At 37.3% G+C, this 144,179-nt stretch overlaps 1 protein-coding gene across 2 annotated transcripts; it reads right to left on the bottom strand.

Moving 5' to 3' along the window:
- Window positions 1–27,993: 27,993 nt before the first annotated feature.
- LOC132101654 (NT-3 growth factor receptor-like) lies at window positions 27,994–135,028 on the bottom strand. 2 transcript variants are annotated; one of them, XM_059506762.1, is made up of 16 exons: window positions 134,481–135,028; window positions 121,610–121,684; window positions 118,544–118,615; window positions 95,634–95,702; window positions 89,515–89,669; window positions 88,371–88,513; window positions 88,142–88,283; window positions 83,306–83,626; window positions 79,516–79,565; window positions 79,315–79,417; window positions 56,769–56,957; window positions 49,231–49,361; window positions 47,537–47,709; window positions 41,715–41,958; window positions 31,743–31,901; window positions 27,994–30,484 (listed from the first exon to the last, which is right to left on the bottom strand). In XM_059506762.1, exons 1-16 carry the CDS (start codon window positions 134,726–134,728, stop codon window positions 30,299–30,301), a joined length of 2,460 nt encoding a protein of 819 aa, XP_059362745.1. In that variant the 5' UTR covers window positions 134,729–135,028; the 3' UTR covers window positions 27,994–30,298. The 2 variants fall into 2 exon arrangements, with proteins under 2 accessions (XP_059362745.1, XP_059362752.1); XM_059506769.1 differs by having other exon boundaries at window positions 83,321–83,626.
- Between the last annotated feature and the right edge of the window lie 9,151 nt (window positions 135,029–144,179).

Raw genomic sequence — 144,179 nt, 5'->3', positions numbered from 1 at the left:
GGTGCAGGTGGCCGAAGCAGACCGGGAGAAGACTGCCTTTACAACCCCGTTTGGACTATTTGAATGGGACCGGATGCCTTTCGGGCTCTGTAACGCTCCGGCCACCTTCCAGCGGCTGATGCAGCGGTGCTTGGGAGGTCAGTTAATGGAGTCAGTATTAGTTTACCTGGATGATGTGATTGTCTACTCCCCAGATTTTGATTCACACCTGAGGCACCTCGAGGAAGTCTTTCGGGCCATGGAGAAGTACGGATTGAAACTACAGCCCAATAAGTGTCACTTACTACGGAGAGAAGTTAACTTTCTGGGCCACGTGGTCAGTGCGGCTGGAGTGTCCGTAGATCCTGGAAAGGTATCGGCCGTGAAGGACTGGAAGGCCCCGAGGACAGTGAGGCAAGTGCGATCCTTTTTAGGATTTGTGGGATACTATAGGCGTTTCATAAAGGACTTTTCAAAAATTGCTAAACCCCTTAATCAGTTGCTGGTTGGCACAGGTCGTAACCGGGGCCGGGGGTCGCCCAACGTAGACTGGGATGCAAATTGTGAGTCGGCGTTCCAGACATTGAAGCAGGAGCTGCTACAGGCCCCTATCTTGGCATACGCAGATTTCACAAAACCATTCCTTTTGTATACAGATGCCAGCAATCTCGGGCTGGGAGCGGTGTTGGCTCAACGGCAGGACGGAGTTGAGAGGGTCATCGCGTACGCCAGCCGGAGCCTCCACCCAGCCGAGAGGAACGATGCGAACTATAGTTCTTTCAAATTGGAGCTGCTGGCGTTGAAGTGGGCCCTAAGTGAGAAATTTAAAGACTACCTCTGGGGTGCCAAGGTGACGATCATTACAGACAATAACCCATTAGTACACTTACAGACGGCGAAGCTGGGAGCCGTGGAGCAGCGGTGGGTGGCCCAACTGGCCAACTTTGACTATCAACTACAGTACCGACCAGGGCGTGAACACATGAACGCGGACGTCCTCTCAAGGCTGCCCGAAGCGGAAAGCCCCGGAGGGGCCAGCCCGGAGGAGGGCTATATGGTAGGAGCAGTAGAGGCACCAGGCAGCAGACAAGAGGCCGTGCCTGAGAATTGGGGATGGGATCCCCGTCGGTGGAGGGAGAGACAGGCCAGGGATCAAGATGTGCGGCTGGTAAGAGAATGGCTGGAACAGGGCCGACGGCTGACGCCAGCGGAGAGGTTAGCCCAGACGGATACTGGGAGGAGGCTGCTGGGGCAATGGGACAGGCTGGAGCTGAGAGATGGCGTTTTGTGCAGAAGGGTCAGTGACCCGAAGTTGGGCGAAGAAGTACGCCAGATCGTGGTACCCGCAGATGAGGTAACGGCTTTAGTTTCGGCGTACCACAACCAGTTGGGGCATCAGGGACAGGAGAGGACCGTGTCCCTGCTTAGGAGATTCTTCTTTTGGCCCGGGCTAGAGGCATCGGTGCACGCCCTAATTCAAGCTTGCCCGAGATGCATATTGTTTAAGTCCAGACGGGAGGTCCGAGCGCCAATGGTACCCATCCATGCGAAGGCCCCCCTTCATATCATGGCTATGGACTTCTTGACACTGGGCCGACCACGAGATCGCTACCAGAACATCTTGGTAATAACGGATTTGTTCACAAAGTACGCTTGGGCTATCCCCACCCTCGACCAGACTGCAACCACCACCGCTACCGTTTTATGGCGGGCCGTCTTCCAGACGTTCGGATGCCCGGAGTTTCTGCACTCCGATCAAGGAGCCAACTTTGAGTCCAGGGTAATTAGAGAACTATGCCAGTTGTACGGTTGCACGAAAACTCACACCACTTCGTATCATCCTCAGGGGAACGGCGGCTGTGAGAGATTCAATCAGACCCTATTGGGGCTGCTGGGGACCTTGGACCAACAACGGCAGGACGATTGGGTGAGTGCCTTGCCAAACCTCCTACAGGCCTATAACAACAGTATACATAGTACTACGGGTTACGCTCCCACTTACCTGATGTTTGGCAGACACATACGAATGCCTACTGACCTGGTCCTAGGAGTGATAGCCGACCAAGAGGAAGCAAGTGTAACGGAGTGGGTGGGGCGCCATCACCAGCGCTTGCATTTCGCCTACGAGCAGGTGTCGAAAAGGATACAGACGGCAGGAGAGAAAAGTAAGCGGTTGTATGATCGGACTGCTAGAGAAGCCCCTCTACTGCCAGGAGAGAGGGTGTTGGTGAGAGATAATCGGCGGCAGGGGAAGGGGAAACTGAGTGACCGTTGGGAGGCCACCCCTTATGTAGTCTGCCGGCAGCAGAGGCCGGGGCAGCCGGTCTATACCATCCGGCCAGAAGGGAAGTCAGGCCCCGACCGTGTGGTGCACCGGAACATGATTCGCCCATGCCCTAACTACCCTGAAGCCGTGGAAGAAGTCCCCACGGAACCTGTACCAGCGGCCCCCTGGATTGAAGGTTGGGCTGTGGTACCAGGGAGACCCGTGGTGGCACCACCCCCGATCGCCCCGAGAGAACCAGAAGCAGCCCCTGAACAAGCTGAGCCCGATTCACCAGTGAGACGATCCCAGCGAGAGAACCGAGGCCGACCCCCTGCCCGCTATGGGGAGTGGACAGCCCGAGGACGTTCTAGGGACTAGAACGGATTGGCGGGGGAGGATGTCACAAGGTGACGATCTTTAGGGGCGGAACCAAAATTCGGGAAGTTTGGTTCCGCCCGGAAGTGTTTCCGCCCGGACCGGAAAAACAGAACACCGGAACTTCCGGTAGCGCCGTAAGAAGGAAAATCAGGGAATTCGATGCACCTGTGCCTAGTTAGGGACAGCGGTAGGTGATTGGAGGATACGCTGGACAAGGCAGTACTTAAGGCCAAGTTATTTTACAGTCTAAAAGCTCTCTTTGGTGTGTGTGAAGCACTGGGTTGTGCCCGTCTTGGTACGCTGCTGGTAGCTGTCTAACTCTCTCTCTCCCTCAGGCTGGAATTGTATGATTGTGAAGACATCGCGAACCTTAAAGGTTGAGAAGTGAACAGATTATACGGCGAACTGAGACGACGTGAAAAAGGGGATTGGAAGTGGCATTGATGTGAGTACTAAGAGCCAGTCGAAAGTGCCCTGTATATTGACCTGGCGTTGTGTAGATCTCTCCAGGAGGAGGAGGGTGGCCCTACCCCTAATATAGTGTGGTGGGAGAGCCGAAGGAATACTTATTGAAGTAGTCGCAACGACGACATCACTAGCTAGGCCGCATATTCCATCGCCAGATCCGAACCAAGCGAAGTGAAGGAAGACGGGTGTCCTTTCTGTACACTGAGTGTGGTGGGTGAGTCTTCGTGCTGTGAAAACCTATAATTTTGACGTGGTGTTGTATATTGCTGTGGGTTGCTGTGTATTGCCGTGTGTCCTGTCAGATAAACCCCCGCCTTCACGCACTTCGGCGTGGGAGGACAAGGAGATTGCTGGTCCTGGCCTAGTTCAGTACAGTATATGTTGTGAGCGTGCTTCAGATCTCCGGAGATAGCACGGTACGCTGTGTCCAGCCCAGAGGTGAAAGCCATCCAAAGCAGAGTAACTGTGTTTTGTGTCTAAGTTGATACCTGTGGAGAGGAAAGGAAAGAGAGTGAGTAACACAAGGAGAAACAGAGGAAACCTGTACTTACAGTGCGCTGTGTTCAGCCCAGAGGTGAGAGCCATTCAAAGCAAACTAACGGTGCTATTGTGCCCAAGTTGATATCTGTGGAGAGAAAAGGAGAGAGAGGGAATAACACGAGGAGGAATAGAGCGAACCCTGTACTTACAGTACGCTGTGTCCAGCCCAGAGGTGAGAGCCATTCAAAGCAAACTAACTGTGCTATTGTGCCCAAGTTGATACCTGTGGAGAGAAAAGGAGAGAGAGTGGGTAACACGAGGAGAGACTGAGGGAACCTGTACTTACGCCGCTGCCTGTGGAGAAAGAGAAAGCGACCGCTGCCTGTGGAGAAAGAGAAAGCGAGTGAGCACCCAAGGAACGAACTGTGTGAACCAGTACTTACTGTGAGCTGTAATCAGCGAAGAGGTGAGAGCAAAACCAAGCTGAACTAACTGTGCCTGTGTGTCCCAGCCGTTGCCTGTGGAGAAAGAGAAAGAGCGTGAGCACCCAAGGAACGAACTGGGTGAATCAGTACTTACTGTGAGCTGTAATCAGCGAAGAGCTGTTGCCTGTGGAGGAAGAGAAAGAGAGTGGGCACCTCGAGAACGAACTGAGTGAACCAGTACTTACCGTGAGCTGTATTCAGCGAAGAGGAGGAAGAAGGAGGGCGCTACGGATACCTAAGACTCAGGCCGGGGCCTGAGCCCCACGCCCCGGATCCCCGTGGCCCCCTTGCTCCCTGACCTCTTCCCGGCCATAGCCCATCTGGAGGGCCGAGTCAGAGTTTAGTTTTAATTGCCCTTTCCCTATTCCCTAAGCTATTTTTAAATATTTAAATAAAGATTGTTTTATCACTTACTTGTTCTCGTGTTGCTTGGCCATTGGGTCGGGTTTGGGGACCTCCTCGAGGTGGAAGTTGAGAAGGGGTGTGGCTTAGTTAAAGCATAGCCAGCCCCTGGGTGTGACAATTACATACCATTAAATTCCACAGAACTAATTCACGATTTTGAATGAAAAGGCAGCAAAGCAGCATACACCGATGTTGTGCATTTTAAGCAGCTGATGGGAATAATATTCTTAAAATGCATTCCAAATTCTGAATAATTTGTAATGTATATTTATTCACGGTATTTAGAAGTGCCCATGATAACAATATCGTGCATATTAATCACCTCAATATATCGCAAGTCTAGTCATTATGGCCTATGGCCTTTAGAAAAATGTTTATTTGAGGAGGTGGGGCAGTGCACAATAGGCCCCTGTAGCGTAGCCTAAGCTTTTGTTCTTAATGGCATTTTTTTTCCTTACATTACTTTTACTTTTATACTTTAAGTAGTTTTTTAAACCAGTACTTTTACACTTTTACTTGAGTAAAAAGCTTGAGTTGATACTTCAACTTCTACAAAAGTCTTTTTAAACCCTAGTATCTACCGATATGCTTCTACTTGAGTAATGAATGCCAATACTTTTGACACCACTGCCTCCTGGGGAGGCTGAACCCATTTGTTTCACATTCAATGTCAAGGCAAAAATGTAGCGCTGTAATATGAAGAAAGGAGCTTCACTTTATTCAGTAGGATTTTATGCATTTTTATTCTTTTAGCTTTGAAATGTTAACAGCAACAATATGAGATGTTAAATGTTGTCACAGTTTAAAACACAGTATTTGTCAATATATTAGCAATATGATTAAAAGTAATTGGGCCTGACAATTTTGTTTATGACAATCACATTTAGCAGATGCAGAAAGAGGAAAATGGGTTCATGCAGTCTGGAGGCGGTTACATGAGCTCATCTCATCACAGATTCATTTTAATGACTTACTGTACCAAAATCTGTGATCACGTGACACATTCTGTGAGAGGTTGTGATGGTTCGTCTGATCTTACCCACTTCTGTTTCCCCGTCATCCGCCTGCACTCCAGCGCTTAACACAAGCACTACTTGAATCAGTTTGGTTTGAGTGCCGTCGTAAACCACCATCAGAAACCAGGCGAGATTTCAGCAACAATACAATCCTAATCATGCGTTAACATTGAAAACTCAATACATCAACTCAATACTGCAGAAAATACATAAATATTTCACTCTTAACAGTCACATTGTTTAATTATTTAGTGTGATGCACGCAGTACTCCTGAAGAACCAAGAGATGTTTTAGGCATTCCTTGTCTGAATATGAGACATGTTATCTATTGAAATGAAAACAACACTTATGCTGATATGCATGCACATCTAATGCTGACATTTTCACTGGAATATCTACGGCTGATTGCTCAATTGCAACATTTTCATTTACATTCTTTCATTTGTAGACACTTGCACAAGCAACAAATAAAGATTATATAATGAAATCAATAATAATTCTGTAAGTGAATAGAATAAAATAGAAGAGAACAAAAAATAAATATATATGGTGCAATTTCTGCATCAATAAATGGAAGAAAAATTTGTTCACAAAAAAAAAAAAGAAGAACATTTTGGTTGTTGTCAAATCAAAATTGTGGACATTTATTGTGATTTTAGTGTTAAAATGCTCTATGTATGCAAATGTTTTTGTTTGTTTATATATTTAGTTATTTTAGTATTTTTAAATATCAACCCTGCCTGGGACTACAGATGAAAATTAGCTCCCCTGGCTAAATGTGATACAGTATGTGTTACATACATTTTTCTGAATTATTAATGTGTTCTGTCAATTATTAAATCAATAAATAAAATAACTACAAAAGTACTAATAAACAGCCAATATACTAGTAATATGAATGCTGATAAGCAACTATTGTGAATAGTGTTCCCTAAAGTGTTACCACAATATCATATTATTCGCATGTTCTTACAAGTGATAAAAGATAATCATCACAATATGCTATCAGGCTAACAGAATGCCAAGCTGAGCAGTTAAGGGGAGAGAATTGTACAAATTGTACAAATCCTTGTCATTTCAAATACTTAATTTAACCATTATAAGTACCATAAATTTAAAAGGCAATTATAGTTTGATAAGATAAAAAATATCATAATTAAAGTGTAAGTTTTCAAACCAGGTGCTGAATAGAGCAATCAGTAAAAGTTCCAAGTAAACAGAAAATACTCATTTTATATGTTTACTTCCCTTCACTAATATACCTCTATCAAATATCACAGCTCAGCATGCAGGTTTTAATCAAAAATCTTTGCAGGATGAGAGATATAAGGCTAGAAAATAAAAATCAGGGAAGATTGTGATGTATTTAACATCCACCTTTAAAAAAAAAAAAAAAGATTTCCAGCCATAAATGCAACAGCTCCCTCTTTGCTTAGACACAGCTAACACTGATCATTTATGTCAGATTTAAGGACAACATGACATCTAAATCAGTCCTATTTACTGTCTCTGCTCCCTGAATCATCAGTTCACTTCATTTCATAGAAAAACGTTCGTCTTGACAATCAATCATCCAAATAAAGTACAGTAATAACTTGCTCTTCCTCTGAAAAAGGTTTTCCATTTCGTCTGACAGTTCAGCTGGTGAAAATGAAAGCTATTTAGGCATTACTTCATGCTATTGTGGTGGGTGACACAACCTTTGAAATGCCAGTTAGTACAGTAATTCAATTAAGGTTAAGTATTATCATTAGGATATGATGAGCTACTTTCAAGGGTGAACCTGAGAGGTAGAGGCTAAGATAAACATGAACTGATTCCTTTTTCATCCAAGACAACTGCAATCTCTTATTCAGATATGAAACAGCCCATTTTTGCAATATAATCAATTCCCAGTGGAATGGTCCTTGCATTTTTTTCTCATTTTGTTTCATTCACGAGTACGTCACATTATGCGGCAGTTTCATGGCGTCTGATTACAACAACAGCGAATCTGTGTGTGAATGTGTGGTGATGCATTATTATAGTCATTTCTTCTGAAAATGTCCCAGAAATATGCAGGCAGAGTCCAGTGATGTTTACACAACAAATATGAAACGTCAAAGTAGATCACATTGCCATGAGGAGATCTGTATTTCATAAATAAGACAGAAAAAAATTTAAGGAATTAGGGCACTGTTTGTAAAGATTTTCTTTTTTGCCCAACACAAAGGTAAATCTGACTTATGCACAACCTAAGAAATAAACATTTTTTTCCCAAGTCAGATACTTTCCTGTTGTATTCTTTATGGTCTCTGTGTTTTCAAATCTATTCACGGCATTATGATTTCTCTGTGTTTTGAAAAGCTGTGATATGTCATTGTGTAAATCAGAGAGAGAATTTGAGGCTTTGCTAATAAGACATCAAAGGTCAGCGAGGGATCTAAAATTCTGCCTTGAAAGAGGTCACGAAATGTATTCTGCTCCTCGTGCAGTTCAACACAATGAAATACGAATCTAATTTACATTTCATTAAACTGCTTTGCAGCTTAGTGTGTTTTAGCCTCTCATGGTTTTAAACTGTATTCAATGTGCATTTTGCCAAAATAGAATAGATTACCATATTAAAATATTAAGATTGACAGTGATTGGTTGGCAGTGAATGGTTATATTGTTCTTATTATTTAGCACTGAGGTTTTTTTCATTTGTATATTTTCTTTAATGGCAAAACTGTCCAAATGGCTCAGTTGCATCACGCATCATTTTAAACTCTGTAAACCAGAAGTGAACACTTCATAACTGAAAGCACTGGGGCTTTGGGTCAAAGTTTCGGTCAATAATTCTGAATCCTCGTTAAGCAAAAAGGCTCAGAATAATTAAATAATTAGCTTATGTCAAAAAAAAAAGGCCTTCACTAAGATTTCAAATTAATAGTGACACTCAATTTGAATAAATATTATAACATGCGTGAGGGATTTAAAAACGCACAGTGATGTTTTCTGGTTTCACCTCCGGACACAAAGTTTACATCCAACATCAGAAACAATGCTTGAATTTGTTATTGCAGAGAATTAAAAAAAAATATTGGAAATCAAGCTACAAATTATAAGTTAAAGTTCTCCCAAATATGCCAGCCAAGATGTAGATGTGTTTGTTTTACATCAGAGTATTTTGGGAGAAATCTTAGCATTGCATCCCAATGGATCCTCTGCAGTGAATGGGTGCCATCAGAATGAGAGTCCAAACAGCTGATAATAAACATCACAATAATCCACACCACTCCAGTCCATTAGTTAATAATCAAACAAATAATAAGCAAACAAATAACAAATTATCAAAAAGCTGTGTTTAAAAAACAAATCCATCATTAAGATGTTTTAAAAACCAACAGAGAGTCCTCTCTTACAGAAACACAGCTTTTCACTTTACAAGATGCTAATCAATGGACTGGAGTGGTGTGGATTAGGTTATTGTGATGTTTTTATCAGCTGTTTGGACTCATCATTCTGACGGCACCCATTCACTGCAGAGGTTCCACTGGTGAGCAATTGAAGAAATTATACATTTCTTGAAGAAACAAACTCATCTACATTGGCCCGAGGGTGAGTAAATTTACAGCAAATTTTCATTTTTGGGTGAACTATTGCTTGAATATTATTTTGACCTGATAGACTAAACAACATGAAAAATTACTAACATGTTTGGTTTCTAATTGTCAATATGTTTCACCATTTGAAACTTTTCTCTGACCTTGTTAATTAATGAGTTAAGAATCACCAGAAAGATTCTTAACTTGTTAAGACAGAGACCACAGAAGCATAAAGGATCAATCCACCACTGACACATTCCCATCACTCTTGGCACCATTTCTGGGGCCACTGCATTGAGAGAATTTCCTCAAACAGGGCTTGAAATGCTTTGGCACAGTACAAGAGACGAAGAACAAGTTGAGCGTTGCTGCACTGCCTGGAGTGTGTCAAAGAACACAGTGCTATGGGTCCACTGAGTGCTGCATAAAACACCTGCCAACAATGACAAATCGCCCATAATACCATGCCATGCGTTTCCAAGGGAGGCACAGACAGAACATTACCTTCATTTCTAGATGTTATTTTGATGGATCTTGCCAAAGAGGTGGCAGACTGTGTAGCATGAAGTCATACAGATGAGTAGCTGACAACGCAACCATGCACACTCAATATATTTATTATTGCATGTTTCATGCTTTTCTTGTCTCCAAAACATGCAAAAGTATGTGATAGTTGGCAGAGCCTGAGTGTTGCACATATTCATCTCTAATGTACCATCATATTTCTAAAGAAATCTCATTGTCTTGTTGGTGCTTTTATTAAGTTGCAAGACTTAATAAAATGCATGCTACATAACCAAAAAAAGTGACAGTTTATCATAGCATACAACATAACAATAACACTGTGAATAATAATAAAAAATGTTTATCCTCAGCATTTTTGTATATGCTTTCATGGAGTAGAAGCATAGAAATCTCAACTGCCTTAACTGGCACTTTTTATTTAATTGCAAAATAGTAGTAGAAACTATTTAATCACACAGCTCTTAATATAAAAGTAAATACTTAAGTATGTCCAAATTTGTCCGCATACATACATTATACTTTTATATGATAATATATGCTATATATAGCAAATCTCAACTGCTTATTTGCTTGTAAACTATTTTATTGCTCAGCCCTACTCTGCTACATGCAAATATATATGAAGATATTTAGTTATTATTAACATCAACATCATTATTTTCTGTAAAGCTGCTTTGAAACCATGTATATTGTGAAAAGTGCTATACAAATGAAATTGACTTGACACACTTTGGTACTGTCTGACAACAGTCTGAACCAGCATGCTGTCAGATAATATTTGAGTAAACAAGTCATCGAATGTAATTTCCTCTCTTTCATGTTATGCCAGTTTTCTTAGCCAATCATTTTCAAGTTGACTCGACCTTTGCAACCCATTCAGTTTCCATGATGTGACATGTTTCCAAGTGAAATAGGAGAATCAGTGAGAAATGAATTACTTTTTATCCACCAGGAGCTGATTAGAAAACAACTGGACCTGAATGTGAGTTTGCAGTGGATTGTGAAGGAACACCCATCACGAAAAACCACTGCCACTATGTTCATGCTTCTTTCTCATATCTATTACTAGATTTGAATTACTATAGCGGTAGTTAACCACTTTTAAATTACTGTGTTAACAATTATTAATAACTGGAATAGAAAGGTTAAAATACAGTAAGAGGTAAAAACAGTAGCCTAAAATGTTCACATAGCAATTAATCTATTGGTTAATAATATCCAGTCTTTGTGGCAGTCAAGTTACATTTATTTAAATAGCATTTTATATAACAAAGACTGTTTTGAAGCAGCTTCACAGTAATAAACAAGACAATAAGAGTTTGTTCAATTATGAAACAAATACAATTTCAGCTGTAAAGCAGCTCTAGAAAGACAATAATTCAGTTCAGTGTTGATTCAATTCAGTTTCAATAAAACACTATGAAACTTCAGTCATTAGTCTTTAGTTATTTACAACATATATTAGATTTTTTTTATTTAATATTTTTTATTTGTATAGGGACAGATACAATAAACATAGATGAAACTGAAATACAGTCATCCCATGCATGTATCATAGTAACACACTTTGCAATACATTGCATGATATCTTGATTAATTCTGCAATGATTACTGTATCCTGGGTTGAAACACAAAATATGTAATGGTGGCTAAATGGTCAATATTATATTGTTTTGTGTCATTTTTTAATATATATATATATATTTTTTTTTTTTTTACATTATTTATAAAAAATAATTGGTTATACTGACATCCATAATGCTGATGAAGACAAATATTTATTTATGCACTAAATGGTTAACAATTACTGTATCTTCCAGGATTAAAAGAAAATTATTCAATGGTGGTTATATTGAACGCCAAGGAGTACTGCACAAAAATGGATATTGTGGTTATCCGGTGATGTGTTTGCACTGCAAGGACTTCTAGTCTAAGTGCAGACTTCAGCAATGAAGTTTTCAGCACTCTCTGGCTGCATGCCTGACCCCCGTGAGACAGTGGGTGGCACACATTATGGATTACACACCTTCTGATTGTGACTCGAATCACTTTACACCCGATAGTGGAATAGTATGATTTATCACACCATATCAAACAATATCAGCTCAGAAAGGGACAGAGAGAAGGAGAAATGGAGCAAGAGACAAAGAGTAAGCGACAATAAGGCCTTATGGCTGCTTAAGAGAGATAGATGGTAGCCTGATCACCCTGATTGAAGTAGGTGTGTGTGTGTGTGTGTGTGTGTGTGTGTGTGTGTGTGTGTGTGTGTGTGTGTGTGTGTGTGTGTGTGTGTGTGTGTGTGTGTGTGTGTGTGTGAGTGTGAGTGTGAGTGATTTCAAGAGCTTTTGGATAGGATCATTTGGAAATGATCTTCAGACAGACAGATGGAATTCATTTTTCAAACGGTGTTCAAGTTGCAATTATTAACAGAGGATGCCTGTTCAGTGAAATAAATAAGACTTACATATATTATATATTTATGTCCTTATGTGAATATTGAAGGAAAGGTAGAAGTCATAGCCAACACTGATAGGGTGCATATTATATTATATTTTTCCTTTAGATGGGATGCCAGTACTTGGACCACCAACTGTTCTTTTTTACACAGAAAGTTGGAATAAAGGTCAAAATCCACAATGACGGTTCACCAGACAATGAAACGTATTGTAGGTTTAGTTGCGGTATTCAACAAAGGTCAAAATAAATTATGAGATGCATTATGAAAGAATAATATACTGCAATCACAGATATTCCTATGTGGGCAGGATTAGATTATCACTGAACCCTTAAGAGGAGCAAAAATAGGTAATTTGCTTGTGAATTTTTTAATGAGGTTTTGTTTTTGATTTCAAAATGGGAGTAAAATCACAAAGTAAGTCTGTGAAGGATAAATTTACCTGACCTCAGGAAAAACTGTTCTTGTCTGAATAGAGATAAGTATAACGCTGTAAAAATAAATGCGTAAAACATCGCTTAGGCAATTTGGTCTTGGAAAAAAACTGGTGAGGAATGTTTGAGTTCGTATTGATTTCATTGTGAAATTGCTTTTTTTATATATTTACTAAAACTTTAGATGAGTCTATATGTATGATTCTTTAGGAAGTATGACTCATTTTAGTGAATTGGTTCATTTAGATGGTTCAGTTCATGTAAATAAAGCCGTTAAAACAGTTGACTTTTGAGTCCCTGCAATGTTTTTTTTAATTATTATTATTAGTTGTATTCAGAGTAAATGTATTAACTTTCTTATTTTGAAGTTTGATGCTATTACTGTAATTAAGAGCCTCATTACTTTTGTGTCATACTGCTTTGATTGCAGGAATAATGTCATATGTAAAAATTCAAATAATATATATATATATATATATATCAACCAACTTGTATTCTGTATATATTAATATGTAATTGGTTAATTTTTATCATAGCTTAGAGTAACTTGAGTTGTTTGAATGTAGTCTGTCTTCCTTCCTTCCTTCCTTCCTTTAAATGGAGACATTAGCTCAACTAATGCCATGAGTCTGAGGCGAAAGTATTTTTTTGGATATATAATGGCAAACTAGTGTTTGGGGAATCTATTTGAAATTATCTAAATTAAGAGATAAAAAAAGAGCGAGAAGACAAAAGTAAGCATGGGTTGAATGAAGAAGCTTAAGGATTGCTTGTGTGGTAGATATTGTGGTAGAGTTACATAAACAGGTGTCTAACCCTGTGGCATTGCTTTATTGATCAGAATGGCAGCTGAGTCAGAGCTGAGGATTCTGCCGCAACTACATGTACCACACAAGACCTCATGGTCTGCCACAGAGAGTCATTTATTCTAGCACTGCCTACGGCCATTTGCAGGTCGTGTCATCTCCAGGGCCTGAGGGGGAAAAGTATTGCAAAAAACTGCCTCGTCAAAAGGACAGATATATATACAGTATATAATAAAAATGTTGCTCCAGTCAGAAGGGTGATTCTGCCAAAGGGTTGACTTCAAAATGCATACCGCATTGTTGAACTAAACTGACAACACCTCATTAAGCATTTATCATTTACATTTAGACGATAGCACTCCAAACTCGCTTTTCACACTTTTTGGAATTTTCGGAACAGTCATGACCTTATGCCACATAGTTTTTGTTTCTTTTCTGAGTAGAAAGCACCTTTAAAGTACGCACTTTTAAAAAGGTGGTTTTCTACAAATACTGATACAGCAGAAGTTCTGAACTAAAAGACTAGGCACCCTTTTTAGCAAGTAAAATACAGCTCACATTTTCACAATGCATAACAAAAGTGTCATCAGAAGGGTGAGTATTAAAATTGTAATATTGACAGCTCGTGTTTGAAATGGGTACAGCATTCCAAAATTCAGAGTCATCTCCTCAGAATCAACGTTCACTCGGGTTGCCAGATTGTGCATGTGCAAGATAAACGAGCACAAATGACAGTAGAAGTCGACGAGCCTTACACTGTAGGCAGATAAGTTGATTTATCCGCATCTTAATATTCCCCTGCTCATAAAGCTTTTTAGATAAATGCAAAGTTTTTTTAGGTCAGGTAGAATTTGTCATCTCTGAACCAGTCCGTTTGCTGGTTTCCATGGCTGCAATACACCAACTGGCAACCCGGGGTGGCGGAATACTATTGGGTAAGTTGTAAGTGGATGGAATCATATGGACCAAAACAAAAACAGACATTCCATCATGGAACGCACATGTCAAAGTAGAATAATTGACTTTAGCATTGTTTTTTGGAGAAACAAGTAGGCTATGTGAAATCAACATGTTTCCTACATCTGCAAATATTCTGGTATTTTTATGATTTACTTCAATAAAAAAAATTACATATAGCATCTTTAAAATAATGACGACAAACTTTGACAAAGTGAGAGCATGCATATATACACCTAAAATACTAAGATATAAAATACTGTATATAATTAATTAATAATCATATTACTAAAAAATCATTCAGCAGACGCTTTTATCCAAAGCGCCATAAATAAGGACAATGGAAGCAATCAAAATCAACAAAAGATGATATCATGAAAATCCAAAAGATGAAAATCAACAATAATATGCAATTGCTAAGTCCCAGTTAGCATAATGCAGTATGTTATTGATGAAATCCTTAAATCTACTTGGGAAAATACTGCATTCAGTTAATGACAAAAGTGGAGGTTAAGTATTGCAACTTTGCCAGGTCACATACTGTACTATAAGCGGTTGCATAAAATGTGTTGTTTTGTTATAATTGTTTGCAATGAGTTCACCGCATTGTGGAGCTCTGCAGTGCTCTGCAAACCCCTCATCACTGTGGTAATGTCTCCAGGTGTGCTGCACAGCTAACAAGACACAATGGGACTTACTGTATTTAGCAGATGTTTGAGGGTATGGAGTACTGTCTTTAACGAACGACTGGAATGCAGAACTTAAAAGGATAGTTTTGCTAAAAAAAAAGAAGAAGATTATTTAGTCTCACTTATGTAAGTATGACTTAACTTCTTCTTAACTTCTGTTCTTAAGAAAACATTGAAGAACAAATGGTTTGACATCAGCGACGTTAAAGGGATAGTTCACCCAAAAATGAAAATTACCTAATGATTAACTCAGCTTCAAGCTAGGATTATACTGTATGACTTTCTTCTCTCAGACGAATGCAGTAGGAGTTATATTAAAAAAAATGTCCTGGTTCTTCACAGCTTTATAATGGCAGTGAATGGGGGTCAAGATTTTGAAGCCCTAAAAAGTGTGTCCATCCATCAGTGCTCCACGTGGCTCCAGAGAGTTAATGAAGGCCTTCTAAAGTAAAGCGATGTGTTTGTGTAAGAAAAATATCCATATAGCTAGCTTCCGCTTAGTGTCGTACGCACATACACAAGACAGTGGCATTCCAGCGGATGACATAGTAGGACATAAGCATGGCATAAGCAAAGCCAAGGCAAGCCTGCAATCTTTAGCCAAAAAAGTGTGATGGCTAATGCTAACGCTTCAAATTTGCCAGTACGTGGGAAAGGAGACCAGATGCATTTTTATTTTTATGGATGTCAAATGAGGAGAGTTTTTTTTAGAGGAAACATGTTATCATTTAATGAATCGACAGCCTAACAGCTAATCTCCAACAGGTTTTACACTAAGCGATACTTTTGGATGTAACAATTTTTGGAGTTTATACAGAGAAAAAAACAAAAAATTTAAAGAGAAGTCACTGACTTTTTGTGACAGGTGGTACAGCTTAAGGCACTTCTCATTCATTCCTATGGTATCTGTAAATGGCAATTGATTGTCGGACAACTCTGATGGAAATTCAGTGATGTCAAGGCTGTAATGTGATTGGTTATTAAGGCACACATTATCCAAGTTGACCGTTACGCTTTCTCTAATAGGAAATAATACAGACCCTCTCATCTCCCTATAGTAAGACAATCTCTGGCATAAGCTCCGGTGAGAATATGCTAGTCTCGTGAGACATTTTGTTTACATCAAAGGAAAACCAGTATTCTCTTGGCCTATATCAAAATCTTCTGACAATTTATTATTATTATTATTATTATTAAATTTATTATTTTTTTTTTTTTTACAAATCCTCATTTTGTACTTCTAATGCGTGACTGGTGAGTCTATTTTATCCCAACAAAATTCATGTGAACCCACATTATGTTATAATTTTGACTTTAAAACTTGTTTGAATTTTGAAGGAAGGCAAAATTAGTTCTGAGAAGTTTTATGTACTATATATAAAATATAATTAAGTTGTAATACTTTTTATCTGGATGCAGGCAGGACAAAGGTCAAATTTTGTTAGATTTTGTGTTGTTGTTATTTTTGTAGCTTTAGCCCCATTTTGCTGTGCATGACGCCTAAAATCATAGGTTAATAATAGTCAAGGATCTGGGATTCATTATTTAGTGCAGGTTAAGGTTAAAGAGTATGAAATGAGATCATATTTACACTGTATGCCCTTCAGCCAGTCACTTAACCCCATGACAGTGTACCTGCAATTAATGCAGTGTAAATTGATTTAAATTTACATTAATTTGTCAGCGTGATTACGCAGTTATTAATTAGGGATGTGCTGTAACAATTAGAATGTTGAAAGACTTTCTCTTCAGTCTCTTTAGATCTTCAGTCTGACCTTGTATTGAGCCACTGTCAGTGTATCTAATTTCTGGCATATACTGCTAACTCCCTTAAGACACATTATCATAATAATTGGTTAACTAAGTTCTTGGACTTCTTTTGCACAATGCACTTAACCCCAGGGTTTATCGTTGTTCTAAACCCTGCTTTTAACCCTCGATAAAGGAAGTTCTAATTTTAAAAGCAATTTAGAAGATATTCACATGTTTTGGACAGAAACATCACGCTTTGTAAAAACAGTCATTTTTGCTTTTCAGAGATACTGAGAGGTTCTTAACTTTGTAGTCCACCAAAAAATCCATTCAGGATGTGCAATGCTACAGCCGTTATGTAAACAGGTTGCATGCTTCCTTGGTCTAATCAACAGCATATAAGAACGTTAACTCCTGGTTTAGGAAAGTACAGTGTGTGTGTTTTTTACATTTTCTCTTTAAGATGTGCGTTTTATCATGTGCATGTCCATAAGTTAAAGAAGCTGACATTTTCATCAGGTGGAATTTATTTTTGTTTCTGCAAAATTACATATTGCTTAAAGATCAGAGTTGGAATTGCGATCACTTAAACTTCACCATGCTGATTGAGAATTAAATTAAAAGAACCAAGAGAAAGATTTTCTTAAAAGCACAAATGGTTAAAACATATTTTGATAAATATGTTTAATCTTGAAATACTCCAGGATTGGATGAGAACGTTTTGAACTGAAGGACTTTACAACAGTAAAAAGTAAATGATGATCTTTTGGAGAAATTCGTCATCCAACCAATCAATCAATCAACCAGTCTGTCTATCAATGACAATAAAATTGAAGGGAAAAATACAAATGATTATACATGTTGGTTCAGTTCAGTCAGAGATGGTCCAAGTGACAATACATACAGGCACCCAAAGAGCACCGGTAACCATTAATGCTTCTTCAGCCTGTATGTCTTCAATAAGTTATACTAAAGTGGTTGTGTAGCTCAGAATACATGGGCATTTCTCTCATCTGGGTGAAATATATAATTTAAAGCAGACGCACCACAGAGTACATAGTGGGGAAAAAAGTTTTGCGAACTTCATTTCTGTTTTTCAAAAATGCTGTTTTCTTAATAAACTGGGGCAAATCCTGTGGTGTGGTTGTGTAACGCCATGATGTTAGAAGCAAATATCTTTCATCAAAAGCTGGGTGGGTGTTTCTGCATGCTCTCAAACTGTACAATTTGATGAATAAGAAAATAATTGCCAGTGGGTGATGTTATGGTCAAAGGTGCATTTCCCGAAAGCAACTATGGTCGCAAGTTCTGCCTTTAATAGAGTTCAATGGAACTTATCTCCATAGTTAGTTAACAATGTTTTTGGGAAACGCACCCCAGTACAAAAGTGATATCAGTGCAATCAATACAATCAAATACTTGAAAGAGGATGATATATTTTGAAGTTTTACATATTTTTAACTTTGCAAAATGTGAATGTGACAAGAATTATGGCAGTCATCAGAATGGATTTAAGCTCAATTTATCTTTTACTGATCCTCTCTTTCATAGAGACTTTGCATTTTTTGACCAAAATATCATATGTAAGAATCTTTAAAAAATATATCTCCCATCTAAATGGTCTTTATTAATGCATTCCTTTTTCTTGTTGCACATAAATATTTTACTCTCTAGCCACTTTGACACAGGAACATGACATGACCAATCCGCAAATTGCATTAAGCCAAAAAATACACTTCATTAATCTTCTGCTCATCATGGTGTGAAATTAGTGGGAAAAATGTAATCACTGATGAATCCACCACAGGTCAATTAGTTGGAAACCTGTTTGACATAAAGACATTTAGTCGATTAGTTACAGTGTAAGGTGGCTGGGGTGACCGATTGGGTGGTAACTGATGACTGATATTGACTGTGCAAAGGAAGCACTAGGATTCAGGCACAGGTCTAATTAAGAGAGTCAGTCAGGTGTGCTCTTTTGAATACTGATGGGCAACACACCACAATAAGGCATTAATGTCATGCATAATGCAGTGTGTCTGAGGTGTTATGTCATCACTTAAACGAGTTTGCAATAAAAGAAGTGCTTTAGCATAAGAAAGTTCAGCTTCTGAAACACTGAACTGGTTGTAGTAAGAGATTAAGTATGTTTTGTTTCAAGCTTTTAACATGTTAACTGACAGAAGCAGTAGGGAGTGGCACATTTTAGGAAGAGAGTAAGCACAATATTGCTTTAAGAAAAAAATCCAAAGTTAACATTACATAATTACAATTAAGACACAATATTGAAAGTTACTCGTTACTAAGTTAATATTTTTGTTTTGTCAATATGAAAATATCTCCAAACAAGGCCACAGGAACCGTTGCGCTTCTACGAGAGTAGTGGTTCATTTCGTGAAAAAAAAAAGTTTTTTTTAGCAAATCTTTTTAGTGAGTCATTAATGACTCATTCGGATCATACTTCTTTTGAATAAGTACTTAAGTGACCATTAAAATGTATTATGAATGTCATCTAGGCATACTACATTCGTCCTGTTATAATTTTAATGCTTTCTTTTCATTTGTGCTTTCTTTGTTACACTTATTTTGATGTATTGCCTTTTAATCATACGTTATGTGTGGCCCTTTAAACACAAAACATAAAAATTGTTCTCTAAATGACTAATCTGCTGTTTAAATCTACTCATATGTGTGTCTGCATGTATAATGCTGCCAACAACAGCACAGCGGTGTTTTGAACGAATCGATTCAGTGAATGATAAATCCTTGCCTCTCAGTGGAGATTAGTGTATACTAACCTGAAAATCATTATTCTTGACAGTATTTCAGGGAACACGTTGTGTTCACTAGCGATTCGCGAATGTCTTTTTTTTATCTAATAGAATCAAATGGATTGGGGAAAAGGTCTGGATTTTTCACAGTTCTGTTTGATTTATTGAGACAGTTCAGTTACGTGCTGAATCATTTGCAGCGATTTCTTACAAAACAGTAACAGGATACTTTGGCTATCAGACAGCTCTTTTTGCATGCACCGTTATTTATAAATCAATCAAATTAAAACACCTTATTTTATTTTATTTTTTTCCACTAAGCTTTTGGCTAAAAGTAAAGGAAGGTTATTAAAGGATTAGTTCACTTACAGAATTAACATTTTCTGATAATTCACCCTCATGTTATCCAAGAGGTTCATGTCTTACTGTCTTCAGTTGCAAAGAAATTTAGGTTTTTAAGGAAAACATTCCAGAATTTTTCTCCATATAATTGACTTGCAATGGTGGCCAATGGGTTTAATGTCCAAATTGTTTCAATGCAGCTTCAAATGGCTCTACATTAGTCCAGCCGAGGAATAAGGGTCTATCTAGTATATACTTTTTAACCACAAATGCACACCTTGCACTAGTTCGACTTTAAGAAACAGCATTGCATTTGAAAAAAGCTTAGGCTACTGTAGGTAAATGAATAGGTAAACAAAAAGGTAAAGAGACTCAATGAGTAAGAAAGATAAGATCGTAGTCCTTAAATAATTTTTTATTTTATTTTATGAGTTTAAGATATTTTACAGGATGAGAAATGTCAGCATGAAAACATCTGAAAATTTGGACACACTTTATTTTAAGGACTAATTCTCACTATTAACTAGTTGCTTATTAGCATGCATATTTCTAGCACATTGGGTGTTTACTAGTACTCATAAAGCACGTATTAATGCCTTATTCTGCATGGCCATATTTTAGATCCCTTAATAAATGTAATGCTACCCCATACCTAAACTTTACAACTACCTTATTAAATATTAATAAGCAGCAATTTCGGAGTTTGTTCAGGGAAAATGCTTTGTTATTAGTGAATATGTGTTCTTAAGTGTTACTAAAGTTTGTTCTTATGAATAAAAATTTGCAATGCAAAACAAAGAAATTGAACAGTAAGATCAACAGCGTGGTTACTGTCAGAAAAATAAAGAAATGTATCTCTTGGAGAACAGTTTAAATCACATTTCATAAAAGGAGATAGATTACTTGAAATTCTCCCGAAGGGAATGTACAGTATTTGATTGCAATGATGAAATAAATGAAGCAAAGTCTATTCCTCAATTCTAAGTATAAATTGGAAACATCACCAAGGCATACATAATTATGCCATAAAAAAATGAAACTAGTGACATCATGACAAAGATTGGCAGATGGATCTAGCAACTACAGTGAGCCAAAGACAGCAGACAGGGAGAATATTTCACTGTTTAGAGACCTCTAAACAATTGGGCCCTATCAAAACATTTACTATGATATAATGAAATACTTATCATTTATACAGTATGCTGTATATGCATCTTCCAGCAGGACCATTGTACTGTAATCAGCCAAACTCTTATCCTTTGAGATTGTGATAATTTTGATGGTAACATCATATGAAAGTCTGGGAAATGTTTTTGTAAGAATGTAAGAAAACCTTGCTTGTGTGACAATAAATTTATTTTAGATATTTTATTTTTCATTCAAGTCTCCAGCATGAGAACATACTCTAACTGCTAGGTCATGGCATCGAAAGGATATGTGACTGTTTGATATCAACATGATCAAAATTACGCAATGCATGAACAATGCATTATCAAGGTAAGGCAATGCACGATGAAGGCGCAATCAAAGTCTTTAAGTTTCTAGAGTTTTTGTCTTCTCTAGATTGCAGTTATCTTTAGTCACCCCACACCTCTGTACTAAAAGGCCAAGTTAGCTCACCTCTACTGGCAACATGCATTTGCAGCTCCCCACATTACTATTCATGCTCAGATGAAAGTAGAAAAGAGGCATTTTTATTAGCAGAATGTCTTCATGCTGGTATCATTTATTCAGGTTTCTCTTGGAGAAAGAACATGAAAAAGTGCTTTAGCTCCAAGTCCTTATTTTAACCCCATCATCTTTCCACAGTAGCTACATTGAAAGTGACTTACGAGAGGTAACCAAATGTGTATGTAACCAAGTGCATCTAATGGTTGCCTAATGAGAGCGCTACACATTTACCCTTCAAGTTTCAAGGTGAGAGGCCTCTGCTAGCTGAATCATCCCATTCGCTCAACTCACCGCCTCTGACAGCTCAAAGAGTGAGCAACAGAGAAGATCTACGGGAATCAGATGTTGCTCTCTTATCCAAACAACCTTTGAGGCATGCCGTTCCTCTGCTTTGTTTGTCAAAGACATAATGTTTTGACAGAAATCCAAGGGAATGCTTAAAAGGACTTTGGTGCATTGAAAGACAATGTTGTTATTCTCACAAGTGTAGAAGTGAGTGTGCAGGAGACGGCTGATTTTGTACAACATTCTTATTCATTTGAGCATCCGGAATATAAGACACTTCAAGTGGGCACAGAGTTATTTGCTGTATTTTTTGTATCACATTTGATAGATACACCATTATGATGTTAAATGGAATAATGCAATGAACTACCAATTGATCGGGGATGCAAAGAGTAATGAGGGGGAATGAATGCTTAAGTGGGAATTTCTTGTGAAAGAATAAACTTCAAGTACAAGTTTCAGTCCATTTGTACGATTTAAAGGTGCACTCTGTAACACATTAGACACATGAAAACAAATTACATATCTCTGATTAGAGAACTATTAATTACAAGTAGAACAGTTATATACAAATTTGTTTTGGGGTGCTTTCGTAGTAAATCATAACATTATTTACAACTTTCAAAAAAAAAAAAAAAAAAAAAAAATATATATATATATATATATATATATATAAACTTTACTATTAACAGCTAATAGCTATTAACACTCACAAGAATGTAAAAATATGAAAAATAATTTCACTGGCTATTGAAACACTCATATCGTAAACTATTGTAGTTAACATCCAGCTTAATATTGCTACATTTATATTATTGTGTATGTAAGTAATAATAATAATAAAAAAAATATATATTGTAGGTATATTTAAAGAGTAGTAGAGGTTCTTCACATCGGCTAAATTCGGATAGCAAAATATTTTTTCCTATTTCTGCAACACAAAGAAATGACAGACATAGTATGATTAGTGGGTCTTGTGCTATTTTGAATTCAGCCCTTGTTTTCATAAATGCATCATCACCGGTTAATAATGCTATACAGTTTATGAAGGAAACACAAGATGTGTTTACGAGTTCAAAGCATGCCGTCAATGTTAGTTTGTTTCTGAGTGGTTGTCAGGGTGAAGCTATGTTGTTGCTATGGTGTTCTGAGTCTTTGCTAGTTGGGTAGTCTCTAGGTATTGCGCTTAAGTTCTTCTTTCAATACATAGCAAAAATTATTATTTTTATTTTTTAAGTTGTAAATGTAGCGTGATTGGATATATTGGTACATTTTACAGGAAAATACTATTTCTGTCTTTCTACTTGTTTAACTTGTTACTTTCCATTTCTTTGTAATTGTGAAATTTTCGAGCAATTTCTGAAATGTTGTGGTTCATTTGTGAAAATATGCTGGGTACATTAGACTTATGCACTGATTTTATCATTTTAAATGTAAAAAAAAAACAAGACCATTTGAAAACAAGAAATTAAGTCTGCTAAGGAAGAAGGCAAGATCCAACTTATCCTACATAAGAACGTTAACACATGCATATTAAATGTGAAAAATGTTTCAGAGGCAAATACCGCAGTTGCTTACATGCTTGTCTGTCTGCTGAAGGAGAACTTGACCTACACACGTTGTCCTGCGATTGACAGACAACATAAAGTCAAGCCCAGCTAATTAGATTAAGAAACATAGATCCATGCAGGCAGTGGATGTGACACGCACATTGATCAATCTGCTCTTCATGCCTGTGAGATTGTCTGCATTCAGGGATTCTATAAACTAAAACACAGAATTGGCTGCTCGAAGGGCTTGGAGTTGGATGCAATTAGTCAGGTTTGAATGTGTACAGATAAAAATAGCATGTAAATGATTCACTTAACTGAGTGTAAATAACTAAATGTTACAGTATTGAGGTTGCACAGCAAGCTGAACAGGTTTCTGATATAAGACAGATGTGTATTAGAATACGCTGGGGACGTGAGCTCTCTTTCACATTAAATATAAAGTACTTTATGTAAGCTGATCTGAATAAGAGCATCAGCTAAATGTTTTAAATATAAATGTAAATACATTCAGATAAGTATATGCAAATTTAAAGAGTGCAGCGGTTGCTGTAAGGATGTATACCATTTGTGATACATATTTCTTTTTATCTTTAAATTACAGTTTAAAGACAGCAAAGATTATGTTGTGTTTCAAGATATGGCTCAGTTTTTTAATTCAAGGCTTGAGCTATTAGAACATGATGTGAGAAGGAGCAAATACAGCTGAGGATATTTCAAATGCTCAGGAGACACCTTATAATAATCCTACTTAATATCATTAACAAATGTTATTAGTTATGCTTGCTTAAGCACCACTGTTATTGCTCATAACTGATATTAAACAACATTCAAATTGTTAGAAATGTCATCAACCTTTGATTCATTCATTGAATCAAATGAACTATGGATGTACATTTTGTTATAATGTATTTCATGTTTGCATGGTGTTCAGCCTTTTGAAATTTGACCAAATAGTGCTGCACGTGGTTTTGCAGATTTGGAAATTACCCGAAATCTGTCAATTCCATAGGTTTCAGCATAATATATTATCAACTCAAAAAGCAAAAGCAAACATAAAATCATTATAAAAAAGAGAGTGAGAAAAAAACTAAGTGCAGCTTTTAAGCACGTAAATCAGCCCTGGTGCGTAATTGATGGAAAGTAGTCAGTGATAGCCATGAAGGACTTTTACATGAAATGACTGGAATGTTTGCTTTCCGCTCTGATCAAAAGGCCAATTAAGCGATCCACAGTCTGTATAAATTGTTTGTGGAGTTTAGATGTAAAGGGCACCCTGCATCTGCCTGACAACTAATTATTATATTTCCAATCTGAATGAAGCTCTGCTACACCGTTGTCCAGGGCTAGGATGAAACAAAACTGTTTCCTAATTTGTCTGACTAAATTCTGTGAACAAATTTTTTTAATCACATTTCATTTATTCTTTATTTACTTAGAAGACATGGTTAATATCTATCTATCTATCTATCTATCTATCTATCTATCTATCTATCTATCTATCTATCTATCTATCTATCTATCCATCCATCCATCCATCCATCCATCCATCCATCCATCCATCCATCCATCCATCCATCCATCCATATATATATATATATATATATATATATATATATATATATATATATATATAGTACATTTTACAGAAAAATTAAATGTATTACTTTGAAATTTCATATTAATGCAATGTGTTGCTTGCCGATTCCGAGAATACTAAATACTAACAATTATTTTCTATATTTATAATTTTCAGTGTAATAAAAAATCTACCAGCAGGGGCCAGTGGGATAAACTAACTAGGAAAAAAACTTGACCCCTTCTGGTCACTGGTTATCAATTGCAAATAGCATTTCACAGTTCACGGCTGTGTCATGCAAAATGGTGCTAAATACACTAAAATAGTATTTAAATTAAGTCCTTGTCATTCTTTTCTGCACAAACACAGATCTTATGTAAATTAGGCTCATTATCGTGTCTCATTCACAGAACTCTGTGCTATTTGTCTGGCGTAATTAGCATCATTTTGCTGCCCACAGAAAGCAGGCGGTAAATGAAATGTAATGTTTGTGTTTTCTATTGTTCATACGCAGCAGTAATTCATCAAAAGATCAAATGATGGCGAAGAGCATGATATCCGAGCATATATCCACACTTTCACCATTTTAAAGAGCCGAGTGACGCAGAACCGACAGGCAACATCAGGAACTTTGTTGTGCAAATTGCATTCAGCATTTAATTGTGTGCGAAAACAGTGTGTGAAAACTCAAAAGGCTATTGGTGACAATCCATTGTCATTATTAGTCACTAATAACAGTATAAAGCATCCTTTGGTCTGATGAAATAATAATAATGATACATTTGAACATTGAATATTAATTGCATTCACTATTTTCAACTGATTTGAAAATATATGATAAACGTATTCTTAGCTTATAACTCTCGCAAATGTAATTTAACTCTTTATAAGCCAATGGTTGACAGATATATATAGTTAGCTTCATGTTTTTGCATAAGTGAGTGATTCACTTGTAGATTTAGCTCAATCAAATTTAAGTTTGATCGAATGCGTGCACATGAAAAGAGTTCCTCCTGCAGGAGAAACCGGGTTGAAAGATGATCAAGCACGGTTGTGTGTGCAGTAATGCAGTGTTGCCGCAGTCCACACGTTCTCTTTTTAGATGGTACACACTCACACAGCAGACAGGTAGTCGAGCTGTCAGACACACACAGCAGACAAAGCCCCTGAGGGTTGCAGCCCTGGAGTGGAGCTCTCATCCCCAGTGCATTCTAATAAGCTCTCGGCAGCCTGGCTCTCTGCAAACCAAGGTTAATCTAGGTGTCAACACCTGTCACCGGAATTGGATAATGCTCCGGGGTGACATGAGAGAGCACCACAAGTATGTACAGCTCTTCGACATGACTCTCCCTTTGTTTCATGTTTTCCATATTTGGATCAGTCACTGGATTCGCTTAGTTTGATTCGAAGAAAATTCCTAGATTCACCGCCCCCCCCTTTTTTACTTACTAATCTCTAAATAACTTTAACACTTGATTATGGTGCAACTGTGTGCAATAATTCACAATATCCTGTCATCACTAATCTAGATATAATGTTTCTAAATAGGGTCGCTCTCGGGAGCAATTTTCACCTGCCAAACTAAGCATTTAATGTGACCATAATGTGCCAACATTGTGCTTTAAAACTTTTTGAACACTTGTGGCTATGCAGTGGTGTAATGATTGTGGGGTTGAAGTGTAGATTATACGGTTTCATTACCTTTGATGTTTCAGCCATTTTTTTTTTTGGCAAACTGTTTAGAAAACATTTGCTGAAAATGTACTTCCCTTCAGGCCATCCGCGATGTAGGTTTTGGACTTTGTTTCTTAATCAAAACAGATTTAGCGAAATTTATTCATTTCATCACTTGCTCACCAATGGATCCTCTGCAGTGATGGGTGCCGTCAGAATGAGAGTCCAAACGGCTGATTAAAACATCACAATAATCCACAAGTAATCCACACCACTTCAGTCCATCATTTAACATATTGTGAAGTGAAAAGCTGTGTCTTTGTAAGAAACAAATCCATCATTAAGATGTTTTAAACTTCAAATCAAAGCGTCCAGTTAAAATATCTTCTCCCATAATAGTCTTATATCCCCAATATTTAGCTTTCTTCAGTGAAAAAGATTGGTCTTCTGAATCGGGAGAGAAATATACACAGATTAAGCACTGGTTACCAGTGAAAACTGCTCTAAATAAATAAATTGGTGGATTTTGGTGTGAGAGGACAACAGGATATGGACTTTTTGGTTGGTTGAAGCATTAGTATGGATTATAGACTCCTGCTTTAGCCAGAAATTGTGGTTTGAAGTTAAAAAACCTTAATGACAAATTTGTTTCAAACATGCAGCGTTTTGCTTCACAAGACATTAATTGATGGACTGCATGTGGATTATTGTGATGTTTGCATCATGAGGAACGTATGTTATGTATGAAGTCTCAGATGAGTTTTAAATCAGTTAGATTTTTGTACTTTTTTTTCTTTGGTCTAGAAAAGCTCTTCAACTCTCTCAAGGATTATGTGATTTTAATCACATTATAGTAATATTTTAGCTAAAGAGGACAATCAGTCGTAATGGAGAATGAGAGCAGGCTTTCAAAAGTGGTTAAATAGCTTTAAAGGCAATTGTCTTGGTAATTTAACAGTGGTGTCATTTTTTATTTATTTTTTTAAAGTTCATTTCAGTTTAATCATAATATATCGTATGCCTCTATACTATAATACTGTCTTTGTACCTGTCGTGATTCCATGAATAATAATGTAGAGTGTTCTAATAAGGCAGAATAATAACTCAGATGTATTGCAGTGCACATTTGTGTTTCGTTTATGAAGGCAATGGGGAATGTAGGTTTAGTGGTCAGTCTGTGCACCCTTAAGGGATTTAATATTGATACTGAAACAGCTGGGTTTCACAGCGTTCCATGAAAGTCCCCCTTCATTATGATAACGCCATTGACAGGGAACATCTTCATCTGCCTAAAGCAGTCACATCTAGCTAGACTTGAGTGGCTCATATACACAGAGTTCCAGTTGGGGGTATAGAGTTTCAAATGTTATCACTTTAAAAGCAATACAGTAGTCATCATGTGTGATGGAGAAATTATACAATGAACAGAGTAATCTCTCTAGTTGAATTTGTGAAATTGTGATGATCAGATTTAATTAGCACTTTGTCATGCTCCTTCTGTATATTGTCAATGTCCATGCATGAAATGTCATGGTCAGATATTTAACCCCTTGACAGACAGATATTGCATAACAAAATAACCCTTAAGATGATGAAAATAAACCTTTATTACCACTTCAGGTAATAATATTCACCTTTAAGTTACTAACATGTACAATATAGGGCTAAATTATGTACAAATATGTATATTTTAGCTTTGGTACCTTTGGGGACCACCCCAGTGACAGCTTAGTACCTTCTTTTCTGAAAGTGTACAGTTTGCATCACGAAATTTTCATGACAAGCAAAACATCACATTTTCCAAAAGGCAAATTCTCATTACGTCTCATTCTCAGTGATTTATTTATTTTCTAAAGCATAATATAATTTACTATTTCTATCATGTGTTTTTTTAAGTAAAATATGACCCGGACATGTTTTGTAGATGTACATTTTAAATTGCCTGGATTGCTAAAAGGTATCAAATGTGTTGACACCAAATGTATAATGAAATATTGTAATTGCATAAACATTACATTTACAGTATACAATTTTTTCCATCACAGGCGTATGAGTATATTTTACATTTAATGGTTTAATGATATGATTATGGTTACTCGTTAAGCCTGACAACCATTGCATACATATGGCCTCAGTTTCCACATGAATAAACTAAAAGCACTGCTCAATACATATGATTTGCACATTCTACATATCTTAAAAATACTATTTTATTACAAGGAATTATATTACTAAATATCTTTCAAAGAAATTGCCACATTAAAATATGTTAGAACCCAAAGGCTTTTTCCTCAGCTGATTGCTAGCCAGCAAGGCACTATTGTGGATAGGGCTGATATTCAAATGCTATTAGAATAAACTCTATTAGAATTCAATGTACTTTGCCTCAAAAGCAAAAGACAGGACATATCCAGCCGTCACAAAGAGTCAAAACTAGGTTATGCTACAAATCTCTGAAGTGCCGTTATCAACAATGGATGGCCTAAACACAATGAACCGAAAAGACTTGATTTGAAAGGTTCTTATATTTATTTTATACTTAATCTAAACATCCATTTTAATATGTCGTTTGCAAATATCTGTGGTACTGCAAAGAGGCAAGAGAATCCGCTGACATCGAAATCCTGACGTCAAAAAGATTTGGTGTCGCATCAACAAACATCTCAGAGAAACAGCCCCTGGAATAACATAGAACTGTTTAGCTACAGACAACAACATGAAATTGTTAACTTCAGATGCAATGGCATTGATATTTATCGAAACGTTAATTCAAACAGGTGTCATTTTAGGATCTCGGAGACAAAGAACCTGCAGTTTAGTTCTAGTTTTACCACATTCAGTTTTGGGAGCACGGTTACAGACTGGACTCGGGCCGGGATATTAGAGACACCCTGTATTAATAATGAGCCGCCAAGTGCTCATTTTAAGATACTGTGTGATATTTATGTTCTCTCCTGGCTGACCCTTTTCTAAAGAGTACATCACAAAAGAACTATTGTGTGTCGAAAAAGAAATCAAAACACATAAAAAGGAAAATAAGTTAACAGGTTGACAAGAATAGAAATTTACAGTATATACAATCAGGTACGATGAAAATATATCAACGTTTTAGTATTCGAAAGGTTCCAAGTTGCCTGCTCAAGAGCTATAGACCATCAAATCAAAGTTGCAGGAACAAAAAAATAAATAAAATAAAAATAACAGAAAAAGATGCATCGGCAAAATAATCGAAACCTAATAAGGCTTTCCTCATAAAATCCCAGCTGTTAAAGCAGAGCAGAACCGAAGAGCAGCTGTCTCGAAAAGATAATATATCAACAGCACTAAACATGACAGGCACCCATACTTCACCTTCAAAATGAAACAAAATAAATAAAAATATATTCATATATGTGTGTTTATATGCTTATAAAATGAAACACTGAAAATCATAATTTCTCAAAATTAGTGCCGCCACACCGAAGGCAACATTCTGCTTTCGCCATCATTTTATAGGAATCTTTTTTTTTTTGTCTTTGTAGAATAATTCTGTACACTATATACTGTACCAGTAAACAAAATGTAAAAGTTTGTTTTTAAATATTTTTTACTTTTTTTTTTTTTAAATGTATACTCAGTGTATCGAAAAAAAGTGTTGCAGGCACTTAAAGTCCATCTCCGACGTGTTGGTGTTTTTACAGTGGAGCGCCGACGTGGGGAAAAGGGCTTGTTTGGTTATTCCTGGATTGTGTTGGATTCTGCTGAAAGCCGTCGCACCTGTCTCAGCCGAGGATGTCCAAGTAGACAGGCGTGGCTTTTCCCAGAGCATAAAGAACTTTCTGAATGTCTTTGATGTTCAGTCGTTGTTGTGGCTCTCTTTGCCAGCAGCCTAACATCAGGTCGTACACTTCCTTAGGACACAGGCGAGGCCTGTCTAGAACCCGACCTTGAGTAATGCATTCAATGACCTGAAAAAAAAGAGCAAATGTATGAAATTGATTTAGAGGTAGTGTGTTTACTTTTTAATGCTATTTCAGTCAAATATAAATAAAGTTGCACTTTGTGACTCTGTTTGTTTGAGCTTCCTGACCAATCTGATACAGGAACGTTGTTTGAAATAACGGTGAGATTTTGACTCTGTTTGTCCCGTTCCCATAATTCACTCATAACAAACTCCCATTTGATTAGCGTAAGCATTCTAATCTAAAATATTACACATCGAAAATAAACAGCATACAGTTATTCTGTTATAGTTATTTCTAATCTTTTATTATTTCTAATAAAACTTTCTAATGGTGGTGTATTTGTTAAAATTATTTTTAATTGGACTGAACTAAAAATTTAATTAAAATATAACATTTTAAAATAAGAGGTATACAAATGGTTAAGATGTAATTACTTTATATTGAAATATATTTAAAACTAATTCATTAAAAACAATTGTCACCACACACATATGTAGAGAGACTTATGTGTAAATTTGATCGAAATTGAGATTTATGCATCATCTGAAAGCTGAATAAATATGCCTTCCATTAATGTATGGTTTATTAGGGTCGAACAATATTTGGCTGAGATACAACTATTTGAAAATCTGGAATCTGAGGGTGTAAAAAAAAAAAAAAAAAAAAAGGCTGAGAATTTGTCCAAATGGATTCTTAGCAATGCATATTACTAACCAAAAACTAAATTTTGATATATCTACGGTAGGAAATTTACAAAATATGTTCATGGAACATGATCTTTACTTAATATCCTAATGATTATTTGTCATAAAAGAAAAATTTATAATTTTGACCCATACATTTTTTTTTTTATTATAAATTTTTTTTTGGGGGGGGGCTATTGCTAAAAATATACCCCAGCGACTTAAGACTGGATTTTAGGTCCTGGGTCACATATGAGCTTGTCATAATGCAAAATGGATCTGACAGATCCACAAAAAAGGAATATACAGCTCCCTTTGCACTTATTTTTAAATATACAATTCAATCTTTGGACCTTTTCTTCATTTTATTTAATGCTCATGTCAGTGCACATATGATGCCTTAAAATACAGTCCAGTAAGTTTTTCCAACCGAACTTTGTGTGTAGCGAGATGTGAGCTGCTAACCTGATCTCTGACAGCATTACACCCCGCCTGTAGAGATCACACTCACTTTCTAAAAATGTCATATTCACACTGACGTTCTAACAATGGCTCCATCTCTTTTTGCGGACATTTACCTCATTATTAGATAACTGATACCATGGCTGTTTCCCATAGGTGAAGATCTCCCACATAATGACTCCGAAGCTCCATACATCGCTCTCTGTGGAGAACTTCCTGTACATGATGCTCTCCGGAGGCATCCAGCGTATGGGCAGCATGGTGTAACCTCCCACCTAGAAGACAGATTACACATCAGGCATTGCTCACAAACATCTTACGCGGTATGGATGACATTTCCCTTTCTTTGTAAACAAGCAAACAGCTTAGTCTACTGATTTGAATTGAAAATATGCATACAATGCAACAGTTCTTACATGACACCAGCACAGAGGATGTCACAGTTTACTTTTTTTCTGTTCTTTTTTAATGCAGCACTTCATTTTAATTCAAGAAATACTGTATATAATACTGAAATATAAATTTTATATTTTAAGGTTCACATCCATGTATTAAGTTCGGTTTTTGCAGGCCATGATAAACTGATACACTTTCTGCAGACATTGTGAATTGCGTTATCAATGTGCTCTGGGAGATCATGTGCTTAACTGTTTTTAGAGGCTGACTTTAAAGAAAAAACAGCATTGCAAAACATTTTCTATCAAAAAAAAAAAAGTTTTTGAAGCTGACATTCATTACAAAAATGTAACTATAATGAAAGTGTTGTTTGTTGTCTGTGTGTGTGGCAATTCAGTGAACTCTGCTGCCACTGCGTATGATACACAGACCCTAATGAGGGTATGAAAGAGCATGTACACCAGCAAGAATGAATATTGTAAATATAAACTACTGTTCAAAAGAAAGAATTTAATACTTCTATTCAAAGATGCAATGATGCATTCTTAATTCATGGATGCATTAAACTGATAAAAAATGACAGTAATGACTTTTAAATGGTTAGAGATCAAATGTATTTTAAATAAATGTTCTTAAACTTTCTATTCATCAAGTATCTTGGAAAAAATGTATCAATGTTACCACAAAAATATTAAGTAGCAGCTATTTTTAACATTGAAATATTTATTTTAGCACCTAATCAGTGTATTAGAATGATTTCTAAAGGATCATGTGACACGGAAGTCTGGAATAATGATGATAATTTAACATTTAATTTAATATTTAAATATTAATATAGAAAACAGTTATTTAAAGTTGTAATAATGCTGTATTTCACAATATTACAGTTTTTACTGTATTTTTGATCAAACCAATGCAGCCTTCATGAACATAGGAGACTTTTTTTTCTTCAAAACTATATAAAAAATGTACCAACCCCAAACTTTTGAACGGATGAGTATTTACACTAGAGCTGTCAATCGATTAAAAATAATAATAATAATTAAAAAATTAGTGGCACATTTTTCTCTAATTAATCAAGATTGATTACATACAATATATTCATATTTTCATAATTTTACATTGAATCGCCAAATTAATGCAGAAATAACATGAAGATTTTGTATTTTAAATAAGTTTGATGGCATCTTTTAACTAAGTTGCATATTATTCATGAAGACCATTATCACTGATACCAGTATTGCCATTGATGTGTGTACTAAGTGCATTTCCCCTCACTTTAAGCCATTAATTATAACCATTCAACATTTATCTTGCCAAAGAATGCCAGGTAATTTAATTTTACCTTTTGGCATTTAATTTTACCTATTGTACCAAATGGCACTTTGAGAGAAGAAACAGTGCTTCAAACCATAAAAATATAACCAGTGAGTATTAATTACTCAAAGTGTTTAAAACCCAAATATATATATATATATATATATGTATATATAGTTGTATATTTAGAGCTTTTCAACTGCTGGGGAGAAATTCTTTTAACCTTAACATTTACTTCAGCCATAGTTGACAGATCATCTGAGAGGTCCTTAATGACAGCTGCCAATAGAAAGTTGTTCTTCATAGCACATGTGGTTCTCGTAATGGGATTCTTCTATAATATAATTTATAAAAAACAGAATTCTTATAAGAACAGTACATAACACATTGATGCTGACCCACTCAGTAAAATGCTTTGAGTGTAAGAATTGACTAAACAATAATTCGTTAATTGTGCATGCACTCAGTTTCGATTAAAATGGCTTATTCTCAAATCTATTTCTTATTCACATCCATTCCACTTCATTCATCATGCTGTGCCAGCATGAAATGTTCAAGAGACTACTGGGTATTGCTGGAGCCCTTCCAGCTCGGCGTGGAATTGTCTTTGTAATTACTATTCCTTCTGTTGTGTGCCTTTACATTGATCCTACTTCCGGCTGGGAGAGAGCAGACTAATGAAAGTCTACCTCCACGTAAGAAATTAGCCAATTTCCTGTGACTACTGTCTGCTGCATATAGTCAATATCTTTTCGAAACCTTTTCAGGCTGTGTTCTTTAAATGAGTTTGTGTTTATTGGTATTTTAGCTGCTCCTATTGCAAGTGATAGTTGGGAGAAGATGTGAAATGAACGGGAAAAAAGAGGTTCCAAACATGGAAACATCTCAACCTGTCAACTCAATAGGGTGATTAACCCCTTGGCATCCTCTGCAGCGAGACATGATAGCATCACATTATGAATTGTGTGCTGACAATGACACATGACATCACACTTGTGTACTGTATCTATAGGTGGCTGTGTCCATGAACATTCGTAGTGCACACTGTACCCATTCTGACACAACACTGACATGTCTGTGACATATTTATAACATTTACTATATACTGTTTGAAAGATTCGATTAGATTACGATTATCACTTTCAGTATCTGAGAGTGCTTTAAGTATCCGAAAGACTACAGACAGTCATAGTTATGGTTTTTCTTTTTTCCTCAGCATTATTTCTATTTGATTATTACTGATGACAACATAGACAGTGGCGGGTTTAATAGGCTGCATTCACGCTAATGCACAAGTCTATTTCGACATACTGTATCAGCTGTTTTGTCCTGTTCTATCAATTTCATGTCATAAAAGTATTTGGAGATTCAAGTGCTTCAGGACAAAGAAACACAAAGTGCACGTGAAAGTCTGTCAGTATGTGAGTTTCGTGCATCTAATACTTACTGCATTCCAAACGGCATCAATGAAAGCACATCTAAAGTATAAAACGTACTCGGTTACTAAACGTAACCTCGGTTCTCTCTAGAAGAGCGAACGAGTACTGCGTCTTAGCTAAGACGCTACGGGAAAAGTCTCTTTTCACGAAATACTGAAGCAAAAAATTATCCTTAATTTTGTATTTTTGTAAAGCGCATTTGCAGCAGTACACAGCCATAGGCGAGACGGCTCGTTCGCTCATTGGCTTGTTCTGCGGCAACTGCACAGCCTATCGAGCGCAGGCTGATGCAACATCAGACGCCACTTCTTGCCACTTCCCGCCGAAACGGGTGTGGCTCAACCTATAAAAGGAGCTCGAAAAGGCTGACTCACCTGATTTATTTCATCGCCGAAGCGAACCAGAGTGAATCGTACGCACGGCAGAGAACGCAGTACTCGTTCGCTCTTCTAGAGAAAACCGAGGTTACGTTTAGTAACCGAGTACGTTCTCTTACGAGAGCTCTCTCGTACTGCGTCTTAGCTAAGACGCTACGGGAACCCGATGTAAAACGCCGTGCGCGCAGGGATCACACACCAATAAACCTGAAGCAACGCCCAGGATTTACAGTGCACAGTCACCTGAGGGACTCACAGAGAGTCAGGGACAGAAAAGGGGGAAAGCCCTCCATACCATATCTAGCAGCATCCGTAGATGTGGCAATATGACATCACACAGCCGAGGCAAGGCCTGACCAATGTGGCAATGCGGGTCTTACGCAATACTGCCCATATAACAGTCGGCAGCGCATAGCACTCATGAACTCAGAATTCCCCTCAGGGCCCTGATTCGTCTATACCGACAGCAGCCTTGCTTGCAAGGCGGGAACCTCCAGGTTATAGAACCTGATAAATGTAGACGGCGAGGCCCAACCCGCCGCCATACATATATCCTGCAAGGAGATCCCAGTAGACCACGCCCACGACGAGGCGACGCCTCTTGTGGAGTGTGCTCTGACGCCCAACGGGCACTGAAGGCCCCTGGAAGCGTAAGCTAACGCTATGGCGTCAACTATCCATCTGGATAGAGTCTGTCTCGAAACAGCCATTCCCTTGGAACGTCCACCGAACGAGACAAATAGCTGCTACGTCTGCCGAAAGGCAGCAGAACGAGACACATAAGCTCTTAAAACCCTGACAGGGCAAAGAAGACTCAAGTCTCCATCCTCCCCTGACACCGGTAGGGCAGACAGGGCAATAACCTGAGCCCGAAACGGTGTGTTAAGGGACTTCGGCACATAACCGTGCCTAGGTTTGAGTATGACTCTTGAGTCATTGGGCCCAAACTCCAAGCACGACTGGCTCACCGAGAGCGCGTGCAAATCACCCACACGCTTCACAGAAGCGAGAGCCAACAAGAATACTGTCTTGAACGACAGATGCTGAAGGCTAATCGAATGGATAGGCTCGAAAGGGGGACCCTTCAAGGCCTCCAAAACCGCCGCGAGGTCCCGTTCCGGTGCTTAACCGACTGGAGGGAGGCTGAGCGGGTCCCGTGGGACTCGATATATCTGCGAGTAACCGTGGGCTGCATGTGTGCACTTTTACCACTGTCAACTCGCCGTCTGCCTGTGCAGAATGTACGTGCAGGGGCCTCGTTTTTACAGAAGCCCCGCGCCGTATGTGACATAGTGTATGTGGGCACTGGGAAGTGGGCACGTTTACTATGCGGCGCGCTCGACCGATCTGTGTCGATCTTATGTGCGCTAGCCCTGTGTGCAGGGCTGTGCTTACATGTGGGAATGGGCACTGGGTAGTGGGCATCGTCACTGCATTTAAAGCACCATCGGCCGTGGCCGGACGAACGTGCACAGGTTTCGTTTTTACAGAAACCACGTGACGCTTGTGACATAGTGATTGTGGGCACTGAGGGGTGGGCACGTTTACTATGTAGTGTGCGCGACCGACTTGAGTCGACATTATGGGCGCAGGCCCTGTGTGCAGGGCTGTGCTTACATGTGGAGATGGGCACTGAGGAGTGGGCATCGTCACAACATTTATAGCACCATCGGCCGTGGCCGGAACACCAGAAAAAACACTCTTTTTGTGAAACATCTGGGTAGCCGTGATAACGGCTTTTGTGTGCAGGCAAGCGGGCACTCGTGCAGGCTTGCGCATTGCAGAAGACACTGAGGCAGTCACAACTCTTGGAACTGCAACAGCAGCGCGCTTGGGTGAGAGCTCGGCCGCAGCGGAACTCGAACACCGGCACTTTCCCAGCAGTGCTAGGATGCTTTCGGGGCTTCTGGCTTCACCGCAATCCTCTGCCGCGGCTTCCGCGGCGCGGGGCGACGGCTCGAAGAGCGAGGACGGGGTCCCGAGCTGCGTTGCTGACGCTGTCGCGATGACGCAGCAGGAGGCGGTGGGCGTGACTGAGAGCTCTGTGGGGCCGGTCTAGAGCGGCTAGCTGCAGAACTGGAGCGCTTCGGCAAGAAGTGCTTGAACGCCTGTGAAGCTTTCTGGTCCTCGGCGAATCTCTCCACAAACTCGTTGACTGAAGATCCAAAGAGGCCGGCAGGAGTTAGCGGAGCGTCAAGGAACGCAGCGCGCTCAGACTCCTTGATGTCAGAAAGCGTCAGCCACAAATGCCTCTCAGCCACCGTAGCGGAAGCCATAACCCGTCCCATGGCCTGTGCAGCGGACTTTGTAGCGCGGAGGGAGAGATCCGAAGCACTCCTCAGATCCGCGAGACAGATCGCTTCAGGTCCCATCTCATCCAGCTTGCGGAGAAGATCGCCCTGGAAAATCTGTAGCGTCGCCATGGTGTGCAACGCAGACACAGCCTGCCCAGCAGCAGAGAATATCCGTGCGAGCAGCGATGACGTCATGCGGCAGGCTTTGGATGGCAACGCCACCTTAGTCCGCCATCCAGCAGAGGGCGGGCAAAGGTGCGCTGCTATAGCCTGTTCCACCGGCGGAAGTGACAGGTAGCCTCTGTTCTTAGCACCGTCCAGTGTGGAGAATGCTGGCGAAACAGATGAGCGGATTCTCGCCGAGAATGGAGCGTCCCAAGCCTTCGCCACTTCTTCGTGAAGCTCAGGAAGAAAAGGGGCGTGCTTTGAGCTTGAGGAAGAGCGCTCATCCGGAAGATAGCTACCATCCAGCCGGGAACGTGAAGGGGGCGCTGGTGCAGACCACTCGAGGCCGAGGCTCGCCGCGGCCAACGAGAGTACACGCATCTGCTCCTTATCGATATCCCCCCGTCTGCTGGGCCTCTGAGCAGCGGGCGCGAGATCCACGGAGCTCGCCCAACCCTCACTGCCCGAAGCAAGCAGAGAGCACGTGTCTTCTTCCTCCGACGCGGGCCTGATATCCACTTCCTCAGATGACGCGTCGGCAAGCAGCGGACGCTGAGCATTCGGAAGCGATGCAGGGGAGACCGGCGAAGCGGAGGGAACCGGCGAGCTCGGCCGAGCTGGAGGCGGTTCTGGTAGGCGCTGCGAGCGGCGCTTCTTACGGCGCTGCGGCGCAGCGGATGATGCAGGCTTCGAGAAGGATGCCAGGCGAGTCCTCAGAGTCACCATAGGCATCAACTCGCAATTAGGGCATCCGCCATAAGCGAGCGCGAGCGCTGCATGGTCCTCACCCAGACAGGAGACGCAGATGACGTGACGATCTCCTTCGCTGAGCGGGGTTCTGCACGAGCCGCACGAAGGCATCTTTAAAAAGACGCAGCTCTTTTGTGAATGTGCGTCGCAGGGCGAACACACACACAGGATATTACAGAACAAGGATTGTAAAGGATATGGGCGCCGGATAGCGCAGCAGGAACAGCAGTGGAAGGCGGCAGTGCCAGCGGCCTTCCACTGGCACCGCATCAGCCTGCGCATCAGCCTGATGCAGAATGTTGCATCAGCCTGCGCTCGATAGGCTGTGCAGTTGCCGCAGAACAAGCCAATGAGCGAACGAGTCGTCTCGCCTATGGCTGTGTACTGCTGCAAATGCGCTTTACAAAAATACAAAATTAAGGATAATTTTTTGCTTCAGTATTTCGTGAAAAGAGACTTTTCCCGTATCGTCTTAGCTAAGACGCAGTACGAGAGAGCTCTCGTAAGAGAACTGAAATAATGGCGGGTGGAAGCACACATTGTCAAGCAATGCACACATATCTCAGATCCTGTGCAATGAAGCCCACCACGATTGTCTCTAGCGCATATGCGCCACATGCAGGAAAAAAACAAGCTCAGAATAGATTCTGAAATATTTAGAATTGTTTCAGAACTGCTGAAGAGAAGATTGCGATGCATCAGAGAATCAATTTTTTTCTCCTGCCCTAGTAACTACACAGTTATTACACAGTAATCATTGCCCTGCTTCTCATATAAGCTCTAATATGTTCTCTTTTAAATATAGAAGGCTGCAAACTCTTTAATTCAGTATCCTAGGGAAAGATGTAGTGAAATAAAAAGCTGTATTTTACATTGCAGATGCTTCTCATATCTGCAGTACCCCTGCTGTGAAACCATCTCATTTGTGAACAAAAGCAAACAAGATGCCAAATAAGAAGAATTAAAATGCATCGAATTGTAAGGAATTCATATAACTCTATTAATATAAAACAATGTGAATTCTGTTTGAGCAGTGACCTACAGCTTCAAATGGTATTAGAGTTACTGGATACTGTATATTCAAGTGAACTGCTAATTTAAATGAGTTGAGTAACAGTAGTCTTAATAATGGACTTCCACAAGAGAGACACACACACATCCTGGCCCTTAAATAATGTAAATTACTTTCAAATCCCTGATTAAGACGAGCAACTAAAATTGGTTAAACAGTCATTCAAACCACTATCCACTGTATCACCTTGGGCTTTGTCGTTGAGACTGGAGCAATTAGCTTGACGGTTTGAAAATGGATAAGGCCATTATGCAATAAAAGATTGAAAGTAGAATTTGATGAATCTTTCATGCTGATTGACTATTTCCGTTCTGTCAGTGTGGTGTGGGTTTTAGGAAGAAGGCAACATGTTTTGTTTTTTTTCTTTTCTTTATTTTGATAGTTTGTAAACTGGATTACGGGTGAGTCTGTGGCTCAGTGGTAGAGGGCTAGATTGGATTATGGGTATGAAGAGCAAAGCAGCATGGTGGAGAATGGATTACAGCCCCACTAGAGCTACTCTCTGGGCATTTACACTTTTTCAACAGGGGAAGCAGATTTTATGCATCCATGACCGATAACAGATTTCACCAACCTTTTACAACACTTGGCTGAATCTCAAGTAAAAACGGACCTTTTGAGAGCTCAGAAAGCAAACCTTGCCAATGTGATGACATTTCATGTTTATTTACAGGGTGTTAAAAACCAAAATGACAGGGTGACATGTACATTTCACTTGTTTATAGCGTGTAATCGGCTATCTGTGGTGAAGAAAACCCAAGACGACATCTAAGACAATCCGCAGCGTGTTTGCAGGATCTAGCCTGTGTTGTGACTTTCCCCTGAATCTGTTTTCTGTACAACCATCACTGCCTCTAAACAGAGTTATCAAAGACATCTCATGCAAAAAGCTACTCGGCGGGCCATTGGGTGACAGGATGTCGATGTGCCACTTATAACATCTTGACGAAGGCGGTTGAATTGGTCACTGATGAAAGTACCTCAATCTCTCTTCCAGTCATGCTCCATTCCTGTGGCCAGACGCTCGAGCCCCAGAGGACAACAAACGTCAATATGACTCGGCATGTGTGGATTACGTGCTTGTCAGGATCCGCTATTTATAATCACTTGACACAGTGAACGTGTCCAATGCGGTAATAATTTCGTAATCTCTCTGCTTTGTCAATATTGCAGACTGTGCGTAAGTGTGTGTATGTGCGGCTGCTAAAGATGTTTCTGGCCTTTAACTTATGACTGGCTTGAATACAAAAACCCTCCACAATCCAGTTTCTCAGTGGAATATTTTGAGGTCCTTGGCATTTAACTCGATCTAATATGTTACTATTTTTAGCACAAATAAAGGAAAATATTTTTATATATATTTATTGATTGGGAATGTAAATGTAAATAACCACAGATTTAATGATGCGTTTTGGACATTTTGACCAAGAGAGGACTTTTCATTTTCAAAAATGTTGATAATTTTTGTACTTTTCCCCATCATGATACACTTGTGGTGTTCTTGTTAAAAAATGACTGGCCTACAAAAAAAAAAAAAACCTTTAATCAGTTCTTTTTGGAATGGAGTGATCATAGGCCTCATTGATCTGGGCTTATACAGTTTTAAGTCTGTGTTGCCAAAGTTATATATAAATAATTATTTTTTTCACCCAACAACTGGGGTGCATAAGCCTATGAGGCAATGAGGCTACGATCAATCAATTCCAAAAAGAAATGCATATCTGGGGCAATTGAAAGTAATCAAGTTGACAAAAAGATTAAATCCAATGTCATAATGTTGGCTACCACAGAAAATTATTGAATCTAATCCATTAACTGAAAGAAAGTAAATATTATGGTAGTAGTGTGGCACTTACTATGCAAGTAAACAGGGTTATGCAATAAATATTAAAATATATATCAAAAATAAACATCCCGTTAACATCAGACTGGTGTGATAAAATCACTTGCAATCCTTGCCTTTGCAAAGTTATACTACAGTACAATACATCTATTTGTGCCAGAATTTTTCCACCAGTTTTATCCACACAGTGAAAGTCAATAGGTTCCTTAATAAAATTGGACCCCAGTGACTTTCACTGTATGTATAAAAATACTTTCAAATATCATTAGGGTGAATAAATAATGTATGTATTTTCTTTAACTTCAGTTGAAAGTGCCTTACATGATTGTAATTTTTCTTGAACTTAAAACCTGAAAGTTGAAAATAAAATATATATATTTTTTAATAATTGACTTTTTTTTTTTACCACAAAAAAATGTAGTTAATTAAACTTACTCTGTAGTAATCTGAGCTGTAGATGTCTCTGGACATCCCGAAGTCTCCGATTTTCACGAGCAGGCCGTTACCAACGAGGCAGTTGCGGGTGGCCAGGTCACGGTGCACGAAGTGCTGGGAGGACAGGTAGACCATGCCTGCCGCTATCTGTGTAGCAATATGAAACATCTGCGAGAGACCAAGTTCCCCATTAGGCTGCATCGGTTGGCCGTCAACAAGGATCATGGCGTCTGGACCATGGGCTCTGAAACGTGGGGAGAAAGGTGCATTGGTTACACTTGTTAGTCTTGGCAGTAATTGTCCTTAACTGCTAAGCTTTGTCCAGGTTTGCAATTACTTGCGTTTAGGATCTGAGCAGGGAAAATTGATTATGGATCAATGTGAAAGGGCACAGGGTCGAAGTGGTCAAACGCACTGCCTTATTGCCCCATAAAATAATTCCCCCTCTAATCCTTTAATCCTGTAAAGCTGTCTAATTTGAAGTGAGTAAGTCAAGGCAAAGAAAAATGTGCTTTAACTGCTTGGTGAAATAAAATCACCTATTCAGTTAACTTTTTTCGATTATCTCTTCACTCTGGGAAAATGATTTTTGTCCGATAAGGTGGGTATTCAATAGGGCTCGACTGTAATGTGTGCATCTCTTCTGGTCAGTGCCTTTTCAGCAGCGTGCTCTTCAACTGTATGTTGAAGAGCTAAAAATCAGAGAGCTAACAATCCCAGCGGCAGTGCTGCTTTAGATTGCAACAGACTGGATCCGGAAAAACTAACTAAAACAAAACAACAACAACAACAACAACAAAAAAACATTCATTTTCTTTAATCTGAACAGAGATCAGTTACCATAGAAATGGGAATCCCACCAAATATGCACAGCAGTCTCCCTACATTCCAAGAAAAACTTGTGTTGTATTTTAACAGTGTGCACTGTGCAGTAAACTTGAAATATATTACAGTTTATATGTACACCACCATTGTTTAGGGTCTGTAAGATAGAAAAAAAAAAGAAAAAAAAGAGAAAAATTTATGGTCATGAAGGCTGCTTTTCTTTAATCAAAAATACAGTAAAAACAGCAATATTGTGAAATGTTATTATAATTCATAATAACTGTTTTTGGTTTAAATATATTTTAAAATGTAATTTATTCCTGTGATGGCAAAGCTGAATTTTCAACATCATTACTCCAGTCTTCAGTGTCACATGATCTTTCAGAAATCAGTCTAATATGCTGATTTGCTGCTCAAGAAACATTTCTTATTATTACCAATGTTGTAAACAGTTGTGCTGCTTAATATTATTGTGGAAACCGTGACTTATTTTTAGGATTTATTTTAAATATATTTTTTGTCTTTACTGTCACTTTTGATTAATGCTTGCTTGTTGAAAAAGTATTATAATATAAACAAAAATCTTACTTAATAAAAATTATACTGACCCCAAACTTTTGAACTAGTGTATAATGAACAACTTGCTTTGCTTTTATAATGTATCAATTTATGATCTTTACCCAGTATGTACAGTACAGACCAAAAGTTTGGACACACCTTCTCATTCAAAGAGTTTTCTTTATTTTCATCACTATGAAAATTGTAGATTCACACTGAAGGCATCAAAACTATGAATTAACACATGTGGAATTATATACATAACAAAAAAGTGTGAAACAACTGAAAATATGTCATATTCTAGGTTCTTCAAAGTAGCCACCTTTTGCTTTGATTACTGCTTTGCACACTCTTGGCATTCTCTTGATGAGCTTCAAGAGGTAGTCACCTGAAATGGTCTTCCAACAGTCTTGAAGGAGTTCCCCGAGAGATGCTTAGCACTTGTTGGCCCTTTTGCCTTCTGTCTGCGGTCTAGCTCACCCCTAAACCATCTCGATTGGGTTCAGGTCCGGTGACTGTGGAGGCCAGGTCATCTGGCGCAGCACCCCATCACTCTCCTTCTTGGTCAAATAGCCCTTGATGCCTTCAGTGTGACTCTACAATTTTCATAGTCATGAAAATAAAGAAAACTCTTTGAATGAGAAGATGTGTCCAAACTTTCGGTCTACTGTACATTTTAACATTTCAAATATTTTTTTATTCTAATCAGAGTTTGAGAGACCTGAACCAAACCAAACCACAAGTAGAGATTGAACTGTTTATGACCTTACTAAAAATTGCTGAAGAGTATTTCTTAAAATGTCTATAGATTAAATGATGGGGGGGTCCTAACCATGGCTGCTGGAAAACTAAGCTTTACACTGTTGTGCACTCTTCTAAAAATGATATACTCTGACTTGTCTAATATGATATAAATCATTTTGCCATCCATGAAAATCAACAATACATGTATCATTGAAGCTTTTCTAAAAAGAATTTCATCTTTTTTTTTTTTTTCTTGAAATGCAAGTCTGGCCAAGTCTCTGCATAAGTGTAAGAAACAATTCTCTCACTAAACAAAAGAATAATTTATTATCATCACAAATCACTTTGCTCCCACAAGACAATCATCTCACTCCAGTACTCTATCTGCCTTTATAATTTCACAATTCTCCCCTGCAAATTATAATTCACATGGCCTCAATCCACCTTACACAGCACTGAGACTTACACAGCACTGGTGAAAGTCGCTAATGACTTACTAATTGCCTCCGACTCCGGCTCCACGTCCATTCTCATTCTCTTGGATCTCAGTTCAGCCTTCGACACTATTGACCATGCCCTACTACTTAATCGCCTCGAACATGTATTTGGCTTGTCAGAGACTGTTCTTGACTGGTTCAAGTCCTATTTCACTGACCACAGTCAATTTGTTTTTATGGGTGGTTATAGGTCCAAGGTTGGTTCTGTTCATACGGGTGTTCCACAAGGGTCAGTCTTGGGTCCTCTACTCTTTAGTATGTACATCTTTCCACTTGGTCAATTACTACAATCTCTCAACCTTAACTATCACTTTTATGCTGATGATACACAGATTTATATCCATACTAGACCGGGTCAGCAAGTGAACGTTGGGCATCTTTCGAACTGTATTGCTGAGATAAAGATTTGGATGTCCAATAATTTTCTGTCTCTAAACGGCTCAAAAACAGAAGTCATGCTCCTTGGATCTCCACATCAACTGCGAAAGGTTGGGTCTCCTACTCTGCCTGTTGATGGCGTTGCACTGGAGTTTGAGTCCAAATAAAAAAATCTGGGTGTCATATTTGACGCCACACTGTCATTTGAGCGTTTTGTCCAGAATACAGTTAAGACATCATTTTATCACCTCAGAAATATAGCCCGGCTACGTCCTATGTTATCCTTTTCGGTAGTTGAGAAGTTGATTAACTCTTTTGTCTTTTCGCGCATTGACTACTGCAATGGTCTTCTAGCTGGGGTATCTAAATCATCACTGGATAAATTTCAATATCTTCAAAATTCAGCTGCTAGAGTACTATTTGGGGTCAGGGCCAGGGACCATATAACCCCGGTCTTGGAGTCCCTGCACTGGCTACCTGTTAGGTACCGTATTGATTTTAAAATCCTTATGCTGGCCTATAAATCTCTGCACAATCTGGCACCTGAGTATTTTTACTGACTTATTAATCCCCTACACACCACGTCGCAATCTGCGCTCCTCTCAGAGTGGTCTTTTGGTTGGTCCGAAGACACGGCTTCATAGGTGGGGTGACCGAACATTTTCTGTCTATGCTCCTAAGCTCTGGAATTCTCTCCCGGCCGACATCAGGGAAGCAAATACATTAGTGACTTTTAAATCTCTTCTTAAAACATATTATTTTAGGATTGCTTTTACATGAACTTGATTTTATGTGTTTATTTTCTTGTATTTACATTGTGTTTATTCATTTGCTGTTATGCTTGTCTGTAAAGTGCTTTGAGAAAGCTACTTTTAAAGGCGCTATACAAAATAAATATATTATTATTATTATTATTACCTTGCGACATGCATGCAGTGAAGTTCAATCACATGCTGCCATTTTGAAATAGAATCTTGTGTCTCAAAACAAGACATATCTAATGCCTAGATGGGCCGATGTCTACATAAACAACATTGAAACTGGCATGACTTTTCATAGTTGGATTGATTTGAGGAGCAGTAACCTTATATGACTCATAGCTGAAATGATACAATTCTTCATATGCATATTTTAAATCATACTGTATAACTACTACCGTAAATCTTTCAGTTACCTTTAATATCTGAATGACTTCTGCTAAACAGTGATGATATGAAATGGAGTACAAAAAAAAAAAACTCTTCAGAACAGACCTCAATAATGTTTGAAATTGCTCACAGATCAAATTATCTGAGATATTATGCACAATTCTCCATGTTTCCATTTTTATTTATGCTAAAGGATTTTAAGAAAGAAATATTTTAGACAAAGTTGATTCTACAATAACAATAACAGAGCTCAACTAAGTTTACTGTGCTACCTGTGAGCAATAAAATTTTCCTCTGGGTTGGCTCTATCCTACATATTAAACATTTTTCATTGCTTGTTGCAACGCATGATAACGTTACATCATTTATATTGTCACTTCCTGTGGCACTTTAAAAGTGATGATAGAAGTGTGCCTGGCAACGTTTTATTAATTTGGCTGATGTACATACTGCGACAATGTCCAGTGACTGGAACTGAAAGGTTAATATTCTGTCACTTTTGAAAATAACGTAATACACTAAATACTACCCAAAACCTAACTGATATTGATATACAGTCATTGAGCTGTTTTATAGTGAATTGTGTTTCACAGGGCCAACCTGCAAGTGCAATGCAGTGCTAGGTGGGCTAGTGAGCAAGTTTACTACATTAAATAAAAAAATGTGTACATATTAGGTATGTGTGCTACGACTAATTTCAAAACTGCTTAAATGGAAATTTTGTAACAAACTGATTGACTAAGTAAGAACCCCTTTAGAAGACAGTCAAAAACATTGTGGTTATGCGATCCATTTGGAATAATTAATCTATGACTCAAACAGTCATCTAATTCCAGACACCTTATTATTCGAGTTGAGCTCTTATTTTCCATCAAAATTTTCAAATTTACAACACTGACAGACAGCAACTAAAGCATCAGGTGTGCTGAATGAAAAAATGCAAATGCATTCTCTGCCATTAGGTGGCGCTTTTGGACAAGGAGAATTACCATTAACCATGGTTGCTAATGTAAACAAATCAGCAATAGATTTTATAAGGCATTACATACATATAAGGAGATAACATAAAAAAGTCAACTAAATATTTCTGAAAAAAAATCAGTTCCCTTTCATTCATAATGTTTCCCCCTTTAAACCAGTAAATACTCTCCAACACCTTGCTCCTTGCTTCCAAGTAGATATTTCTGAGCAGGCACTGAGTGACAAGAAGAAAACACATGTATACAAGGTCTGATGCGAAATTAAATTATTGTTTTGTTATCCGCTCCAGATATTCACTTTTCAAATATTTTATTATTTTTTAAAAGTTTAACATTAAAATTACTCCATTTCACCACTTTTCTCACACATCCCTAATCCATATGGAGCTTATGTGATGTAAACATCACAATGTATCATGTGTATCAATGTTTGTAAATCATGTGCTATAGTAAAGGATTTTTGAGGTCATAACATAGTATCGTGCAGGAACTGCATGAAAGTTATTTAATAATAATCTGCCCTTGTAATCATAATTTGTGTGATAAAGAATACAAGTTGTGGTTTTACTATCTCTAGTGTTCATTTCAGCAGGAAACAGCAGTGAATTGTATTTATAGTTACATTTTTAGAGGCACGCTTTTCCAAGGAGACTGTGCTGTGTAATTCCCACTGAAATCCCACTAAAAAATACCTCAGAAACTTATTGAGGTCTCCATGCTTCATGTACTCAAACACCATGATGAGAGGGTCGCCATCCACGCACACGCCATAGAACTTCACAATGTGCTCGTGCTGGAGGTTGGTGAGGAGCTCGGCCTCCCTTTGAAAGTCTTTCCTGGCAGTCAGGGTCGGATCTTTGAGAGTCTGAGAAACAAAAAGCATGTTTACTCTTAGGAGGTGTACAGATGAAAAGAAATGCATGGTGGAGAGTGGGATGCCACGTTTTTACTGAAGTTGTCCTCTAGGCAAGGAGAAATGAGATGGAGGTTAAACTAATATGCCTAATTGCATTTCAGGACATCTGCCATCAATTGAAAAGAGATGAAAGCATACAACAAAAGGCCACAGCATGACTTGAAATGAACGAAAGTGCTTCATTGACACGACTTGCATAAACTGTGTTTACTGAGGAGTTAAACTATGAATACAAACAGTATACGTAATAAATTCAAATGTAATGTCTCATTTTGTTGCACATTATTTGGGTTTTAATAAACCAGTCTAGCAGAGATTGAATATTTCGGAATATTTGCAACATTTTCCAGTGGTGTTTGTAATTGTATTTCCTGACACAGCATTAAAAAAAACACACAACCATTTAATGTTCCCGGGAACTCTAAAGTGCTTTCTAGACTTTTCACTGTGAGTCCTGCTCCTTCCAATTAGATGATAACTTGACCTGAATGGCACATGATGCAATTTGATTTTAATTCTAGAATTGCCCTGATCTCTCCGACACAAGCAGAGGGAGGCATTAAGAGAGAATGGTGTATATGACAGATGGTGGATTGCTCATTTTCGTCAGGGAAAGTGTTAGTGCCATGCCACTCAACACAGTCCTGACGTGCTGGCTTTCTGCTGCAGCATCCTGCAAGATATCCTCATGGCACCAGAGTATTTTCACAGCATCTTCAGTTATCTTTATGATGTAAAAGTTTCAGTCGCTCTGGTGCGGCAGTTCATTCGATTAGAGGAGGAAGTTCAGATGTGGAGAGCGCTTTCCGATGGTTAAATTATATTATTGGCCTTAATATGTCTTTCTAGACCTGTTCTCAACTGGTTTTTGCAAAAGGACCCATATATTACATTGGACATAAAGTGGAGAACCAATATCTGGAGAGTGCTTTCCAATGGTTAAATTATGTTATTGATGTTATACCAGTTCTTAGCTGTTTTCTCAAAAGGACCCATATTTTTTACGCTAGAGACAAAAATAGTTTGTCATTTAAAAGTAAGGATTTTGTTTTCTGGTTCATTCTTTGGACACAAAACACAAAATCCATGTTTATCCTTGTCACTACACACACACACACACACACACATATATATATATATATGTATGTATGTATGTATGTATATAAAACCAGTAGAAACACAAAACTGCATTTTGACAAGATCAACAAGATTTTTATCTCATGGAACTGGATTGTGAAATGTTGGTGTAACAATACCTTGTTGAAAGTAAAGCCTTTAAAAAAAAATTACATTTAGACCCAAACTTCTTTAGATTGTGTGAAATGAGAGCAGCAATGTGCATTTACTTCCATAATGCATATTCCTGGTAATGGAATGGAGTGCACAGAAGAAGTACATCTATCCTGAGAAAAGTCAGAGCAAAGCATAGCCAGAAGAAGGTGCTTTTAACTGCAAAAAAACATGCCTTACCTTCACAGCCACCAGCATCTTATCTTTGGTGGGGCTGAGGTTGTAACATTCAGCCAGAAACACCTTCCCAAAAGCTCCCTCGCCCAGCTCCCTCTTCAGAACAATGTCCCTCCGTTTAATATGCTGCACATCTAAAAGAGAAATACAGATAGAGAAAACCATATTGTTATTAAATTTGTGTTTTGTATGTCAAGGTCATGAGTTCACAATGGTGCATTAAAATGAGACTGGATTGTAAAGGATACTGCTGTGTTGTTTTAGTAATTCTATTATTGTACCCGTTTTGCATATATTCATATTTCGAATCAGCTTTGATATTTTCAGTTGCAATTACATTTTTAGTTGAAGTAAATGTGTTTGAAATTTTAGTACTTGCTTTAATTTCAAAATATTAATTTTAAATATTAAAAACTAATTCAAAATATTAATAAAAACTATAATAGGATCTGAGTGATACCAAGTAGCCAAGGCAACATTTCTAATTCAGTTTAAGATTTTAATTTAATTTAATATTTTATTGTAGCTTTATTTAATGTAATGTTGTTGTACGGTATGTCTTGGTTTCCCCAGAACATGTGTTTGGAATTTTTGTTTTTTCATTTTTTTTATGGACATAAAACAAAAAGATCTGTCGGTGAATCTCATCAACTTCCATAATATATGATCAAACAATGACGAGAGATGTCCAGGCATAAAATTATCCAAATAATATCATCATAAGAGACAATGTCCCTCAGTAACAGGTGGCAAAAATGAGTGCAGAAACCCAAGCCAAATTAAATATGAGTGACAGGTTATCTGTATGCACCCGTTGTGCGTGTTGTGTTTATGCATACTTGTACAAGTGTAAATAAAGGCTTCAATCGTGAGTTGTTTGCATTGTGTAAAAGGTCAGTTCTTGTGCAGATGGTGTTCTAGAATTGCTGCTTGCAGTTACAGCTGGATGTTTTCTGGGTGTTTTTTGTCTTCTCCGAGTTCTCTTTTTCAAAACAAAACGAGTGTGATGCAAATGAGAGTCAATTGTAAAAGGTCTCTTTTTGCCATATGTTGGGAACTCACCTGGGACTTGTAATGCTTTGCCATCAATGTTTATTGTCATTTCCAATTATTTCTGTGAATTTAAAGTAGCTTAAAAGCAAAAATGCTAAAAAAATAAAAAAATGCTACAAATATGACTCTACACAAACATAACAGCCTCCCTTTTCCTATATCTAATTATTTAACTATCTACTCATTAGCCTCTACCAAACATTTAATTAAAAAAGGCAAACAGTAAATATAAGTTTCTAAATGAATCAACTGACACCACAGGCTATTAGTTTATGTGCATGATGTAAACATATTATAAACCCTGTTATACTGCTGTCAGATCAAAAATAACCATTTGCTCTATGCATGTCCGAAACAAAATGGTTTGTTGTACTGGATCAAATTCTACTGGTTGCTATGGTGAAGCCAATTTATATTATGCTTGGGACATTGGGTAAAAAATGCTATTCTGAGGCAAAACAGTGTGTTTTGCAATTAAAGATAATAAATATTCCTGTACATATCAAGTTTTTATAAACCAGCATATTTCGGGTAAACAAACGTACTTTTCAGAAATAGAGACTAATATGTGCTCTTTAGATATTAATATGTACCTTTATGTATAAATAAGATACAAAAGTACCGTTTGAAAAGGTAGCAACCCAGCAGCTTTTGTAGTTTTTTTTTCTTAGTGTAGATCCATGGAGAAAACAAAAATGGCAAAGCAAACTGAAGTGTGTTTGTATATATAATGCATTATAAATGTAGTCATATAATGCCTTCTAATGCACCTTGTAATAAGTTGAATGTGTTTTTATAGCCTTTAGCTGTAACCAGAGTTAATATAATCTAATAATTTATAATACAATAATTGTAATACTTATAAATGCATATTTATTGTAAAGAATATGATGCATCAAAGCATATGATTAACATGTACATCAGTCACATTATAACATTTTTTAATGTGACATGTTATTGTTGCATTACTAGATGAGTATTGTAATTCATTCAATAAATGCCGTTTTATAATTAGTTATTATGAAACAGATATGATGCATTACAATTATGAATACTTTTATAAAACATATAGTGTTTTCAAGTTATATAACAAATATTTAATTTGTTGACAAACTGTCAATAAAACAGCATAAAACAAGATGATATTTAGTAGACTTTGCCATAAGGGCAACAATAAATCTCAAATATGCAAAAAATGTTAAAATATTTATTATACATATTGTAATGAATCATATCTTTTTTATATAATAACTGTAATTATCAAACCACATTTTTTTGTTGCCCTTATGGCAAGACGTTATACTGAAAATTATCTTGCTTCAAGCTCTTTTTTATTGACAGCCAATAAATTGAATATTTTAATAAACACTAAATAATAAACTTTTAATAAACTTAAAAAACTGTACGTGCTTAAAAGTATACAAACTGTCAATAAAACAGCAAGATTGTATTCAGTATGACACCTTGCCATAAAGGCAACAAAACGTACTGATCAGAGACACTTGAGCCACTGACAGACATCCAGTATCAAGTGCTACAATCATCATTGACTCTCAGAGACTTGAGCAGCAGGGATCTAGTGGATCGACGCAGGATCAGTTTAAGTCTGGAGCACCTTCCCGTCCCCCAAAACCTAATTTGTATTCATTTGTTCTTCCATTAAGTGGTCCACTGGGTTTGTCCCGTCCTCCAAGTGAACAATTACATGTGCACCTGCAGTAAGAGTCTGGGATGGGTTAACTTAACCTTCAGCTTCTCACCCAACCGATAAAGCCCGGCTCCCTCAGCTGCCTATTTACCACAATCCGTTTGTGGAAAGACTCTGAATTAGAAAGGCACTATCCCAAGACTCATTACCATTTATTTATTCCTGAACCTGTATCAGCCCCTGAAGGCTGAAATTAGGAGAGCACAGAGGCAGGTGCGTTTGCGACATCAAAAATCTATGCTTAAAATAATGCTTAAAATAAAGCAACCATGATTTCTCAGTTAAAAGGAAGGAATTCCTCCAGGTCATGCAGACCATCAAGTTAAAAGGCAATACAATCTAGTTCTGAAAGCATGGTGGACATAAACATGCAACAATTTGGAATGTCCTGATGAAGAGTGAACTAGACCAGCACATAGAGGTTAAATGGACTACTTTGATGATGTTTTATTACCTTTCTGGACATGGACAGTATACCATACATACTGTACATTTACAATGGAGGGACAGGCAGCTCTCGGACTAAATCTAAAATATCTTAAACTGAGTTCCGAAGTAGAACGGAGGTCTTACGGGTTTGGAACGACATGAGGGTGAGTTATTAATGACATAATTTTCATTTTTGGATGAACTAACCCTTTAAGACTGGTTTTGTGTTCCATAGTCACAAATATGGCTGATCAGTTGTTGTCAAGCACTTGGTTTGTGTCGGTGTCCACCTTCACTGAGATGGTTTGATGAGATAATAGTTCAATTATGAGCACTAATAATAGATGGACTGAATCAGAATCTTTGTGAAGGTGTGCACGTTCAGAGCTCCATTAAACCTGGTCTGCATTAATTTACAATGCCCTTTTTCTGAGCTCATGCCTTTGTCTTCTCACTCTCAAGCCTGATAAATTCAGCTTGTCATTAAATGTTACCTTGAAACAATCCAATCGAAGTAATTGTGTCCAGAACAATGAAGGTGTACGCAGGAGACATCAGCATGGATATATTTTCTCTAAACGTCCCTAACAGTTCAATGTGAACAGGACACAAAACGGTCACTGCTGAATACAATATCATCAATTTGGCTCTTGCTATACAGTACATTCGTATGTGGCATTTTCTTGCTTGTATTAAGATATAGTCTAATGTGTTTTTAAATATCTTATAGAGACAGTATGTGACAAAGGCATCCAATAACAGTAAAAAAAAAAAAAAAAAAAAGTTTTAGAATTTAAAATATCTGTTTTCTATTTGAAAATATTTGAAAATGTAATTTATTCCTGTGATGCGAAACTGTATTTTCAGTATCATTCTTCCAGTCTTCAGTGTCACGTGATCCTTCAGAAATCATTCTAAAATATTGATTTGCTGCTCAAAAATGTTTATTTTAATAATCATTGTTGAAAATAGTGAGCATAAGATTGAGAGCATAAGAGACTTAATAATAATAATAATAATAAAAGGTTTATTCTGAATTATTTATTTTTATTGATCATTGATGACTTTTTGTTTTATTCAAAGGAAATAATATGATAAATTTGGCAAATGCAGCACTGCTCAAAATCATCCATATTTGTGATGCACAGTCCAGATCTTGTATTTATAGCCTTTGCACTCACAGATTATTAAGGACATTTTGTTTAAACTCAAAGGACATAATCTGACAATCTGATCAATGTGGCAAATGCAGCACTGCTCCAAATCATCCATATTTGCAATGCACAGTCAGGATCTTGTATTTATAGTCTCTGTACTCACAGGAGCTCATTGTAGATCCCAGTGCACTCACTTCCCCTAGGAATACTGCTATCTGAATAATGATCTTCAGTATATTGCATGTGATCCAGCCGCTGTATTTCCCATGATTTATGCCAGAAATCCCAGCTGCAAATATTTCATGATTAATAATTTAAGAAATTAAAGGGCCATCTCACAGAAAACAATTTCCCTTGCTCTTCTGAAATAAATGTGTTATGTTAACATAATCCTGTTTCGTGATCTATATGGAAAAATGCAAAATGAAGAAATGTCTTTAACAATTTAGGCTGTTTAGACTGTTCTCCTAATACAGATCAGGCAAACATGTAAAAACAAGGCGCTAGAGATTATTCTCATATCTAGTTAAAGCAAAACTATAGTTGGTGTAAGTTAGTTGGAGCTGAATACCAACGGAAATGCTGTGTAGTTCAGGCAAATTCACCTTGGGTTGAAAAGGAAAGTAAATGCAGCACAACTCAATTGTAATTGCAGAATAGCTTGTGTGAGTCAGTCATCTTATGGATTATTGAAAAGTCAGCATGTCATGGCTCAAGGGACTTGCTTACTTGAAACCGTGCAACAGCTTCCTTTCAAATACATCTACTGCAGCAGTCTACAGATAAAACGGTAATCAAAGTTAAAAAATTTTTTGTCAGAACTCCTGTAGAAATTACACTCTTACAGGGATATTTCTAATTTAGCATATTTCATATTTAACATTAAAAAAAAATATGAAATGCATCCAGATTTCACTTTAAATTTTCCTTTATTCCCGTTATTAGATTCTCATTCATGTATTGCAGTAAAGGAATACAATAATGCATATATATTTTTATGAATTACAGTTTAAATTTTGCAGTATTAAGCATTACTTTTTGTAAATAAGATCTAAATATATATATAAAATTTTTTAAATATTACAAAAACAAGAATGACAATGTTATAGGTGGTTTCTGCAGGTTTTATGAAGGTAAATTTAAGTCTTTTTCAAAGAACCATTTAAGACCAAGTAAAGAATGTTGAAGGAATAATTTAAAGGGAACACAATATTTCAATATGTACTCTATAAAAAACAAGAACTAATACTCAGTACCTCCATCCCACACTCCTCACTATAAAAAAATCATGAGCTGGACCATTTTTATAAGGTGTATCTTTATATAAATGATTCAGCTTACTACAGCTAGCACATAAAGGGCTTTCTAGTAGCCCAGAGCCTGAGAAGTAAAAATATACCCTTTCTTCAGCAGCTAACTGCCATTTAAATATCACACACTCATCAGACGTAGGCACACCATGATGGTTATGTATCTACAGCCATAAAGATTTTATGCCATCCATTATGCATAAAGAGTTAATTTATTCATGAGGGCAAAATGTGATTGTCCTCTGCCTTTTGATTCCTTTTCATAGCTGTCAGTGCACTCTTTGAATAGACCACTGTTTTGTGCCTAGAATATAAATAGACTGTATGTGTTGATGTGTGCAAGTCTGTGTCTACCATACTATGTTGTATAAAAAAATAAAAAAATAAAAAATCAGGGCCCCTTTTAGCCATTAAAACTTGCTAATGAGAACACTTACTGTATGTAAAGTCACAAGTAAATTTGTTCCAATTAATTACATAAAAGGTCTAAACTAAGACACCATTTGCTCCAGTAAAATCATTTGGAAGTCTTCAGTCACAACGAACCCCAAAAATAGCAAATAAATATATAAATGATCATATAAATCTTGGCATGATTTCTGCATTTACATTTCTGCCCATTTATACTACACAATGGTGTTGGCATTGGTTCCCATGCACTCTGCAGTAAGTGCAAGCTACGGGTATCCCAAAGTCATCTATTTTTAACACTATTGTGCTTATTAATACTATATCTTCAAAGCGGCCCATATCCTGCACTCTATGATGAGGATATACTATACTATAATTGATGTAGTTTTATTAAAGTTGGTGTCACTTAAGAATTTAGTTTGACCATGTATTTCCATACTGTACAAAATTAAAATGAATACAAATATCAGAAAAAAAGCAAGCTACATAAGCGGCTCAAATTCATGCAGCTGCCCTTAATTTTTTGTGTGTGTGTCTGGATTTTATTTTATCCTTTAAGAATAAAATTTTGAAAAGTGGGCATACAAAAGCACAACTGAAATAATTCTGCAGATGAATCATTACATACAGTAAGATCAGGAACAGTATTAATATACACTACTGTTCAAAAGTTTGGGGTCGGTACTCGGTAAGATTACTGAAAGAAGTCTCTCATACTCACCAATGCTCTTCTGATATTTTAAAATGTAAAATATGTAAATTTGAATTTAAATACGGGAGTCAATTGCCTAAATTACAGTTTTGTGTGTGTACAGAACAGATTTCACTTTTGAAATGGCCATGATTGATACCATGGTAACCATAACAAAATTTTGCCTTCCTCAATGGTTGGTATCTGCTATTTTTGGAAAATTACAGTGACCAAAAATTCATTATGTTCGGCGATATTAATTAAACCATTGTCGACAGAGCCGTCATGTTGTGTTTACGTTTGGAAGGTTGCTTGGCAGAGCACGCTCTTGAAGGGTTGCCATGTCCATTTATTATAAGCAACACTTTTTAAGCATCTGCGGGTTTGTTGTTTGGGCTCAGTTCAATGCAGGTGCAGTTCGCAATATTTTGGTATGTGGCAAATTTCCAAGATATCGCATTTGGATTTAAGCTTATTACAGTTCAGCCTTGTTCTTATTTGCTGTTTTTATAGCAAGTTCTGGCAATACTAATGAGTCAAATTGCACCTGGTTCACTGTGATTTATTGCATCACGCATGCAGAGAAGAGACACCACTCTTATACGCATTTAAATACGTCATTAACAACTCGTTTTTCAGTTCAGTTCAGGACACACAGAATTTCTTTAAATGTGTTTGTCACGACTTGCATCTTTCGGGAGTCAATTTGTTTGTAGAATGCAGTTGCAACTCCAACCACACTGAAATGGATCTCAACATCAAACAGTTTGACGTTTACTCACAAGTGGTTGGTTTGTTGCAGTTGTGTCCATGTCGAAAGTACTGCGGGTTCTCGATGACAGGAATGCGACTCATGCCGATTACGACGGCGTCCGGTCCTGCCTCGAGAGAGCAGGGTGTGACGATACCATGGTTGACGTGATGAAGAGGGCTTGCAGAGTCTTCCTCCCCACTGATGACTGCCACTGGGCCTGTAGAATAATCACAACGTAATGATAAACCTACAACCAAAGTGAATGTTATTTAGAAGCATAAAAAAAAATGTTCTATCACAACATGGCTTTGATCCAAATCGAATGCTGATTACTGTCTTTGTAAAGAGCCAAAGGAGACATTAAACTTTAAACACCAGCTAAACAGGAGGACTTAACAACCATCGGCTCATTTCACAACATAAAACCTTCACAAGGCTACAAAGACGTCACAAACTCTTTCATCAAGTTTACTTATTTATTTATTGTGAAATTGACAGTGGTTTAAAATCATCCAAATTTGCCACCTGAGGGAGAGCCATTGAGCTGAATTGGAGAATTGGAAAGATAGGGTGGTGTTACTGCTGGTAAACATATAATTTTCAACAAGCCCAGCTCAAAGCAGTACTCTTCAAAACAGTCGTTTGTTCACAAGCACACTCATGGGACCAGTTTAAACACGGCCAACCAAGCAAATCATCAACACAGAGGGACTGAAGTACTGAATGTTGTTTCCTTGTCTCCTCAAATGTCTAAAACCTGTTTGTAATAGTTCAGACCTGGACAGATATCTGTAAACCCACCTAATGAGCATCATTTCAGTGAATTCATTCCAAGCCGTGCTCTTGTCAGTTAACGTTTGATGTGAAATTCTGTTATCCTAATGTAAAAATGAATTCCTTTTTTTCTGAATACCCAGATTTTCTAATGAAAATCTCTAGCTCTGTTCCAAAACCTAGTGAGCTGCCTTACTGTCTAATGAGTGCTGCAGTAATGAGTCCTAAAATGTATGTTTTTTCACTGCAAATTACACACACACATATATATATATATATATATATATATATATATAGATATATATATATATATATATATATATTTTTTTTTTTTTTTTTTTTCACTTTCAAAAACGTTTCAAAAAAGTTTTTTTGTATGCAAATTTAACAGTATTTTGTTGTATAATTACATTAAATGCAAGATTAGATCTATTACAGTTACATAGGGTTTCATCATCAAATTATGATATTTATTTAATAATCCAAAAACAAATAGAAAAATTCTATTTGGTTTTGTCGAAGGAATTCAGTATGAAGCTTATGGTTTGTCATTCTTCCAGCCCATCTACACACACACACACACACACACACACACATAAGAAACACTAGGTAAAATATTAATATAAATATTAATATATTATATTTATGTCCACAAGCCATCTTGGACTATTTTAAATTAGCTAGTCAAGATCCATTTTGGTTTTGCCTTTTCAGTGAAGGATACACATCATGCAAATTGGTCAAATGAAGAAATCTTAAAAGACCGCCAAAGTCTTTGTGCCCCTGACGCTTTCAAATGCTGTCTAGGTAGGCAGCTCACTAGGTGAGTTTGTCATATCCTGTGAATTTTTAAAGCTAACATCAGAAATAATAGTTTTCCGTCGAATCAATAAATCTCACCAACTCTTGTGTCAGTAGTGGTTGAAGAGCACTGAAATGTTCTTTTTTTTTTGTCTCTCTCTTCTCACCTTGACTTTCTCAGGGTTATGGAGCATTGCCCAGACTTGCTAGGTGTAACCCCTCCAAATACAACCCTGGGTGCAGGGGGTGTGTAGTCTTGCCATAACAGCAGAGCCGTAGACAAGACGCAAACACTAGACTGAAAGTGAAGTGCACAAGTGACATGGCTTGTTTATTTGTATTGTGTGTTAAATTTTTTTAGGCTTTGAATAAGGCATAAGGTTTTAGCTTAAGTCCCTATGTTTGCATGTTAAACTGCCTATTTGTCCACAACAGTTTCTTATGTGTATTCTGGATAAAAGCATCTATAAAATGTCTTAACCATAAACGTACATGAATGTCAGACTGAAGAAGCTATGCAATCATCTGCAATTCTCTGAACTGCTGAAGCCTCTGCTCAGTAGCTCATGTGGTGACAGAACACATACTGTAGGTAAAAGTAAACACACCCCATGTACAGAACCACATGTCTTTTGGTTGGTCTTTTGAGTTTAACATTTAGGGTCCTAGTGAGAAATGATGCTTGTTGGCACAAAGTAAATCTGAGAGTTCAATATAAAACATTTGAGCGTAAGTCTTGGTGTCCCCAGTCAAATCTCACTCTGAGGGATACAGACGGCCATTATTGATGATCCTTCACGAAGTAGGCTATAGGAAATTTATGACTCCTCCATTGGGCTGATCATTTATTTTGTTTATGATTGTATAAAAAGCTTTGGGAGAAAAGCAGGATAATATTTTATTCTACAACAATGCTAAACCTACCATACGCATTATACAAGCTTAGTTTGTTTTTAGCCACTGATGTTAATGGGCTGTATCTCACGAAAAGCCATGGTAATTTTACCCTGAAAAATAAATAGGTAAATGTCTTTAAATGTTTATTTATTGCATTAAGAGAGTTATGCATATGTTAAGAGCATTTAAGATTTGTATGACATTATTTTTGTAACAATTTATCACATTTAAATAAATCTAGATCTAAACTCAATACAATAATTACAATTATTCTAAGTGTTAATTCTGATTAGATTCTCATTACTACTCAGCATAAAATTTGCATAAATTAAAACAGGTATAACAAATACTTCCATGGATACTACATACTGTACAATATTGAGGTATAAATAATAAATCATTTAATATAGAGTAATGATTGGATATTAATGGGAATATCTAATTTAATATTATAGTAATGGAAAAAAGGAAACAATTTCATCAAGCAAATTATACTTCATCTCTTGCTTTGATTTTGTTGTTAAATATGACTTGGACGTGTTTGTAACAGTTAGATACTTAGGCTATGTGCATCATAATTGAATTAATAATTTGTTATGCAAAAAAATAAATAAGTAATATAAAATGTAAAAATGTAGTTTGTCATTGTACAACCACATCAGTTCACAAGCAATATGTCAATATGTTACAAGGGTAAATAAAAACAATCATTAACTCAATGGTCGAGAACATTATTCAACTGTATTGAACAGACTCAAAACAGAAACGTAGTGGACACGTGACTAACTTAACAAAAAAAAAACTACCTGTGTCACTTGTGTAATTCATAATGTTACCAAGGCTTCATGAACACTAGAAAAGCTAAGCAAGCACTCTAAAAGCATTGGAGCAGATTTATTCCTGCTCTACACTAGCACACATTCTCCTGAACAGAACTGCAATGAAACAATAAAGAGCTGCTTTCTTCACTCAGACTCCAACCATTTAAACCGAGGGAGGTGTGATCAAAATTGATAAAGTTGCATCATCCTTGGAAGTCAGTGGTGGGCCACGATTGAGCAGGGGCCATTAAATATTTACCTTTTATTACAGTCGCAGGGAGCACAAGGAAACATGTGATCATTCAGATTCTGACAGTAAGACTGCTATTTATCAGGCTACTGCATGGCCCCATGACTTCACTGATCCAACAGTGCAAGGAAAACTCAACAAGCCGCATTCAAATCCCACAGCAGCAGTCTCAAATGCAGAGAAAATAGATTTGGACTCTTTAGTGCTAGCACAACAATTCATATTGAACTCAAATGAGAGGATGCTATATAGGCTACAGGCAGAATAAGTGTTTGAGGTTGTATGGTTATCTATCTATGTATGCTATGGAACTGACCCACAACTGACTTGTTTTCTTACAATTCTGAGAAAAAAAAAAGTTATGACATACAAACTCAACATTTTGAGATATAAACTCCCAACTCTGGGTTTAATTATTATTTTTTTTCTTATCTAACAATTGTACGTTTTTATCTCGCAATTCAGTTCTGTTTTTTTTTCTCAGAGTCGTGACTTTTTATCTCGCAATTCTGATATCTTTTTCTCCAAGTTGAGTTTGTTTTGCAATTTCTCTGAATTCACAAAAAAGTGTGAATTGTGATATCAACTCAAAACTCCAACTCAAAAGTCTGAACTGTGATAAGAAAAGTAGCAATTACCTTTTATTTTATTTATTATTATTATTTCATTTATTTATTTTACCTGTGGTGGAAACAAGCTTTCATAGATATCTGTTGTGTGAATTATTATTATTTATTATTATTATTAGTTTTATGGGTTGCATTAACTTGAGTGCGTGGTTTATTGTTGGCTATTATGGTAATCAATGTAAACTTCTATGAAATACCGTCTGATGACAGAACTTGGCAATTCCACTAGCAATAAAATAGCCTCTTTTATGTTAACCAATCTCATACAGGTTATTCAATTAGTAAAGAACACAAGAACCAGTCCATAATGAAGCCTATCACTGATTACAACAAAGGGTTAAAGCAAATATATTATCCAAAATGAACATCCCTGCCAATAGTGTGAAATGTGAAATATATTTAAATATATATTGTAAATATATAAATTAAGCATGTAAATAAATATACAAAATATATGTATTTTGCTTTTGTATTTTATTATATTTCAGAGAATATATATATATATATATATATATATATATACACTTGATTTTTCATAAAACTCCCTCTGTGATAAATGTTAGGAAATGTGCACATTTATGTAGATAGTTTGAATGTCTTCATGTGAATCCAAATGAATTCATAGACAAATGCAGGGTCCCAAGTTTGGTTCTAAGAGGCCTGAAGGGAAGGAAATCTCAACAATAACCAAAGACAATTATAATCTCCTGAAGCTCGCCTGACCAAAGCACCAGATAGAGTTCAATCACAACTCAAAGACTCTAGGAAATACATCTGCAAATACCGTGGCAAACAGAAAGCTGAAATACACACCCGCTAAGCTTAAATGTGCAGTACAGACAATCACAGAGGTGAGCCGCTGTCACCCAAAATCTGGGTTAGCATAATGGGCTCAATCAGACACAGTGCTAGAGGCAAGAATGTAATTATTGTCTGATTCTCCTCATGTCGTGCCACAGACAGTTACATAACATGTATCATATCAGCATTTCTTTTTAGCTCTCCAGTTAATTCTAGATAGAATTCTATGGGTAGTCCAAAAGGTTCATTAAACACAAACAAATCACCAGAGGTGGGTAGAGTACCCAAAAACTGTACTCAAGTAAAAGTAAAAGTACTTCTAGAAATATTTACTCAAGTAAAAGTAAAAGTACTAGTCTTGAATAGTTACTTGAGTAAGAGTAAAAGAGTATCGGCTAAAAAAATCTACTCAAGTAGTTAGTTACTAGTTACTTTGGGTCATATATACTGAGCCTATTTTTATTTAGATATATACATAAAATGTATGTAATGTATGTGTGTGTGTATAAATGTATATATTTCATCAGCCTTTACTCCAATTTCTGTAATTTATTAAAAACCCTGTCTGTTTACTTAAGTAACAGATATAGCTGTCATGCCATAACATATTTTTAATATGACTGAATTTAACATTGAAAGTTAATGTGATATAAATATTGCTACTAATCTTTCATTGTTCAGAAAGAGAGAAAATAACATTACATTATTAAAGATCATTTTCACTGACAGTCTAGATTTCAATCACTCTCAGAAACTCCCATTAAAATCACTGAAACTGTTAACACTGTGAAATCAATATCTTATTTACAGATTCGTACACACATCTGCACTTTGTTGTTTCTGACGAGGGAATTCGCCAGAAAGAGGTATTCAGTCAGTGAGCGAGTGAAGGAAGCACCGGCATTTAGCGATGACTCATCGGAACACCTCTGATTGGCCAATGCTTTAATAAGCTCAAAAGAATCATGTGTGATTGGTTATAATGCGCAGCGCTGTAAAAACACATCTATCTCTGGCTCAGCGCCAGCAAGCAATCACAGATCTGAATTTAGCAGCTGATGGTATGTATTAAAATTAATCAAATCTTAATCGGCTATTTTTTTTCTTTTGGAAGCTGAATTCAACTTGACTCCCTTCTGTTATAAGCCACACACGTACAACAAACTAATGTCACAGTGGTATCGTGTACTGTAATCGAATGTAGCCCAAGTTATTACCTGTTAAACAGTAGACAGCACACGCGATGTTCATCTAATAAGGATCTCGATCGCAAGCGAATAATAGCCTTTGCAGATTTGCTTTCAATTCAGTGCAGTTCCAGCCACGTTTTCAACGCTGCTGATGTTAAAGGTTACAACTCTGAGTGAACCGCTTCAGACGCTCAGCGCGTGCGGCAGGGAACTGAACGACTCATTCAAACTGATTCATGAACCAATTCACTCGTTTGTCAATTGGTTTGATCAAGCCTTTGAACAGAATTGACTCAGAATAATGAATCATTCGCGAATGGGCATCGCTCATTGTCCAGAGAAAAGTAGACGGCGCGTTTGGAATAAACTGAAGCATTTATAACATTTATTGCATTAAGATAAAGTAACGAGAGGATCGTAAATGTAAATGTAAATGTAAATGTAACGAAGTAAATGTAAGTCGTTTCTACCCACCTCTGCAAATCACACACAGGGGCTCTTGGACTATTTTGCAGCTCTTAAATCATAATTTAGCTGTGTTAATCCCATCACAAGAACAAAGGGACAAGTTCACAAAAACAAACAAGCTCAAAATGAGAACAAAAAAGAAAGTGCAAAACGCTTCATGTAATAATTCAAACACGTGTTAGAAATAAAAGCATTTTTGGTTTCATGTTGTCTGTGACCCTGTTACAGTGTCTAGAACGCAGGAATTCCCCTGTCAACACTGTTTTTGCTCATCAAAGGCAGATATGAGAAATATTTCATTTAGATTCATCTAGCTATTTATAGTTATTACCAGAGTTGCAGTTTTGACTAGTACTTGCAGACATTGGAGAATTGTCTGCAGAATTACTGGAGAAACAAATATATTTTTTAAAAAAATTCTCCCTGAGGACCTTTTACAAATCATATCATACCAATCATCCAGAAATTCACAAATTAGACAGAAAAAAATAAATTATATATATATATAAACATGATCTGTGTTTTTTTTTTTAGTGAGCAAGCTTGTTGAAATCAAAGGTACATCTCCACATCAGTGACCAGACATGTACTGGCCATCGGGTCAAGTGTTGGGCCGATCGCCGAAGCCATTACAGCGCATGCGAAACTGCAAAAAGCAAATACTCTAAAAGTGTGAAGTGGTGCTACTCGATGAAAAAGCAGAGCGGGATCAGTCACCCGCACAGTTGATGGCAAAGGTGCGCTGCACTTCCGTCACGATGTAAAATGATAAACAGCATAATGCTTGGTCCATTCAGATAATTGAACAGAATATCTTCTTTCTCTTTTTAAATCTAATTAATTTTAATTAAAGTAAAATTTTAATTCAGTAAGAGCTGGATTACAGATAAATATCAGTTCACATAAATATCGGTGTTAACATACAAAAGTCAAAGTCCTTAAAGGGATAGTTCAACCAAAAATTCTAATTGTCATCATTTACTCTCCATTGTGTCATTCAAAACCAGTATTTAATTTCTTTATTCTGTGGAACATCAAATTTGAGAAATTCAAGATTTTTTTTTCTTCTGTGCAGTAGGTTTTTGATAACATTATACAAAATATCTTCACAAAAGAAACTAAGTCATAAAGGTTTGGAATGACATGAGGGTTAGGAAATTATGACAGAATAGCAGTAAATTTTCTGCATTCAAACTCAAAATCTGTGCTTTACTGTCAAGTCCAAGTGACACAAATGCATTATTAAGTTTGTTGCATTTGCTGTGAATTCAGTAAAATCATTATTTGTTTCTGCCCTTTTTTATTTATTCATTTATTTACTCCAATTTAAAGTGCTATAACCCAGCAATACATTCACACAACTCATGGGCCAGATAAGCTGGAATTGTCCAGATCTGGCCCTTGGTAATCATTGTTTACCGAGCTCTGATGATTGATGATCCAGAAATAGGTTTATTATCAAAAAGAACAGCTGAACACCACTTAATAAATAAAATATATAATTAATAATAAAATATAAAAATATACAGTATATGCTGTGTCAATATATTGTTACAAAATATATTGTATAAAATATATTGTTTAAATTGTTAATGCCTTGAGTTATTATAAATGTAAAATGCTAAATTAATGAGACTTTGTTTTGATAGATAGAATAGTCTATTACTGTTAATGTAAAAATACTAAATCTATTTTTTTTCTGACAGTGTTAAGTAATTATTTTTATTTAACCAAGAGAATGTGACTAGAACATGAATTTCCATTTAATTAAAAATTCATAGATAAATGCCCTTAAAAATATTAGTCAAGGTTTCTTTCATAGCCAGGTTTACAAATTAATTGCTACATCAAACTGTTCGCTTTCAAAGCATCAAGAAAAAATACATATATTTTTCACAATATGACCTGTTTAAGGATACCACTTTAATGTAAAGTGGCACTTCTCTTCTAAACAGCACTAATGACAAACTTCAGTGTTTTGCTTTAGTCAACGGGAGAGCTTCCGATGCATTTAAATCATTTCTACAGTTATCAAACATTCACACTGTGTTTTCTTAATTCCTGCTCTTTCAGATGTCATATAAATACTCGATAAGGGGGCTTTGCAGCACTGAATGCTGCCTGAGGCTTATCACTGTTTGAGAGAAAGCAAACAGCTTTTGTTAGGATTTCAATAAATTCTGTCCATAACCCTTTCAGTTTATTTCCTACACGAGGCAGAATATCCTCCAGCAATCAGTGTGCTGCTGAATGATAGCAGCGTTTTTGAAGTTCCAACCCTTTTTTGATTTTCCGATGCTGCCCTTGAAGTCATTTTGTTATGTGTGAATCAAAAGGAATAACCGTATCTCATGCTTGTCCGTCTGTAATTGTTGTATTAGTCCTCAGAAAGACGCTCTGCTAATGTTTGCGATAGACATAAGTGGGTAGCTTTTTGTGCACGGTCTGCAAACACTAACCAACACTGGTCTGATTCATCAAGTTCTTGAGGATGCAACATGATTCATGGTTTTTCTCTTAGTGATTTCCAGAAAGCCCATGTCCCAGAGAGGGTAATTAGATTGGCACGCAAAGTGGAGACCAAATGGGACAAGTAATACATAATATATGATTGACGTATATATGATTACCAGTATCTTTTAAGTAAATTTCAAACTCATGTTTGAGAGGACCACGCCATCCATTAAATCCTGCCAATTAACTACTGTACTGTATGTAAATCACCTTATATCACTTCCATTCAGAAGAACTCTTGATATGTCTCTCTTATTGCAGCAATTAGACAGATTTACAATAGCTCTTTTCCAAAAGTGAGCGGTCTTGCTTATCTAATTAGGCTGTTAGTGTATAAGACATAAGCATACTAACAACATGGAACCTCAAAATTGACTGGTTTGAAGTGCTCTACATATGTAGCAACCCACTTCATGATCATGGCACACAAACAGCAGTTGATAATTCCTTAATTAAAACACTTGAGTTTGAGTGTATGTTGCTAAGCCAACAATGTGACATGATAAGCAGAGAACACTCACATATTGAGTCTTCAGTGTCACATGATCCTTCAGAAATCATTCTAATATTCAGATTATATATATATATACTCACCTAAAGGATTATTAGAAACACCATACTAATACTGTGTTTGACCCCCTTTCACCTTCAGAACTGCCTTAATTCTACGTGGCATTGATTCAACAAGGTGCTGAAAGCATTCTTTAGAAATGTTGGCCCATATTGATAGGATAGCATCTTGCAGTTGATGGAATTTTTTACTATGCACATCCAGGGCACGTAGCTCCCGTTCCACCACATCCCAAAGATGCTCTATTGGGTTGAGATCTGGTGACTGTGGGGGCCATTTTAGTACAGTGAACTCATTGTCATGTTCAAGAAACCAATTTGAAATGATTCGAGGTGAGCTCGTGTAAATTTTAGCCTCTTTTTCCTATTTGTAGTGGAGATGAGTGGTACCCGGTGGGGTCTTCTGCTGTGGTAGCCCATCCGCCTCAATGTTGTGCATGTTGTGGCTTCACAAATGCTTTGCTGCATACCTCGGTTGTAACGAGTGGTTATTTCAGTCAAAGTTGCTCTTTAATCAGCTTGAATCAGTCGGCCCATTCTCCTCTGACTTCTAGCATCAACAAGACATCTTCGCCCACAGGACTGCTGCATACTGGATGTTTTCCCTTTTCACACCATTCTTTGTAAACCCTTAGAAATGGTTGTGTGTGAAAATCCCAGTAACTGAGAAGATTGTGAAACACTCAGACCGGCCCGTCTGGCACCAACAACCATGCCATGCTCAAAATTGCTTAAATCACCTTTCTTTCCCATTCTGACATTCAGTTTGGAGTTCAGGAGACTGTCTTGACCAGGACCACACCCCTAAATGCATTGAAGCAACTGTCATGTGATTGGTTGATTAGATAATTTAATTAATGAGAAATTGAACAGGTGTTTACTAATAATCTATATATATATATATATATATATATATATATATATATATATATATATATATATATATATTAGTGCTGTCAACATTACCGCGTTAACGCATGCGATAAATTTTTGTCTGGTTTAACGTGTCAAAATATTTAACGCAATTAACGCAGCATCCGTATTTTCTGTCATCCGTTGGCTAGCTTTACATTATATGATCACGCTCTTATTCATTTAAATGCTTTTAAACATTTCAAGCACGGCAAGACAAAAGAGAATGCGCTATCTGTGAATGCCCTTATGTGACACATACACACGTACACACACACACACACATAATGCATAGACAGGGCGCCAGAATCCAGTTCTCTTAAGCGCTTGAACTAACAATAAACATCCCAAAGTGCCAGTTTTGTCGATTATCCTCATAAGAGCAATCTTAAATAATTTATATAAAGTCTAAAATGAACAAAAAGAGTTGTGAGAGAATGAGGCGAGATCCATAGACAGTATAGAAACGGTGAGATCCGCGTGTCTGTCTGCTCTTAAAGGGACAGCTGCCAATAAAGCTTCCTGTCAGTAAAGTTAAAGAACAAAGGGACAGAGAAAATGACTCGCTGCTCTTGACTAAATAACTTTTGTAGCTTTAATAAGGATTAACTATTTAATTTATAGTTTATGCAGTGCAGACTGCATATAACTTTGATAACTTTATTAAATTTCTGTATATTTCCTCACTGTTAAGACAGGAAGGGCAGGAGTAAACATGACATTTATTATGGGTTTATGTTAGCATTGTTTTGAGTTTACTTAAATTAAAAACTGTTATATTTTTGAAGCCTAATAATAAATGTAAAAAAAAACAAAAAAATCAGTAGCTGTATTAATATCAGTAATACTGGCCTTCATTCATAAAGAGATGCCATTTAAACAAGTATTTAAAATATACTGTCTTTATGTTGTTTCTACATTAATTTGATTAACTGTGAAATTATTACATTAAAAAATATATTTAAAACGTACAAAAACATTTCTTTTTTTATTGCGATTAATTGCGATTAATCACAGAAAAAATGTGTGATTAATCTAGTTAAAGTTTTTAATCGATTGACAGCACTAATATATATATATATATATATATATATATAGAGAGAGAGAGAGAGAGAGAGAGAGAGAGAGAAAGCGAGAAAGTGTATACATATTGATTAGCAATACTCAACAATAAGAATATACTTTTGTTTGTTAAAAATATGAGGACGATGAGTGTTTCACATTCTCTAACATACAGTGTGTGCTGACATTTTTCAGAAGCAAATTGCGATCTTTAAAAAAAGCAACTTCCTCCCACATCTGGGATTAAAACGATTATAGACTATTTTTGGGGTGTGTGATTCTGAGAGTGCAGTGATTTCTGTGCTGTTTAACAAACACTCGAGCGCTGGAAATAAGACTGATTTGCATTCGCCCACTCATCTACAGTGAACATGACGCGTTCTCTGAGGGATGACGCTGGTATCAGAACATGGCAGACGGTGTTTTTGAGATGTACAGTGAAAGCCTACAAGTGTTCCTCTAGCAGATCAACTGGATGGATCACTTACTAATGTCTGAGATACGTGACTCTTCGCATGCCTTCAACAGAGATCCTAAATATGCTGAAAATAAAATAAGGAAAACATTTGATTTTCGAGTCACCAAGGATCTCCCAATGCTATATAATCACAATGTGCCATAAATTGTGCATATTATCCTGTCAGGGGGGACACCAATTTAACCCTGGTGACTGAAAAATGACAGATTTAGAGATTTATTTTTATTTAGTGGATACTTTTATCCAAAGCAGCCTACATTACAACAATTCCCTTGGAGCAACTGGGGTTAAGTGCTTTACTCAAAGGCACAATGGTCATACTTCGTGAATCGGATCATCTATGGTTCAATCCAGTAACATTCTTGCCTTTAGCCACCACAAAATCATCTACTATGAAAGCAGTACATTTAATGTTTACATCTTACTGATGGAGTTCTAATATAATTCACTTTCTTTATTTTTTTATACAAAACACAAGATGTCCTTGACATATTGGCAGTGACATATTGGTCAGATGGCCTTAAATGAATAGTTCACCAAAAATTATGGACAGAGGACTCATATTTGTGGATAATTATGAAGTTTTTATCAGCTGTTTGAAATCTCATTCTGACGGCACTCATTCACTGACGAGGATCTATTGTATCTGATGTAATGATACATTTCTCCAAATCTGTTCTGATGAAGACAAATTCATTACACCTTGGATGTCCTGAGAGTGAATGTATTTTTAGCAACTTTTTTGGTGAACTGTTCTTTTGACAATTCAACAAACTCCTATTCCAAGAAGAGTCACCATGTGCCTTATATTCAATTTAAACCAGCTACTGTATATGCACTACGCAAGTTTTACCAACCTTTATGATTATTGCTTCTCAGGTTGTACAAGATTTATCACAAAGGCAATTAATCTAACATTAGTCAGCATGTAACACTATGCAACCTACAAATTTAGTCTCAGACGACATAATCGTGGCAAGAATCAGTGTGCAGCCAGCTTTAAGTTAATGGACATGCTTTGCTCTGTTGAGGTTGCCTAATCTGGGAAATTACTTCTACAATTGTTGCTAATTATCATGCTCAATGATTAAAAATTGGCTGCATTTGTTCCCACTGGAGCAGAAAAGCAGTACTGAGACAGATTAAGTTACAAAAGCTGTGACATGAGAACAGAAGCCTTTTAGAAGCAAACGCTCATCTAAACTTCGGCCTTTTGGGTGCTGACTAATTTTACAGTCATTAATTAATGCAGGATATTACAGAACCCTATAAGATCATTGTATTAGAATTATTATTATTTTTTTTCATTATTAAGACTCTACAGTACATTAAAAAAAAAACTTGTTTACCCAATTTTGAAGTTGTTTGCTCTTGGTCTGGAGGTACAAAAAACAATTTGGAGGTGCATTACATGTATACTTGCATTCAAAAGTTTGGGGTTGGTAGGATTTTTCAAAAGTCTCATGCTTACAAAGGCTGCATTTATTTGATCAAAAAATGCATTAAAAACATGATGCAAAGCTGAATTTTCAGCGTTATTAATCCAGTCTGCAGTGTTTCATGATCCTTCAGAAATCATTCTAATATGAATGACACTTGAAAACAAGGCTACAACTTTATCATCAATGATTCTGTGGGCAATTTTACTTCCAGCCAACTTGAGTCTGCATGCTCATATAATGTTGTTTTTTGTTTTATTGTTTTTTAACTAAAATAGAGAGAACAATATAAAAGAATGCATGACCTCTTAGCTTCCATATAACAGAAAACATGTTTTTATTTTTACATACTTTTTTGCTATAAGTAATCTAATTTCAGTGCAAAAAAAAAGTCTAGACAAAAAGTTATTTATGCAAAAATCGCAAAAATGGCATTGCATCGTATAATTATTCTGCGTGCAATGAAACACTGTATTCATTTTCCTTTGTTCAAAACCTTTGTTACTGTAAGTCAGTCTGGACCATTTTATCATACCGACTCTATTCAAACTTATAATTATATATAAGTTATAATTTTAGCCTCGGGAGTGCTATCTGTTTTTAATTATTATAAACCATATACTTTTTAAGCAAGTAAAGGAAAAAGTTTAAAAATCTCACACTGATTTATACTGACAGAATGTTCAGTATTCAAATTGTAGCCAACAGCGAAGACATCATTGTAAAAATCTGCATTCTGAATTGCACTTGGTCTTGTTTCTGTTCAGAATGATCTTCTATTTGTCCATCTGTGCTGCATATAATTTTTGCTGCCATGCAAATGCTGGTATTTCCTTCAGGAAACACAAAGGCTTGAGATGTGTACACTAACACAGACTCTGATTCTGCACCGCGATAGCTCTCATCATTGACCTTATGAGCATTGTGGAACCTCTATTAAATTAAGTGACCTATCAATGGATGCAGAACACTGTTGAGGGGGAAACACAGTTTTGATTCGGTGTGGAAAAGAAATGATTTCTCCATTTCTACAGCACTCTTCACGATCACATCCCCCTCCCCTGTGACAACCGTGACAACACACCATGACGATCACAGAAATTTCCTATTATAGACGCACAAAATGCCCCAGTGTTTTCAAAAACGTATTGCACAGGTCAGACAGAAGTCTTTGGAAGACAGGATAAATGCACGTACATATATACATAAATGCATGTATGGAAACAGGTGCTACACAATACTGAAATTTTGCATAATCTAGGACAATATATATTTGTATTATTTTATAATTGATACTTTTATTCAGCAAGGTCACTTTAAATTAATGGTCCTATTAATATCTAATTGTACCAGTGGTCAATAACCTCTCGCTCTATCAAATACAGCCATTTTGTTTAATCATGAAAAGGGCATTACATACCAGAATGGAGCCAGTGATTGTTGTCTCAAAGTCAGAGCAAGCTATAGCATTATGATAAAACATTACAAAAACAAACTTTTTCAAACAAAATGCACAATAACTGAACATTCCATTCTATTTTTGGTTTCCTTGGCTGATCCAAAGTTTCTCTTCTGGGAGAAGTTTTAGCTGAAGATTTCTTCTCCTCTAGAATAATCCGCAAACACAAGCCCAAAATAAACCAAACATGTCTGTAATGAGAATTCTGATAATGGACTGAGTGTTTGGAACTATTTCGTCTCACTAGTTCACAATTAACTGCATACAAACTGTTTTTATATAATCTACATGCTCACCCAAATCATTATCAAAGCACTTCCAGACCACGTCAGATTCTATTATGTTTAATTGTGTTAGGGCAAGAGGGACTAAGCCATTTCACTAGCATGAAATTGATTTAGTGCACTGCCTTTAGGGGGCCAATAATGACCCTTCGTCTCTGCATGACACACACCTTCATCTCCATTTCATACAGCCTTAAGAGGGAGAGAACAGCGTTTATCAATGTCCCCTATTCCCTATATAATAGAGTTGAGAGGAGCAGTATCTGTCTGGTGAACAGCATTGAGAGGTTAAGTGATTTAACTATGCAGTATTATCTAGTATGTTGGAAAAAAAAGAGGTTCTTTACAGCAGCTCATTTACAGAAAAAAAGTCTGTCCACATGTTACTACAAACAGAGACCATACTATAAACAGAAAAAAAGAAAAAATACCACAGTTGTAAGTATTTCTGAATTGAATTTAGAACACATGTACATATATTTTTCATGTTAAATGCTTTAAAATCAGCAGAATTTTAACTGAGTTAGAAAATAGGATACCCAATTGCAATTTAAATTTCAAAGCTGGATGTCAAACTTCATGGATGGATGGATGAATAGATGAATGGATGGATGGATGGTCGGAAGGAATGAATGGATGGATGATTGGATGGACAGAATTAAAAGGATGGACAGATAGATAAATGATGTTAGATGGATGATTGGATGGATGGATGGATGAATGAAAGAATAGATGGATGGATGGACATACTGTATAGATGGATGAATTGAATGGGTTGGATGGATTTTAACAGATGTCAAATGTCAAATTTCATCAGACGGATGAATGGATGGATGGACAGACAGACAGATAGATAGATGCAAGAACAGATGGATAGAGGCCAGATGGACAATTGAGTGAATGAACCAGTGGGTGGATGTATGCATGAATGGGTGGATGTATGGATGGAGTGAATGGATGAATTTATGGATGGCGGATAGAAAGATATGAATCGATACATAGGATTCGGTAAAGTCCTCTTCCTATGATACAAAATCCAGTAGGCTGATTTTTAAAAAACCTTTATCATATTCTAAAAAAATTAAAAAATCTATGCAGAACTTACTTCCATGATGCCTAGAGTGTTCTGAGTGGTTGCTTATCCCATGCCAAAAGCTACTCTCCATTACATGGCTCGAAAGACCTTTTCAATGTAAGTCTATGGGCTTTCTTCTGTTTCATAGTACACATAATGCAAGTCTGGCCACTTATCAATTCACTTTTCCACATGAATTGAGATATCATTCATCTTTGTAGTGCAAACAGTGTGGGATGAGTAATAAGTCAAAGTTTAACACTTTTTCAGGTTTCAGGTTTGTTCAAATGCTTTAGCTAACATCACTTCTAATACCAAATACTGCTACAGTCAGGCATGATGGTTTCACAATGGCACTGTGTGTGAGCTGGGGAGCAATTGAGCAACAAATGAACCTGAAACAATGATCAAATATGAGATGAGTAAGGATTTTTTGGAACAGAGGTGTTTTCTATCTCAAGAGGGGTATATGTTCATTTTTATTACCAAAATGATGTGATTACAGATACTTGTCCGGTCGCAGGTAGGGCAGGAATATGGTTGAAACCGCAAAGTGCATTAATTCAATGGGGAAAGTATCCTTTTAAACCCCCATCTTAATGGAGTGAAGTGCTTTTCAAAATTGAAAAATAGAGCTGAATGGCCCTGTTCCACTGTGGAGGAGGAGGGGGAAAGGCAGCCGGTCCTTGCTGTGATTTTGACACCAGAAAACTGTTATTGTTCTGAATCAGCGACAGCTTCACTATGTCTTTGTACGTGGCCTTCTGTCAAAGAAACTGCATGTCAGGGTCACTGCAGACATGCGAGCCGGTGTCTTCACATGTTAGCTGTTGTTCTATGTGTGGCTCCATTGACTGCTTCATTGGCTGGGGCAAGGTGAGTCAGTCAGGCATGAAATCTTTGGGTTTGATGATGTGTGCTAAACAGCCCTTGGCTTATTGCAGTAATGTTGCTGAGGAAGGTTTAAGTCCTTGTGACAGTGATGATAGGATCTTAATAGGCAGGTGAGCTATCAGGGCAAAGAGCGTTGAGGGAGGCAAAGCGGAGGGTTTTTGCGGTGAAGCTAAAATAAACTCTGTCACATGCAGTTAGTGATGTTACCGTCATGAGTTATGACTCAGTCTTCCTCCCAAATATTTAGCAAAAAGCAGATCTCATGGCATTTGAGATGTCTGACGTGATATTAAGATGTGACCAAGCATACTACACTATCATTAAAAAGTTTGGGGTTGTTAAGTTTTTGTTTTCTGTTTAATTTTTAAAGGTCCCATGACATGGATTATTTCCTTTTCTTTAAATGCTTTTTAATGTCTCCTTAGGTGTACTTATTTTGTTAGTATGATTTTTACATTTAAAATTTAGAAATAAAAAGCATTTTTATATCTTGATATTAGCCCTCTGGCTTGAATGCTCTGTTTGAAGGGGCGTGTCTGCTGTGAGACTCCGAGTAAACGACAACTGTTGTGATTGGCTGACATCTTTGCATTTGAAATACGTATTACATGTGGAACCATTCTCAAATATATATATACTACAGCTGTCAAGATTAACGAATCGTGGATTTGTTGATTATATCATTATTTTTTTTATCTTTTCCCATCACATGAAAGGCTGCAGTGATGGGCATTGAGTAGACAGAGTCTGTTTATCGCGTGAATGCAGTCATCTCGTCATTATTGCAACACGTTTTCTCTCACAAAATGCTTTCACCACAACTAACAGCAAACACATGAATACAGTAAGAGCTTTGTTGTGCAGCATAACAGCGTCATTCATTGTAACGGCAGTTTGGGCAAGTGTGCAGATATACTCGCGATGTGTGAGAGCTCCGAAAAAAATAAAGGGAGCGTTCTTTGATCGCTCTCTGTAGTTAAATCACAATTGAAATAACAGATTTGTTTCATGCTACTAAGAGAAACAACGTGAAGTTGATCGTTGTCACTGGCTTGATTCACTGATGCATAAACATTATTAAACGATTTAGAAAGAAAGTCTGTGTGAACTTATAATAATTAGCTAACGTTACACATCAGAAATCACTGATCACAGATCAGGCATTAATGAGCATGGTTACTCACTGTTTGTGGCGGTGCTGTCGAATCCATATCATAAAGTCTGTTTGTAACGCCTGTCCTGACATTGCGACTGAATTATATGTAAATATTTGGGCGGGCAAAGCAGAGAAAGGGGAGGTAACCATTCTCCTTGCAACATCACAAAGAGGAGATTCCAGATCAGCCCGTTTGAGCTTCCATTTTCTCAAAGGCAGAGAAAGATAGCAAAATCTCGATTTGCACCGATTAAAATTTCTAGAAACTTGGGGACCATATACAGGCTAGGGGAACTCATATTAATGTTAAAAAACCTCAGAAAGTGAAATTTTCATGTCATAGGACCTTTAAAGAAATTACTACATTTGCTCAGAAAGGATGTGAAAGTACAGATGATTTCAATATCAAATAAATTCTGTTTTTTTTTTTACTTCCTATCAAATCTGAAAAATTGTTTCTAGAAAAATACTGAGCAGCACAACTGTTTTCATCACTGATAATAATAAAAATGTATGTTTCTTAAGCAGCAAAAATGCAGCTTTGCATCACAGGAATAAACTACATTTTAAAATGTATTCAGACAGAAAAGAGTTATTTAAAATTTTATTAATATTCCTTAATTTTTGAAATTAACAAATTACTGTTTTTATTATATTTTTTTGATCAAATAATAAATGCAGCCTCTGTAAGAATAAAATACTTCAATAACACTTTACAATAAAGTATTTGTCAAAATAGTTTTTAATATTTGTAATGTAATTTTCAATATTTACTAAAATATTTAATCACAAGTTGTAACTGTTGTACTTGTATTAATTAATATTAACAAAGGCTAATAAATACTGTAAAAAAAAAATGTTCATTATAAACTAATGCATTTTATAATTTTAACTAAAAAAACAAAAACTTGTGAAAATCGTTGCCAGATATGCAGGTGTGTACTTGCATACATACTTTGCACTTCCATTAACCTATTTAGGATGATAACATCACAGACTGACCTCTTGGCTCAATAAATTAAATACAAACTTCAATGCTTCTTGTTTTGCAGTGTTCCAGGAAAGTAAAGCAGATAGTATATTTTAACTTTTAAATGTATCATTATTTGGAATGTATTGTTTTTAAAAACAAAAAACAGAAGCCCTAGAGCACAACATCATATCCTGATGAATGCGGATTATCCTAAATGCAGTAGTGCATACCCGCAGTTAGTAATTATCATAATACCCATCCAAAACATCTACATACTGTATAAGTGCTTTCCGCCTAACTTCACAGTCTGCAGATGTATTCCTTATGCTCTATAAAAACTTGAAGCACATGAAGCATATATATATATATATATATATATATAGTATTTATTTTAAATAAATATACCTATAAAAGCATTATTTTTAAGGCAAAAAACTTACATTTTAAATTTTATGGATCAAGATTTTTGAATAAAAACACAAATCTGATTATATTACAGATCTGAGGCAGGACACAATGTCTGATTATAATTCAGATAAAGCCTGAAGCTCTCTTAAATAATCCTCCCCTGACAGGAAATGAATGCATTATGTGGGCCTGAATTTAATAAAACATCTTAAATATCCCCAGCGGAAATGTTGCAATGAGAAATGCTTGAAAACAACATTTCGTGTGCACTTTCTAAGGTAATGCAAATCAATTATCTGTTTTGTTACTGGCATTTTGATTCATAGCAAACAGGAACTGATTAAAAGAAGTTTCCCTACACAAGATCAGGAACTTATGGAAGCAAAAACCAAAAGCTCTTTTTAAGAATTTATTCACGTTCACATAAAAGATGATACCAGTTATGATCAAACCATCCCTTGCACAAACTTATTTGAACAGTTGATGATTTATAAAAAGATAACTTATTGGCGATAACGTGTTTTTTTTAATCGCTGTGGTTTGACGAACAAAGTGGTTGTCAATTAGTATCGTATGGGAAAAGGAGAATTTAAGCAAAAAATTAAGCACCGTTTAAAAATTCATTTTTGTGAACTATTAAGTACAGTAGGGCCAAAATCTAGTGATCATTATAAAGGCAGCAACACAATGTTTTCTTCCTTGCCACAATATTGTAATACAGAATATTTTACAGAAAATTATTGCCATCCCAATGCAAAAGTGTATATTTACTTCCATGTACATAACCTTAAGAAACAATTACCGTCTGACTAGTCCATTTAGTATTGGAGACTACTAGAGAGTATACAAATTCCCAAGATAGTTGGAGGTAAAAATTGACAATGTACTTAAATTAAGAATTTCCCTCTCTTGATATTTACACACAATTACAACCAAACACTAAAATGAAGACTGAGCCAGATTATGAAGCTTTACCATTAGCAGAAGTGCCCAGAATGGCTTGAAAGGCAAGCAAAGCCTGCTAGAAGTTGAGCGCCACAACACCTGTTCATGATTTTATGATTTAATAGCAAGGGTCCAAACACCAAAAGCGAGAAATGCACACACACACACAAAATCAGGTTTTACTTGCTGCCTCAAAATACTCTGTGATCAAACTCCAGTGGCAAAAAAAGGCTCCCGAATGATTGAATGAGGCAAAAATCCAATACAGCTCAATCTGAGGTAATGGCTGCCTAAGACCTCCAGCTGATCTGAAGAGAAAAACAGTACAAGTGGTGTATTGTGGGAAGGCCAGCATGCTGAAAAGGGCTCATATTGACGTCACGCTTTGAGTGTCAATCCTTTTATGCCTCTTCAACCTTGCCAACGATCGTGAAACATAATGAGCCGTTCCTCTCGAAGTGAACAGAACTAATAATTTCTGTCTCTCGCAGGACTGTCACAACAAAGTGAGAGAGTGTTTCATGTTATGACACATATGAGGAAAGAGCAGGTCAAGGGGCTTACGCATAAACTCAATGTGTTCATGTAAGTTTAGGAGAACAATCTTTGAAAAGGGAAGATGGATGTGAGGTCAGCATTGCGGATGGGAAACAAAAGATAATTTCCTGAAATTTGTTTTCTTTTTGACATATTGCCTCAGACACACAGTCATTATTCAAAGACTGAGTGAAATGAGGGCAACTATGGAATAAGATGGCAGTCTCAGGTTTATAACTGCGATGGAGTAAAGAAAAGGTAGTTGTAACATTTTACTTTGAGTTTATATGTGTTTGTTAATGTTTAGTTTAAGCCCTTGAAGGTTTGCCTCTTTCAACTGTTAGGACATGTCTGCAGTAATTTCCAATGTCAATTAAATGTATAACTATGCAAACGTTAATGGAAGCAACAATGATGTAATGTTTAAGATCAAATAATGTACTTGTTTTGTTATAAATGAAATAACACTTCAAACCAGAAATTACAAAGTCATTTTTATATAGCCAACTTACATTTAACATTGCTGTGTAAGTTTAAAATTATTACTTATGTTACTTAAAATTGTAAAATTTGATATTTAATGAGTGTTACAATTATTATTGTAACAGTGATCTAAAATTACTCACATCGTAATGTCTTTTTTGTGGTACTACCCACCTCAACTACAAATGTAGGCCTGAATATTAAACCGGATCTCTGAAAACACTGGCTCCACAGTGATATAAACTATAATATTAGCGGAGGAAGTCAGGCTAACCAAAGAAAGACTCACAGGCATTTCCGCCAACTGCCTTTCCAAGGTCTGAGACCGGAGGATGCATTCAACTCAAATTCTATTCACACAAACCCACACAGCACAAACCAAACCCTATCTGACTCATGACTTGCCAGACCATGTCTAAAAGCAGGCTCTAAACATAGCCTAAAACCAAAGCCGAGAACTCCTGTTATGTTACAGAGTCCCTTGAGATGATTGACAACTGAAAGACTGAAGAAATCTGTTGTGCTGCTTCAAGAAAGGATGAAGAGAATTAAGAATACTTTTATTTTTCACGGGGAATTCAATGTGAAATCAGAATGTATTAACTACCACCTGTCGTAAAGAGACCATTGTTCACAATCCAATCAATTCCCCATGGATAAAATTCCATCCAGCCACATATCCACTGACTTTCCTGAAAATATGGAGCAAAAAGTTGCCTTTATTTCAACATATAGCAAAATAATAAAGTCATACCTTTTATCCCAAATTTGTTGCGCCTGCTGTATTTGTTGATGAGGATGAAAATCACAATGAGGAATACAAAACCAAAGCCAGCCAGACAAACAGCAATCGACATCTACAGGAAAAGCAATAAAGCAGTCAATGACACAGCTAAGTCTGCTGAATTTGAATTTAAAGGAGAATTTTAGCATTTTGCTTTTAAGGACATCTTACTCCAAATGAATCTTCTTCAGGACTCTTCGCCTCATCTTCAGATGTTGGTGCTACGGAAAAAAAAGACACTGCGCAATTAAAGAGGCCAAATATGCTTTCCTTTACAAAGTGTTTTTGTTGTTAACCAAAACTTTTTTATTTATCGCAATAAAGCTGAAATTTAATAGAAATATACAATTTTTTTAAGATTAAACAAAATTAGATAGGTGACATTGGCAACCAACTGAAAATTTTTTTTAGTTGTAGTACAAAAATGACAAAAACCTAAACTAAAATGAAAATGAAAACTGAAAATATAAACCGAATATTAATAAATTAATAAAATATATATACTGTATATAATACTAAAATAACACTAGTTGTTAACAATTTTAATATTTACGTCTTAAATGTTCATCCTTGGCTTCAGCAAACCTAAACAAGTTAAATATTTCCACCATTATTTCTAATAGGGATAAATATAAAGCAATTTAACACCCATTGACACACATCATCACACTATGTGGATTAAGTCGTCATGTCATTAAACTGCTTGTTATAAACTTTTTGGCAGAGTAAAACAGTTTATGAATATTAATGAATGAATGCTAATTTGATACCAAATTTTGAAATATCTGAATTTAAAGACATAAATCTAATTTAATTAGACTTTTTATTTAATAACTCTTCAGCCTTGGGACAACTAGGTTTGCTTCCACCAATATATTGAATTCTGTCTGTTCCTTCTAGATATGTCTATTTTCAATTCACTTCATGACTTGTAAATTTTTTATGCTGCCTGAGGGGCACACTGTAAACTGTTTTGGTTCGGGAGGCTTTAGTTTGAACCCGTGTGGTTTGTTCACAGGTGTCAGAGAGGAATTGCCATTTAATTAAGTCATAATGGCAGAGGTGCAGCAGGGCTCAGATATTACCACATCACACACCCAAGGCACGAGCTGTCCTCGCTGGACTCGAAAACAATTAAACCGTCCTGAACTCTTAATGCATAGAGCTTGTATACGTGCCAAAAACATGGTTTAATTCATAAGGGCTATTCTGTAATCTACCTCTGTTTTGTGTCATTAGAGGTGTCCTTTTTTTACAGATACTAAGGAAGATTTCAATTTTGCTATGTTGAGCATTTTTGTTTGCCAACTTCTGTGTTCTTGGTGCACTTGAGAGGAGGTATTATTATGAGATACCGCTCGAAAGATGATACTGTTTTATCAAATTCTTCAATGTTGAACTTAAGATCATAGATTATAATGTATTTGAAGCAATATATATATTTTTATTAATATTTTTTTTCTTTTTTTATTAGTTCAACAAGCAGAACAGGGACATGAGATGTAACTATGTTTTGTCTGTCTGTATTCTTTTGGTCAAAAGGAAAGAGGCACTTACTGTAATCAATTATTCCTAAAAGAACAGCATAAGTGGAGACAATAAAAACATACAAAAGTTTAAAAATATAAAACATTTTAAAGCATAAAAATGTACCATTCAAAGGTTTGGGGCCAATAAGACTTTTTGTTTTAGAAAATAAAATACTCTTTATTTGATACGCATTAAAGTTATGTATCAGATATTTCAAATAAATGCTTTTCTTTTGAACTTTCTATTAACCAAACAATCCTGAAAACTCTTTTAAACAATTATTATATTAAGAAAAGTTTCTTGAGCAGCAAATCAGCATATTAGAATGATTTCTGAAGGATCATGTGACACCGAAGACTGAAGTTATGATGCTGAAAAATTCAGCATTACATCACAGATATAAATTACATTTGAAAATACACTCACCTAAAGAATTATTAGGAACACCATACTAATACTGTGTTTGACCCCCTTTCGCCTTCAGAACTGCCTTAAATATACGTGGCATTGATTCAACAAGGTGCTGAAAGCATTCTTTAGAAATGTTGGCCCATATTGATAGGATAGCATCTTGCAGTTGATGGAGATTTGTGGGATGCACATCCAGGGCACGAAGCTCCCGTTCCACCACATCCCAAAGATGCTCTATTGGGTTGAGATCTGGTGACTGTGGGGGCCATTTTAGTACAGTGAACTCATTGTCATGTTCAAGAAACCAATTTGAAATGATTCGAGCTTTGTAACATGGTGCATTATCCTGCTGGAAGTAGCCATCAGAGGATGGGTACATGGTGGTTATAAAGGGATGGACATGGTCAGAAACAATGCTCAGGTAGGCCATGGCATTTAAACGATGCCCAATTGGCACTAAGGGGCCTAAAGTGTGCCAAGAAAACATCCCCCACACCATTACACCACCACCAGCAGCTTGTACAGTGGTAACAAGGCATGATGGATCCATGTTCTCATTCTGTTTACGCCAAATTCTGACTCCATCTGAATGTCTCAACAGAAATCGAGACTCATCAGACCAGGCAACAATTTTCCAGTCTTCAACTGTCCAATTTCGGTGAACTCTTGCAAATTGTAGCCTCTTTTTCCTATTTGTACTGGAGATGAGTGGTACCCGGTGGGGTCTTCTGCTGTTGTAGCCCATCCGCCTCAATGTTGTGCATGTTGTGGCTTCACAAATGCTTTGCTGCATACCTCGGTTGTAACGAGGGGTTATTTCAGTCAAAGTTGCTCTTCTATCAGCTTGAATCAGTCGGCCCATTCTCCTCTGACTTCTAACATCAACAAGGCATCTTCGCCCACAGGACTGCCGCATACCGGATGTTTTTCCCTTTTCACACCATTCTTTGTAAACCCTAGAAATGGTTGTGCGTGAAAATCCCAGTAACTGAGAAGATTGTGAAACACTCAGACCGGCCCGTCTGGCACCAACAACCATGCCACGCTCAAAATTGCTTAAATCACCTTTCTTTCCCATTCTGACATTCAGTTTGGAGTTCAGGAGACTGTCTTGACCAGGACCACACCCCTAAATGCATTAATAATAATAATAATAATAATAATAATAATAATAATAATTCATTACATTTATATAGCGCTTTTCTAGGCACTCAAAGCGCTTTACATAGTCTGGGGGTATCTCCTCATCCACCACCAGTGTGCAGCATCCACCTGGATGATGCGACGGCAGCCATAGTGCGCCAGAACGCCCTTCACACACCAACTTACTGGTGGAGAGGAGACAGAGTGATGAAGCCAATCAGTGTATGGGGATTGTTAGGAGGCCATGATGGTCAGAGGCCAGTGGGCGAATTTAGCCAGGATGCCGAGGTCACACCTCTACTCTTTTCGAAAGACATCCTGGGATTTTTAATGACCACATAGAGTCAGGACCTCGGTTTAACGTCTCATCCGAAGGACGGTTGCAATGCATTGAAGCAACTGCCATGTGATTGGTTGATTAGATAATTGCATTAATGAGAAATTGAACAGGTGTTCCTAATAATCCTTTAGGTGAGTGTGTATTGCAATAGAAAACATTTATTTAAAATTATAATAATATTTCATAATATTACAGTTTTACTGTATTTTTAAACAAATAAATGCATCCTTGGTGAGTAGAAGAGACTTCTTTCAAAAATATTATATTACATAATTTTACCGACCTCAAACTTTTGAACTGTAAAGTATAAAGATTTTACAGTGAATTATATATATATATATATATATATATATATATATATATATATATATATATATATATAATATCACATATATTGTTTTAAATATATATAAGCTTATATATAAGCAGGCACACATATCAAGGTATATCAAAATAAAATGAATAAATATTAGAGTCATTCCTATCAATAAATATCAATAAAACCATCAATCCCTCAGGCTACAAAAGTAAATAAACAATTAAATAGCTTACCGTCATCCTCAATGAACGGTGGCTCAAGAAAATAGCCGTAGATGGTTTTGGTGACTGACCCGAGGGAGTTGGAGGCTACTAGGGTGTAGTTTCCATTGTCGTAATGTGTGGGGTTCTGAAAAGTCAAGCAGCCTTCCAAGTAATCTTTGTAGTGCTCCATCTCAATGTGGATATACTCGCTCTGCAGGATCTCACGGTCCTTGTGGAACCAGCGCAGTGTGGGATGGGGAAAGCCCCTGACAGTGAACTCAATGCAGGTGTGATGGCGCCGCTCCGGCTCGTCCAGCTTCAGTATTACTGGTGGAACTGATATGAGGAAAGAAAAACCAAGGGAGGCTTTTATTGTTTTATGAATTGCTGACAGATTTACAAAGATTTCTCACCCATGGTAATTCAAACACACATATATATAAACATACTCTTTCCACCACAACTCTCTTATATTTCTGGAATCAACACTATGGCAACAAACCAATCTAATTTTATTACATGCAAAATGACAATGCATACAGATAGTCCTAAATGTCAGATTTAAATAGACAGAACAGAATGAAGTGCAGTGTAAACGGAGCCTAAATGTGCTTGGAAATATAAATATCTATTCCCTTTCATTTTATGGAAAACTGAATCTCAGACATTCAGCCTAACATCTCATTTTCAGTTTCACAGATAAAAGAAAATAATACACACAACATAAGACTGACGATGGTGACAGACGACAAGAAGAGTGAGAAAATGATGATCAATTTGTATTCCTTTAATGTTAAAAGACTTGAGAAATGCACCTGCATAGTTATTGTCAAGTAAATAGAAGGCCCACTGTTATGTTAATATGCACTATAAGTTCATGAAACAGCTCGTAATCTTGCTGTCACAGACTGTATATTATTGTACGTTATTCAAAGGTAAACTGCATGCAAACATATTGTCCGATACTGCCCATTTGTTTGTCATTCAAATGAGAAGGCATCATTATTGTCAGCTGCCTTCTCTCACTGAAGTGATTTGTGCTTGACTGACTGATGAGACTAGACGAGAGATATATCCCTCCTGTAGAGCAGCTCGGCACACATCCCGCCTAAACAGATGACATGTGTTTTAGAATCAGCATGCAGGAGCACCCTTGCTCTCAGCTTGTCTGCTCTCACTACTGCATGAGGCCTGTCATTTAGAGAGTCCTGCTGCAATCCCACCAGAAGAGAGAAAGAGAACGGGAGGGATGTGCATCCCATATGTGCATCTCATATTCCGGAGCTTTTGATCGGAATGCTAAAATCCAACAGGTGCACATTTCATTAGCATTATTAATGTGGCTAAGTGGAACAGGGCCAAACATTTTGGCTTTACTGACTCTGCACCCAGTTGTGATGTTTCTCAAAACCGATCATTAGGACTGATTGTCCATGCTGTCAGGTAATGAACATTATAGTCAAGAACTGATCTACAGAGACTGTCATTTATAAATAAATAATGTAATTTATAAAATGGATATTTATTCAATTAATGACTATTCAACTTCATATGAATTTAAATATATACTAAAAGTATATGGAAATATATATACATATATACATGCATATAATTCCATTCCGAAGATGAACAGAGCTTTTACGAGTTTGGAACGACATGGGGGTAAGTGATAAATGATAAAATGTTCATTTTGGGGTGGAGTATCCCTTTAAGCAAAACAATTTCTGACACTTTTAGTACTGATCGGTCATCAAACTGATTAAAATAATGTTTAAAATATTTAAACGAAAAATCATGAGACTTGACAACATTAATAAATATGAATTATTAAAACACTTTCTGCATCATGACGTAATTATAATACATCATCATAACGCATTAATTATGCATGGCACACACAGTTAAAATAGTTTTGCTATTTAAGTGCTCTTTTAAATATTTAATTCTAAAAAATTAGTGAAAAAAGAAAATTATCAGGGACACAAGGCAGGAAGCAACGCGAAGAAGAGGAGCAGAAAAAAATATATCAATATCCTATATAGATAAAAATCACAAGTTAACGACATTAGTGCATTAGCCCATGATGTTTATGTAGTAGTTTGAAATAGCCTTTATAGAACATCTTAACTGACAACACTGACACTGTGGAATGTTTTAGCTTGAGTTAACAGCTTATTTAATTAAATTTAATTTTATTTAAAATAAATGTAAGCTTCTTTAATGTTGTTTTAAACTCATATTACTGTCACATTACTGCTTGCTTTTGATTCACCAAAAATGTATACATTTCTTTTGAAAAAGACCATGACTAGGACTATATAATCTAACATTCATAAAACGAAATAAATTTACTGTATGTAATTTTCCACTGTATGCACAAAATTGAAATTAAAGGTATGTGTATGTTAATTAGACTAACTAGCTAGCTAGCTGGCTAACATCTACAAATAAATTACAAAATGTAGGCTTTATTTAGTTGCTTTTGTTGTCTGTTAGACTATTTTAGGCATTTCATATTGCTCATATTTCTCTTTGATGTAATAATTACGTGTCACTGTAGGCATACTGTAGTTGTGGGAGTAGCTCATGTCTGGTCTCTTCAATAGGATATTTTAACAGATTTACTCATTAAAAAGGCACTTCAGCATCTCCATTTATTTATTATCACAATTTATTTACTACTTATTTATGTTAATACTTATAAGTATTTATGTTATGTTATGTTATGTTATGTTATGTTATGTTATGTTATGTTATGTTATGTTATGTTATGTTTGAGTTGTGTTTGTCTTATGTAGGGAGGATGTACAGTATGTGGCTATGTGGTAGGTGGCATAAATACCATTTTTAGAAGATAAAATTGTTTTGAATAAAGTTTTTGCTTTTGCAAGATATGTGATATGTTGTTTGTGTGTGTTTTTGTGGTCTTGTGTGTTAGAGTTTTGAGAAATGGAGCTATACTGTAATCATTTTTTAAACTGTAAATTCACAAAATTCCATTAATTTATTAAATATTAACTTTCCATATTAAATCATTTTATTTTCATACACACATTTTAATATATAAATGCATACTAAATACTAAGAGAAAAAAAAGTTTATATATTGACATTATACATTTATATATTTTAAAGTGTGTGTCTAAATTCATATACAATATTTTAGTTAATTAAATTTATATATATATATATATATATATATATATATATATATATATATATACACTTTTTTATTTTTTTTATTTTTATTACAGATTTTAAATCAAACATACCCACAAAATTGTATGTGAAGATTACCATTTTTAGAAATGATAAAAAAATAATATACAATACTTACTTGATTGGACACTAAATTTCAACAGAATAAAAAGCTAAGTATAATATAGTTAGCTATATACAGGGTTTATAAGCCATTAGAAATCATTCCTCACTCTTCTTTAATAAAGACAAGAACCTTGTACAGTTTTTCCTTTCAGCGCCTGTATATCTTGCCAATGTCATTTCAATTTAACGTCATTAGTCAGCAAAGTGATAAAATGTCATGCTTTTCATCTATGCAGTGTCTTAAAATCATATGTTGTTTAATGAACATGATGCCTGAGTGTCAGATCATATCTATGTCGTAAAACATTAATGCCATTAAAAAGTCTTCCATTCCTATTAAAACATGGAAAAAAGTTGCAGAGATGTTTCAGATTTAGTCCTACCTCTGTCTAATTCTGCTCTTATACCTGTTTAACACGATGCAAAGCAGGTTTATTTTTATGTATGCATTACAACCTAACACCTTCCCTAAACACATGCGCACCCTCTGATTAAATTAACACAGAGTCTTACAGGTTCATAGCTGTTAATTGGTGTATCATTTCATTTAGTACCTTGTTCTATTTTAAACCTGTCCATACAGGGTTTTATTTTATTTATTTTTTCAGAAGAGAGTAGGGTGTTATTTAAAGTTTGCAACATCAGTAAATGTATTTTTAATGTGACTTTGAAAGGATTCATGGACCATATTCAAATAAATGACAACAATTAATCAGCCTTTTTTTTTTTTACATACTTTTACCCTTTTAATACACCAAAACCCAAACCTAAAATATATTATCATACCACAATCAAATTTGATTTAAATTCCTGCATTTAGTAGATACTTTTATTGAAAATGACTTACAGTGCATTCAGGCTAACATTTTTTACCAAACATGTGCTCCCTGGATATCGAACCCACAACCTTGTGCTGCTAACACAATGCTCTACCGCTTGAGCCACAGGAACACTTACATCTTCAAAATTATGTTTCTAGCATTGCTTAAGTCAGTGACTGCTTGATTCAGTCTGATTTTTCAGACAGGCTGAGTGATTTATTCAAATGAATCCATTGAGTGATTCGTTGACTGCACAGCACTTTGCATTGTATTTTTGTTTCATATGCAGTCAGTGAAGACTACACAACAGTTCTGTTTATCTATATCTTTGAAGTACGTACACATTCTCTTTGCATACAATTCACAAGCTCTTAACTCGCCAACTATATATATATATTTTTTTGCTGTGCCACTGCATATCCAGAAAACACTCCTGATATCTTAACCTCTCATTTTGTTTGTAAAATGAAGCCATTCTTCGCTCACCTGCAGCAATTACAGGACGCAGATTAAATACCATAAAAAGTAAAAGTAGCAGTTAAGAAGAATTTTATTATTTATTTATTTATTTTTTACTTCTGGTTGCTAAATGTGCTAGCATATCTTTTCTCACCAAGCTGCATAACTGGATGTCATTGCAGTATGAGTAATAGCAAACAATATTAAGTATGAGACATGAAAACCTGTAACAAGCAATATATACGTACACAGCACAGCCAGCTGAAGGGACACATTGGTCATTCCGACCACATTCTCAGAGATGCAGGTCAGAACAAATCCGTTGTCGTCTCTGCTCACGTTGACCAGCGTCAGGTTGATGGAGTGAATGTTGGGCCAGTAGACATTTGACTGGAGGGAAGACGAAAAACATTATGCTATGGTTAGACTGAAAATAAGGTTAAACGGTGTGTTTGGGGTGGGATGATTGGCGCTCACCTGGTGCGTGTTGATGGAGAGAAGGCCGTTCACGGTCCAGTCCACCTCAGGTACTGGAGACCCAGAGCCATTACAGCTGAGGGTCACGTTACCCCCCTCCAGCACAGTCAGGTTACTGTGAGCAACGCTGATATCTGGCAGGTCTAGATCACAAAAAGGATTATTATGGACATTACTTGATTATACTCTTACAAGAATTTACCATAATAACCATAGTTTCTACCAAAATCTGAAGTTTTTTTTTTTTTTTTTTTTTTTTACAACTTTAAGTCCATAATGAATTAACTGGAATGGTATATGGTGTGAAATTTCTGAATAGTTCAGTCCTTTTGTTTGCTAATACAATACCAAACCTTAATGTAGCATTTGGTGGAAAGTATGGAAAGTCAATCATTTTTGATGTGCTGTAGTATTATATATACACATTATATAGAGTTGCTTTATACTTTAATTTTCTGGAAACTGGTTAAATTTTATGCCTAATTACATTTCAGGATGACAGCTGTGTACTGAAATTAAAAGAAAGTTTATTTATTAAAAAAATTTATATAAAAAAATTTATTATCAGCACAAGATATATATATATAAAAATAACAAAAGCATTTATTTACTGAAACTTTTATTTTTATATTCTGTCTTCAATTTAATTTAATGTAATATACTAATATATGTATATATTACATACTGTAATGGTATAGAAATATTATTAAATGTTCTAATAAAAAAGGGCCACTTATACACGACTGACTGTAATAATTTGGGGCAAATCATAACCCCCAAATGTGCATAGTTTATACACTGGCAATTTACAAACATTTATGATTTAGATTTTTTGACATAAATAATGGATAGATAATTATTATTATATAATTGATTTTTCTTATTTGTATTTATTATTTTTTTGCATGACAAAAAAAAAGAAAAAAGAAAGAAAAAAAAGAATACAAAAGAATAAGAAAAAAATGGTTGCAAGATTTCCCTCATTAAGATAGCAATGTAACTAACAGATCTTACCTCACTCTCCCCAATACTGCATCATAATGTGAGATAAATATTGCATCATACGAATAATATAATCTTATATAACCATATGTAGTGCATGCTTGGCTTACAGCTGTATTATTTATGAAGAAAGATGTCTTACCACAGTAGGCGATGCTCATTGATCTCAGGCGGATCTTGCTTGCGCCGTTCTTGCAGTAGAGGTGCTGGGTGTGCAGGCCAGCCTCACCTCGCAGCTGCCAGAGCTGAATCCATCGGATCTCACAGCCACAGTCAAAGACGACCCCCTCCAGCCTCCTGCATCAACAACACAGCCAACGCTAGTTATACAGTCCCCAAACTCCACCATTTTCATGCTGTGTTAATTCTGAACTGGGCATGCAAAATCAATCTAACTTTGCCTGCACTGGTTAAAAACAGCAGCTTTGTGACACTCTCTCCCAGGTGATGTGGCATTGTGACCCGAAATGATTACTGAAAGGTTGTAGTTTCCTACATAGGGAAATCCATAAGCAATCACCATCATGCCCTTGAGTAAGACTCATAGCCATAGGCAGCAGGGTGTTTCATTCACATTTGCTACTAAAAATAGTGGTGTGTGAACTGTATTTAGGAGCATCTGTATGAATAAAACAAGTCTCTACAGGTATTACATTTTTTTTTTATAGTAGTATAACATAAGTCATAATAATAATTTTGAGAGGTCTTAAATTTGTGGATGAAAATGCAAGAATCGTGATTCAGCCTAAAGTGATTATTAATCTTCAAAAGGCTCTGATTCCTTAAATAAATGAGCGTTGCATGTTTAAAGTTAAAACACAGTGCTGTTGCGCTTTCTACATTCTCACATTTTCAAAGTAGTTCGCAATCAGTGAATACAGTGCATTTAAGAATTGATGAATTGTGACAGTGTTTACTTAGATTTTTAATTTTGAAGTATGTTGGAGATTGTTGTAATAGTGCATATTTTATCTCCTTCATATTTTTGAATGAGCAGCATTCAAAATAAGAGTCTTGGTGCTTTTCAGACTTGTTTATAATTAAATAAATTATCTTGTAAATGTCAATGTCTAATTGTCTAATTTTTTTTTAATGCATTCCTAAATTTTCCAGTTTTTCAGCTGGGACAAAAAAAGTGAATGTCAAACCCAGGTAAGTGCAGCCTAAGAATCTGCTAACTGACTGTACTTACTATTGCATGACATGCACTGCACACATGAGCATTTTGTCAACTGCATCTTCTACATGTCACATACATGATGCAAAACATAAACAGCATTAAAAGCATGGTTATTTGCATTTCAAAGCTGTAAAACTGGCAAGTGCACAAAGCACAAGATTACCATTCCCAGCAGACATTCTAGATTCAGTTACAAAAACATCAGATTATTAAATGATGTTTATGCAAAACATAAGTAAAAAATGAAAAAGAAAAATACTCAAGAAACATTAGCTGAAAGCAGATCTTAATAGCTTCCAGATATTTACTTTATTTTACACCAGAAACTACCCAAGTATGTAGACGTGCATGGGTAAGACATTGTAAGCGCACTATCCCGTGACAAATCTCATTCCTGACATAGCCTAGGTAATAGAGTTCCTCTATGTCTGTGACATTCAAAACAGATGCGTTATTATTCAGATAGCTAGCTATAAAGAGTTGACAGCTGAACTTAACTGCAAGATTGTGAAAAGAAAGAAGTGACTGCAGCAGACAGCTGCTTGCTTTAGTGCCTACAGAAGGCAGTTTACACTAATGCCTTGCAACATAACACATTCTTTTTTGCAAAATTATGAATTATGTTCTGAAACATTACAGAAAGAAACTACATGTGAAATCGATCTTGCACAGCTAGGAGAAAGTTTCTAGAGTAGGCTACAAACATGTTCAGATTTTTTTTTTGTTTTACTGCAAAACAAAACAATTTTATGTAAACAAACTACATATACATACTACCATTCAAACACTTGGGGAATGTTTTAAAGAAATTAATATTATCTTGCAAGGATGCATTAAGCTGATAAAAAGTAATGGTAGACTTTAGCATTATTTATAAAAAAAATAAAAAATAAAATCTATTTCAAGTAAATGCTTGTACTTTCTATTCATCAAATAATTTTGGGGGGAAAAGTATCAGGGTTTCCAAATGATTATTAAACAGCACAACTGTTTTCAAGATTAATAAGAAGAAGAAATGTTCCTTAAGCATCAAATCAGCATATTAGACTGATTTCTGAAGGATCATGTGACATTGAAGACTGGAGGAATGATGCTGAAAATTAGCTCTGCATCACAGGAATAAATTTTACAATATATTACATAACAAATTTTCTAAAACTAATGAACTCTTCCATAAAGTGCATAGTATGCTGACAAACAGGAATGTGATAACATACAAAGCTGTACTTGGTAAGTGGACATTGATTACTGGAACAATACAACATTTCACTTTATGAAAAACACAGTCGCAGTGACTGAATGGAAAGAAAGATGAGGCGCTCACAACGTGATGAACTGTATATCATTACCCACAGGCTTTGATCTCAGCGTGAAACTTTAGTCCATTAATCTGTATGCTCGGGTTGGAAAATATGCTACTGTATGTTTTCAGAGACCTTGATTATTTTGCAAATCCCTTTCTGCAAACTTCCAGGAGCCAGGTCACCCGCAAGAACAAATTCATCTGTACAGTGCGGAATGAGCTGACAATGACCAAAATGATTTGAATGTGATTTTAAGAGAAATATGAAACCATGACTTCATGAAGTATACTAAAAAGTTGTGAGAGAGACTGACAGCAAAAAAAGATGTTTTGTTTTCTAAGGCATCATTTACGCTACCAGGAATAACCCAGCGGCAGCCAATAGGGTGCCTGACTATCATCAGAATGACTGACAGCCCATAACATGATTATGCACGCTGATGAGATTTAGTTGGGCGTGTGCACCTTAAAACTATTGAGAAATTAAACTGCAAAATGCAACTCCTCATAATGTAATGGGATATATATATTAGTATTAGTATTATTATTATTATTAGAATTAGTATTAGTATTAGCATTTATTTATTTTTTGAAGAATAAAACAAAACCAGATCAAGATTTTACATTGGACTTTAAGTGGAGACCCAACATACTACTGAATTTGCTTAAAAGTAAACAAAAACATTTTTTATGTTTTAATGTAGTTTATCATTTGTTTTCTGTATTTCAGTATTTTCATGATTTTCTCTGCTATATGTGACCCATAACAGACCTGTGACCCACCAGTTGAGAATCACTATCTAAAAGTCTAAATTCTCAATTCTTATTCCAAACCCTTAGGCTGATATTATATTACAATGACTGTTAGGATGGATTCACTTAGTCTGAAAATCAATAATGCCTGTGAATCTCATATAGCTTTGAAGATTACACCATTATAACTGATACCAATCCACACCATTCATCTCCATAATACATGCAATTTGTTCAGTGTTTTACTCAGAATTTTACTCAGACAGAGGACAAACTCAGGCCTTATGCTGATGTTGTATGTCTGCAAGTGTTTGTATACTAAGTGTCCTTGAAGACAATGACTTTGTCGGCTTTATTGCAATGCATTTTTTTCATTTTCATTTTAAGTGCAGTTTAACCATATGAACAATCATTTTGATGGCACGTCATGCCAGTGGTGAATGTATCATCAAGTCATGTGGTAAAAAAGTATATATTTTTTTTATTTTTGTAAGAAAATGACAAGTTGTTTCACTAGATAAGACCTTTATTCCTCGTCTGGGATCGTGTAGAGCCCTTTGAAGCTGCACTGAAATGCCAATTTGGACATACAACCCACTGGTTCCCATTGAAGTCCATTATATGGAGAAAAATCCTGGAACCTTTTCCTCAAAAACCGTAATTTCTTTGCGACTGGATTCTGGAAGTGAACTAATCCTTTAAGCAGGGTTCCCCTTTCTTATTATCCAATGAATTCTCATTTCACATTCATTCATCATAAATAGATAAAACTCAATAACATAATTTAATGAAGCATAGCATTAGTTCTGGCAGGTCACATCAGTCAAGCTTGCATCAGCTGACTCCACGTCTACCTATAGAAATATAACGTCTATCACAACATCCCTATGTAGGGTCTATTCAGTATTATTCAGCAGCTTTTTCACTTTGCTCAAGAGCTAGTTACCCTCCCCCATCCCCAGCTCCACCTTTCATCCAACATTCGGGACTTGACTTTCTGATTCCTTATTGAATCAGACTCATTTTTAATGAATTACGTTGTTATATTAAAGTGTCATTAAGAACAATAATGACATTTGCTAAATTTAGTTGTATTCTGTTTATCCTAAGGGGTTTATTGCTGCTCCCCCTGCTCTTATCCATGCTGCATGGATGGGCAGGGAATTTTTGCCCAGAACAGAACAAAACCACCATTCTAAACTGTATGTTAATTGTCAATCATCTTTGACAATATTGGTTCTGACAGAACTATAGATTCCCCCCTTAAAAACAATAACAAAAGAGCTAACCGGAATAACAATAATTTTACATCCACTATAGTAATCTCCATGACTTTGAAAAATTTCTATAGCTTTCCCTGGTCTGAATATTGTAATTTCCCTCATATTTACAGATTATTCCTTAAAGAGTTATTCCAGTAATGGCCTTAAATCAAAGAATCGCACAAAGCAGTACTTGTTTGATCTTTCAATATTAGCTCATAATGGCACATTTTAGAGTTGCAGTTGAACACTTATTAAATTCACTAGTAAATTATCTTTCCTTTAAGCACTGAACTGTGCTGAAATGATCTCTAAAGCACCCACCTGGTAAATAAATTCACTACAACCGTGAACACAATCAGATTCTGGTAAAACTAATTTCCTAGAGGAAAGATTTGGAGAAATGATACGAGTTGTTTATATTATCCACGATATCCACATCAGTGAAGACAGGAAAAGACAGCAATGTGCACAGTCCCCGAATCCCCCAAAAAATCTGAAATGAAAGGCCAAAAAATGTGCATTATATAAAATTAAGCAGGACATATGTCAGCTGCTCAAGTTGTGTTCAGCAACAACAAAGAACGAAGATGGGACGTGTCAAATTCTAAAGAATTGAATTGTTTTGTCATTTTAAATGCAACACGACGACACCATGTCATCTCTCACAGTCAATAAACAAACTCATCACTTTATGTACATGCAGATTGCTCAAATATTCATGACAAACAAGAAAATGAGGTCAGGCTCCCAGCAGACAAGACCAATACATTTCACTGCCATGGCTTAATTAACCAACATGAGCAACTCGACTGTTCGCAGACATGTAAAAAGTGCTTCTGCTTCATCACTGGAGATGTTTTGCTTTGACAGAGACACAAGTCTATCGGAAGATGGGACTAGGGGTGCACAAACAAATTAGTTGACAGTAAAGTGCTGAAAACATTTCTAATGAACACAGCAATGCAATCCAACATCAAGCCTGCATTTCAGAGTCCAATTTGGCAGCCAAGTGCTGCTTATCACAGAAAATCTACACAGAGAGAGTTTTGAGATTTATTTTAAATTGATTAATTATTGCTTGGTGTGTTTTTATGAGCCTGTCCTCCAACAAAAAACGACCATATAGGTTGTTTGTGCAAGCACCTTATTACGACCTATATTAATGTTTGAAAGTTAAGCGGCCTCTAGCGGGTGTAAAAATAATGACAGTATCGTGTTGCGTCTGTCATCATGAAATGACGTATTACGTCATTACCAATCAAAACGCATGTTTATTTAAATGCAATGTGTGGACTTTTTACACCGATCTCACAGTAATTCGTACATATTTTACTAGGTGGCTTATTCGTTTGAATGACCACACCTAATCCCACCCTTAAACCTAACCCTCACAGAAATCATGCTAAATTATGATTTATACAGCATATCCATTTTACGTGCACATCCGTTCTTTGGGTTCGAACCCATGATAGCAGGATTACATATCAAGGTATAACGCAATAATCTACCAACTGAGCTAAACGAAACGCAAATCAGAGTGCAAATAAAAGAGTACAAAATATTAATATGAAAACGACCTTTTGCCGATAGGGGCGCAATTGTAGTATACGCTCTGATGGGTCTTATTTCAGGGATTTGGACAAACGACCGAGAGGAGCGTATTGGTTGGAGGAAAGGGTTGGTTTTTATACTGCGATTTGGCAGCTGAATTCATGTAGTTACTTTTGGAAATACTATTAACTAATGCAGGATGAACTTACAGTTCGACCAGCTGAAGGTGCTGAAAAAGCTGCCAAGAGAGTGTCGTCAGAGGGTTCTTCGACAGGTTTCTGTGCAAAAAGAAAAAAAGAAAGAGGAACAGCAATTTATGATTTAGCTGTGAACAGAGGAAGCAATTAAACCAACATAACATAAGGCTTGCAACATATTTCACTCCCAAAACGTGACATTTCCTGTGAGATTTGTGACATCAGTTGAAAAAGAGAGAAAGATGAAGCAAATATGTAGATTTAATGAAGAAAAAAACATTTTCTTTTAGTATTTTGAAAAACACGATCTGATGAATCAAGCACAATTTTGATTTTATATTGACCTTAAAAATATAATAAATTGAAACTTCATTAAACAAAAAGCTTTTAGGGAACATTACATAATTATGCAAAATTTTATCTACAACAGGATAGAACTAAATATAATTAAAAAAAAATGCTTTTTATAGTTAACAAGAAATTTACCTTAATTTTAGTTAGTTTCTTTCTTCTGCTGAACCTAAATGAAGATATTCTGAAGAATATTGGTAACTAAACAGTTGCTGGTCCCCAGTGACTTCCATAGTATGGAAAAAAACTTTTGGTTACCAACAATCTTCAAAATATCTTCATTTATGTTCAGCAAAGAAAGAAACTCATACAGGGTTGGAACAAACTGAGGTTGAGTAAATGATTGAAATGAAAACATTTTGTGTGAACTATCCCTTTAAGTTGAACTTACTGTTTTTAGTTGTATTCACTAAATTAAATTGAGTAGATTTCAGTATATCCAAATCTGTTTTCAGTAAACTGAAAGAATTCTTAATGTTTAATGTTCAGTTATGTATTTTTCTGTAGAGTTTCTATATCTAGCATAGCACACAAACAAACCATATTATTATTATTAGCACAGCTATTACTCATTGACTTAAGAAATATACTTTATAATCTTTATTCAGTCACATAACCACAAGCTCTACTCTTCAGCACAATGGTAAATAGCAAAATCATGTCATACAGCAGAAACTCTTTTAAAATCTGAAATGTAAGTGAATTTCTGTTTACTCAAAAAAAAAAAAAATTTATTTGCACATTTACACTCCTGATTTGGCCCTATGAAAAGCATGCTGGGAACTAAAAATCCACTGCCCTTTTCAATTAGAGAAACACAGGTGATACATATAGGCCCAAAACAAGTAATTTCACTGTTCAAAAGTTTGGGGTAAGTAAGATTTTGCTATGATGCTGAAAATTCAACTTTGCCATTATGGCAATAAATAACATTTAAAAAATATTAAAATAGAAAAGAGTAATTTTAATTTGCAATAATATTTCCACAATATTGCAGTTTTTTACTGTATTTTTGATCTAATAATAGCAGCCTTGGTGAGCATGAAAGACTTTCAAATAAACTCTAAATTATTTTTTTCAGTGTAGAACAGAAAACTCAAAGGCACCTTAACAAGTGCAGATTTTTTCCCCCCGCCATTACATATTTACAAGATAATCATGATTTCCTAGGCAAGAGCAAAAAGTGTACACAGGCTAAAATGAATATCACTCAAATATTAAAACCAAGTAAACCTTAATATTTAAACGTGTTCCACAAATACTAATTCAGTGAACACGTTCTGTCAAACACAACTTTAACGAAAGAGTTAACATGAGAGAGAGGTACTTTATGCAACAGGAAATCAGAGAGAGCCTCCATCACTGCCAAGAGGAGCTGAGAGAAAAGGAGCAGCTGCAGGGGCCGCTCAGCCAAATCAATAAAGAGAACTTGAGCAGTCCGCCGTCTACAAATTCAGTAGATGCAATGAAAGACTGCAGGTTTTAAAAGCCAACAAATTCAATACAAAGAGGTGGTCTGGGACTGGAAAATGGCTTTTAACTAACAAAGCCAAAGGCATGATATGTGGTAGGGAGCATTAAATAAATCTAGCGGCTATAAAGAAAGATGGACATCTGTGATATGAAGAAAAAATAGAGCAGATGTCAGAGAACAGATCTCTAATTCAACTTAAATCATTTTAAACATAAATATTGGTCAAAATGGAAATATAATATATTTTTATTAATGCATTTATTTATTTTATTTCAGTGCAAAATATGGTTTTAAATGGTCCTTGGTCTGAAACCTTTCAGTAGATCTGTTCCTGTCTATCTCAAATATACCAAATAATACATTTAAGGAAGCACTCAGAAGGAACATATAGCCCTTATCTTTCCCTGAGTAGAGAAGACTTTAACAGGTTTATCAGTGGAAAAAGATAATGTTTTATCATTTACAGAGCATCTGGCTCAATGATTTAAAGCTTCTGCTTTCATATAAAATAATCAGCAATGAAATGATTGCGGATATGTACAGTGGAGTTCAAAACATTTGGGTCAGTAAGATATTTTTACATGACTTTTATTCAAGAAGGGCACATTAAATTAATCAAAAGTTTTTCAAATAAATGTTGTTTTTTAACTTGCTATTCATCAGGCAATTTTTATTTCATCAAACAATTCTGAAAAAAATATGTATCACTGTTTTCACAAAAATAATAAGCAGCACAGCTGTTTTCAAGAGAAGAGAAGAGAAGAGAAGAGAAGAGAAGAGAAGAGAAGAGAAGAGAAATTTAAATGTTATTAAAGCTATTTTGAATAATATTGCACAATATTACTTTTTTTCAATTTATTATGTACTGTAACTCATCTTATTTGCGATACAGAATACTCAAATTGTGCAGCTTGATTATAAAGATCAGTCATACATGTTTTGCACAAGTGTATGATTAAATAGGAAAGATCTCACAAAATTACACTCAAGAAAAGACCAAAACCACATTTAGAAACAGAATATCATTAAGACTTGCAGATGGCCTCTTAACTTTGACCAGCAAGCAGCCACATAGCATTTTCCCCTAGAAATCTGCTCTTTAGAGAAAAACACAGCTGTGAGGTGGCTGGAGTGGTGGATGCATGTCTTATAAGAAGCTATTTTGACTAGACGACTGGCATATTCTCAGGGTCATTAGAAACTCTTATGAGTTTTATAACAAGCACTGCTGGCTGCCAAAGCCTGTCGCCATAGCAACAATCTCTCTGATGCGGTCTGATGCATGGGGAGGGGTTTTGTTGCCGCTGTGTGCTTTAAAGTGTCAACACCCACAACACACACTCAAAAACACACACGCTTACACTCTGATAGAAGCCTTTGACCATTAGTCCGTTTTTATTTGAAACTCATAGTAATTCAAGCATTCAGTTTCTGCTTCAAGAGCTTCTGATGGAGTCTTATTAAAATGTGTTGCATAAGTCAATCTGTGTAATTGCTCATCTTTGTGGGTGTTACTTAAAGGTGAAGCATATGAAAGTGTTATTTTCAGTATCTCTGTAGTGCTATCAAAAAAACAGCCTGACATAACAACACGGGATCATTAAATGACTCTTAACAGAATGTATGTGCGGTTTAAGATCATTTTATCTTAAATATTATAGATTGAATAGTTTATTCATTATAAGTCGGCAAGGGATTGTTTACCTGCAGCTAATCTTTTAGGAAAGATTTTTCTTTAAAAGAAAGTTTGCTTTTCATTGTGGGGGTCCAAAATAGTTTGTTACCATCTTATCCAAAGTCTTTGCAAAGCCATACACATTGTGAGAAAATCACAAAACAGTCTGAGCTGAAATATGCCGCATAAATGAATAAAGTCGGACTGAAATGATAAGGCACTGTTAAAAATAAGGTTCAGCTGCTCGTTTCTAACATTGGGATTGTTTAGAAAGATATGCAGAGTGACAGGTGCTACACACAGTTAGGAATAGCACAAGGTTTGGCAGACTTTTCCATATTTTATGGTTTGATGTTTAGGAATAACATCTCTATGCTTTCTGCTTTTAACTCACCATGTCCAGACCAGCCAAATGTCTGTACAAGCTGATCAGCTACTCCTTAATATAATGTAGAAACTAGAATTTTAAGCTGCTTTGCATTGTGAAAAGCGCTATACCAATAAGCTTGAATTGAATTGAACTGAATTGTAAAAAAAACATCATGTAACTACACATGTGTTAAAAGGAATAGTTCATACAAAAATGAAAACTGCAAGGTGCAGAGTTTGTTTCTTCATTGGAATATATTTGGAGAAATTTAGCATTACTTGATCACTAATGGATCCTCTGCAGTGAATGGCTGCCGTCAGAATGAGAGTCCAAACAGCTGCTAAAAAATTGCAATAACCCACAAGTAGTCCACACCACTCAAGTCAACCAATTAACATCTAGTGAAGTGAAAAGCTGCACTTTTGCAAGAAACAAATCCATCGGGGCATTCTAACTTTAAACCTTTGTTTCTGGCCAAAATAACAAAAACAGGCCATACTCCATACTTCAGTTGATGAAGTCCATTGCATATTTGTCCTCTCACATCAAAATCCACCTATAAACATATTTATTTAGCACTGTTTTGGACTGCCTCACTAAGTGGTGCTTGATCTGGGCATATTTCTCTCCTGATTCAGGCGAGATGCCTTCATTGGAGACAGCAATATTTTGAACAGAGGACTTTTATTTTAATTGGAAGAAATGGTTTGAAGTTAAAAATATCTTTAATGATGGATTTATTTCTTACAAACACTCAGCCTTTCACTTCACAAGCTGTTAATTGATGGTCTGGAGTGGTGTGGATTACTTGTGGGTTATTGTGATGTTTTTATCAGCTGTTTGGACTCTTATTTTTTTTACGGCACCCATTCACTGCAGAGGATCCACTGGTGAGAATCCAATGTGTCTGTCGGACATCAGAAAGTTGTGGAAGTTAAGAAAAATCAGTTTTGCAGACTCCTTTCAATGAGCAGTGCTTCTGGGGAGGAACTTTTGAGTTGTGAAAGTCACAGTACATATCCATAGTACATCAAACTCATTTATCTCAAAAGATCAAGGAAAATGTGATTGCTCATCATCTGACCCCTTTAAGATAATGACAAACCTGTGAATTCAAAGCACTAGATCTCTATTCCTGTCTGCTGGACAGGAGATTTACAACAGTACAGCCTCTACACTGGTCTCATCTTCATTATTGCAACTCACTGTTGGCCGACGGCCCAGTATAAGCAATAAAATGTCTGCAGCACAGAATGCTGCAGCCCAGCTGATCCTAAACCAGGCCAGATATTCATATGTATTTCCTCTGCTATGAACCCGCTATTGATGCCTGGATTAAGCTCAAAAGCCCAACAATGCAACTGCTCAGGTGATTTAGCCTAGTGGTTAAAATTGTACACTTTTTTATTTACTATTAAATGAAATGTACTACATTTAGAATTTACATTTGTCACAATGCATTCTGGGATTGCTTTATCCTGAATATTGTATCTATCTATCTATCTATCTATCTATCTATCTATCTATCTATTTATCTATATATATATATATATAGAAAGAGAGAGAGAGAGAGAGAGAGAGAGAGAGAGAGAGAGGGCGTTCCTGTAGCTCAATTGCTAGAGCACTGCTCCCCGGAGCACATGATAGGTAAAAATTGATAGTCTGAATTAGTGATGGGGTTTTTTCCAACCCGCAGGTCCCGCTTTTATGAAATTATTTGGCCCGCCCCAGCCCTCCCCGCAAATAAAGTAAAATTTCTTGACCCGCCCCGACCCGTCCCGCGTATCGGGAACATCACGGAAGTTACGTTGCTACTTAGACCTTCGTATCGTAACCTCATCAATGTAGGCTATAGGTAATTGCACTATGATGGTTCGTTCATGAACAAATCTTTTAGGTGAACGAATCGTTCTCGTTTACGTAATCCACTGACCATAGACAGTAAAAGACTAATTTCTCATTCAATGAAGTTCCTCCCACAGCAGCGCGCGAGCGTGGCGCTATAATAGCAGCGCATGCGCAGCTCGTGAACAGCTCTGTGAACTGTTTCATCCTGTCAAAAAGAGTTACTCAAGATGTGACGGAGCATGTGACTTGTTGAATGTAGTGAACGAATACGATCTTCTAGTAGGTGAAAGAGTTGAATGAACTGATACATCTCGTATGTGAATGAAATGAATGAGAGTATACAGGGTCAGTCGGCCAAGCATGTATATCTCGATCAGCAATCAGCAGATACAAAGCGCAGTTATAGGTGCACATACACTTGTTTTCATATTTGGAATACAGAACATAACACCATGTTTAATCCCCGATAAAACCTCGTGCTTTGTTAATCTGAACAATTTATTTAGACTATTTATTTAATGCGATCATGCACACACTTTAATAAAGCCAAATCAGTTTTTGTCACAGGTAAATACGTTCATTGACTTAAGACATAACACATAAGACACTCTTTTTCGCCAAGTGCTGGCGTATTTGTGTAATATGAAGAAATTGTCACTGAACGAATCAGTGAATGAATCATTTTGGTGGACGAACTGAAAATCAACGAATCTCTTGAAAGAATCAAAATTTCCACCACTAAATTCCATGCAACATAAATGGATTTTTAAAAATGTAGTTTTTAGTGACCCGCCCCAACCCGCCCCGCAATAAAGTGCCAATTTCTTAACCCACCTCAAACCGACCCGTGGGTTAACCGCGGGGCCCGCGGATTATGAGACGACCCACGCATCACTATTCTGAATGCACTGTAAGTCGCTTTGGATAAAAGCGTCTGCTAAATGCATAAATTGAAATTAAATTGAAATTGAAATATATATATAATTTGATTAAAATTAGGTTTCTTAAGGCTGCTCATGGCACTGACTGAGACTTGGATCAAACCTGAAGACACTGCCACCCCTGCAGCCCTCTCCACTAATTTCACTTGTTCCCACACTCCTCGTACCACTGGGAGGGGTGGAGGTACTGGTCTCCTTATATCAAAAGAATGGAAATTTGATCTTCAGCCATCACCTACAGGTAACGGTTCATTTGAATCACATGCTATTACTGTAACTCACCCTATTAAAATCCACTTTGTGGTCATTTATCGTCCCCCAGGTCAATTGGGAAACTTCTTGGACGAGTTGGATGTGCTGCTTATGTGCACTCCAGAAGTTTGTGCTCTGCAAGTGATCGACGCCTTGTGGTACCATCCCAAAGAAGTTCAAAATAACTCTCACGGACCTTTTCCTGGACTGTGCCCAGCTGGTGGAATGACCTCCCAATCTTAATTCGTACAGAGTCTTTACTCATTTTCAAGAAGCAGCTAAAGACTCATCTTTTTCGCCTGCACTTAACCAACTAACACTAGCACTTTTCCTTTTCTTGTCTTTTAATATTATAAATTAAAAAAAAAAAAAACCTACCTATGCATTCTATACTAGACTAACTGAGACTTGTCATGGCACTTGTATACTGTTGTTGTTCTCTTGTTGACCTGACTGCTTCTATTGTTCTCATTTGTAAGTTGCTTTGGATAAAAGCGTCTGCTAAATGATTAAATGTAATGTAAATGCTATCAAACTTTCCTGAAGATGGTACTCCTCTGGTACTGCTTGGTGACTTCAACATCCACCTAGATAAACCCCAGGCTGCTGACTTCAAAACTCTGCTCGCCTTATTTGATCTCAAGCAAGTGTCTACTACAGCGACTCACAAATCAGGCAACCAACTGGACCTCATCTACATGCGCTGTTGCTCTGTGGACAACTCTTCAGTTGCTCCACTGCACACCTCAGACCACTTCCTCATTACTGCTAACCTAGCACTTACTCCTGAAGCGGCTCACACTCCAACGCAGGTCACCTTTCGACGGAACCTACGCTCACTCTCTCCATCGCACCTATCTTCTGTGGTTTCATCCTCGCTTCCTGCACTCTCTCAGTTTTCAGCTCTGGACATGAACAGCGCTACGGACACTCTTTGCTCCACTTTAACATCTTGCTTGGACAACTTTTGCTCACTGTTGTCTAAACCAGCACGCACCACCCCATCTGCCCCCTGGCTGTCCGAGGTTCTCCTGAGACTGCTCTACTCTCGTTTACTGAAGCCCTGCGACTAGCAAGAGCAGCTTCAAAATCCTCAGTACTCATCTTACTGGACCTGTCTGCTGCTTTTGACACCGTTAATCACCAGATTCTCCTGTCCACCCTCAGAAAGATGGGCATCTCTGGAACCGCACTCCTGTGCGTTAAGTCCTACCTCTCTGACAGATCCTTCAGTGTGTCTTGGAGGGGTGATGGTTCTAAGTCATAACACCTTGCTACTGGGGTTCCTCAAGGTTCAGTACTTGGACCACTAATCTTCTCCATCTACATGATCTCATAAGGATCTGTCATTCAGAAGCATGGCTTTTCTTACCACTGCTACGCTGATGACACCCAACTCTACTTCTCATTCCAACCAGATGACCCGATGGTAGCTGCTCGCATTTCAGCCTGTCTGAGTGACATTTCTAGCTGGATGAATGACCATCACCTTCAGTTTAACCTTACAAACACAGAACTCCTGGTGATTCCAGCTAACCCATTGCTTCATCACAACTTCTCTATACAGCTGGGTTCGTCAACCATTACTCCTTCGAGGACAGCCAGAAACTTAGGAGTTGTGATGGATCATCAGTTAAGCTTCACAGACCACAGGTTTGCCCTGCAGGTTTGCCTTATACAACATTAGGAAGATTAGACCCTTCCTGTCAGAGCAAGCCACCCAACTTCTTGTCCAAGCTCTTGTTCTCTCCAGACTGGACTATTGTAATGCTCTTCTGGCGGGCCTTCCTGCATGTACTGTCAAGCCTCTGCAATTGATCCAGAATGCAGCAGCAAGGGTTGTCTTCAAGGAGCCAAAAAAAGCTCACGTTACTCCTCTCCTCATCAGGTTACACTGGCTACCCCGTAGCCGCTCGCATCAAATTCAAGGTACTGATGCTAGCCTACAAGACGACCACTGGCACGACACCAACATACCTAAACTCACTGGTTAAATCTTATGTGCCCTCCAGAAGTTTGCGCTTTGCAAGTGAATGACGCCTTGTGGTGCCATCCCAAAGAAGTTCAAAATCACTCTCACGGACCTTTTCCTGGACTGTCCCCAGCTGGTGGAATGACCTCCCAATCTCAAATCGTACAGCTGAATCTTTACTCATTTTCAAGAAACATCTAAAGATTCATCTTTTCCGACAGCACTTAACAAACTAATACTAGCACTTTTCCTTTTCTTTTATTTTCATTTATAAAAAAAAAAAAAAAAAAAAAAACCTGGCTATGCGTTCTATATTAGACTTACTGAGACTTGTCATGGCACTTGTATACTTTTGTTGTTCTCTTGTTGGCCTGACTGCTTCTATTGTTCTAATTTGTAAGTCGCTTTGGATAAAAGCGTCTGCTAAATGATTAAATGTAAATGAAAATGTAAATGCATAATCTTGTCCCCTACTATTTAGTATTTCTATATATATAATGGGTGCGATTTGTTGTCCAGTTTGATAGTTCCCGTTCTCAACATCCATTTGGGCTTTATTGCTATTAACATGTTTACTTTGTTATTTTGATAGAAGCATAATTTCTATTAATTTCCATTGTGAGATCCATAAATCAGTATTGTGTGATCATAATTCCCACCTTAACTAACACAGATGAAGCATTGAGTTAATAAGTACAATAGTAAATGGTTTATGTACTGTACATGCATTTGGGGTATTTTAAAAGAATAAAGTAGAAATGCTTAACTGGTTTAGTTTTTAGTTTCTATAAAAAGGTACACATATTTTTTGACCAATACAATACAGACATACAAAATATAGTTACATCTCATGTCCCTGTTCTGCTTGTTGAACTGAAAAAAAAAAAATATTAATAGAAAAAACATATATATATAGCTTCAAATACATTATAATATATGATCTTAAGTTACAAATTTCAAACAAATGCTGTTTTTTTCTATTCATCAAAAAATCCTGAAAAAATGTATTACATCAAAAATGTTGTTAAACATAACTGTTTTCAACACTGATAATACAAAGTGATGTTTCTTGAGCAGCAAATCAGCATATTAGAAGGATTTCTAAAAGACCATATGATACTGAAGGTTGGAGAAATGACTGATGAAAACAAATTTAACAAATTAATACTGTGGTTGGTAGACAACAGTAGCAATTTTCTCAAAAGAATCTAACACTTTTGCAAGTCTTACCAGATAAGACAGTCTGCTAAATGCCTTCAGTGTAAATCTAAATGTTTTGGTGTTTTGTGCAGAGCCACCTGCATATTTCAGGAGCTGCTCTTTTAAAAGGTCATCTTTCATCACTGTGAAGAAAAATGTCGGAGAAAATTGAACAGGGTGGATGGTAGTTAATGACTTAGGAAAAAAATAATTTGGCACCAGTTGTGAAGGAGTCACACAGAATTCATTGAAATTTCTTTTTAAAGTAGCAGTCTAGGAAGGAGATACAAAAATAGTCATGCCTAAGATCATTTGCATTTTCCAATTCTGAACTCCCAAACGTCTGTGAAGGACATTTTTCTGTATGTTTCACAGAAAAGCTATGATCTAAGACTGTCACATAGTCATTTGATGGATACTGTACTTGCTGCAACACGCGCAAAATAACTATCCAAATGTAAAATCTAAAGAGTACCACTGTAATACCATGATCATGTGCTGTTGAGTATCAGGTAAATACCATGAGACATGAATATGTTAATCAACCACAGCTGGGAAACAAACAACACAGTCTTTTAAAAGCTCTGAGAACCACATTATCAGTCGAAAATACATGTAAGGATATACTTCCTCAATACAATTCAGAATAAAATGAGACTCATATAACCTCACACCAATCAGTGATATACAGAGGAGGTTTATGAATCATCATAATGTGCTCACAGGCATTCTGCTACTCGCTTCTGATGCAACTGTTTATGTGTGGGTCAGTGAGGGATTTCAATACGAGAGGCAGGCCAGTGATTCAGAGCTAATAACAGGAACCACACATCATCACACGTGGAGTGGACTACTGTTTTTCTACAATTTGTTAAAGAAATTATGACATAAATACTTCAATTACCAAAACACAAATAAAAATAAATAGAATTATTAAAAAAAACATTAAAAAACAAACAGAAAACTGAACTGAAAAAATTAAAAGTATAAAATTTAAAACATTAAAATATATATACTTTTATATATATAAACAGTCAATATGTTAATACTAATATGCAATTAGTTAATAGTGAATAGTTTTCCCTATTCTAAAGTGTTACAGAATTTCACTGAACACCAGTTTTATTTTAGTATTATTTATATAATATTTTATAGTTTTAGTAATACTTTTAATTAGCTTTTTTTTTTTTTTCAAATTCATATTAATGTCCCAGTCTTTTAAATAGAAAGAGGGGGGGGGGTACTGGGACATAAACTGAGCCAGATTCAATTCAACTTTGTGCTACACACTTATAATGAAATTATTTTAATCATGAGAGATGCCCTGTGAAGGTTATGGAAGCTTTCAGAGTTATACAGTACATAGGCTATCTTTTACAGCTATGTACAATTACATCTTTTCCTTAACATAACATCTAGCAGCCAATACAGCCACATGAAGCTCTGCACAGAGCTCCTCAAATCAATCCATCACAGAAAGGTTACAGGCTCTGTAAACACACATTGAGTCATAAACGGAGTTAAGCTGTGAACATTTAAAGACTGGCTGAATATTTCTCTTTTTTATTTAGAAAGATCCCTGGAATGACATGCTTGGGGAAAGAAATACCAACTGGGAGCTTAATTGCTCAGCTCTGGTTCAAGGGCTGAGATGGAGTTCTGCCAGTGTCTGTTTTTAGCTTGACTAAAGCTAACTTTTAAGATCTGTGTTGTCAGAGATGCTGCTATGGTGCCACCCACCCTGTTCAGTTCCCTCTGCCTTTCTCTCTTTCTCTCTTCACGAGGCTGAGTCATGCTACTGTCTGTTATTCAGAACTGCAGAGACCTGCTTTAAATTGAATACACAGCTTGTGAGCCCTAAAACGTTTGGCCACTCCGATTCGTCAGTGTATGTTGATCAGTAACAGTAGTGAAAGATCCTCTTTACTGTCTGTATCAATATGGGGTGAACAGCTATTCTTTCATGGCAAAACTTTGGAAAACTTGGCAGGTATCAAAGGAGTTTCAAAGACTTCACAGTATTCTAAACCATGAAACATAAAAGTGTAATCTAACTAAAGTTAAAATATATGTTTAATTTTAAAATTATTAATTATTTAAGTTTAGTTCTAAAGCTAAATAATATATATATATATATATATATATATATATATATATATATATATATATATATATATATATATATATATAAACAATAAAAGCTGATTCAAAATATTTATACTGTTAGTGAACAGTTTTCAGAGATTTCCTTCTTTTCTCTAAAGCACAACATTTGGAGAGAAAAATAATAAGACAGGAATTATGTCACAAAATTCACAGTATTCTAAAGCATGAAACATTAAAGTGATGTCTAACTCAAATAAAATGATTTGTTTAAATTTAATGTAATGTCGCCTTTAATTTCAAATTGCTACAGATTTTTGTTGTTTAAAGCCAGTTCAGCCTGTAATACAACAAATGAACACGTTTTATATGTACTCTTTCTTCTTTCTTGTTTCTTGCTTTAATAAAGAAAAAATGGCAGTCAGTAATGGAATTGGCCAATTTGCTTTTAAAAATTCAGCAATCGGAATTAGCCATGAAAAATCGTGAATGGTGCATCCCCAGTTATCATAATGGCTCTCTAAACTCACTAATATTAAGACATTCAAAGAAAGTTTTTAACCTTTATATGCAACAACAGGAACCACAATATGAATATGGGTGCTGTTAACAGAATGTGTTATTTTCATGTCAACACACTCATGTTAATTACTGAGAAGTTGCATAGAAAGGCACGCAAGTTCAATAATAGTTTAAAAAGGCTCCATTAATGCCTTGTTCAGTGTAAATGCATTCCAATTGCTCTTTGCTGTAGAAAAAGCCTTTTTTAATAGACAGAAACAGTAATATGCACCGGTTTTGTATATACTATCATGAAATAACTGACTCATCTCATCAGCGTTTGCATGCTCTGTGGCACCAAAAAGAGGGAAAACAAAAAAGGTACTTTAAATGTAATATATTGCAGGTCTCTGAATTAGAAAACTGAGAGGATTGCATTGCACAAGATGCTCTGCCCCACAAATCGCTTTTCAAATACTGTCCCCTTTGATTGTCTGGCTTTGATGACGCTGGTTTTCAGTGATTGCACAATGAGCAGAGGAAATAGATTCATGAGATGGGACATCATGCTTTCAAGTATAATCCTGGCAGGAGATGCTTTAAAAGAGAGGAAATAAGCTCAGGTAGGGAACAAAAACACTTGGGACATGAAAGATCCACTGCTACTGCAGCCAGACCGAATCAAGCATCGCCTGTGTTTCAGTTCCTCTGGGTGGTCTCTGCACCCAGCAGGTGAAACTACCTCTCTGCTGTTTCCTTCAATAGCTCTCCTATTACATTCACAAATCCATTTGGAGTCCCATCAGCTGTCAACAGTAGCAAAAGCACAGTCTATAAAAGTCACCTGTTCACTTTCCCAAAGGCCTAAAAAAGGAATCAACACTTTGCTAAACTGTCTTCTGCTTTTTCTAAGTTTCTTGGCAAATAGTTGTATCTTTTTTTAAGCATAAATTAAAATCCTGTAAGGTTTATGCTTAAAGCAATTAATAAAAAAATAATAATAATAATGCGAATGAGGTACTTTCTAAAATACTTCCTTAAAATAGGTTGTAGTATCATTTAACACAGTTTCAATTCTCTCTACTAATTTTGTTGTTTAGATATTTTTACAGAATTACAAGACAAATGTACTTATTAGAAAAGATTTGCAGAGTCGGCAGCTTTAGAAAAAATGATTTATGACTATTGGGTGAATGTCACCTAATTAATATTCATGAATCATGCTAACAAAAAAACAAGAACTGGTACACGTTATAGATCGATCCCACACTCTAGACTAAAAGCATTCATTTTATATCATTGTATATTATTAGATCTATTTTCTTTCATCAAGGACACATTAAATTGATGCTGAAAATTTAGCTTTACCATCACAGGAATGATTTTTGATCAAATAAATGCAGCCTTGGTAAACATAAGAGACTTCTTTAAAAAGAATTAAAAAAAAAAATAAAAAAGCTTATCGACCCCAAACTTTTAAACAGTGTTATAAAGTATCTACTTAAACTAATTTCTACCATAGCTCACCCTGTACTGTGATACAGCCCAACCCTTCAAATGCACCAATAAGGGCAAGGCTTGTCAGGACAGACACTATAGGGTCCTGTGAATGACAGAGGTGTGAGGGGCACTAATGAATGCCACGCTGTCACTGTGCCCAGACCTGGCAGAATGCCGGCACCTCACAGCAGCTCAAAGCTGTCATCCACGCAGCCGCCGTGCCCTGGCACCTGGGCCTGCCACCTTCAGCTGCTCTGATGAGTTGAGAGACAGGGGCAGATGGCAATGTTGAACTGGCACAGGGTAATGGTGTTTGGAGCAAAGCTGCATGCCCCTGCAAAACTCAATCAGCGGGCTGCCTTGATCTGGTGGATTGGCTAGAGATTTGGTTTTCCTCACGTAATTGGACGCACTATATCAAAGAGATCAACCAGATCAACCAAGTGTGGAAGGGATACTTAACACTACTCCTATAATCATTTGATCAAAAAATACAATAAAAACAGTAATATTGTGAAATATTATTACAATTTAAAATAGCTTTTTTCTATTTTAAAATATTTTCAAATGTAATTTATTCCTATGATGGCAAAGCTGTATTTTCAGCACCATTACTTCAGTTTTCAGTGTCACATGATCCTTCAGAAATCATTCTAATATGCTGATTTGCTGCTTGAGTAACATTTCTTATTATCAGTTGTTGAACACAGTTTGTGGTAATCATGATACTCTTTTTTTCAGGATTCTGTAGAAAGTATGCTTCCTATTCAAAGAAAAAAAAAATATCTGAAATAGATTTCAGTACAGCAATGCAAATTCACATAGATAGAATATATGAGGACTGTAGAGAGCATGTCAATAATAAAAACAAACAAAGCCAAAGTACATCCAAAGAGGATGTATGGCCACCCTAGGAAAAATCACTGTAAAGGATGGCTTCTCGTGACTTACTGTCTGGCCCAAAGAAAAAAAAATCTAGAAGTCAGCTGTTGACTATAAAGGATGGACTGAATAGTGGTGGGATATGAAATGAAATCACATTGCCCACATAGTTTCCTGTTTTAGTTATTGGCATCATCTCTGCCAAGCTGACCGATATGGCAAGCAAAAAATAAAAAAAATTGTGGGACTTGACAATGCCAGAGTCCTACTGTCTGGAAGACAGGAGAGCTCTGGCCTGTTTGGCTTCTGTGGGTTTAAATTAGATCAGTCAGATAAATCCACAGCGTGAGCATAACATTGTGCATGAAACCTGCGATTGAACAGTACAGCATGCTACAAATGAATGTCCAACACTTTCAGATTTAACTCAACCAAACTATATGTGAAAATTCTTTCATTTTTATTATTTGATTACAGTTAGTTGTATAATTAAGGGGGAGGGGTGCAAATCTAAATTTTAAAGAATAACCATTAAGTCTTCATGTCATAATAGTTCATGCATATTGCTTCAGCTTCACATTTATATTTAAATATAATTTTTAGACTTAACTTTATTACTTATTTTGTTCAAGAAAGTGAAATGATTCAGAAAGAATAAAGATGAATGCAGCTGCAGCCTGTAATTCGATAAAAGCATGATTGTTTCTTATACGAAGAGAACAGTTACTGCGGGGAAAAAATCTAAAATGGAAATAAAAATGTAATTATATGTGCAAATTTGCAGCACTGAACCAGTCATGTAAACAGCTCAGCTCACTGCCTGAAACATCTCAGAAACAACTTGAATAAATGTCACTGTGAGTTCAGTTTTTGTTCACATTTTTCTTCAATTATGTTAAACAGGCCGCCCAACTGAGACTGAACAATGTACAATGAGTACACCAACAAACTTTTTTTTTATTGTCTCGGATGAAACCCATCCTCTTCTGTGCTGCAGACTCAGCTATCAGCTGTTGTTGAGAAAGCCGGCTAAAACAAGATGAGCCCAACGGTGAGTGGACAGGGTGTGAATGGAAGACATATTCCCACAATCCCCCGGAGTTTGAGCCGACAGTGATGAGCTTGAGCTTGCAGCTGTGATAAAACATTTCAGACTGGAGTGAGTGACAGCGGCTCGGAGAGGCTGTCTTTACCTCTGTACACATAGTGTCAGGACGAGCGCCCGTTACTGTCTGTCAAAATCCAACCTGCTGACTGAGCAAAGCATGTGAGCTGGGGTGAATCAATATGCCCTAATCTTATTTAAAAGACAGAAATCTCATGGGGTGGGGTGTGGGGGGTCAATTATATTATTTTTAGCCCACAGAGACAACAATACATTTGACTTATGTATCATATATCTGCCATCTTGAAATTAAAGCGACTCACTATAGATCATCTTTGGCCTCCACTGACAGATGCTTTCAGAAAATTATCATTTTTGGGTGAACAATTCCTAAAACCTGGATGCATGAGCAAAAGAAAATATTCATTAGAATAAATGAAAAGAAAATGTGTGCTGCTGCTGATTGACAACCAAATTTAAGTGCAAATCATGGCAGATGATTAGCTGGTGATTGGCAGATGATTCGCTGGTGTCCCAACTGACACAGGCCAAACGGATCTTCAGGACAAGCAAGGCAAACCATCAGTAATAAAATACAGTATAAATCTTATCTCGGGCTAGTGATTCAATATTTGAAAGCTATTCTACAATGACACAGTAGAACATTTACTTTCTTTTCATGAAGTAGCACTACGTAAGATGTGCAAGATCCCAAGACATGTTGCCGTTTATCAGTAAATGATGAAGTACTTCTTAACGGATAATTTATTCATGGAATGAAACCCAGATGGGACATTTAACAAAAATGAAGTCAGACAACTCTTGACACATCTTCTATTTTTTCATTTAAAAAGGCACAGTATTCAATACAAGATAAAAGAGAAACGTATGACATTAAAGTGCACCTATTATGCCATTTTTAAGGTTCCTAGTGTTGTTTTGGGAGGCTCCTACACCAGTTTTACATGCATGCAAGGTCAAAAAACACTTATGTTTATTAATAATATACATTTAATTTTACTGCATTTCTCAATGATTCATAAAACAAATTCGTACAAAGCAGTTAGAAGAAGTCTCTCTAAACCCCTCCTTTGCGTGAGCCTACTCTGCTCTGATTGGCCCAGTCCTTTCTTATTGGTCTACCGCATACAGCGTGTGTCAGAAATGATATTCCCATTGCCATAACTGAATGACAGCTCCAGAGAGAATATATAGAGAGAAAGCATGGTATTGATTGTACCTTATAAATTCGAGCCCGAGTCCGATGATGAAACATTTAGTTGATCAACCAGACACTGATTCGCACAATTAGTTTTTTCACAACGACTTTGGCTTCACAACTTTGCAGAGTTGCAGTTTAAACTCACAGACAGCTACATTATACACTGCATGCAAGGCAATATTCAAAATGGATTAATGTTAGATTGTTTACAATGCAAAGATGCAAAGTGCCTTAACAGTGTAAATTGACTCTTTAAAAATGTATTTCTGAAAAAAAGAAGGTAAAATAGATTTTTAAAAATGTATGATATTATATAATGCCTTTAATGTTTTGAAACCGGAGTGCTTCCCAAGCCTATCCAAACGCAGTGTAACAAACGAAAGAGTGTAACATTCAACCTTTAGCAAAAGCAGCAATTAATTCAAGCAGAGGATCACGTTAGTGGACAGACCCCTCTCTGTACCCAACCACAGCTATTAGCTTATCACCCGCAAAGGCTAAATGCTGTGTGTTCTGCATATCTTACGGGAATGTTTGGAAAGCTTTCACAGCCTCTAAAATCTTCCTACTTAGCTACATCCAAATCTGTAGGTAGCTTACAGTCTGTTCACTGGCCATCTAATGCACATTTTGCACAAAAATATCAAGTGACTGAGAGTCAGGTGGTGCACCAGTCACATGAAACAAACAATGTTTACGGCCGATATAGTTTTCAGTCTTGAACTGATGATTGAGCTCTAAGTGTCCATGATAGGACACTATTATAATAGTCCATAATAGTGTTCCATGATAGCACTTTATATCATTTACAGCTGTTGTGCCTGAGAAAATATAAGCTCACATTTGAAAAATACACTGTAACAAGCATGGACACTAACTGTAAATAAATGTAATAAGAAAAGACAATTTTACCACCACTGTTGTCTCGATGAACAATACATGCTGAATCTGCCAAATGGAATCTGACTAGTCTGACCAAAACATTTAGGGCCAAAAAAAAAAAAAGCCATTGTCATTCTCTGGTGAGTCCACATAAGTGTCGTGATGGAGTAAAGTGATCTGTCAGAAGAAACAACATATCAGTAAGACCACAAAAAGAAATCAGGCTTGACTGGGCAAAAGCTCTTAAGATCAGTGCAGGATCCCAGGGCTTTTATACTAAAAATACAACTTGAAAGTGCTGATTTTGAGGTCATTTTATTTATAGTCACACATATAAAGCTTAATAAAAAAAAAGATTGTAATATGATACAGTTGTTCTAATTACCATTCATTTTATTCAGCCTATTAGTAGTCTTTTCATAAAAAGCTATTAAATTATGAATAAAATTATACAAATGACACAACATCCTTCTCAGGCAGATCCTGTTATTTCTTTTTATGTCCACTAATGTATAATGTGCCTTTTTGAGTCTTGTACAAATCAAAATCTGGTAATGGGATTGAGCTTGGGGTATTTTTGGTTTTCTTTGCTGTCCTTGGCAACCCAAACCCTTTTTTTGATTGACTTTTAATATTCCATAAAGCATGTTATATTTAGAATATGTAAGTTAATCATCTAAGGCGGCTAATGCATCTGACTGTCCTATTAAATGCATCTACATAACTGTTCTTTTTCTTACTTTATTTACTTGGTGTTTGTGCTGTTGGCTCTAGAGTGCTTTACACAACAGCATGTGCAATGCATGATAATTAGTTCAGCGACAGCTATGCACAGCCAGTGTATTAAATTCAAACTTAAAAATTATTAAAATGCATGTTTACAGCTAGACTGAAAGAAACTTGTGACTGAGAATAAATCAGATTCACTGAATATATGCAATACAGCTTTCTAAATTCAGTTTGAATTTCCACATGAATGAAGCGCCAAAAAACACTTATTTAAATAATATTTCATGCATTAAAAAAGCTAAAATAACAATATTTACAAAAACTGCTTCCTATACTACATAGCCATGCCATTGTATCACAAATATGTATGTATACTTCACATAATCCATAATTGTAAAAAGGACAGTTATGTACTAGACCATAAGTAAAGTATGATGAAACATCAAAAATATAACCAACAAAAAGCATTTCCACTATTATAATATTTCAATATGTCTAGCTGTATTTCACACATAACATCACTCAGCCCTACACTAAAGTCATTTTGTCAGAAATATTCTTGTGCCGGTCTAAGTCATGTTAAAAATGAACACACGATATTTGATGTCAGAGGAGGGGGTTCGGTGAAGAAAGGAGAAACACGTAGAGGAGAAAGACTTAATGAGGGAGAGACTCTCCACCCTCCCAAGAGGATATGACCTTTCCTCCTTCCCTACAATGGGTCCTTCAAATTTATTAGGCTCCTGTTGATATGTGGGCTGTGGAGACACAACGTCTGGCCACCCAGTCTGTGCCCCGTCATTTAAAACACAGGACGTTTAGGACGCATAAAAACCGAAAGGTTCATTTAAGTCCATGTGTGGAATTATCAAGCGGTTTTCTTTAGGGGGCTGGGGAATTCATTGTGATGGAAATTTGGTCGAAATTAAAGAGTGTGCTATCAGTCAAACATGCCAGAAATGAAAAATAATCTACTCTATATATATATATATATACTTGTTATTGCAGATTTTTTCTCGGGTGAATCTAAAAAGACATGTGCTGGCCATATTTAACCCCAAAATCAAAAGAGGAAATTGAAGTACTGGCAACTGCTTGAAAATAGTCTCAATGTAAATCAGAAACTAAATATAGAAGGAAGAAATTAAAACAGGCGTAATTTTCTTTATGCAGAATATATTGTTTTATTTATCTCACTCGTTTTTATTAAACCCTCTTAAAAATAAAGGTTCTTTGTTAGGAATTTATAATCCCATGAAGAACCTTTAACACCCAATGAACCTTTCATTTTCACAAAAGTGGAAAAATATTCATTAGACTTAATATAGACTATTATAATTACCTCTATAGACATATTATTATTATATTCTTCAGAGAGAGAGTGTGATTCATTTATTCAGACTAGAAAAATCAACTCTATCAGAGTCAAGGAAGTCTAACATCTCAGTAGTTGTACTGTACTTAACTTATTCCTTAATCAGTATGTTTTGTCTTTTGAAAATGCTGCCCGTTACTGAAAGTGATTTATTTCCATCGGTCATTCCAGCTTCAAAAGTGGCCACTTTAATCCTCTAAGAGCCACAATTGAATAAGACATAAGTAGTCATCATCTTTTTATTAAAGTTCCTGACTGTATTTCTTAATGAGCCCACAATTAGCCTGTCCATCTGCTCTGTCCATGCCTCAAGTGAACAAAGGATGTTTTACTTTCTAGCCCATAAGTGCTTAGCCTGTTCACTTGCCTTTACCTGAGACCATTATTGCATACTCTAGAAAACCATGCATTCCTCTGGTTCTGAGACTATGACAGATATTAAAAGTCACAGACATTTTGCTTACTGGCATGAAAGGTAAAAAAATTAGTAATGAGAGTTTCAAAATGATTTCTCCTCGCTATGGTAAAAAGACCGTCTATCCATTAGTTGTGCAAGGATTCAAAGAAAGGTTAGCCAATTGAAAAGTAAAAGCTATGGTTTCCAAAAGAGACATATCTCCAAAAGGAACCTGCATTTCAGATGTAAAAAAAAAATTATCAGCAGAAAATTGTTTAAAATAATTTAGCATTAAAATAATAATTCACTCTGTCTATTTTCCACATGCATATTATTGATCTTATTGTGAACGATTCATCAATGCACATTTATTTTTTGACCTCACAATTTGTTTTTAAATTGTCAACTCGATCTTACAGTGAAACGACAGACTTGTCTCTGGTGATGTATTTTGGAGTTCTCCAATCATTAAGTAAACTTAAACCCCACTCTTTTATTACATTTACATTTACATTTAATCATTTAGCAGACGCTTTTATCCAAAGCGACTTACAAATGAGAACAACAGAAGCAGTCAGGTCAACAAGAGAACAACAACAGTATACAAGTGCCATGACAAGTCTCAGTTAGTCTAGTATAGAACGCATAGGTAGGTTTTTTTTTTTTTTTTTTTTTTTTTTTTAATTAAAAGACAAGAAAAGGAAAAGTGCTAGTGTTAGTTGGTTAAGTGCAGGCGAAAAAGATGAGTCTTTAGCTGTTTCTTGAAAATGAGTAAAGACTCAGCTGTACGAATTGAGATTGGGAGGTCATTCCACCAGCTGGGGACAGTCCAGGAAAAGGTCCTTGAGAGTGATTTTGAACTTCTTTGGGATGGTACCACAAGGCGTCGATCACTTGCAGAGCGCAAACTTCTGGAGGGCACATAAGATTTAACCAATGAGTTTAGGTAAGTTGGTGCCGTGCCAGTGGTCGTCTTGTAGGCTAGCATCAGTACCTTGAATTTGATGCGAGCAGCTACTGGTAGCCAGTGTAACCTGATGAGGAGCGGAGTAACGTGAGCTTTCTTTGGCTCATTGAAGACAACCCTCGCTGCTGCATTCTGGATCAATTGCAGAGGCTTGACAGTACATGCAGGAAGGCCCGCCAGGAGAGCATTACAATAGTCCAGTCTGGAGAGAACAAGAGCTTGGACAAGAAGTTGGGTTGCTTGCTCTGACAGGAAGGGTCTAATCTTCCTAATGTTGTATAAGGCAAACCTGCAGGACCGGGTAGTTGTAGCAATGTGGTCTGTGAAGCTTTGATGTCAGAGGAGGGGGTTCGGTGAAGAAAGGAGAAACACGTAGAGGTAGAGTCTATTTATTATAATAGACTGCAAGCTCCACATTCAACCAATCTGTCATCCAATCAACAACCCACTGATAGAACCAAGTCCCTGCATGTTTTCCTTTTCAATAGTCCCTTTCATTGGAAATATGTCAAAATACAAAAATGTTGCTACTTCCATTTGATTATAATATTAACTTGATTTACAACAGGTCACATGTTCCTGTATCAACATCATCTGTTGTTTCTACACGAAAAAAAAAAAAAACATTTTGTAGAAACAATTTTCACTCATAAATTGCTAGTAAATTTCACTATTGATTACAAAGAAACAGCAAGTAACAAATTAAATTTAACTTGACAATAATCTTTGCTTTAATTACAACTTTGAAAAATATTACTTACAATGTGTCTAACAAATAATTGGCCCAATTTTTATGGCTAGCTATTCTTGATTTGTTGATAGTTATGCCATTTCCGGGATATTGATTCACTGAGTAAAACACTGAGTAAAATCTAATCAAGTTGATTTCTGATTGAACTAACTTAATGATCAATAAACGTTAGAACGTTTGAAATTCATCCCAATGACTCGAATCTTTGGAATTGTTCACTGATTCATTCATTGCATCTTTCCGTCCATTGCATCACTACACCAGCTACTATTTTCTAATATTACAATCTGAGCTACAATATATGCACTAAATGTAGCTTGCCCAACATTGTTTACAAGTGCATGGAAGAAATCAAGATTGATTCATTTATTTAAAAGACTCTTTCAGAGAATGAAAAAAACACACTTGAAAGACATTTTACTCACATGTAGCGGAGGTGAGGGTTCTGCGCAAATGCACGTGCCTGGATTGTCCGTAAACTGCAATTTATTATTGTCCTGGGAAAAATAAAAGAGAGAGAGAGAGGCGACCACATGAAAAATGCACAGTTCCTATCAAAAACCTGTGAATGACAGGTGTCATTGACTGGCCACAAATGACAAGTATCAATCCAGCAATAATGAGGGCAAATCAATTTCCTAAGATGAGACCACCAACATTTATATTAGCCTCCACACAGCACAGTTCATCAGGTAATTTTGACTGAGGGCCCTGTTGTTGGTCATTTGCACCTGGCATTGGTGCGATCATTCAAATGTCGATCATTCAAACCTGAGGAAGCCAACAGTTCATTAGAGCCTTGCAGTTTGATATACACCGTTTATGATGACAAACTGCAGAAGCAATCTCAGTTCACCATCTTTCCCATCTCTTCAGAGAGTGTCGTTACAATAATGGTATCATCAGGGTCCCCAATTTTACAGCACTGAGCCGCAGCAGTAGCTGGAATGAATTGTGCATCCTAAAGACTCTGTGCACAGTCTCGGTGGCATTAATTGGTAATGACTGCATCCTTTTCATTACAGGAATTTAATGCAAAAAGTGATTACACTCAGAAAACCCTTATCCGGTGAACAGTAATCAGTACATAATTAGTTTTATTATTATGATGGCTCTATAGCTATAACTATTTCTAGGAATACAATTATCCATCTCTGTTATGTGGGAGATATAAGGAGGATGTTGGCCATGTTTATACCATTTCTCCACTTAACCATTCAGCTCTTAAAAGCCTGAAAACAAATGCAAGGGGCCTTATTACGAAACCCTCCTGATGGTCCTTCACGTGACACGCATGAACTTGTGGGGGTGGGATTACGAGCGTAGGCCGATATTTCATTCTGACACTGCTGCAGTTGTGCTTCTGTATGTGCTAGTGAACTCCCTACGAGCAGGTCAGTGGTCCCTACCAGTGTTTGAACTAGAAAAGTTTGGCAAAGTTTGGCTAAATAAAAATAATAATAATAATAATAATAATAATAATAATAATAAAAACATAGCACTTTAAATGTTGTTCAGGCCTTATGTACTTTGATTACCTCAAGATCTATACAAGGTTAAAAGGCTAGTTCAGCCAAAAATAAAATTATGTCATCATTTACTTACACTCATGTCCTTCCAAAACAGCATGGCGTCTTTATTCCATCAAACAAAAAAGAGATATTTTGGGTACAAACAACATTTACAAACAATAAAATAAATAACATTCTGTGTTCTGCAGAAGAAATGAGGTACATTTGGAACCAGTAAATGGTAACAGAATTATTATATTTGCATGAACTATCACTTTAAGACTTGCATTAGATGGATAGACAGATAAATGGCAGATAGATAGAAAAATGGTTGGACTGATGGATGGACAAATGATTGGATGGAAGGACAGAGGGATGGATGGATGGATGGATGGATGAATGGATGAATGGATGGATGGCCGGATAGACAGATGGTTGGATGGATGAATAAATAGATAGATGGACATACTAACAGAGATAGATGGATGGAAAATATATGGTTAGACAGTTGGACGTATGAAAGGGCAGATGAACAGATGGTTGTATGGGTGAATGGAGAGATCAATGGATGGTTAAACAGACAGTTGGATGATGGATGGATGGATGGATGGATGGATGTTAGTCACTTGGATGGATGGATGGATGGATGGATGGATGGATGATGCACAGTTGGGTGGATGGATGGATGGATGGACATGCAGATAGATAGATAGATAGATAGATAGATAGATAGATAGATAGATAGATAGATAGATAGATAGATAGATAGATAGATAGATAGATAGATAGATAGATAGATAGATGCATTTGGTTATGTAACGTTGCTATCTGCAGTGTTTGTGCTTAAAAAAAGATGTGAAGCGCAGAGCTCAACACATGCAGAAGTCAATGACCTTTAGTGGAACCTCAGAAGATAATTTAGAAGCCTGGAAAACTGTTCCCAGGTGTGGGAAGGATCAGGAGAGCCCACCATTTGCAGAAGAGAGAGCTATGTTAATGAGAAAAATGCAAATTTGAAGCTGGGAATAGTCCACTTGGCTTCCTTACTGAGGGATTAAGGAGAGTGGAGTGAGAAACTCTGTCTTGAGGATACGATGAAGAGAGGATGGGGTGAGAAAGATGGGAGGGCTTGACAGAGGTGAAAGGAAGCTCATAAGTGGAAGTGATGAAACTCTATGGGAGGTCTGGATACGCAGCAGATGGACCAGTCTTTTTCCTCCCACTAGACCTTTTCATCTATATATTTTTATATACTGTATGTACTTTTAACTACATGAAATCTTTTAACTACTGTATGTCTCACTGATGTTAAAACTGATTGTATTTTCTGAAATGAAGAACAGATGAGCAACTCGTTATTTTACTCAGTTACATTAGAATTCTCATGTTCTAATATTTCACAGTATTACTGCGTTTGATTATATTTTTGACCATCATAAGAGAAATATCTTACAGACCCCAAACTTTGAATAAAAGAGTATATAAAAAATCTAAGAATTACATAAAGCCTAATATCTAATATCTTCATATTAAAGATATTAAACCTTTCACAGTAAGAAAATAAATTAATATCACAATTTAAATGTGCAAACCCACCGCACACTTTGTAATTTTTACCATAATTTTTTCAAGTGTTACTTGCCATACTGTCTAATATAACCCAAGTGAAATCTCTTGGGTAAATGCCACTGGAGACTGTGTGAAATCAACTGTCAGACTGTGTGATATAGATCTCAGGTCTTTAGTCACGATTGACAGCGTAGAATGTGTGATCAATCATCTCCCATTTTGACATCCCCATTGACAAACAGAACTGAAATTATATTGCACAGACACAAGCAAGCCCTTGATCAAATGTCAGTAATGTTTCGCCCTGAGATTAAAGGAAGCGTTCAGCAGCCCAAATCGTAGAGTGTGAACCAGGCTTTAGTTTAAAACACAATACATCCACCAGTATAGGACCGTTCTTTTAATACTCACAGTCTCTGGAGTCCTGTGTACAGTTCCATGTCAACATCCTTAAGAATCTGCAATCCTGTCCAGTTCTCTATGTGTCTACAAAAGAAAGAGAGACATAATATTGAAAACAGAACCATTAGCACCAATTTATTAAAGCAGGGGATATTTGTTTTTGAGTTACGACAGATAAGCTTTTAGAAAAATTGTTGGAAGCATTTATTGTCCACCAGGAAAAATTGCAGTCCGATTTCTTGGAAAAGTAATAAAATATCTCTCCTAAACAAGCCATGCAATTTGACATATCATTTATTTCCGTAGTAAAAACATGCTGGATAAAATATATGCTGAAGTTTAATACTTAGGGTAGAGGTATATAACCATAAGCAACAGTAAATGTGATTTACATGCATAAAAATATGCTGATAAACATAAATGAGCACATTATGCAATGCAAGATTAAACATGTTTACAAATGATCTAAAATGATGACAGTTATTACCGCTCTCCCTTACTGTGTCATTGAACGCCATTATCAGTGTCAGAATCTGCTTGAAAACATGCTTCCATTTAATTCAGCTATTGCCAGGGCATACAGCATAGCCTTTATTTCCTATTCCACAGGCTTCTTATCTGCCAGCTAAAACAAACACAATCTGGACAGAAGTGGTCCAAGCAGGAGAAATCACAGATGTGCCGCTGACAGAACACAAGCACACACAGAAGCAAACATGCTTCTAGATCCACACACACCCTGACAATGCCACAAACCCCTAGAAGCATAGTCCAGCACAGTACATCAGGTAGATTTAATGTTTCTGTTTACAGCAGTGGAGAAACAAATGAGTCGCACTGCAGTTAATGTAATACAGCAGAGGCCTTGCTACTTTACTGCCCATTGGTTTTATACAGCGTCCTCAGGTCACTAATTTCCCCAAAGAGCATTGACTGAGCTCACCACTGAACCACATCTAAAACCACGTCTAAGACCATTTTACACTGGTCATCATGTGGAAAGTTTTTCATATATGTGTATGTATATATGTATACAATTTAACAATTATTTTATGTTATTTTATGTATATATAATGTGCAAATCAGACATTACTTGCTGGATGAAAATAAATCTATAACACTATTTATGTATGTATATATGTATGTATGTATGTATGGGCTGTAAAATCAATTAATTGTGATTAATTGCATCCAAAATAAAAGTTTGTGTTTACACAATATAAGAGTGTGTACTGTATGTAAACATATGTAAGAAATATATGTAATATGTCATATAAATCATATATAAATCATGTGTGTGTGTGTGTGTGTGTGTGTGTGTGTGTGTGTGTGTGTGTGTGTGTGTGACCCTGGACCACAACTACTTAGTCGCTGGGGTATATTTTTAGCAATAGCCAAAAAAAACATTGTATGGGTCAGAATTACCTATTTTTCATTTATGCCAAACATCATTAGGATATTAAGTAAAGATCATGTTCCATGAAGATATTTAGTAAATTACCTACCATAAATATATCAAAATGTAGTTTTTGATTAATAATATACATTGCTAAGTATTCATTTGCACAATTTAAAGGCAATTTTCTCAGTATTTAGATTTTTTGGCACCCTCAGATTCCAGATTTTCAAATAGTTGTATCTCGGCCAAATTTTGTCCGATCCTGATAAACCGTACATCAATGGAAAACGTATTTATTCAACTTTCAGGTGCTGTAGAAATCTCAACTTCGAAAAATTGACACTTAAGACTGGCTTCGTGGTCCAGGGTCACACAAACACACACACACACACACACACGCACACACACACACACACACACACACACACACACACACACACACACACACACACACTATATATATTTATATATATAATATTATATATATTATATATATTTATATATAAATATAAACAGTATACAAACATACAGTACCGACCAAAAGTCTGGACACACCTTCTCATTCAAACAGTTTTCTTTATTTTCATAACTATGAAAATTGTAGAGTCACACTGAAGGCATCAAAACTATGAATTAACACATGTGGAATTATATACATAACAAAAAAGTGTGAAACAACTGAAAATATGTCATATTCTAGGTTCTTCAAAGTAGCCACCTTTTGCTTTGATTACTGCTTTGCACACTCTTGGCATTCTCTTGATGAGCTTCAAGAGGTAGTCACCTGAAATGGTCTTCTAACAGTCTTGAAGGAGTTCCCCGAGAGATGCTTAGCACTTGTTGGCCCTTTTGCCTTCCGTCTGCGGTCCATCTCACCCCTAAACCATCTCGATTGGGTTCAGGTCCGGTGACTGTGGAGGCCAGGTCATCTGGCGCAGCACCCCATCACTCTCCTTCTTGGTCAAATAGCCCTTGATGCCTTCAGTGTGACTCTACAATTTTCATAGTCATGAAAATAAAGAAAACTCTTTGAATGAGAAGATGTGTCCAAACTTTTGGTCTGTACTGTATATTATGTAAACACAAATGTTTATTTTGGATGTGATTAATCATGATTAATCGATTTGACAGCCTTAATTTATTTATAAATTTGTAAATTATAAAAGTAATAAATTATTAAATAAATAAATTATAAAATATATATATATGTATATATGTAATTTTAAAAATAAAATATTTTTTTCCCAACAGTCTCCATCGCTTTTATTTATTTTTTATTTTTTATTTTCTAGGTATTATTATTATTTTCTATTTGAGGTGCACAAAACCATGTGAATTATTCAAATCAGTCAAAGGCTCAGAACATGTTTCATTTCAGCATCTGATGAAAAGCCTCTCTCGGGCTGCGCACAAGTTCATGTCTGTTTTCTCCATAATCTTTTCACTGGTCTCTCCATCGTTCCCAAAATCCATGCCTGGGCATGATTAATGACTTTGTTTAAATGATCTACATCACAAGTACATAGAGCTCAATGGAAAAACATTTAATAAAATAGATTGTCTCAGGTGTGCTCTTCAGACATTGATCGACAACCTTTTTATCTCAGAGTCAGGCTTTGAGTAAAGAACCCTAAAAAACCCAGAAACAATTTTTTTATCTTTATTTACTTCCATTCCAAGAATAAAGAATGCTGAAGAGCACAACTGTAAATCTGACCAATTTAATGGTTTCAAATATTATAAAAGCAATTACAATAACCATATCTGTAGAAAATTACAATATATTTCACCATGACTGCTTGAGTTAAACATACTATTTTACTCTTCACAGATTTTTTAATGGCCTTCCTTCTACTTTCACATAGCATCTGAATAAATGTAATTATTCAGAGACAGGTGTACAACATGCCTAATTTATAATGGATCTAGTCGATGAAATTACAGCAAGCCTCCATCTGTTGCTGATTTCAGCTTTTCAATCCAGGATTTGCATTTCCAGTGTATAAAAACAACATGTCTCACCTTAACCGCTAACAAGCTATGAATCATTTGTAGGTGCCTGGTTGCTGATTTGCATTTTAGATGCTGGAAATATATATGGCCTTATGTGAGACAGCACTTCTAAGGGTTTGTTAGCATTTGTTACATGGCAGTTAGAGTATGCAGGATATTTTTTTCTAAATGAACAACATCTGTAATTACAAGCAGTTGCATTTAAACTTTCTGAAGTAAATGTGAGTGATGTTTGTCTTCTGTAGTGCTATGGGGTTTTATAGATGCACTGTTATGTGCTTCCTAAGGCTCTCTGACAGGTTGTTTGCATGTTGCCAGTGTGTTTCAAATACTAGGTGTTTGCAACTGTTTAGTGTTTAAGATAGTCAACAGAACAAAGTCACAACTCTCCTGAACATGTCACATTATTACAGGTATCAAAAAGGAGCACATTACAAAAATTACAACAATCCAAGAATGTGATGAAATGAGACTTTCTGTCATATGCTCTTTCAGTTGCGTTCCAGCAGATGACATCGTGAAAAGTGTGACGAAAGTGGAAGTGCAGAAGAGAGAGCAAAACAAAACACAGGTCATGAATTAGAAGTACAAAATGAGGATTTGTACAGAAAACTATTGGAGAATTTCGATGTAAGCCAAAAGGAGACTGGTTTTCCTTTGCTGTAAGCAAAACATGGTTCTCACGAGACTAGCATATTCTTACCGGAGCCAGGTCATTTTTTAATATAACTGCCACTGAATTCATCTGAAAGAAGAAAGTCATAATGTATGACTTGAGTGTGAGTAAATCATGGGGAACTAGAATTATTCTTCTGTATATATCTCTGTGACTGGAGGGATATGAACACCTGATGTTCATAACAGGTGCACAAATGGGCCACAATGCATCAAACTGAAGAAAAAATAGATGAACTAAATACAAAGTAAACACTCGAGTATTCTCTGATATGTAGTTCTGGAAAGTCTGATTCATTCTAGTGAATTGGTTTGTTTGGATGGTTCATAAAAATGAAAAGTTTCACAAAAATGACACACTGAAATGACTCAATATTAAGTAGGCCTACTACATTTTTGATTTTATATTGTAAATGAGGGTGTTTTGTTGTATTTATTATACATATACCTGTTCAAATTTGACACTGCCACCCAAATTGAGATTTTTAAAATAAATAAATAAAGCTCTGATTAATTTATACCTTTGGTGAGTATATTTTTGGTTATAGCTTAAGATGTTAACAAGCCTATAATTTAAATACTTAACAATTAGCAAAATACACTTTTTGAAAGGAGCTTCCAGAACACTGGTCAGGCAGAAACATTGTGAGACAGCGACGACTTGATTTTAGAAAAAAAAAAAGTTATAAAGATATGAAATGACATAAAGGTGAGTCAAAAACTTTCATTTTGCAGAAAAGTGTTCTAAAACATCTGACTGTGACCAGCAAAAAAAGCAGTTACGCATTCTCAAAGGACATTTCTTCCATATTAAATATTTCTGATCCAAAGTGCTTCTGACATATTATTGAAGCTAATGCACATAAGACTTTACTTTCCCGAACTACCCGTGCCTAGGCAGGCATGCATTTAGGCCATGTATCAGTGTGCCTCACATTAACTGTATGCAATGCATCACAGCTTCATGGTCCATGACCAGAACTGGCAGTCTAAATATAGGCACAACAAAACCCCTTCTGAACTGTATCTACATTCAGCACATCTCTACCCTCCATCCACTCCTGAGCTTCAGCCAAAATGAAAATGAGCATAATTAGGTCCCATGATGTAGAGAGCATTAGACAGAGCAGCAATAGTGGCACGGACGCCAATATCTTTTTGGTGTTGGGATGCCAAAGTCACTTGCCACACCAAAGGCTACAGAGAGCACTTGTTTGGAAAACCTGCATGAGATAACTTCCTTAACACAGAATAGCAGACGATTCTGATTTTCCGCACTTTTCAGGGAAAACCGGACCACATTTTGCTCTCTCTTGAAAGGAAGATATCAAGAAAAGTTAAAACAAAGAATTTTCACATTATAACATCTGTTATGTTTTTTGCATGTTGTTAGGAGCATTCAATGCATCCTTGCTGAATTACAGTATTCATTTCTTTTTCTGATATATATATATATATATATATATATATATATATATATATATATATATATAAAACTTTGCAAGAAGACTATAGCTTACTCTGAGGCAGAGGAAGACCAGGTGAGGAAGAAGGTGACAGAACAGGAAGTCATTGGGAAGCACAAAGTGTGACACAGGAGACAGTGGCAGTGAGCACAGCAGAGAAGAGACAGAAACAGAGAGGCAGAACAAGTTGTGAACTGTCTTTAAACAGGTGAAGCCGTCTGCTCTCGTGCCCTCACTAGGTAACAAGATTACAGTCACAAACTGGAATGAAAGATATATTGTTTAGGGGTAAATTAGTTTTTTAGGTTTTCTTGGCATATTTCGTCTATTATGTTGAATATTTGTGAGGGGGAGATTAAGTCTGTGTATGTGTGTGTGTGTGTGTGTGTGTGTGTGCTGGGGGGTAATTTGTATAATGAGAATTGCCTTATTGCGCTGAATTACATTACTAATATTGCTTCATGTTTCACCAGATCCAAACCTCAACATAGGACACAAAGAATTTCCTAGGGACCCAACAGCCTGAAACATGTAATGTTAAAATACAAAGCTTTAGATGTAAAAATGTGTCTAGCTAATTTAACATAAATGAGAACAAGCATTAGAGATATGTTCTTTCTCATTAAAATTTATTTTCTGATAGCACACAAATCGTGTAGAACACTTTCTTTGTACGTTTAAGGGAGACATTGTTTGTTTGTTTGCATTTGCAGTGCCCCACATTTTCTGGCATTGTAGTTTTGGAAAGAAGTGTCTGTGTTAATAAATGAAAAGATACTCTAATTTTGATTTACACTTTGAAAATGTCATTTTTAGATATTTAAAGTATGATAAATTAATCAGATTAGTCAGATATCATTCATTTGTGGCCTCATGGGATAACTGTAGGTTTTATTAATACTGTGAATCCAACACTTTTTACACAGTTTTTCGCCTAATCGAGTGCAGTGTTAGTTCAGTCAGGCCATGGAGGCATAGGCTGCGACCAGCTGATGCGGTCAGCTTTCAAATATCTCCAATCACTACCATTCTCCAATTAGACACGGGACATATATACGTGGCACTACTGCTCAGTAAGCATGCTCAAGTAGCTCGCAACACCTCCCTCCCTCCCCATTATGAGCATGAGCATATTACCGTGCACCTTCTGGTTGTCGTCTCTTTGTTTCAGATCACTTAGGCTTTCAAGTCCCAGTTGGCATGGACCTCACTGAGGTCCACTGAGAGACACTCATCCTCATAACAAAGCTACAGGATAGACGTCCCACTGCCACATCTACACAATTACCACGGTTTGCTTTTAAAAACATTATTAAGTGTCTTAATTCTCATGTATTTCCAAGCTGATGGTTCCAGGGGTTGTTAATGTTTAAGCTCTTGTATGTTCAATTTATTTGGGAGCAAAAACCCTCATAAGGAACCATACCGCCAAAGATAAATTGTGTTCAATAAACTCAAGTAACTTGCCAAAGTGGTCCTGTCTGAACTATATATTAGAGATTTGATTATGATTTGATCACTGATGTAAATGAAATTTATGCAAAACCATTGTTTCTAAGCTAAATAAGCAAATTATTCGATGAATACGTCATTGAATTCATTCATTCAGACAATTTGTTTTAAAACAACTTTGGCTCCATCGTTTATGGATTACAAATAGAAAAAAGAAAAACAATTAACTGGTCTTTAACGATAACAAACATTGGAGATTAATCTACAATTTTAAATTAATTAGGTGTCATATAAATATTCATTGACAGAATATATGTAAACAACACTATATTGCTTATAAACTTGCTACTAATGCTGCATCCTTTATTGGATGGGTACCGGCAACCACATTAAAATTAAAATAAAATACTGCTGTCTATGACTTGTTGTTGATTCCTTGGGGCAAAACATCAGCAGCAGCAACGGAGCAGGTATCCCTGTCAACAAGCCTTCTAGTACTATTTCATGTAGCTCTTTCTTTTGTGCACTCAATATGTCTTGTCTTGAGTAGAGTAATACATGGAATATCCCCTGATGAGCATTCTATCAGCCCATTGTTGTACGAGAAGCTTTTAAATAAAATACCGGATCACTGTTCACTTTTGTACTGGCAAGAAGCCCAAAGTGCCATACAGCATGCAAATCTGGGAAACTTTCGGCTGTGAAAATAAAGTGTGTTTAAAGCACGTCCCATCTGGGGTCCGGGTACATACATGCTGTTGATCATAATCTGCAGCCCACCAGCTGGGACAGCAAATATAGTGTGTGCTCACGCACAAGTGTACACTAACTTCCTCTAGTTCCCCACGCCTACAACAAGTGATAACTAACTAAATTCTGATTCAAATTAAGTAAGGACGGATATGCATTGTGAGAAATCATGCAGCCCAACTGTGAAATAGTGGTTCAGAAGTGTTGCGTTTCCTTCGTAGTCCCTGTGGGACACATAAAAGCAGCTTTCTGTAAGAGTTGAACCTTTTCTTTCCATTATGCCTGCTGCTTACACTGATCCTTTTGAACTGAATTGAGGGGAAACACACAAAAAGTTACTGTAATAAACAGCTAAGTGACTGATTTCAAAGGTTTCACTCAAAAAAAAAAAACATTTTATAAATCTAAAAGGAAATTTTCACAATCTTTTTCATTAGACTATAGTATTGCATTACCCCATCTGTGAGTCTCCTGTGCACTTGCTGGCTTTGTATAGTCCTTCAAATTAGCAACTTACAAGGTTTTATTATATTTAGGGTGCTGCCTTAAAAGTTGGCTGTGTGTATACACACATATAACAGAGACAAGTAATGGTGTCTGAAGCTGGATTATAATAACAGAGACGTTTAAAATAGAATAGTGACAGTGACAGCAATTTTTCCATATAATATACGTCAGATTGCAAGCCATTGGAGAATCTCAGCTGACAAGAACCGTACATTTTCCATTTAAAGTCTTCCTGCTGTATTTCAATTTCAATCTCCATATCTACTCAGCTCATATTCTTGAAGGAAAGAAAGAAAGCATGAGCGTCTTACAGTTTTAATTTCATGATATTATATAAACCTGTACGTCTGAGGTTCTGAAATCTATTCCAGCATGTTATGCCGCAGGCATTTTAATATACAGGTTTGTGGACTGCATCTAAAACTTTGTAGCCTAGGTCTTTACCCTATTAGTTTAAAATGCAATCATTACCAGCCTATAGTGTGCACAAATTAGGCTTTCAAAGAGAAAATGTTAATTAAATTGGATCTAAATGTAGTTGTGTTGGTAAGGAATTTGTGGCATGTAGGATTTTACGTGACCTAGAAAAGGAGGATCAAAGGAATTTTGTTCATGGATTCAATATTTCATGGTGGAATAATGGCGTCTTGAAAGTCAAGTTCTGTGGTGGCTGACAAAATCAGTGCAGCATCGAAAAGAGTGTCATTGTGGCGTAGTGCTGCTGTCATACAACTGCTGCTGCCATTAAACTATATGTAGCTTTGTTTTTACCGCCTTGAGAAACAGACACCAAGGGTAAAAATCACAAATGTGAGATGTGTGCCTCCCAGCTACCATATTATTATTTCATGATGTGATCTTTTTAATAAGATATCTTGCTCATGTAATTTGAACTGTCACATTGTTTCACTCTCTGCCCTCGCACTGATTCTTGAGACAATAAGTGAAAAAAAGGCTACAGGTGAGAAACTATGACAGAAATTATTTAAAACCTTTTCTTTTGAGACAAATAAATTAAACATTTATGGCCCTTTGCCGTCACTAATTTTATCCCTTAAAACTCACCTTTGAAAATCAATATTACATATTTGTAAATGGTTTCTTCATGCCTTTAAATGGCTTCAGAATAACTCTACACATTTACCTCATTAAATCTTTGAGGACCCATGAATATGCAAATTAGTCCCCGCCTTCATACAATTCGGCTCCACTTTTAAATCCTTTAACTGAAGTAGTAAATGCTCCACAATTGCAAGTGCCAATATTGGATTAATTCAGCCAGATATCTCTGAACCAGAAACAGATTTCAGAGAAGAGTAGGAAGAGCGAATTACAAAGGTAAGATTAATCAGATTGGTAATGCATTTTAAGTATCGCTCTCTACAACATACTTTTTATCATTAGCCTTGTGGTGGTTTCAAACTGCATTTCTAAGCATTTCTTTTGTTACACTGCAGGAGGAAATGCTCAACAGTAGTGTTGTCTGATTAATTTGTTTTTAGTTTTGCCCTTAAGCATATTAAAAACACCAGATTTTCACTTAAAGTAAAAATATTGATATTTTCAAAACTAAACTAAAATTATGGCATGTTTTGCCTCATGAATCGGCGCTGGATCAAATGAAATGCTACATCAGTTTAAACTGGCTCAAACTGTACAGACGCTCCAGTTTCTTTCTATATCCATATATACATTATACAACATAATTATGCATTATGCTGCAATAAGCACTGCAGCTCCTTCAGATGAACTTTAGCTATCGGAAGACTCTCTAATTACATGTGCAATGACAATAAAGTTGAATCTAATCTAATTATAAAGAATAGTGCTGGTTTTGACCTAGAAACCTCACTATTAACACACAGACTCAGGCACATTTCCAATTAAGAAGGCAGCAAGGTTAAACAACTCTTTATAACATTACATTGTGGGATACATTTGCTAATTATATATATATATATATATATATATATATATATATATATATATATATATATATATATATAAAATAAAAACTATAAGCTCTGTTCAAAAACAAATCCTCACTGCTTCTATAGAGCTCTATAGTCCTCTTCTCCTAAACTCTTTCCCATCACCCATTTAGTGACCGTCCAGGTTCAGAGACGAGGTTAGGAAGGAGAAATGAGCTCAAACCTCATAATCTAACACAATAATAAGGACAAAATATGGCACTGGATGTTATTGATTCATTTTTATTAATTTATTATGAATGGATGGAATATCCAATGTTATTGTACACGTATTATCACTTTTTAAACAAGGAGTCATGAGCATTGGTGTAGCAACTCTCAGACAGTCACATTTAATTGTAATTTTTAAAAGAAAAAGGAAAATAAATCACATTTTGTATTAAGCAGATGAAGCCTGCTTTTAGGACCATTAAGGTTTTTTTTCTTTTTTTCGTTGTGACATTATGTTCATGGGAATTAAGCACTTTCCTTCCAAATTCTCATTACAATAATGTGTCTGGATGTTTTACTTTTGAGGGTTTTTTGTTGTAATTAGCATTATTCTCAGCTGTGATTCTCATCAGATTCTCATTACTGTAATATGGTCATATATTGTTTACTTTTTACTGGATAAATACATATTGCATTTACAAATACACAATGATGTATAAATGTGCATTATTTGTTCTTAATTAGATATTTTTTAAGATGAGAACTGCCAGAAAATAATGCCTTACCTTAATAATGGCAAATATCTATCTATCTATATACATATTAAATAATTTGTTACTTTTTGGAATATGAGCTGGGCATGCTCTTGACAAATCATATGAGATTTCCGTTTATGGGCGATTAATCACTATAATATATATATTTTTTTTCTTCGGCAGTTTCTCTCTGTACACTACAGTATGTCTAACACAACTATTGTTTGTCTCCATGACAAGCTAATTAAAATACAATCACCTTCGAAACAAACTTCAAAAGCTCGAACAGCTCAACCCGAGCCTCATTTCCAGATCTCAAGCACTTCCTTTTTGAACCTCCTCTGCTCCCACAGGTTATCAATTCGTCTTTTGATTGTTGTCTCGGAAGGTGCTTCATTTATATTCCTCAGTAAAAGAGGGGCCCCCGCAGATGGTTCAGAGTAACCCGGGTACTCTGATCTACAGTCAGCTTCCCCAACAAAATCCCTATTATAGCCATTACAAGACAATTTTGATTTGCTTGCACTAAGTCATATGATCAGTTTCAAAAGTTATTGCAAGAACATTACAAACCACTTGTGCTCTCTTTTGAATAAAACTTGAATGCATTACATATGCATTGCAATAAAAGATACATAAAATTTAATAATATAAATTTGAAGAATTCTTGATGTAACTGCAATAGAAATATGTAGTTTATAATCAGCTATATGTGCTACTATTTAGTACCAGACTAAACTTAATCTCAGTGGAAAAAAAAGAAAAAAATGTATATATATATATATATATATATATATATATATTATATTTTATTCAAAAATACATTAGATAACTTCGATTTTTGATTGAGATTTTGATTGAAACACACATTAGGTAACTTAGAGAAATAAACACTAATTACATCCATTTTGCCTCAGACCAAATTTAATTGAACTCAAAAATAAAAGATTTTGGTTTTAAAAGCTTCATTGAGGAAGACAAACCAGCTCTTACACAGAACTCCACACACAAAGAACAGACACTTTGCCTAAAAAACTGAAACTTTGAGAGATCCCCTCCATTTTCTGTACCAGCAACTAAATAAATAATGTGTTCACTGAAATAACACTGCCATGTAACATGGTATACAGCCAGCCATGAAATGAACAAACAGAAAGATGGAAGGATAGAGTGACAGCAAGAAAAACAGATAGATATCTCCCGAATTTTATATAAATATGTAAGTTTTATAACAGAACAAGGCTGTAAATGTAATCACCCAGTTTGTAGGAGCTGTCCAGAGTTCTGAATGAAAGAAATCTCAGTAACCTGTTGGTGTACAGCTGCTCGCTTCAATTCATTCATTACCAGCCTTACATTATCACTGCAATCACTTCTATAATATAAATGCCACAACAATGGATTTATGTTTATACCTGAATACTAATGAGTACCTGCAAACAATCCATTTTGAGCAATAAAGGTAGAATGGACAATGGGCTACTAATTCCAATGTCTGAGCTTGCAGTCATTTCAAAATTAGCATTTCCTAGGGGTGGGGGGGGGTCTTTCAATAATATGAAAAAAAGACTGCATTGATTAAATCAATTAGGACTCAAACAGGTTCTTACATGCTTTGATCATTCATGGATGCAGAAGGAACGACATAAAATTGGCACCAAAACGGCATTAGCATCATAGATATCCTCAACGTTTGATAGTATGCTAAAACGCTCTTGAATAAAAGGGGAGAAATAATTTTTTCGGTGTCTTTGATATTGTAAATCTCTAAATCAGCGAATTAGTTTTGAAATGCATATAATACAACATAAAAGTTGATATAATTGTGCATATATGATACAGAACCCAAGTTTGACTATACGAGGAAGTCGCGGCGAAATATATATTTATATAGATCAACATTTTGCGCAGTAGAAAGGGGACGCACAGAAGCCCACTTACATGGACGTGATGTTCCTGAAGAGATCTTCAATGTCATTATTGTTACTGCCATTGCTCGCCGGATCTTGTAGAGCAAGTAAAGGGAAGAAATTCCCACTGTCGGACTTATTGCAATAGATCTCAATGGGCGAACAGCTGCATGTTAATGGACAATCGAGCATGGAGCTCCAATAACCCTGGAAGATGCTTGAAAGAAAGAGAAGCCTCCAGATGAACACTGGAACCGCAGAACAGAACCATACATCCATGACTTCTGGGTCCAAAACGACTCGATGTCTTCCAGGGCTGATGAGGATGGTGATGATGAAGATCGCTGATGAAGATATGAGTGTTAAATCTCTAAACGCGTTCGCTACATAAGAGTGCGCGCGACTGGGAACATCATATGAGGTTGGAATCGTGATCTGGTCGCCTTATCAAAAGAACAAGTGTAAATGCCACAACTCGCCTCGACTTTCCATTCCACAGTCCATCATAGAGATGCTCTCAGTGTCCAAGCCAGAGGAAAGTACCGCTGAAAGCGGCGATGCTCCGGATGACGAGTATAAAGTCCCACCTACTGGACAGAATTAAGACTGACACCTGCAAGAGGAGGAGGAGGAATCAGATTCCCGACCAACAAAGGCTATTATGTAAGACCACTGCGCAGAAAAAAAAGAAAAAAAAACTGCGTTTATTCCAGTTTCATTAGTGATGCGTTTTCTTTCCCCTAAAATTAGTTATGTTCAAGTCTTTTTATATCGTTGACTTTGTTTCATGGTTGTAGCATGCAAACTACACTGGAAATTGATTAGTAAAGTAGGAAAACCATGCATATTTAAACTTTTATTCTAGTGCTATGAGTTTACCCATAGACTTCTATTGCAAGTGCATTACTGTAAACACGCTTTTTGATTGTTTTTGTAAATTATGATTTTGGATTATTGTCCAAATTGTTGTACTTTAACCTAAAAGAGTTGAGTTGAGTTACACCAATAAAAGTCACTTTAATGGTCAGATCAGGTATAAATAGCTTTTAGTTCTCTTATGAGAGCTCTCTCGTACTGCGTCTAAGCTAAGACGCTACAGGAAAAGTCTCTTTTCACGAAATACTGAAGCAAAAAATTATCCTTAATTTTGTATTTTTGTAAAGCGCATTTGCAACAGTACACAGCCATAGGTGAGACGGCTCGTTCGCTCATTGGCTTGTTCTGCGGCAACTGCACAGCCTATCGAGCGCAGGCTGATGCAACATCAGACCAATAAGGGCGCCTCGCGCCCTTCTTGCCACTTCCCGCCGAAACGGGTGTTGCCCAACCTATAAAAGGAGCTCGAAAAGGCTGACTCACCTGATTTTTCATCTCTTCAGCGAAGCTCATGCATCGCTGGATCACGGAGGAAGCAAGCGCCGTCTGAAAGAGCATATCAGCAAGACGAGCCATTCTGAAGCTGCTGGCATCGCCGCCTTCCACTGCCGTTCCTGCTGCGCTATCCGGTGCCCATATCCTGTACATCCTTTATCTGTTATATCCTGTGTGTGTGTTCGCCCTGCGACGCACATTCACAAAAGAGCTGCGTCTTTTTAAAGATGCCCTCGTGCGGCTCGTGCAGAGCCCCGCTCAGCGAAGGAGATCGTCACGTCATCTGCGTCTCCTGTCTGGGTGAGGACCATGCAGCGATCACGCTCGCTGACGTCAGATGCCCTCATTGCGAGTTAATGCCCAACCTGTCCTCCAACCAATTCGCTCGTATAGGTCGTTTGTCCAAATCCCTGAAATACGACCCATCAGAGCGTATCCTACAATTGCGCCCCTATCGGCAAAACGTCGTTTTCATATTAATGTTTTGTATTCTTTTATTTGCACTCTGGTTTGTGTTTCCTGTAGCTCAGTTGGTAGATTATTGCGCTATACCTTGATATGTTATCATGGGTTCGATCCCAGGGAACGGATGTTTACGAAAATGTATATGCTCAATAAATCATAATTTAGCATGATTTCTGTGAGGGTTAGGTTTAGGGGTGGGGTTAGGTTAGGTGTGGTCATTCGAACGAATAAGCAACCTAGTAAAATATGTAGGAAATACTGTGAGATCGGTGTAAAAAGCCCACACATTGCATTTAAATAAATGTGCGTTTTGATTGGTAATGACGTGATACGTCATTTCATGACGACAGACGCAACGCGATACTTTCATTATTTTTACACCCGCTAGATGGCGCTTAACTTTAAAACGTAAATATGGGTCGTAATAAGGTGCTTTTACAAACGACCTATATGGTCGTTTTTTATTGGAGGACAGGCTCTAATGCCTATGGTGACTCTGAGGACTCGCCTGGCATCCTTCTCGAAGCCTGCATCATCTGCTGCGCCGCAGCGCCGTAAGAAGCACCGCTCGCAGCGCCTACCAGAACCGCCTCCAGCTCGGCCGAGCTCGCCGGTTCCCTCCGCTTCGCCGGCCTCCCCTGTATCGCTTCCCGATGTTCAGCGTCCGCTGCTTGCCGACGTGTCATCTGAGGAAGTGGATCTCAGGCCCGCGTCGGAGGAAGAAGACACGTGCTCTCTGCTTGCTTCGGGCAGTGAGGGTTGGGCGAGCTCCGTGGATCTCGCGCCCGCTGCTCAGAGGCCCAGCAGACGGGGGGATATCGATAAGAAGCTGATGCGTGTACTCTCGCTGGCCGCGGCGAGCCTCAGCCTCGAGTGGTCTGCACCAGCGCCCCCTTCACGTTCCCGGCTGGATGGTAGCTATCTTCCGGATGAGCGCTCTTCCTCAAGCTCAAAGCACGCCCCTTTTCTTCCTAAGCTTCACGAAGAAGTGGCGAAAGCTTGGGACGCTCCATTCTCGGCGAGAATCCGCTCATCTGTTTCGCCAGCATTCTCCACACTGGACGGTGCTAAGAACAGAGGCTACCTGTCACTTCCGCCGGTGGAACAGGCTATAGCAGCGCACCTTTGCCCGCCCTCTGCTGGACGGCGGACTAAAGCGGCGTTGCCATCCAAAGCCTGCCGTATGACGTCATCGCTGCTCGCACTGATATTCTCTGCTGCTGGGCAGGCTGCGTCTGCGCTACACACCATGGCTACGCTACAGATTTTCCAGGGCGATCTCCTCCGCAAGCTGGATGAGATGGGACCTGAAGCAATCTGTCTCGGGGATCTGAGGAGTGCTTCGGATCTCTCCCTCCGCGCTACTAAGTCCGCTGCACAGGCCATGGGACGGGTTATGGCTTCCGCTACAGTGGCTGAGAGGCATTTGTGGCTGACGCTTTCTGACATCAAGGAGTCTGAGCACGCTGCGTTCCTTGACGCGCCGCTAACTCCTGCCGGCCTCTTCGGATCCTCCGTCAACGAGTTTGTGGAGAGATTCACCGAGGACCAGAAAGCTTCGCAGGCGTTCAAGCACTACTTGCCGAAGCGCTCCAGTTCTGCAGCTAGCCGCTCTAGACCGGCCCCACAGAGCTCTCAGTCACGCCCACCGCCTCCTGCTGCGTCATCGCGACAGCGTCAGCAAAACAGCTTGGGACCCCGTTCTCGCTCTTCAAGCCGTCGCCCCACGCCGCGGGAGCCGCGGCAGAGGATTGCGGTGAAGCCAGAAGCCCCGAAAGCATCCTAGCACTGCTGGGAAAGCGCCAGTGTTCGAGTTCCGCTGCGGCCGAGCTCTCACCCAAGCGCGCCGCTGTTGCAGTTCCAAGAGTTGTGACTGCCTCAGTGTCCTCTGCAATGCGCAAGCCTGCACGAGTGCCCGCTTGCCTGCACACAAAAGCCGTTAACACGGCTACCCAGATGTTTCACAAAAAGAGTGTTTTTTCTGGTGTTCCGGCCACGGCCGATGGTGCTATAAATGTTGTGACGATGCCCACTCCTCAGTGCCCATCTCCACATGTAAGCACAGCCCTGCACACAGGGCCTGCGCCCATAATGACGACTCAAGTCGGTCGCGCACACTGCATAGTAAACGTGCCCACCCCTCAGTGCCCACAATTACTATGTCACACGCGTCATGTGGTTTCTGTAAAAACGAAACCCGTGCACGCTCGTCCGGCCACGGCCGATGGTGCTATAAATGCAGTGACGATGCCCTCTACTCAGTGCCCATCTCCACATGTAAGCACAGCCCTGCACACAGGGCTAGCGCACATAAGATCGACACAGATCGGTCGAGCGCGCCGCATAGTAAACGTGCCCACTTCCCAGTGCCCACATACACTATGTCACATACGGCGCGGGGTTTCTGTAAAAACGAGGCCCGTGCACGTACATTCTGCACAGGCAGACAGCAAGTTGAAAGTGGTAAATGTGCACACATGCAGCCCACGGTTACTCGCAGATATATCGAGTCCCACGGGACCCGCTCAGCCTCCCCCCAGTCGGTTAAGCGCCGGGACGGGGTCGAGGAAGAGCAATCTGCCCGCTGTGATCAGCGCATCCAGCCCTTAGCCATTCATGCAGATGCATGGTCAGCGCTTCCAGGGGTTTCGGATTGGGTGCTAGGCATTATAAAGAGAGGCTACTCGCTACAGTTTTCTTGACGCCCACCGTGCTTTTCAGTGCGCGTCGAAACTACGGTCAAAACAGAAGTAGCACACATACTTCGGGCCGAAATATCAAAACTGTTGAGCAAAGGGGCTGTAGAGCCTGTGTCTCAAGCTCAAAGCGAGGGGTGGCCCAAGAGAGACGGGGGTCTCAGGCCCATACTGGATCTAAGACAGCTGAACAAGGCATTGATGAAACACAGTTTCAAAATGCTCACGACCAGGAAGCTCCTTGCACAGATTCGCAGAGGGGACTAGTTCATGTCAATAGATCTGAAGGACGCGTATTTTCAAATACAGATAGCGTCAAACCACAGGCGATATTTGTGATTCGCCTTCGAGGGCCAGGCATACCAGTTTACAGTCCTGCCATTCGGCTTGTCCGTAGCTCCTCGTACATTTACGAGGTGCATGGATGCAGCGCTCGCTCCTCTCAGACTCAGAGGCATACGAGTGCTGAATTATTTGGATGACTGGCTGGTTCTGGCCCAATCACGAGCGGAGCTCGTGGACCACAGGGCCGTTTTACTCGATCACCTCGAGAAGCTCGGCCTCAGTGTCAATTGGGCGAAGAGTTCGCTGAACCCCAGTCAGACGATCCTGTTTCTGGGTATAGTTCTGAACTCGTGTTCCATGACGGCGCGGCTGTCACCACAGCCGTTGATGGGCATTCAGCGCGCAGCGAGTTCTTTCCGCTGCGGCGCGACCGTGTCGCTCAAACACTGTCAAAAGATGCTGGGCCTCATGGCCTCAGCATCTCCGGCTCTGCAGCTGGGCCTGCTCCGCATGCGCCCCCTGCAGTTCTGGCTGAAGGTTTGGGTGCCGCGCAGAGCGTGGGCGTCTGGCCGGCTGCATTTCAAGGTCGATCAGAGCTGTGTTACGGCTCTAGCACCTTGGACAGCGAACGGCTGGTACCGATCAGGTGTAAGCCTGGGGACTTCCCCGAATGTGAAGATGGTGTCAACGGACGCCTCCACTTCGGGATGGGGAGCGCTGCTTGAGGGCAGACCGTCCTTTGGCCTATGGTCAGAATGGGAAAAGCGCCATCATATCAACTGCCTGGAAATGCTGGCAGTGGAGAACGTGCTGATGCGCTTTTGTCCCAATATCAAGGATCAACACGTCGTAGTTCGTTTGGACAACATGTCCGTGATGTCCTACATAAATCGCCAGGGCGGGCTCGGGTCTCGAAACCTGTGCAGGCTGACGGAACGCCTCCTGGTTTGGGCTCAGCGCATCGTGCGCTCGCTGAGAGCAGTGCATGTGCCTGGGCTGCAGAATCTGGGTCCAGACAGGCTGTCCAGAGGCAATGTTCCTACGGGCGAATGGTCTATACACACGCAAACAGTCCGGCTGTTGTGGGAGAGATTTGGCAGGGCGGAGGTGGACCTCTTCGCGTCCCACGAAAACGCTCACTGCCCCGCGTTCTTTTCCAAGAACGAAAGCGCGCTGTCACGGAGATGGCCGTGCTGCCCGCTTTATGCTTTCCCTCCCGTCTCCCTCCTTCCGCAGGTGATAGAACGGGTGAGAGAAACGAGATGTTCAATACTGCTTGTAGCACCTCTTTGGAAGAACCAACCATGGTTCCCAGATTTGATGCAGTTAGCAGATGACGCCCCGTGGCCGGTACCGTTGAGGAGGGACCTCCTCTCGCAGACCAGGGGCTCGATTTAGCACCCTCAACCGGAGTTGTGCTCCCTCCATGTGTGGGCGCTCAACGGTTACCTGCTGATCTCGCAGTGGGAGTGCTAAATACCATCACTCAGGCTAGAGCTCCGTCGACACGACGTCTGTATGCCTCGAAGTGGTCGGTGTTCTCCAGCAGGTGCACAGCTCAAGGTTATTCACCCCTTAGTTGTGAGGTGACGGAGGTCCTCTCCTTCCTACAGGAGCTGTTGGATAAGGGCAGAGCCCCATCCACGCTCAAAGTTTATGTGGCGGCTATCGCGGCGTTTTCTGAAACGGCGTCCGGTCAGTCAATAGGAAGGAACGATTTAGTCATCCGGTTCCTCAGAGGAGCTAGGAGGCTGAATCCTCCCAGACCTCCATCAGTCCCTATGTGGGACCTCGCGGCAGTTTTGGAGGCCTTGAAGGGTCCCCCTTTTGAGCCTATCCAATCGGTTAGCATTCAGCATCTGTCGTTCAAGACAGTATTCTTGTTGGCTCTCGCTTCAGTGAAGCGTGTGGGTGATTTGCATGCACTCTCGGTGAGCCAGTCGTGCTTGGAGTTTGGGCCCAATGACTCAAGGGTCATACTCAAACCTAGGCACGGTTAAAAAAAAAAATTCAGTGAAGTGACATTCAGCCAAGTATGGTGACCCATACTCAGAATTTGTGCTCTGCATTTAACCCATCCGAAATGCACACACACAGAGCAGTGAACACACACACACACACACACTGCGAGCACACACCCGGAGCAGTGGGCAGCCATTTATGCTGCGGCGCCCGGGGAGCAGTTGGGGGTTCAATGCCTTGCTCAAGGGCACCTAACTTGTGGTATTGAAGGTGGAGAGAGAACTGTACATGCACTCCCCCCACCCACAATTCCTGCCAGCCCGAGACTCGAACTCACAACCTTTCGATTGGGAGTCCGACTCTCTAACCATTAGGCCACGACTTCCCACAGCCAAGTATGGTGACCCATACTCAGAATTTGTGCTCTGCATTTAACCCATCTGAAATGCACACACACAGAGCAGTGAACACACACACACACTGTGAGCACACACCCGGAGCAGTGGGCAGCTATTTATGCTGCGGCGCCCGGGGAGCAGTTGGGGGTTCGATGCCTTGCTCAAGGGCACCTAAGTCGTGGTATTGAAGGTGGAGAGAGAACTGTACATGCACTCCCCCCACCCACAATTCCTGCCGGCCCGGGACTCGAACTCAGGGATTGTGGGTGGGGGGAGTGCATGTACAGTTCTGTGCCGAAATCCCTCAACACACCGTTTCGGGCTCAGGTTATTGCCCTGTCTGCCCTGCCGGTGTCAGGGGAGGATGGAGACTCGAGTCTTATTTGCCCTGTCAGGGTTTTAAGAGCTTATGTGTCTCGCTCTGCTGCCTTTCGGCAGACGGAGCAGCTGTTTGTCTCGTTCGGTGGACGTTCCAAGGGAATGGCTGTTTCGAGACAGACTCTATCCAGATGGATAGTTGACGCCATAGCGTTAGCTTACGCTTCCAGGGGCCATCAGTGCCCGTTGGGCGTCAGAGCACACTCCACAAGAGGCGTCGCCTCGTTGGGCCTTGCCGTCTACATTTATCAGGTTCTATAACCTGGAGGTTCCCGCCTTGCAAGCAAGGCTGCTGTCGGTATAGTCGAATCAGGGCCCTGAGGGGAATTCTGAGTTCACGAGCGCTATGCGCTGCCGACTGTTATATGGGCATTATTGCGTAAAACCCGCATTGCCACATTAGTCAGGCCTTGCCTCGGCTGTGTGATGTCATATTGCCGCATTTACGGATGCTGCTAGATATGGGACGGAGGGCTTTTTCCCTTTTCTGTCCTGGACTCTCTGTGAGTCCCTCAGGTGACTGTGAACTGTAAATCCTGGGCGTTGCTTCAGGTTTATTGGTGTGTGATCCCTGCGCGCACTGCGTTTTACATTGGGTTCCCGTAGCGTCTTAGCTAAGACGCAGTACGAGAGAGCTCTCGTAAGAGAATGTACTCGGTTACTAAACGTAACTTTGGTTCTCTCTAGAAGAGCGAACGAGTACTGCGTTCTCTGCCGTGCGTACGATTCACTCTGGTTCGCTTCGGCGATGAAAGAAATCAGGTGAGTCAGCCTTTTCGAGCTCCTTTTATAGGTTGGGCCACACCCGTTTCGGCGGGAAGTGGCAAGAAGGGCGCGAAGCGCCCTTATTGGTCTGATGTTGCATCAGCCTGCGCTCGATAGGCTGTGCAGTTGCCGCAGAACAAGCCAATGAGCGAACGAGCCGTCTCGCCTATGGCTGTGTACTGCTGCAAATGCGCTTTACAAAAATACAAAATTTAGGACAATTTTTTGCTTCAGTATTTCGTGAAAAGAGACTTTTCCCGTAGCGTCTTAGCTAAGACGCAGTACTCGTTCGCTCTTCTAGAGAGAACCGAGGTTACGTTTAGTAACCGAGTACTTTACTACTCTATTAAGTGACTCCTAAGTGGAATTTCATGCAGTCTGTAAGCTCAATATTTATAATGAAAATCATGGGGTACATCAAAAATAATTCATTAAAATACATTTGTTTAATACATATTAGTCAACACATTTTATTAAACGTGTCAGTGTATACCAGATGAGTGCTAATTGTGGTCTATGAGCAAAGAGAGGAGAACAGGGCTAATTGTAGCACTGTTTGGTTCTTCCTTGCTTACTCAGACTATAAACACACAGAGAGTGAGACAAACAAGTTGATAAGGAAAATGCATATTTTAATAATTTTTGAACCCCAGAGAGACTTTTTAAAAATGCATAACGACATCAGTGAAATACAACTAGTATAAAATATATTCTTCATGCACATTTTCATAAGCAGTCATGGCAATGCATTCTGGGTTGACCTCTGAGTATTGCAGTACTTGACCCACTAAAATTTGCTTTCACAGCTGAGAGCTCATTCGCTGAATGGCGTGTTGTCTTGCATTTAAAGTTACAGCATCTTGACATCATAGAATCGGAATTTGTTTTGTACTGATTTATTTATTTTTTCAGTTATTGGTCCCTATTGACTTCCATAGTATGGAAAAATACTATGAAAGTCAATAGGGTCCAGCAACTGTTTGGTTACCAACATTCTTCAGAATATCTTCTTTTGTGTTCAGCAGAAGAAAGAAATTCTTAAAGGTTTGGAACAACTTGAGAATGAGTAAATGATGACAGAATTTTCATTTTTGGGTGAGCTGTCCCTTTAAATTCAATATACCACAAGCCTTATGACTCGGATTTTACACCATTGAATCCATCCACACACCCTGGTGCTGGTCTGAAAACCACAGCTAGACTAAAGCATGCATCATCTGTTCAGCAGGAAGAATCGCTGGTTGTGCTCTGCTCTTTATTGTTAAAATCCCGGAAAAGGACAGGCAAGACTCTCAGTGACATTCTCAAGCTGATCAATACATTTTTAAGCACTGCCTTCCAAGAAGTAATTCAGAGCAATCAATGCAAAAGCAACCATGTACAAAAAATAACCCCTCACGAGAAATTTAA

This window comes from Carassius carassius, chromosome 2 (genome assembly GCF_963082965.1).
Source record: "Carassius carassius chromosome 2, fCarCar2.1, whole genome shotgun sequence".
NCBI lineage: Eukaryota > Metazoa > Chordata > Actinopteri > Cypriniformes > Cyprinidae > Carassius > Carassius carassius.
This window is presented reverse-complemented; position numbering and strand designations above follow the sequence as displayed.

Coding starts and splice junctions, on each gene's coding strand:
- LOC132101654 (XM_059506762.1), bottom strand. CDS start 134,728: ATGGATGTATGGTTCTGTTCTGCGGTTCCAGTGTTCATCTGGAGGCTT. Junction 88,284..88,370: donor TCTCCATCAACACGCACCAG/GTGAGCGCCAAT, acceptor TCTTCCCTCCAG/TCAAATGTCTACTGGCCCAA. Junction 79,566..83,305: donor TGACGGTAAGCTATTTAATT/GTTTATTTACTT, acceptor TTTTTTCCGTAG/CACCAACATCTGAAGATGAG.